Genomic DNA, 144,179 nt, shown 5'->3' with positions numbered 1-144,179 from the left:
GCTTAAAATCTAATTGATCTGATATAAGGATTGCTGCTCCTGCTTTCTTCTGATGTCCATTAGCATGGTAAATTCTTTTCCACCCCCTCACTTTAAATCTGGAGGTGTCTTCGGGCTTAAAATGTGTTTCTTGGAGGCAACATATAGATGGGTTTTGTTTTTGTATCCATTCTGATACCCTGTGTCTTTTGACAGGGGCATTTAGCCCATTAACATTCAGGGTAACTATTGAGAGATATGAATTTAGTGCCATTGTATTGCCTGTAAGGTGACTGTTACTGTATATGGTCTCTGTTCCTTTCTGATCTACCACTTGTAGGCTCTCTCTTTGCTTAGAGGACCCCTTTCAAGATTTCCTGTAGAGCTGGTTTGGTATTTGCAAATTCTTTCTATACTCAGAAAACTATAAAGTACTCATGAAAGAAATTGAGGAAGACACAAAGAAATGGAAAAATGTTCCATGCTCCTGGATTGGAAGAATAAATATTGTGAAAATGTCTATGCTACCTAAAGCAATCTACACATTTAATGCAATTCCTATCAAAGTACCATCCATCTTTTTCAAAGAAATGGAACAAATAATTCTAAAATTTATATGGAACCAGAAAAGACCTCGAATAGCCAAAGGGATATTGAAAAAGAAAGCCAACGTTGGTGGCATCACAATTCCGGACTTCAAGCTCTATTACAAAGCTGTCATCATCAAGACAGCTTGGTACTGGCACAAAAACAGACACATAGATCAATGGAACAGAATAGAGAGCCCAGAAATAGACCCTCAAATCTATGGTCAACTAATCTTCGACAAAGCAGTAAAGAATGTCCAATGGAAAAAAGACAGCCTTTTCAATAAATGGTGCTGGGAAAATTGGACAGCCACATGCAGAAAAATGAAATTGGACCATTTCCTTACACCACACACAAAAATAGACTCAAAATGGATGAAGGACCTCAATGTACGAAAGGAATCCATCAAAATCCTTGAGGAGAACACGGGCAGCAACCTCTTCGACCTCTGCCGCAGCAACATCTTCCTAGGAACAACGCAAAAGGCAAGGGAAGCAAGGGAAAAAATGAACTACTGGGATTTCATCAAGATCAAAAGCTTTTGCACAGCAAAGGAAACAGTTAACAAAATCAAAAGACAACTGACAGAATGGGAGAAGATATTTGCAAACGACATATCAGATAAAGGACTAGTGTCCAGAATCTATAAAGAACTTAGCAAACTCAACACCCAAAGAACAAATAATCCAATCAAGAAATGGGCAGAAGACATGAACAGACATTTCTGCAAAGAAGACATCCAGATGGCGAACAGACACATGAAAAAGTGCTCCATATCACTCGGCATCAGGGAAATACAAATCAAAACCACGATGAGATATCACCTCACACCAGTCAGAATGGCTAAAATCAACAAGTCAGGAAATGACAGATGCTGGCGAGGATGCGGAGAAAGGGGAACCCTCCTACACTGTTGGTGGGAATGCAAGCTGGTGCAGCCACTCTGGAAAACAGCATGGAGGTTCCTCAAAATGTTGAAAATAGAACTGCCCTGTGACCCAGCAATTGCACTATTGGGTATTTACCCTAAAGATACAAATGTAGTGGGGCGCCTGGGTGGCTCAGTGGGTTAAGCCGCTGCCTTCAGCTCAGGTCATGATCTCAGGGTCCTGGGATCGAGTCCCACATCGGGCTCTCTGCTCAGCAGGGGGCCTGCTTCCCTTCCTCTCTCTGTGATCTCTTCCCTTCCTCTCCTACTGTGATCTCTCTCTGTCAAATAAATAAATAAAATCTTTAAAAAAAAAAAAAAAAAAAAAGATACAAATGTAGTGATCCAAAGGGACACATGCACCCGAATGTTTATAGCAGCAATGTCCACAATAGCCAAACTATGGAAAGAACCTAGATGTCCATCAACAGATGAATGGATCAAGAAGATGTGGTATATATACACAATGGAATACTATGCAGCCATCAAAAGAAATGAAATCTTGCCATTTGCAACAACATGGATGGAACTAGAGCGTATCATGCTTAGCGAAATAAGTCAAGCAGAGAAAGACAACTATCATATGATCTCCCTGATATGAGGAAGTGGTGATGCAACATGGAGGCTTAAGTGGGTAGAAGAAGAATAAATGAAACAAGATGGGATTGGGAGGGAGACAAACCATAAGTGACTCTTAATCTCACAAAACAAACTGAGGGTTGCCGGGGGGAGGGGGTTTGGGAGAAGGGGGTGGGATTATGGACATTGGGGAGGGTATGTGATTTGGTGAGTGCTGTGAAGTGTGTAAACCTGGTGATTCACAGACCTGTACCCCTGGGGATAAAAATATATGTTTATAAAAAATAAAAAATTAAAAAAAATTAACAATGCAAGAAACAACAAATGTTGGAAAAGTTGTGGAGAAAGGGGAACCCTCTTACACTGTTGATGGGAATGTAAGTTGGTGTGGCCACTTTGGAAAACAGTGTGGAGTTTTCTCAAAAAGTTAAAAATAGAGCTTCCCTATGACCCTGCAATTACATTACTGGGCATTTACCCCAAAGATACAGATGTAGTGAAAAGAAGGGCCATATGCACCCCAATGTTCATAGCAGCAATGTCCAGGATAGTCAAAATGGGGAAGGAGCCAAAATGCCCTTCAACAGACAAATGGATAAAGAAGATGTGGTCCATATATACAATGGACATAGTACGCAGTCATCAGAAAGGATGCAACTTTTGCATCAACATGGATGGGACTGGAGGAGATTATGCTAAGTGAAATAAGTCAAGAAGATAAAGCCAATTATCATATGGTTTCACTTATATGTGGAACATAAGGAATAGCATCGACATTAGGAGAAGGAAAAAATGAAGGGAGAGAAATCGAAGTGGGAGATGAACCATGAAAAACTATGGACTCTGGGAAACAAACTGAGGGTTTTAGAAGGGAGGGGAGTGGAGAATGGGTGAACTGGTGATGGATTGCATGGAGCACTGGGTGTTACACACAAACAATGACTCATGGAATATTACATCAAAAACTAGTGATGTGGGAAAAAAAAAAAACAAACACTAGTGATGTGGGCATCTGGGTGGCTCAGAGGGTTAAGCCTCTGCCTTCGACTCAGATCATGATCTCCGGGTCCTGGGATTGAGTCCCACATCGGCTCTCTGCTTGTCAGGGGGCCTGCTTCCTCCTCACTCTCTCTGTCTGCCTCTCTGCCTGCTTGTGATCTCTGTCAAATAAATAAATAAAATCTTAAAAAAATATATATAAACTTCTTAAAATTAAATAAAATAAAATTTAAAATTTAGTTCCTTGGACTCACTAGTTCATTTCACTGCTCAACAGCCACTACAAATTTGTTCAGCACAGACACAGACCATCTCCAGCATGACATAAAGTTTGACTGGATAGCAGTGGTATGGAACACTAGAAAGAGTGAGGTCATGAGGTTCAAGCTGCATGCTGAAGATGGTAGAGTCTGGATTTCTGATAATGTCGTTAGACCTCCACAACCATGCTGGACTTTCTACCTCTATACATTTGTACTTCTGTCTCATTAAGTTGCCATTCTTTTTCTGCCACGTGTAGTGAAAACTATACCTTAAAAGATTAAATAATAAATGAGAATAATACAAAATTCTATATGCAGAGAAGCTTGCAACATTCTCCTAACTTTTAATCTTTAATCTAAACTTTTCCTTATTTTATGTTTAATACTTTTTTTAATTCTCAGACAGAATCAACAGTTGAGAACTAACTACATGTCTTCATTGCTAAGTGGTATAATTAGACTGTTACACTTCTGTGAATTGAGAAGTTGTTTTTAATGTTTCACAATATTCTCTGGCTCTTAAACAATGGGAGAAAATGCTTTCCTTTGATTCCTATGTTTTTCCAGTGAGACCAGAACAAAGCAAGTAATTAGCTCTCAATAGACCCACCAAGTCTCAACCCTCAGTAGGTGAGGTAATCCCTGAGAATTTTGACTATTCTGTTAGTGTGGCTGTTATCTGCTCTTGCAGTATCCAATGACTCAATTGATTGATGATGTTCTTTTCCAAGCTCTCAGCAAAGAACACAGACTAAGTGGCTCTCATCACAGCCCACATGACTAAGTGGCTCCCATCACAGCCCACAGGCTAATGTCCCAGTCTTCCACAATACAAGCAAGGCATTGAGAGATAGAGAGGGGAACTCCACCGAGCTTGGTTCTGGACCACATGCTTTAAAATATGTACTAACAAAGTATAAGCACATTTGGCATAAAAGACAATGTAGAGCCTATGTCATAATCTTTTTTTAATTGAAATACAGTTGACATACAATACAGTCAGCATCTATTTATAAACATTTATTTATTAATAAACATTTATTAAGTGCCTACAGCATGCCAGGAACTGTGCTAGGCCCTCAAAGGCAACTACGAGACAGAGAATGTTGAGCCCAAAGCAGCCTCAAAACAAAAGAATTAAACTGTCTTTAAATGCTTGAAAAGTTTTTGGTATGGAATCAGGGCCTATTCTCAGTAGCTCAAAAGAACTAAAAGAAGACATATGTGTGGACAGACATGTAGTCATTTTGTAAAATAAAATCAATACCAGCAGCAATAATAATGAGATGGTGACTAATATTTATTGAGCCTATAGTAAACCTCTACCCTGTTATTTTCTAAAAGCTTTACATATATCATTGTGTTTAATGTTCAGAATCATCTTGGGGATACATGCTATTATTAATCTTATTTTAATTGTACAAAACAATGTTCAGAGAAGTGAAGTAGCTTGGATCTTGGATTGTGGCTATAGGCAATTGGAACATCCTACTAAATTTCAGAGCCTGAGCTCTTAAAATTTTAACAGGAAGAGATGTGCTCTTCACCATGAAAGGATTCAGAGTGAATCAATAAGAAATAATAAAGAGAGGACAATGCACAGGCATAAAGGGTTAATTCAACAAGCACTTATTTTTTTTCAGCAAGCACTTATGGAGCACCAATTACATACATATTTAGATCCACAGAGGGGACAGTGAATAGTCTTGCCCTTGAAAAAAAACACATGTAAAATAACTATAATCAAAGTGATAAGGCAATGATAAAGGGTTACAAATATAATCATGGACAGGAGACACAAATTCAACACAAGGAGGAAGGAAGTCAGAGACGGCCTCATAAGGGAGATGACTTTAACCGTCTTAAAGGATGTATAGGATTTTGCCGTATGGAAAGAGGCGGTCAAGTTATTCTGGGCAGTATTTCCTCAGGGTTTAATGATGATGTCATCCCTGGCCACCTATATGTTCAGTCAGCTCTTATGGAGCAAGAGACAAGTCCCTATGGCCTATAACACTACCTGTGATGCTCCATCCCTCTACAAGGAAGCTTGTATTCTTTCACCTGATCCTCAAGGAGAGGGGAAAGGATGGAGTGCAAATACAACTTCAGTCCTTGTCATTCCAAAGCCAAAGAGGCAAATTTCATTATATTTTCTAAATTGTCCACAGTGATATGTGTCAGTTGGGTGAAGCAGAATTTCAGAGAGGTGGAAGGATATATGAGGTCACCAAGATGAGGATGGGGCAATTAAACCACTGTTGGCCAATACAATAACCCCCTCCACAAAGGTGTCAGTGCAGGCAAGCTTGAATAATGGCTGAAGATCACAGAAATAATGGTCAGTCACACTGGGATCACAATAACAGAGGCACAGACTGTCAGAATGAGAACTTCACCGAGAAACACCAATAAGCATGAAAAGAAGTGGGCATGTCATTTAGAATAAAGGACAGAAGTCTGGAGTAGAAACATGCATGGACAGTATTTTCCTCCCCTTCATTCTTCAAGTTAAGCCTAATAAGAATTTTCTACATTCTGTGTTTATTTATATTTGGATAAGTCTAAAAGTAATCTTTCCATTAAAACATTGACTTGATCTTTCCCCACTGACAGCTAGAACCTATGCCATTTCAATTTTTTTTTTTAAGTTTTGGATGCTGGACATTGTGAAAGGGCTTGTGAAGATTGTAGAACTATCTTTTGTAAGACATGTCACAAGAACTGAAATTGCCCCCGAGATTATTTCGATACTTGTAATCAGATGGTCTATTTTAAAAGATGCCAAGAACCAATCAGAAGAACAGAAAAATTCTTGGATACGATTTTCGAAGATACACTTCTTCATATTGGAAGATAAGATCACATTGGTACCCTCTTCAAATAGCCCACGATAATTCCTCTCTTTGATTTTCCTTCTTAATGCAACATAGGTCATTATTAGGAGGTTGAAAAAGGAAGGGAGAAGAGAGGGAGAGAGGGGAAAAGGAGGGAGGGAGAAAGGAGGGAGAGAAGGTGAAAGTGTATAATAGAAGTACATTAACCTGTCAAAATATTCTCCTTTCCATTTGCATTTAATTTGAGTCTCAGTACTACCCAACCCTATGACATGGTTGGATATCATGGAGCCAATCTGATCTCTGTCCTGGAACATTATACCAGAATACCAGCCAAGTCTTTGGTTCTAGGAATAATCACAGAAGCAGCAATATTAAGTCCTTACATTTGTTTTCTGAATGTCTCACTGAAATCGAAATCTATTTCAAGAACAGAGAATAATCAGATACATGTTTTTCTTTATCACTTTCCCATTTTTACTCCATCCCTGAGTTCTTTTTGCCCCACAACCTCCTCATGGCAATTTTCACCTCTGCATTTCTGAGCGTGTATATGATGGGGTTTAGCATGGGAGTGACAACTGTGTAGAACACGGCCACCAGTTTATCCTCAGTAAAGGTGGAGGAAGGTCGCATGTAGAGGAAGATAGCAGGTCCAAAGAACAAAAGGACCACTGTGATGTGAGAGGCACAGGTGGAGAGAGCTTTGCGCCTCCCCTCTGCAGAATGATTCCTCAGGTTGAACAGGATGACAATATAGGAGGACACCAAGATGAGGAAGGAGCACAGAGCAATTAAGCCACTGTTGGCCAACACAATAACCCCCTCCACAGAAGTGTCCGTACAAGCAAGTTTGAATAATGGCTGAAGATCACAGAAGTAGTGGTCAATCACATTGGGACCACAGAAGGGCAACTGGATGGTGATGATAATCTGTATAATGGAGTGAAAAAAGCCACCAAGCCAGGAGCCAGTCACCAGTACATGACACAGTGGACGGCTCATAATGTTCATATAATGAAGAGGCTTACAGATGGCCACATAGCGGTCATATGCCATCACCACAAGCAGAAAGATCTCAGTGACCCCAAAGAAGTGGAAGAAGAATATCTGAGCCACACAGCCCTTCAGGGAAATGGTCTTAATCTTGGAAAGTAAGTCTGTGATGAATTTAGGGACTACAGTGGAGGAGTAAGTGATCTCCACCAGGGACAGGTAGCTAAGGAAAAAGAACATGGGGGAATGCAGACTCTTACTGACATTGACTGTCAGGACAATAAGACCATTGCCCACCACTGTGGCTAGGTACACAAGAAGAAACACCACAAAACACACTCTCTGCACCTCTGGATCCTGGAAAAGGCCAGTGAAAATTAACTCAGTCACATTATTTGTACTGGACTCCATGTGGAGAAGATGAATCTCAGAGAAGAGTCCTGTGGCAAAACAAACATATCATAATACCAATCATGCATGCTTATTTAGTACTTGCTGTTAATAGAACCCTTTTGTACATAACATGGTACTGGTTTATTTTACTTACTTATTTGTTAACATAACCAATATTTATCCATTCAATACCCAATACCCCACTCAATACAAAACACTATGCAATCTATCTCACAAAAACTCCACGATCCCCAATTCATAAGTGAGAAAACCAAGGCTCAGAGAGGTTGTGAATTAGCAAAGCCTCCCAGTAAGAAGTGGACCCAGAACAAGAACCACATCATTTTATTCCAACTAGTATGTTATCTCAAGTATACCCACATTGGAAATAATAATCAACATTTTCAGCAATAATAGGTATCCCTATTACCAACAATTCTTATCATGCCTTAGCAAGAGAAATTCTCAAGTGAACTTCTTCTCCTGAATCCCTTTTTCCTCCATTTACTCCTCAGAAATGCCAATCTCATTAATAGTTCTCCCTCTCTAACGCGTGTCTTCAGTGGTTTCCTTACATGATATTATCAAAGTTTCTAAATTTTTCAGGCCCTATGGCTTTGCCCAACCCCACATCTTCATGAAATGTAACAAACATTTTGAGAAAATTGTGATGCCTGGGGCCAAAGTGGACATCTGGAAGCTGTTGAGAATATAGGTCAGTATCAAACAATAATTCACATATAATATATGGGGATTCACCTGTTCAGTTGCTTCTGTCTTCCGGTATTCTCATCTTTGTCAGCAGGAGGTGAGGATTTATTTCAAGCCAGTTCTTTGACCAAATGTTTTATTAAGCATCTACCATGTGCCCAGGCAATTCAGGACATATGAGGGAAGAAAGAAAAATGGCTCTCACCCTCAGGAAGCTTTTTGCTTCATGCAATTCAGTGGCACATTTATGAAATGAGGCAGAGGGAAACTCTTGAGATTTTCTCTGCTTTTGAAATTACTCTGAAGTTGTCAGTCATAATGTTGTATGCCTGAAACTAATGTAACATTTTGTGTCAGTTATAGTTCAGCTAAAAGAACAAGTACAATTACTTTGAAGTATTTCTTATTCCTCTTATTTTTCCTTCTTCCACTTGTGCTTCTAAACTGAAAAAGTTTAAGTACCTCCTCCATCACCAATTTCTCTCATAGTAAAAATTAGAAGATATACAAAAGGTGACAATATGCTGAGAGAATCATCAGCAAGTTACCTGGCTAGCACTGGAGGAAGAAATGGGGGCGTTGCATGGCATGAAAAAGGGTACCCAAGAAGAACAACTGAACAGGAGAAGGAAAGCAAGAGGAGGTCCCTTTACTGGTGTATAGGGGAAAAAATGAAAGCATCAGAAACCACCACAGAGGATGTAAAACAGTCTGGTGGTCTAAGGGAAACTAAAGTATGTGTCAACCTGATATTCACCATTGTCATTGTTATTGTCATCCCAACAGCCACAAAGGCAGACACTTGACATTTAGTTAGTATCTACTGTGTGCTGGACTGTGGTAAGCACTTTATCATTGTCCCCTCAGTTAATTCTTCCTGTACCACTTTGAGGTAGCTAATTGATAGGTGAGTAAACTCTGACTCAGAGAGGTTAAGTAACCTGTCCAAATACATTTGTGAGTGATTGAGCCAAGGCTGGAATGCAGGGCTTTCTAGAAAGGGAGGGAGAGCTACCACTCCTCAGCCAGAGAAGAAAGGGGTTAGCCACTCCAGCACCTTTGACAAATAACATCAAGACCTATCATTAATACAAAACTTGTCCAATTATGCCTTCCTTGTGAATAGCAGGAGCATTCCAGTGAACTCCAAGTTGCTGGGAACATTTCCATGCCACCACCTCTGGAACAAAAGAAACCAAGAAGCTGTGTGGGATACTGAGGAGAGTGTGAGACTGGAGATGCCCCTTCTTCCTATCCCCCCATGGCATGGATTTGACCAGGGGTTAGAGCTGCAGCTAATGGTGCTGAGTTGTGGACTCAGTATCCCCCAGCAGGGGGGGCCCTGACAGACTGCTCTTCTCAGCTGGGTCTTACAGCAGCACTCATTCTGCCTGGTCCTCAGGCTTGATTCTTTGGAGCTACCCTAACTCATCCTCTTCTGCATTTCCCACGTTTACAAATCCCCACACCTGTTGATTTCACTAGGTTTTTCCTCCACCTCATCCTGCAGCCTCCATCTTCCTGCAGGATATATGTTCATGTGAGGATTACCACAATTCCCCCATGCTCCAACTGTCTCCAGAAGTCCCAGGTCTTTAACCCCTCAATGTGTTCTGTACACTGAAAGTCAGAATTCTTCCTGAGTCTCTCTGCTCAGATCACTCAGAAACGACCAATGTCTCCCAGGTGCCTGGAAATCAGCCCTCAGTTCCTCCAAGCTCTAACATACTTTCTCGTGCTCCTTCAGACCAACTTTACTGACAACTCTTTCACCAAATATTTAAGGTTGTGAATAATGTAGATCATTTCTATTTCAGAAACAGACATTTTACTGCACAGGGTCAAAGCCACACGTGTTACAACTTTGCAGTTCAGTTCACTGTGAGCTGGGTGGCTAAATCACTATGTTCCATAGAAGATATTTGTTGTTCTTTGTTTTGTCCAGTGTTGCAAGGACACGAATTATCTAATTCTCATTAAAAGACCAAATCTCTTACACACTCGTGTATATATCATATCTGAGTTTGTATGTTGAGATTACCATTTGGATCACATGGTATATATTTTAAAATACAAACAAAAAACTCATTAGGGAAATGTAAGACAGTTGTATCAGATGAGTGCATGGGATCATTGTGAGACACACAGGTGATGAATTGCTGAAGGTCAGAGGTGACCCAACTTTGAGTGGAGGGAATAGTTCCAGGTTCATGGACCTCTAAAGGGCTGGAGAAAACAAAACAAGAACACCTGCTGAGCTGCTTTTCTCTCTCCTCAGGGACTGATCTACAATGGGGTCTATGGGAACAAGCACTGCATTGGCAGCCCATTCTTAGCTCTATCACCTACGTATCATATGCCCCTGTAAGATTCTTTTTTTTATTATTTTATTGGAATAGGGTAAAAATTCATATCTGGCATGGTTGTTGCAAGAAGTAGGCCTAAGATAAAATATATAAAACATTCAAGAGGGTTGGCTGGCAAATAGGAAGCGCTCAGTAAGTAGTAGCTATTATTAGTTCAGATTTCCTGGTACTTAGTTACATTTTTCTCTCCTTTCTCTTCCCCCCTTGTCCAAAAGAAAGACAATTAGTAATAAATTATCTCCTCTTCCCCTCAGCACTTCCCAAATAAAACCCTCATCCTAAAATCACAGATAACAAGGTAATCATCCATGGATTACATGTAAGCCTAGGTAGATAAATGATGTTCTAGATCCTAACTAGATAGAATTTTATCCTCTAAAATAAAGCCACAATGAGAGAAATATGACAAGGACAAAATAATAAGTGATAGAAAGCCTAAAAGACCTATTGCTATGAACTTAAAGTCACATCACAAGGGCCTCTTTCCCACAACTGATGCTAGACCCCAAGTGACACTTTATGGAATCCCAGAATGTGAATACCAAGGAAAATTGAGGGCACATTCTGCTCAGTCCCCTCTTTTTTACAGAGGCAGAAACTGAGGCTCATGGAGGAAAAGTGATTCACTCTAGATCATACAATGATTTGGAACCTTATATCCACATTCAATCAACCTAAGACATCCTTCTGGGTATGTCATTACCTACCTTGTTTGAGTAATGCTCAGATTTACAGCAAAGATTTTAACATAAAGATTCTTCTCCTTAGAATTAGGAACAATTTCTCCCTCTGTTGCATGAGCTCATCACTCACGGGAATGTCTGGGGCTGAAGAGACTGAAGGAGTGTGCCCTGGAACACAGGAGGCTCTACTGACAGCAAAACTCTTTCACCGGGCTTCTTCCTCCGCACAGAAGACCCCCAGTGGGCTAAGCTGCTTCATCTCAGCCAAGGCACCAGATGAAACAGAAGAAACTTTAGAGCTGAAAGGCAATTTTGAAGACTATTAATACAATCTTCTTAGTTTACAGATGAAGCAGCTAAGAGAGAGTTTAAGTGACTTCTGAGTCACACAGCTAGTTACTAGTCAAGTTGCCAATGCACTGTTTCCATAACACTGCGATTCCTTTCTAGTGATTTTGATTTTGTGATTGTTATTGCCAGTTAACAGTGCCAGTCTTGCTTCCATACAACAAAGTTCCATCTGTTCTATGATAATTTAGAAAATGAATAGCCTATAGGGATGCAGATAAATCACAAAGAGATGGATTCAGGAAATCATCCTCATGGCCAGTCTTTAGGTCATCTATTTAGAAACATAAAAATAGGTACAGACAGATAGCCAGTGAGTTTAAGGTCCTGTTTTTTGGTTTAGAAAACCCATTCATTCACTGGAAGACCAAGGATTGTTTTTCAATACTGAGATGCGTAAACTATTTAAAATAAATTGAGTCTCACAGAGTGATGAAGAGCCACATTCCCCATGGAATTTGTTGTCTCTAGTGTAAAACTCTACCAAAAAATTGTGAGTTAGGAAAAGGTTCAAGATGTTTTTCATTATTTCAGCTGGAGAACTTTAAGAAGTTACAAACACCTAATTATTATGCTCTGAGAGAGGAAAGCTAAAGACATGGCAAATATATTCATGGATACGAAAATAAGATGTTGCATTATGCCTCCATCAGAAAGGATGAATACCCAACTTTTGTAGCAACGTGGACAGGACTGGAAGAGATTATGCTGAGTGAAATAAGTCAAGCAGAGAGAGTCAATTATCATATGGTTTCACTTATTTGTGGAGCATAACAAATAGCATGGAGGACAAGGGGAGATGGAGAGGAGAAGGGAGTTGAGGAAAATTGGAAGGGGAGGTGAACCGTGAGAGACTATGGACTCTGAAAAACAATCTGAGGGCTTTGAAGGGGCAGGGTGTAGGAGGTTGGAGGAACCAGGTGGTGGGTATTGGAGAGGGCACGTATGGCATGGAGCACTGGGTGTGGTGCAAAAATAATGAATACTGTTACGCTGAAAAAATAAAAAAAAAAATTTTAAAAAGAAAGAAAAGAAATACAAAACCCAAAAACAAACAAAAAAAATTTTTAAATCATAAGGGAGTTAAGTGAGAGTTGATTAAACTCAGGTCAGGAAAAAATAAAATAAAAAGACAAAAAAATCATGTCAGAAATGAAAATTAAATTACCAAAAGGAGAAGAGTCTAATTAAAATATAATAAAGAGCATGAAAGTAAATCAGATAATCAAAGGAAATAAAATGACACTTTAAAGAAGTTAGGGGAACCTGGGTGGCCAGTCAGTTAAGCACCCAACTCTTGATCTTATCTCAGGTCATGATCTCAGGGTCATGAGATCAAGGCCCACATCAGGCTCCTTGCTCAACACAGAGTCTGCTTGAGATTCTCTCACTCCCTTCCCCGACCTCATTCTCTATAAATAAATAAATAAGTAAATTCTTTAAAAATAAAAAGTTAAGGGACACATGGGTAGCTCAGTGGGTTAAAGCCTCTGCTTTCGGCTCAGGTCATGGTCCCAGGGTCCTGGGATCGAGCCCCGCATTGGGCTCTCTGCTCAGCAGGGAGCCTGCTTCCCTTCCTCTCTCTGCCTGCTTCTCTGCCTACTTGTGATCTGTCAAATAAATAAATAAAATCTTTAAAAATAAATAAATAAATAAAAAGTTAAAAGGGCCATAGAAGAGGGGTGGAAATGGTAGTTAGAACAAGGAGGCTTAACACACATATAATTGATGTTCAAAAAAAAATCAAAACAATAAAATAGAACAAATATTTAGAACTACAATCCAACAAGTCAGGAAATGACAGATGCTGGCAAGGATGCGGAGAAAGGGGAACCCTCCTACACTGTTGGTGGGAATGCAAGCTGGTGCAGCCACTCTGGAAAACAGCATGGAGGTTCCTCAAAATGTTGAAAATAGAACTGCCCTATGACCCAGCAATTGCACTATTGGGTATTTACCCTAAAGATACAAACGTAGTGATCCAAAGGGGCACGTGCACCCGAATGTTTATAGCAGCAATGTCCACAATAGCCAAACTATGGAAAGAACCTAGATGTCCATCAACAGATGAATGGATCAAGAAGATGTGGTATATATACACAAAGGAATACTATGCAGCCACCAAAAGAAATGAAATCTTGCCATTTGCGACAACATGGATGGAACTAGAGAGTATCATGCTTAGTGAAATAAGTCAAGCAGAGAAAGACAACTATCATATGATCTCCCCGATATGAGGAAGTGGTGATGCAACATGGGGGCTTAAGTGGGTAGAAGAAGAATCAATGAAACAAGATGGGATTGGGAGGGAGACAAACCATAAGAGACTCTTAATCTCACAAAACAAACTGAGGGGTGCTGGGGGGAGGGGGGTTGGGAGAAGGGGGTGGGATTATGGACATTGGGGAGGGTATGTGCTTTGGTGAGTGCTGTGAAGTGTGTAAACCTGGTGATTCACAGACCTGTACCCCTGGGGATAAAAATATATGTTTATAAAAAATAAAAAATTTAAAAAAAAAGAACTACAATCCAAAAAATATTTTATAAATTTAAAAACACCTAAGGCTACACATTGAAAGGATCCACTGGGTACCAGGAGAAATTAACAGATCAATCAACCTAAGATGTATCCTAGTAATACTATTAGACATTAAGGATAAAGAAAGAAATCCTCAGGAACTCTAGGCAAAATTATGACATAACTTACAAAAACAAAAGACTTGTAGTGGCATTCAACTTCCCAAAAACAATACAAAGCAAGGCAACTGTGTAGCAGCATTTTCAAGAATATTAAGAAAGTAAAAGCCAGAATATTATACTTAGCCAAGCTGTCTTTCAATAAACAAAGTTTTGATCAGGTAATAACCCAAAAATACTGTACATAAGCATCCTTTCTGAAAAATCTACTATATAATGAGTTTCATTGGGAAAACTTCAATAAAAGGACAGTCAGTTCTATCAGGTCTTTCTTTTTCATGTTTTTCCAAGACTTTGTTGTTAGGTGCATATGCTATTAAGATTATTATGTCTTCTTGGTGAACTGATCCATCTATCATCTATGTAATATCCCTCTCTATCTCTTTGTCCTAAAGTCTGTTTTGTCTGATACCAATATATTTGCTCTAGCTTTTATTGATTAGTGCATTTATTTTGTATCTTTTTCCATAACTTTACTCCTAATATATGTATGTCTTCATATTTGAAAAAATGCCTTACAAGCAAGAAAAGTTTGGGTTTGGTATCTTATACAATTTAAATATTTTTAATAGGTGTTTAAGTTATTACATTGAGTGTACATATTGACTGGTTTAATTCAAACATCTATAATATAATATATATTATATGTTAAATGTTACTGTTTTCTGTAGGTTCCATTGTATTTTGTTATCTTATTCCTCATTCTCTGCCTAATTTTGAATTAGTGTATTTTTATGATTCCATTTTACCTTACTACATATTATTTGTTTCCTTTTAAAATATTTTAGTGGTTGCTAACATATATGTATGCATACACAATATTACAGAGACTATATTATATAACATATTGTGTCTTTCATTTATTACCATCTACCATTAAGTACTTTTATGCAACTTCATACAGTCTAAGAACCATATAGCACTACACTTCCAATTCCTGCTTCCCATTTCCTGTGACATTTTCATATAATTTACTTTTGCATATACTACAAACCTATAACACATTGCTCCTACTTTTGCCTTAAAAATCACTTAAGAGTGGGGCACTTCAGTGGCTCTGTGGGTTAAGTCTCTACCTTTGGCTCAGGTCATGATCTCAGAATCCTGGGATCAAGCCCCCGCATTGGGCTCTCTGCTCAGTAGGGAGCCTGCGTCCCCCTCTCTCTCTGCCTGCTTCTCTGCCTACTTGTGATCTCTCTGTCAAATAAATAAATAAAATCTTTTTTTTAAATCACTTAAGAGGGATGCCTGGGTGCCTCAGTTGGTTGAGCCGCTGCCTTCGGCTCAGGTCATGATTCCAGGGTCCTGGGATCTAGTCCCCACATCAGACTCCTTGCTTCACAGGGAACCTACTTCTCTCTCCGCCTCTGCCTTTTACTCTGCCTGCTTGTGCACATGCTCTCGCACTCTCTCTCTCTCTCTCTGATAAATAATAAAATCTTTAAAAAAATTATTTAAGAGCAACTAAAATAAAAAAATATAATCCTTTATATTTACCCTTTTTTAAAACCATTCTGAAGCTCTTTACTTATTCATATATATTCAACTTTCAATCAAATAACATATTATATTGAAAGATAGCAGGAGTAGAGGACCCTATTTCAACCAGTCCCCTGAATTGAGCTGGATATCTATCAGACAACTCTGAATACCCACAAAATCAGCCTGAGATGTAAGAAGGTATATCCATAACTCTACAAACAAAATATCTCCAGCAATTGGTTTCAAGACATGAGGCAGGGTGTGGGAGGCAGGTGCATAATTCTGGGGGCAGATTTTGGAAGATAAATATAAGGGGGAGGGAGCCTCCAGGATCCTGTACTGCCTGAGTTCAAAAGGCTCCCATACTGGACACTGGGCACAGACTCCCAGACTGCTAGCAGTGGGGATAAGACTTTAGGGTAATCCTCCAGACTGAAACCTGGAGTTGTGGGGGCACATGTTCAAACTGGGGGCAGCTGGCAATTTAGAAGCACAAAGGGCAGAGATGTGCCTGGGCTGGGAGTGCTGCTGTGGGATGCACAACCCAGGACACTGTGGGTTTTAGTAGCACAGACAAAAACAGAGTCAGTGTGGCCTGAAGGGTTCTCTGGAGAACAGACTGCAAACTTTCTGTTCTGAGACAGAAGTTTGGATATAGTCACTCCTGCTCTGACTCTTGAAAGAGATGTGTAAAGCTCCAAGGAAAGTCCCCAGAGAACAGCCCCCCCCACCCCCGCCAAACAGGGTTGCCTGAGTAACAACACCACAGACTCCTCTCCTAGAAGACAGTCTGTAAGAACAAGAGGCTGACAACCCTAAGATCCTTATAACAGGTGCATCTTACTTCAGTTGTCGTCAATAATCTGGACTCTGTACATTTCCTCAACCAACCCTCAACAGAATGACTAAGAGGAAGAACTCCCAACACAGGAAAAATTCAGAGACTATGACCTCTGCCACAGAACTAATGGATACGGATAAAAGCAAGATGTCAGAAATAGACTTCAGGGTAACAGTTATGCAGACAATACCTAAGATGGAGAAAACCATTAATGACAACAGGATCTCTAAGGGCAGAAATGAGAGCTGATCTGGCAGAACTTAAAAATTCTATCAATGAGATCCAATCCAATCTAGATAGTCTAATAGCTGGGTTAATGAGGCAGAAGAATGAATTAGTGATCTAGAAGACAAACATAGAAAAGAGGGAATAGGAAAAGGCCTGGAATAAACAGCTTAAAATCCATGAAAACAGAATCAGAGAAATAAATGATGTCATGAAATGTTCCAATGTCAGAATTATTGGGATCCTGCAGGGGAGGGGGGAGGACTAGAAGATACATTTAAGCAAATCATAGCTGAGAACTTCCCCTAATCTGGATATGAAATAAACATTCGTGTCCTAGAGGCAGAGAGGTCCCCTCCCAAGATCAAGGTGAACAGACTGACGCCCAAGCATATAATAGTTAAACTCACAAATCTTAAAACCAAGGAATCCTAAGAATTTTAAGAGCAAGTAGAGACTCCTTACATAAAGAGATAGAAACATCAGAATAACATCAGACCTGTCCACAAAGATCAGGCAAGCCAGAAAGGGCTGACAAGACATATTCAGGGTACTAAATGAGAAGAATATGTAGCCAAGAATACTTTTTCTGGCAAGGCTGTCATTTAGAATGGATGGAGAGATAAAGAGCTTCCAAGACCTTCAGAAATTGAAAGAATATGCGACCAGTTAGCTGTCCTGGCAAGAAATATTAAGGGGGGTTCTATAAAAGGAGAAAGACCCCAAGAGTGATATAAAACAGAAATTTACAGAGACAATCTATAGAAACAAGGACTTTGCAGGCAACATGATGACAATTAATCATATTTTTCAATAATCACTCTCAATGTGAATGGCCTAAATCCTCTCATAAAACAGGATGGGTTGCAGATTGGATAAAAAGACAGGACCCATTCATATGTTGTCTACAAGAGACTAATTTGGAAAGATACATCCAGACTGAAAGTGAAGGGGTGGAGAACCAGCTTTCATGCCAACAGACCTCAAAAGAATGCTGTCATAGCAATTCTTTATCAGACAAATTAGATTTTAAGCTAAAGACTATGGTTAGAGATACAGAAGGACACTGTATCATTCTTAGAGGGTCTATCCTACAAGACCTAACAATTGTAAATATCTATCCCCCCAACATGGCTGCTCCCATGTTGGGGGGATAGATAAATAGACATATAAATATGTCTTCTTATTTTTAACCAAAATAAGAAGACATATTTATAATAATATATAGATAGTAGGAGACCTGAACACGCCACTCTCAGCAGTAGACAGACCATCTAAGCAGAAAATCAACAAAGGAACAAGAGCTTTGAATGACACACTGAACCAGGTGGACTTCATAGATATATACAAAACATTCTACCCTAAAACAACAGAATGCTCTTTCTTCTCAAGCACACATGGAACTTTCTCCAGGATAGACAACATACTGAGTCACAAATCAGGTCTCAACTGATACCAGAAGACTGAGATTATTCCCTGCATTTTCTCTGCATATGTGGCCTGCATATTCTCAGGCCACAGTGCTTTGAAACTGGAACTCAATCACAAGAAAAAGTTTGGAGAGAAATTCAAACACTTGGAAGCTAAAGACCATCCTGCTCAAGAATGTTTGGGTCAAGCAAGAAATCAAAGAGGAGCTTAACTCATGGAAACCAATGAGAATGAAAACACATCAGTCCAATTCCTATGGGATATGGCAAAGGCAGTCCTAACAGGAAGTATATAGCCATCCAAACCTCACGCAAAAAAAAAAAAAAAAATCACAGAAAAACCCCAAAAGCATTAACTATCTTTACACTTTAAACAACTAGAGAATCAGCAACAAACCAGAAATAATGCAGTAGAACACATTAACAAAACTAGAAGCTGGTTCTTTGAAAGAATTAATAAGATCAATAAACTGCTATCCAGTCTTATCCAAAAGAAAACAGAAAGAACCCAAATTAAGAAAATTATGAATGAAAGGGAAGAGATCATGACTACCACTAAGGAAATAGAAACAATCATCAGAAATTATTAACAACAGATATATACCAATAAGTTAAGCAACCTGGAAGAAATGGATGTATTCCTGGAAACCTATAAACTACCAAGGCTGAAACAGGAAGAAATTGACAAACAGTCAAAGAAGAAATAATACCTACTCTCCTGAAGTTGTTTCAAAAAATAGAAGCAGAAGGAAAACTTCCAGACTCTTTTTATGAAGCCAGCATTACCTTGGTCCCTGAACCAGGCAAGGACCCCATCAAAAAGGAGAATTTCAGACCAATATCCCTGATGAATATAGATGCCAAAATTCTCAAAAAAGCTCCTAGCTAATGGGATCCAACAGTACATTAAAAGGATTATCCATCAGGACCAGGTGGGATTATCACTGTGATGCAAGGTAGTTCAACATTTGCAAAATCAATCAATGTGATAGAATACATAAAAAAAGAAGAGAAAAGAAACACATGGTGCTCTCAATTGATGCAGAAAAAGCATTTGACAAAATACAACATCCTTTCCTGATTAAAACACTTTGAGTATAGGAATAAAGGAAACATTCCTCAATTTCATAAAATCCATCTATGAAAAACCAACAATGAATATCATTCTCAATGATGAAAAGCTGAGAGCCTTTCCCTTAAGATCAGGAATACAACAAGGATGCCCACTCTTGCCACTATTGTTCAGCATAGTACTATAAGGCCTAGCAACAACAATAAGACAACCAAAAGAAATCAAAGATATTCGAAGATTTTAATTATTTATTTTTTTAAGATTTTATTTATTTATTTGACAGACAGAGATCACAAGCAGGCAGAGAGGCAGGCAGAGAGAGGAAGGAAAGCAGGCTCCTTGCTGAGCAAAAAGCCTGATGTGGGTCTCAATCCCAGGACCCCGGTATCATGACCTGAGCTGAAGCTGCTGGGTATCATGACCCACTGAGCCACCCAGGTGCCCCAAGATTTTATCTATTTTTTTAAAATTTTTTATTTATTTATTTGAGAGAGAGCAAGAGAGAGAGTGTGTGTGTGTGTGCATAAGTGGGGAAAGGGCAGAGGGAGAAGCAGGCTTCCCACTGAGCAGGGATCCCAATGCAGGGCTGGATCCCAGGACTCCAGGATCATGACTTGAGCACAAGACAGATGCTTAACCGACTGAGCCACCCAGTACCCCTATGCATTCACTATGTTAATTATCACACCAACTCAGTGAGCCAAGAACTATTTATCCCTATTTTACAGATTAAGACAATGATTAAATAGCTAAACTAATTGGTTAAAGGCACACAGCCAGCACTGGTGTGCCTAGGGATTGACAATTCAGCTCTATCTGATTTGGTGATTTTAACCAGTATTCTACACTAGACAATAGGTAGTCTGAAGCCAGACCATCTAGAGAGATTCATAAACCAGTAAATCTCATTTCCTTTCTCCTTCTCTCTCTCTCCTTCCTACAAAATTTATTGAGTACCTAACATATGGGCCTGGCACTGGGTCAAGTCTTGAGGAATGGTCTCTGTATTTAAGGGACACAATCTATTGGGGAGACACACACACATTCTAAAAGAAAGGGATTTTAAATAGTATGATAAAAACAAACAGAGGACATCTACAGGGGTCAGGAAATCCCTCTACTGCAGACTTTTAGAAAGCCACCTCTCTTCATCAAGATCAAAAGCTCTGCACAGCAAAGGAAACAGTACACAAAACAAAGAGGCAACCCATGGAATGGGAAAAGATATTTGCAAATGACAGTACACACAAAATGTTGATATCCAGGATCTATAAAGAACTCATCAAACTCAATACACACAAAACAGACAATCATATCAAAAAATGGGCAGAAGGTATGAAGACATACAAATGGCTATCAGACACATGAAAAAATGTTCATCATCACTAGCCCTCAGGGAGATTCAAATTAAAACCACATTGAGATATCACCTTACACCAGTTAGAATGGCCCAAATTAGCAAGACAGGAAACAACATGTGTTGGAGAGGATGTGGAGAAAGGGGAACCCGTTTACACTGTGGTGGGAATGCAAGTTGGTGCAGCCACTTTGGAGAGCAGTGTAGAGATTCCCCAAGAAATTAAAAATAGAGCTTCTCTAAGACCCTGCAATTGCACTCCTGGGTATTTTCCCCAAAGATACAGATGTAGTGAAAAGAAAAGCCATCTGTACCCCAAGGTTTATAGGAGCAATGGCCATGGTCGCCAAACTGTGGAAAGAACCAAGATGCCCTTCAACAGATGAATGGTTAAGGAAGATGTGGTCCATATACACTATGGAGTATTCTGCCTCCATCAGAAAGGATGAATAACCAACTTTTGTATCAACATGGACAGGACTGGAAGAAATTATGCCAAGTGAAATAAGTCAAGCAGAGAGAGTCAATGATCATATCGTTTCCCTTATTTGTGGAGCATAAAAAATAGCAGGGGGACAAGGGGAGATGGAGAGGAGAAGGGAGTTGAGGAAAATGGGAAGGGGAGGTGAACCATGAGAGACTATGGACTCTGGAAAACAATCTGAGGGTTTTGAAGGGGTGGGGGGTGGGAGGTTGGGGAACCAGGTGGTGGGTACTAAAGAGGGCACGGATTGGATGGAGCACTGGGTGTGGTGCAAAAACAATAAATAATGTTATTCTGAAAAGAAATTTTAAAAATAGAAAAAGAAAAAGAAAAATTAAATTGAAAAAAAAGCCACCTCAAGTACAGATCCTTTACCTCTTTGGTTAGGTTTATTCCCAGGTATCTTATGGTTCTTGGTGCTATACTAAATGGAATCAATTCTCTAATTTCCCTGTCTGTATTTTCATTGTTTGTGTATAAGAAAGCCACTGATTTCTGTACATTGACTTTGTATCCTGCCACGTTGCTGAATTGCTGTATGAGTTAGTAGTTTGGGGGTGAAGTCTTTTGGGTTTTCCATATAAAGAATCATGTCATCTGCAAAGAGAGAGAGTTTGACTTCTTCATTAACAATTTGGATACCTTTTATTTCTCTTTGTTGTCTGACTGCTGTTGCTAGGTCTTCTAATACTATGTTGAACAAGAGTGGTGAAAGTGGGCACCCTTGTTATGTTCCTGATCTCAACGAAAAGACTGCAAGCTTTTTCCCACTGATGATGATATTGGCTGTGGGTCTTTCATAGATAGATTTGGTGAAGTTCAGGAATGTTCCCTCTATCCCTGTACTTTGAAGCGTTTTAATCAGGAAAAGGGTTGCCGGGGGGAGGGGGTTTGGGAGAAGGGGGTGGGATTATGGACATTGGGGAGGGTATGTGATTTGGTGAGTGCTGTGAAGTGTGTAAACCTGGTGATTCACAGACCTGTACCCCTGGGGATAAAAATATATGTTTATAAAAAATAAAAAATTTTAAAAAAAAATAAAATAAAATAAAAAAGAAAAAAAAATAAAAAAGAAAAAAAAAATCAGGAACGGATGCTGGATTTTGTCAAATGCTTTTTCTGCATCAATTGAGAGGACCATGTGGTCTTCTCTCTTCTCTTATTAATTTGTTCTATCACATTGATTGATTTGCGAATGTTGAACCATCCTTGTAGCCCAGGAATGAATCCCACCTGGTCATGGTGGATAATCTTTTTAATGTGCTGTTGGATCCTGTTTGCTAGGATCTTGTGGAGAATCTTAGCATCCGTATTCATCAGTGATATTGGTCTGAAATTCTCCTTTTTGGTAGGGTCTTTGCCTGGTTTGGAGATCAGGGTAATGCTGGCTTCATAGAAAGAGTCAGGAAGTTTTCCTTCTGCTTCAATTTTTTGAAACAGCTTCAGGAGAATAGGTGTTACTTCTTCTTTGAAAGTTTGGTAGAATTCCCCAGGGAATCCATCAGGTCCTGGGCTCTTGTTTTTTGGGAGGTTTTTGATCACCACTTCAATCTCGTTACTAGATATTGGTCTGTTCAGGTTGTCAATTTCTTTCCGGTTCAATTTTGGGAGTTTATAGATTTCCAGGAATGCATCCATTTCATCTAGGTTGCTTAGCTTATTGGCATATAACTATTGATAATAACTTCTGATGATTGTTTCTACTTCTTTGGTGTTCGTTGTGATCTCTCCCTTTTCATTCATAATTTTATGTATTTGAGCTTTCTCTCTTTTCTTTTGGATTAGTGTGGCCAATGGTTTATTGATCTTATTGATTCTTTCAAAAAACCAGCTTCTCCTTTCATTGATACGTTCTACTGTATCTCTGGTTTCTACCTCATCCATCTCAGCTCTAATCTTGATTATTTCTCTTCTTATGTGTGGAGTTGGTTTGATTTGTTGTTGATTCTCCAGTTCTTTAAGGTGTAGAGACAGCTGCTGTGTTCTGGATTTTTCAATTTTTTTTTATTTCCATTTTCTTTTTTTTTTTTTAATTTTCAGCATAACAGTATTCATTATTTTTGCACCACACCCAGTGCTCCATGCAATCCATGCCCTCTATAATACCCACCACCTGGAACCCCAACCTCCCACCCCCCGCCCCTTCAAAACCCTCAGATTGTTTTTCAGAGTCCATAGTCTCTCATGGTTCACCTCCCCTTCCAATTTACCCCAACCCCCTTCTCCTCCCTATCTCCCCATGTCCTCCATGCTATTTGTTATGCTCCACAAATAAGTGAAACCATATGATAATTGACTCTCTCTGCCTGACTTGTTTCACTCAGCATAATCTCTTCCAGTCCTGTCCATGTTGCTACAAAAGTTGGGTATTCATTCTTTATGATGGAGGCATAATACTCCATAGTGTATATGGACCACATCTTCCTTATCCATTCGTACGTTGAAGGGCATCTTGGTTCTTCCACAGTTTGGTGACCATGGTCATTGCTGCTGTGAACATCGGGGTACAGATGGCCCTTCTTTTCACTACATCTGTATCTTTGGGGTAAATACCCAGGAGTGCAATGGCAGGGTCATAGGGATGTTCTATTTTTAATTTCTTGAGGAATCTCCACACTGTTCTCCAAAGTGGCTGCACCAACTTGCATTCCCACCAACAGTGTAAGAAGGTTTCCCTTTCTCCACATCCTCTCCAACACATGTTGTTTCCTGTCTTGTTAATTTTGGCCATTCTAACTGGTGTAAGGTGATATCTCAATGTGGTTTTAATTTGAATCTCCCTGAGGGCTAGTGATGATGAACATTTTTTCATGTGTCTGATAGCCATTTATATGTCTTTATTGGAGAAGTGTATCTTCATATCTTCTGCCCATTTTTTGATATGATTGTCTGTTTTATGTGTGTTGAGTTTGAGGAGTTCATTATAGATCCTGGATATCAACCTTTTGTCTGTACTGTCATTTGCAAATATCTTATCCCATTCCGTGGGTTGCCTCTTTGTTTTCTTGACTGTTTCCTTGGTTGTGCAGAAGCTTTTGATTTTGATGAAGACCCAAAAGTTCATCTTTGCTTTTGTTTCCTTTGCCTTTGGAGACATATCTTGAAAGAAGTTGCTGTGGCTGATATCGAAGAGATTACTGCCTATGTTCTCCTCTAGGATTCTGATGGATTCCTGTCACTCATTGAAGTCTTTTATCCATTTTTAGTTTATCTTTGTGTATGGTGTAACAACAACAAAGGGAAATAAAAGATATCCAAACTGGTAATGAAGAAGTCAAACTCTCTCTCTTTGCAGATGACATGATTCTTTATATAGAAAACCCAAAAGACTTCACCCCCAAACTACTAAAACTCAGACAGCAATTCAGCAATGTGGCAGGATACAAAGTCAATGTACAGAAATCAGTAGCTTTCTTATACACTAATAATAAAAATACAGAAAGGGAAATTAGAGAATTGATTCCTATAGCACCAAGAACCATAAGATACCTGGGAATAAACCTAACCAAAGAGGTAAAGGATCTGTACTCGAGGAACTACAGAACACTCATGAAAGAAATTGAAGAAGACACAAAAAGATGGAAGACCATTAGATGCTCTTGGATCGGAAGAATAAACATTGTTAAATTGTCTATACTGCCCAGAGTAATCTATACTTTTAATGCTATTCCGGTCAAAATTCCACCGGTATTCTTCAAAGAGCTGGAGCAAATAATCCTAAAATTTGTATGGAATCAGAAGAGACCCCGAATCGCTAAGGAAATGTTGAAAAACAAAAACAAAACTGGCAGCATCACGTTACCTGATTTCAATATTTACTACAAAGCTGTGATCACCAAGACAGCATGGTACTGGCATAAAAACAGACACATAGACCAGTGAAACAGAGTAGAGAGCCCAGATATGGAACTCAACTCTATGGTCAAATAGTCTTCGACAAAACAGATAAAATAAACAGTGGAAAAAAGACAGTCTCTTCAATAAATGGTGCTGGGAAAACTGGACAGCTATATGTAGAAGAATATAACTCGACCATTCTCTTACACCATACACAAAGATAAACTCAAAATGGATAAAAGACCTCAAAGTGTGACAGGAATCCATCAGAATCCTAAAGGAGAACATAGGCAGTAATCTCTTCAATATCAGCCACAGCAAAGGAAACAAAAGCAAAGATGAACTTTTGGGTCTTCATCAAAATCAAAAGCTTCTGGGGTGCCTGGGTGGCTCAGTGGGTTAAGCCACTGCCTTCGGCTCAGGTCATGATCTCAGGGTCCTGGGATCAAGTCCCACATCGGGCTCTCTGCTCAGCGGGGAGCCTGTTTCCCTCTCTCTCTCTCTCTGCCTGCCTCTCGGTCTACTGTGATCTCTCTCTGTCAAATAAATAAATAAAATCTTTAAAAAAAAAATCAAAAGCTTCTGCACAGCCAAGGAAACAGTCAAGAAAACAAAGAGTCAACCCATGGAATGGGAGAAGATATTTGCAAATGACAGTATAGACAAAAGGTTGATATCCAGGATCTATAATGAACTCCTCAAACTCAACACACACAAAACAATCATATCAAAAAATGGGCAGAAGATATGGACAGACACTTCTCCAATAAAGACATATAAATGGCTATCAGACACATGAAAAAATGTTCATCATCACTAGCCCTCAGGGGGATTCAAATTAAAACTACATTGAGATATCACCTTACACCAGTTAGAATGGCCAAAATTAACAAGACAGGAAACAACATGTGTTGGAGAGGATGTGGAGAAAAGGGAACCCTCTTACACTGTTGGTGGGAATGCAAGTTGGTGCAGCCACTTTGGAGAACAGTGTGGAGATTCCTCAAGAAATTAAAAATAGAACATCCCTATGACCCTGCCATTGCACTCCTGGGTATTTACCCCAAAGATACAGATGTAGTGAAAAGAAGGGCCATCTGTACCCCAATGTTTATAGTAGCAATGGCCACGGTCACCAAACTGTGGAAAGAACCAAGATGCCCTTCAACGTACGAATGGATAAGGAAGATGTGGTCCATATACACTATGGAGTATTATACCTCCATCAGAAAGAACGAATACCCAACTTTTGTAGCAACATGGACAGGACTGGAAGAGATTGTGCTGAGTGAAATAAGTCAAGCAGAGAGAGTCAATTATCATATGGTTTCACTTATTTGTGGAGCATAACAAAATGCATGGAGGACATGGGGAGTTAAAGAGGAGAAGGCAGTTGGGGTAAATTGGAAGGGAAGGTGAACCATGAGAGACTATGGACTCTGAAAAACAATCTGTGGGGTTTGAAGTGGCAGTGGAGTGGGAGGTCAGGGTACCAGGTGGTTGGTATTATAGAGGGCACGGATTGCATGGAGCACTGGGTGTGGTGAAAAATAATGAATACTGTTATGCTGAAAATAAATTAATTAATTAAAAAAATCTTTTTAAAAAAAGCCACCTCTCTCAAGAAATGTCTGTGGATAAATTTTTTCAGTGAATCAGCATTTAGTCAAGGCACTGAAATTTAGCATTTGGTGATGCCTAAACTCTCATCATTAGATTTTTGCCTCTGTCCTCATTCTACCACAGATTGAAGGGTACTAATGTATTCTGGTTTGTGAAATAATCCATGTCTAGGCCCAGAACCACATGCCATGGTGACAGTAGAGGGAGGACAGTGAGACAAAGAATCCTACTGAGACCCAGACTCTAGAAGGAGAAATGACAGAGTTTTAATATGCTTTGTCACAGTCTGTTCCATTTTCTGAGATTGTTCCTATCCTGTAGCAGAAACTACTGTTTGGTGACAAGGCCAATGGGTCTTCCAAGAACACAGGACATCAGGACTCCACCTACTTATCAGAGTACTGGTATCTATCTTCGTGAATTAAGTTTTGTTTGAAGTTAATAAAGGAGCAATTCATATCCCAGAAACATTAAAATAATAAAGAAGATCCCAAAGCTATTATCGATATTTTTTAAATAAATGCCAATGGAAATTGTACATTTATGATATAAAGTAGCATTGCGTGCTGGGCCCATGATATAAAGTAGCATAGGCTAAGAAAATGTATCAAGGTTGAATCTGTGTTTCATCAATGACTAGTTACATGACCATAGATAAAGCTACTTTAACTTTCTGGGTTTTATTCCTTATGTGAAGAATGGGAATAATTCTACATACTCTATATAACTACAAGAAATAATATGATTAAGTACTTAGACTAGAGCCTAATCCCCAGTACAGCTCTGTGTGATAGAAACATTATACAAGCAGGAAAGGATGCTGTATTTTGTCAAATGCTTGTTCTGCATCTATTGAGAAGACCATGTGATTCTTGTGTGTTCCCTTATTTATGTGTTCTATCACATTGATTGATTTGCAAAGGTTGAACCACCCTTGCATCCCAGGGATAAATCCCACTTGGTCATGATGAAAGTCACACTGTCATTTTAAATGTTTTGGTAGCTACATAAAAGATCAAAACAAGTAGGTAGAATTGATTTTAATAAAATTTAATAATATATTATTTAACCCAATATGTCAATATGTCCAAATTTTATTATATCATAATATTTTACATTGCTTTAGGTTTTTTATTTCAATAAAATGAAATAATTTAAATAAAACCAAAACTTCAGTTTCTTAGTCCCTCTGTACGCAGTTCAAGTACACAGTAGCCACAGTGCACTACCCTAGCACATGGAGCAGACATTGTAAGCACCCACCTAAGCACTGTATGGAGAGACAGGAGCAAAACATGGTTCCTACAAACCAGGAATGGGTTAATATCAAGCAACTCCTGGTAATTTTGTTAGATGTGGTTGAGCCTTTCGTTCACATGAGAATATTTGGGATGGCCACCGCCGTCCTCGTTAGTATAATGGTGAGTATCCCCGCCTGTCACATGAGACTATTCCCCAGAAATACAGAAAATGAAGCATGTAGTGGTTAAAATGGCATGATGACTGGGAATGACACTAAAATACCCTGGCAAAAAGATGAAGAAGAGGGAGGGATGATGCAAATGTAGTACAATATAGATCATTTTTTAATCTGAGTGATCAATATATTAGAGTTTATACTACTGTTATCTCCATTGTGTATACATTTGAAAATTTTCACCATAAAATGTGTTAAGTACTGGTAACCTAGTTAGAAAATGAGAGGGCATAATTACTGGGTGCTTACTATATGTCGGGCTAGGTTTGGTATTTAAAATAACTCTCTTGAAGCAGTCAGTAGTGTTTCCATTTGAAGGATGAAGAAATTGAAGTTTAAATGAATTGTCAAACTTATGAGAGTAGTATTTGTATTCAGGCAATACAAAGATAAAGATACACATTGTCTCCCCTTCACACATCTTTTGGTTCAAAGGTATACAGGGATAATGAAACAAAGAAACTGCATTCAATGGCATCAGAATGAAATGATCATCCCAAAGTCCATGACATAGGCCAAAGCAAAGGAGACCCTGGTATGCATGTAGCAGTTATACCAAATGACCAAAGTAACTGGGTCTCTATCAATGTACGTAACTTGTCCCAGAACTCACAGTTGGTCATTGTTAAGATCTAAAAGATCTAAACCTACTTGAGAGTCAATTCATTTCCATATTTTATAACAACTAATGTCAACTAGGATCTGAAGCCTTAGCATCTTGAAGATGGTAGTCCCTTTTCCTGAAGACTCTATACATATTTCCCAACTTTTAGACATATAAGAAGGGACAAAGAGTGAAGTTCTGGGATAATCAAAAATATGACAAAGCCAGTCAGTCTATCAGGAATTTGGGAGCCCAAGGAGTCTCATAAAAAGGTAATTACATCCTGGGTTTGACTTAAAGTGCACATTTTAAGACTTATATATATATGATCACAAATGTGTATGTGTGTGTGCTTACTTTTGTAGATTCCATACACCAACTGGAAAATGGATGAAAAGCATCCTCAGATGAAGAGACTAGAGGTTGCCACTTGGAACCTTGATTTAACACAGAGATTTAATTTAAATTCTGGTGCAACAATAAATTCTGTCAGACAACTGACACTTAAGAAGAGAGCCAAGACTACAAGACTATCCCTAAATCTGTTCAAAGCCTGTCAGTTCTTTTTTTCCCCCCTTTCTTTCTCTCTGTCTTTCTGTCTCTCTGTATGTGTGTGTGTCTCTCTCTCTCTCTCTCTTCTCCCGCCAGCACCTCTATCCCTGGTAATTTTAAGAAACAGACCATTGGGGAAGTTGTGTGCTATGGTGAGCGTTGTGAATTGTGTAAGACTGATGAATCACAAACCTGTACCCCTGAAACAAATAATACATTATATGTTAATTTAAAAAAAAAAAGAGAGAGAGAGAGAGAGAGAGACTTTACCCAAACTAGTACCTTAAAGTGAGAAAGAAATTTTGAGAATAATTTTTTTTAAATAATAATGTTGTGATACTATGTGCCCAAATCTAATTATCCTTCTTGGGTTTTTTTTTTTCCCCCTATAGGTAAAGTCAAACTGTATTTCTCTCGTGAAATTCCCAGGTTCCATGGAAAATAATGTTACTGAATTTATCTTCATGGGTCTTTCCCAAAATGAGAAAGTATAACAACTATGCTTCTTTTTGTTATTATTCTTTTATATGATCCTCATGACTGGAAATTTTCTCATTATAATGACCACTCAAAGGAGTCCAACTCTCAACTCTCCAATGTACTTCTTCCTTAGCTTCCTATCCTTTGTGGACAAAGGCTATTCCTCTGTTACAGCCCCCAAGCTGATTGTTGATTCCCAAGCCAAAGTCAAGAGCATCTCTTTTGTCGGTTGTATGGTGCAGCTTTTTTTCTGCCGTGTCTTTGGCTGCACAGAGATCTTCATTATCACACTGATGGCCTATGACAGGTATGTGGCTATCTGTAAGCCTCTATGCTATATGACCATCATGGATCGAAAGGTCTGCTCCATACTGGTGGTAACCTGCTGGTTAGGAGGGCTTGTGCATTCCTTTATCCAGACCATCCTCACTGTACAATTGCCTTTCTGTGGCCCCAACCTGATTGACCACTATTTCTGTGATGTCCACCCTTTACTGAAGCTAGCTTGCACAGACACATATGTGGTAGGGCTCATTGTGATAGTCAACAGTGGCATGATGTCCCTGAGCTACTTTGTCATTCTTGTAGGCTCTTACATTGTCATCTTGCTTTCCTTTAAGACTCATTCATCAGACGGAGGCACAAGGCCCTGTCCACATGTGCTTCCCACATTATGGTGATCTTGTTTTTGACCCCTGCCTCTTCATCTACCTAAGGCCTTCCACCACTTTTACTGAGGACAAGATGGTGGCTGTGTTCTATACCATCATTACACCCATGTTAAACCCCCTGATCTACACCCTGAGAAACATGGAAATGAAAAATGCCATGAAGAGACTGTGGATGGAAAACTTGTTGGTTAGAAATAAGAGAGACTCTGGTATGAAACTCAATGGGATTGCTATAGCCTCAGTTGTACCAGTTTCCACATGAGTTGCTGGGAACAAGTCAACCATCATCCCTTAAACCTTATCCCATGAGAAACAATACAATATAGCATAGTTCTGCATTTGAAGTCTAAAGACCTAGCTTGAAGGGCCTATTCTACTAGTTACTAGTAGTCTGACGTTAGGCAAAGAGATATACTCATCACCCTGAGTGGATTAAATGTTTCTGCAGAGAACTCTGACACCTAAACACAGTCCATTACATAATGTATAGTAAGTACTGTTGCCTCTGAGTAATAACTCTAACTGATGTGGAATGTCAGGCATATGTATTCTAATAAGGTAATATAAATAAATAATATCAAAATATTGGAATGATATTAAAACATAAAGGAATGATACCAAAAACAAATGTTGACATTGATCTTGCTATCCTTTGGTCTGTTTTAAATCTTATTTTAAAATGCAGATAACTACATTTCCTACCACTTCCCAGGGTTATATAGAGAATTACATGAGGTGAAATTGAAAGTAAACACATTTTGTCAATGGTAAGGATCTCTGAAAGCCAACAAGGCTTGCATCCATGAGACCCCAAAATTATAGCAAAGAAACAGTTAATGGGCTCATGAGAACACATTGAGGCTATTTCCCCAAGCCTCAGCCAGAGGAAGCAGACAGAAATGTCTATCTCCAAGTCTTTCCTGAAAGAGGCTTATCTGTATACTTTAAAAGCTGATGCTTAAGCATCAGGCTTCTAATTTAGCACAGTAGGGCCTGACTGCAATCTTCCCCAGAAACCAAGAAGGTCACTGGACACCATCTCCACCTTCACCCACTGGCCCATTCCAAGTCATCAGTGTCTCCCTGGCAGGAGCTTATACACATATCTGGTACCCAGGTTTTTAGGCTGCTCCCCAGAATATGCCCCCTTCCACCACCTGACTCTGGTGGGCAGTGGAGCTTGAATTCACTGGTCCCATTGGACTACATCAAACAATGAAACTCTTCTTAACCAGCTAGCCCCAAGAAATGCCCACTTCCCAGCCTTTCCCTGAAAGAGGCTTATTTCCTTCCTCTAAAGTTGCTGCCTGAGGATATAGTTTTCAATCTGTTTCCTGGAGCTGATGAGATCTTCCCTTTTGGGACACTTATAAATCTTGGCACACACTCGTCTACTGAAGGCTACTAAACACAAAGAAAGCATCCTGCACACAGGTTTGCGAAACGACCAAAAGCACAGGCCAGACTGAATGATTAGGTTCATTCTCTACAAAACACCACTTCATCAAGACTAGGAGAGGTGGGGCGCCTGGGTGGCTCAGTGGGTTGAGCCTCTGCCTTCGGCTCAGGTCATAATCTCAGAGTTCTGGGATTGAGTCCCCTATCAGGCTCTCTGCTCAGCATGGAGCCTGCTTCCTCCTCTCTCTCTCTCTCTCTCTCTCTCTCTGTGCCTACTTGTGATCTCTCTCTGTCAAATAAATAAAATCTTTAAAAAAAAAAAAAAGACTAGGAGAGGTGACTACATCAAAAACTAACAATATACTACATGTGAGCTAATTGAACATAATAATATAAGTAAACATTTAAGTAAATAAATAAATAAATAATCTTTTAAAAAGTCTAGGAGAGGTGACGGTTTTATCTAATGCACAAAAACCAACAGAGAGTCAAGAAAAACAGAGAAATAGAGGAATGTGTTCCGATCAAAAAAGCAAGATAAAACTCCCGAAACTGGTCATAATGAATGGATTTAAGTGATTTATCTGATAAAGAATTCAGAATATAAAAAATAAATAAATAAATAAATAAATAAGTAAAAGAGTTTAGAATAATGTTCATAAATATGATCACCAAGGTTAGGAGAACAATGCATGAACAAAGTGATATTTTCAACAAAAATATAAGAAAGTACCAAAGAGAACTCACAGAGCTAAAGAATGCAGAAACTGAACTAAAAAATTCAATAGAGGTTAATACGAGACCACATCAAGTAAAACAAAGAATCAGTGAACTCAAAGATAGGGCAGTGGGATTCATTCAAACAGGAGTAAAAAGAAAAAAGAATAAAAAAGAGAGAATATAGCATAAGGGACTTACAGGATATCACTAAAGAGACCAATATTCTCATTACAGGGTTCCCAGAAGAAAAAGAGAGAAATAAAGAGACAGAGTGCTTATTCAAAGAAATAATGAAAACTTCCCTAACCTAAGGGAGGAAATAGACATCCAGACTGAGGAAATTCAGACAGTTCCAAATAAGATGACTCCAAAGAGACCCACACTGAGACACTTTATAATTAAGTTTTCATAAGTTAAAGAATCTTTAAAGCAGCAAGAAAAAAATACCATGTTGCATATTAAGGAACCCTCATTAGGTGATTAGCATATTTTTCACAGAAACTATGCAGTCCAGAAGGGAATGCATGATATATTCAAAGTGCTGAAAGGAAAAAAAAAAAAAAAATGCCGGGACGCCTGGGTGGCTCAGTTGGTTGAGCAGCTGCCTTCGGCTCAGGTCATGATCCCAGCATCCTGGGATCGAGTCCCACATCAGGCTCCTTGCTCGGCAGAGAGCCTGCTTCTCCCTCTGACTCTGCCTTCCACTTTGTCTGCCTGTGCTCACTCTTGCTCGCTCTCTCTCTCTGAGAAATAAATAAATAAAATCTTTAAAAAAAAACAAAAAGAAAAAGAAAAAAAATGCCAACCAATAATATTTGACTTGGCAGAGCTGTCTTTCAGAATTGAAGGAGAGAGAAAGAGTTTTTTGGACAAGCAAAAACTGAAGGAATCTTCACCACTAGACCAGCCTTACAAGAAATGTTAAAGGGAGGGACGCTTTGGGTGGCTCAGTTGGTTAAGCAGCTGCCTTTGGCTCAGGTCATGATCCCAGGGTCCTGAGATTGCGTCCCACTTCAGGCTCCTTGCTTGGCAGGGAGCCTGCTTCTCCCTCTGTCCCTGCCTGCCTCCCTGTCTGCCTGTGCTCACTCGCTCACTCTCTCTCCCTCTGTCTCTGACAAATAAATAAAATCTTTAAAAAAAAAAAAAAAGAAATGTTAAATGGAGCTCTTTAAGCTAAATTGAAAGAACACTAATTAATAACATGAAAGCATAGGAAGGTATAAATCTAACTGGCAAAGGTAAAATACAGTTAAATTCAGAATATTCCAGTGTTGTAACAGTGATAGGTAAATCTCTTATAACTCTAATATGAAGGTTAAAAGACAAAAGTACTAAAAATAACTATAACTACTAAAATTCATTAATGGATCCACAAGATAAAAAGACGTAAATTGTGACATCAAAAATATAAAATGGGTGGGGATTAAAAATGTAGAGCTTTAATATATATTTGTACTTAAGTTGGTATGAGCTTAAAATAGACTATTATTAATACAAGATGTTTTATGTAAACTTCATGATAACCACAAAACAAAAACTTGTAATGAATACACAAAAGATAAAGAGAAAGGAATCTAAGAACACCATTATAGAAAATCATCACAAAAAAGGAGCAACACAAGAAGAAAGGAAAAAAGAATTACAAAGAGCCAGGAAACAATGAACAAAATGGCAATAGTTAGTCCATACCTACCAATAACTACTCTAAACATAAATGGACTAAGTTATCCAATCAAAGGCATAGAGTGGCTGAATGTATTAAAAAATAAGACCCAACTTTATAAACTGTTTACAAAATTCTCCCTTCAGCTTTTAAAAAAAAAAATTTAGTGTGTTATGTTAGTCACTACACAGACCTAAAGGGAATGGATGGAAAAAATATTCCATGCAAACAGAAACCAAAAGAAAGCAGGGATAGCTATAGTTACATAAATAAAATAGACTTTAAAACAAAGACTATAATAAAAAACAAAGAAGGTCATTATACAATGATAAAGAAGATACATTTGTAAGTAGAAAGATCTAAATATATAAAGCAAATATTAAAAGACCTGAAGGGAGAAATAATAATAAAATAATACTAGGGGATTTAAATACCCCACTTTTATAAATGGAAGATCATCCAGACATAAAATCAATTAGAAAACACTGGAGTTAAACTACATGTTAGACCATCGTGACATAACACATTTGCAGAACATTCCACCCAACAGCAAAAGAATACACATTCTTCTCATGGAAACATGGAATATTCCCTAGGACAGATCATATGTGAGACCACGAAACAAGCCTTAATATATTTGAGAAGACTGAAATCATATCAAGCACCTCTCTTGACCACAATGGTATGAAACTAGAAATCAATTATGAGAACTGAAAAATTCACAAATATATGGAGATTAAACAATATGCTACTGAATAGCTAATGGCTCAAAGAAGAAATTAAAAGAGAAATTTTAAAAATATCTTTGAGACTACAAAACAGAAACAGAAACACAACATACCAAAATGTATATGATGTAGCAAAAGCACTTCTAAGAGAATTCATAGTGATAAATACCTACCTTAAGAAAACAGAATGATCTCAAATAAACAACCTAACTTTATACCTCAGAAAACTAGAAAAAGAACAAACAACATCCAAAATTAGTAGAAAGAAGGAAGTAATAAAGATCAGAGCAGAAACAAGCGAAATAGATGTTTTAAAAAATAATAGGAAAAGGGGAGTCAAGATGGCGGAGAAGTAGCAGGCTGAGACTACTTCAGCTAGCCGGAGATCAGCTAGATAGCTTATCTAAAGATTGCAAACACCTGAAAATCCATCGGCAGATCAAAGAGAAGAAGAACAGCAATTCTGGAAACAGAAAAACAACCACTTTCTGAAAGGTAGGACCGGCAGAGAAGTGAATCCAAAGCAACGGGAAGATAGACCCCGGGGGGAGGGGCCGGCTCCCGGCAAGCGGCGGAGCAACGGCGCACAAAATCAGGACTTTTAAAAGTCTGTTCCGCTGAGGGACATTGCTCCAGAGGCTAAACAGGGGCGAAGCCCACGCGGGGTCAGCATGGCCTCAGGTCCCGCACGGTCACAGAAGGATCGGGGGTGTCTGAGTGTCGCAGAGCTTGCGGGTATTGGAACGGGAAAGCCGGCTACAGAGACAGAGCCGACAGTAAGCTCACAGCTTGGGGTTACCTTGAACTGGTCGCAGGCTCGGTGAGCTCGGAGCGCGGCTGGAGGTCAGGCAGACGGGAGTAACTGGGCGCTGTTCTCTGAGGGCGCACTGAGGAGTGGGGCCCTGGGCTCTGGGCTCCTCCGGGCCGGAGACCAGGAGGCCGCCATTTGTATTCCCGTCCTCCGGAACTCTACGGAAAGCGCTCAGGGAACAAAAGCGTCTGAAAGCAAACCTGAGCGGATTACTCACCCCGGCCCATGGTAAGGGCGGTGCAATTCCGCCTGGAGCAAAGACACTTGAGAATCACTACAACAGGCCCCTCCCCCAGAAGATCAACAAGAAATCCAGCTGAGACCAAGTTCACCTACCAAGGAGTGCGGTTTCAATACCAAGGAGAGCAGCAGAATTCCAGAGGAGGAGAAAGCAAAGCACAGAACTCATGGCTTTTTCCCTGTGATTTTTTTTAGTCTTGCAGTTAATTTAATTTTTTTCTTTTTCATTTTTTGTTTTTTTTCTTGCCTTCTGGTAAATTTTTTTTTACATATCAGATAAAGGACTAGTGTCCAGAATCTATAAAGAACTTAGCAAACTCAACACCCAAAGAACAAATAATCCAATCAAGAAATGGGCAGAGGACATGAATAGACATTTCTGCAAAGAAGACATCCAGATGGCCAACAGACACATGAAAAAGTGCTCTATATCACTCGGCATCAGGGAAATACAAATCAAAACCACAATGAGATATCACCTCACACCAGTTAGAATGGCTAAAATAAACAAGTCAGGAAATGACAGATGCTGGCGAGGATGCGGAGAAAGGGGAACCCTCCTACACTGTTGGTGGGAATGCAAGCTGGTGCAGCCACTCTGGAAAACAGCATGGAGGTTCCTCAAAATGTTGAAAATAGAACTGCCCTATGACCCAGCAATTGCACTATTGGGTATTTACCCTAAAGATACAAACGTAGTGATCCAAAGGGGCACGTGCACCCGAATGTTTATAGCAGCAATGTCCACAATAGCCAAACTATGGAAAGAACCTAGATGTCCATCAACAGATGAATGGATCAAGAAGATGTGGTATATATACACAATGGGATACTATGCAGCCATCAAAAGAAATGAAATCTTGCCATTTGCAACAACATGGATGGAACTAGAGCGTATCATGCTTAGTGAAATAAATCAAGCAGAGAAAGACAACTATCATATGATCTCCCTGATATGAGGAAGTGGTGATGCAACATGGGGGCTTAAGTGGGTAGGAGAAGAATAAATGAAACAAGATGGAATTGGGAGGGAGACAAACCATAAGTGACTCTTAATCTCACAAAACGGGGACCCCACAAGTGGCATATCCAGGAAGACCCCCTCCTTCCTCCTCCAGGAGGAGTAGCACAGGAGTGTGCTGCAGGAATCTGCTGGGTTTAGAGACTCCAGATGAGGCTGTGCTCCAAAGATAGAAACACTGGGTCACAGGCGAGGTTAGCACAGAACACAACCAGAGACCAGGGTGACAGGAGTGATTGACCGCTTTTCTCTGAGGGTGCACTGAGGAGTTGGGCCCTGAGCTCTCAGCTCCTACAGAGCTGGATATTGGGAAGCCACCATTTTCATTCCCATCCTCCAAAGCTGTACAGAATGCATTCAGGGAACAAAAGCTTCTGAGAGCAAAACTGAGCAGATTATTTAGCCTGGCCCCTGGCAAGGACAGTATAATTCCACCTCGGGCAAAGACATTTGAGAATCACTGCAACAGGCCCCTCCCCCAGAAGATGAACAAGAAAATCCAGCCAAGACCAAGTTCACCAGTCAATGAGAACTGCAAAACTTCAGAGCTATGGGAATACAGCACAGAATTCATGGGTTTTTCCCATGATTCTTTAGTCTTTCAAAGTCAAATTTTTTAATTTTATTTTTTTCTTATTCTATTTTTTAAATTTTTCCTCTTTCCTATTTTAACTTTTTTAACCATTTTATCTTATCAATACTTTTTCAAAAATCTTTTTTTAATTTTCATTGTAATAGTCATATTCTATCCCTTCATTGTATTTAACCTTATTTTTGTATACATATAGGTTTTTCTTTCTTTAAAATTTTGGGATACAGTTTCTTCTAACAGATCAAAATATACCCTAAATCTAGCACATGGCTTTGTTCTAGTCTCCAGCCTGATTACATTGTTTCCTTTTTTTTCTTTTTTCAACCAACTTCTTATCAATTCCTTTTTTAGAATCTTTTTTAATTTTCATCTTTACATTCATATTCCATCCTTTCATCATGTTTACCCTTATTTTTGTATATATATGTTTTTCATTCTTTAAATTCCTGGGAGGCAGTTTTTTCTAACAGACCAAATACACCAAAATCAAGTGTGTGACCCTGATCGATTCACCAGTCTAATTAATATATATGTATATGTATATACTCTCAAACACACACAGAGAGATTTTTTTTTTCTCTCCTTTCTTCTCCCCCCAGTTTTGGGTCTCTTCCAATTTGGTTAGTGTATATTTTTGGGGGGTCTGCTACCTTTTTAGTATTTTATTCTCTCATTCATCTATTCTTATCTGGATAAAATGACAAGGCAGAAAAACCTCAAAAAAATAAGAGGAGGCAGTACTGACAGCTAGGGACTTAGTCAATATGGACATTAGTAAGATGTCAGAACTAGAGTTCAGAATGATGATTATCAAGGTGCTAGATGGGCTTGGAAAAAAGCATGGAAGATACTAGAGAATCCCTTTCTGGAGAAATAAAAGAACTAAAATCTAATCAAGTTGAAATTTTAAAAAAGCTATTAATGAGGTGCCATCAAAAATGAAGGCTCTTATTGCTAGGACAAAGGAGGAAGAAGAGAGAATTAGTGATATAGGAGATCAAATGATGGAGGATAAGAAGCTGAGAAAAAGAGATAAACAACTACCAGACCACGAAAGGAGAATTCAAGAGATAAGTGATACCATAAGATGAAACTATATTAGAATAATTTGGATCCCAGAAGAAAAAAGAAAGAGAGACAGGGGCAGAAGGCATGTTATAGCAAATTATAACAGAGAATTTCCCTAATTTGGCAAAGGGAACAAGCATCAAAATCCAGATCAAATCCAAAATCAAAATCAATAAAAATAGGTCAATACCCCATCATCTAATAGTTAAACTTATAAGTCTCAGTGACAAAGAGAAAATCCTGAAAACAGCTCGGGACAAGAGGTCTGTAAAATACAACAGGAGAAATATTAGATTGGCAGCAGACCTATCCACAGAGACCTGGCAGGCCAGAAAGGACTGACATGATATATTTAGAGCAATAAATGAGGAAAGTATGCAGCCAAGAATACTATACCCAGCTAGGCTGTCACTGAAAATAGAGAGGTAAAGAGCTTCCAAGACAAAAACTTAAAGAATTTGAATACACCAAACCAACCCTACAGGAAATATTGAAAGGGGTCCTCTAAGCAAAGAGGCAGCCTAAAAGTAACATAGACCAGAAGGAACAGAGACAATATACAGTAACAGTCACTTTACAGACAGTACAATGGCACTAAATTTATATTTTTCAATAGTTAACCTGAATGTAAATGGGATAAATGCCCCAATCAAAAGACACAGGGTACCAGAATGGATTTAAAAAAAAAAAAAAAAAAAACAAAAAAAAAACAAGACCCATCACCATGCTGTCTGCAAGAAACTCATTTCAGACCCAAAGACACCTCCAGATTTAAAGTAAGGGGTGAAAAAAATTATCATGTTAATGGACATCAAAAGAAAGCTGGGGTGGCAATCCTTACATCAGACAAATTAGATTTTAAGCCAAAGACGATAATAAGAGATGAGGAAGGACACTATATCATACTTAAAGGGTCTATCCAACAAGAAGATCTAAAAATTGTAAATATCTATGCCCCTAACATGGGAGCAGCCAATTATATAAACCAATTAATAACAAAATCAAAGAAACACATCAACAAAAATACACTAATAGTAGGGGACTTTAACATGCTCCTCACTGAAATGGACATATCATCTAAACAAAAGATCAACAAGGAAATAAAGGCTTTAAATGACACACTGGACCAGATGGACATTCCAGCTATATTCAGAATACTCCATCCCAAAGCAACAGAATACACATTCTTCTCGAGTACCCATGGAACATTCTCCAGAACAGATCACATCCTGAGCCACAAATCAGGTCTCAAATGGTACCAAAAGATTGGGATCATTCCCTAAATATTTTCAGGCCACAATTCTTTGAAACTAGAACTCAACTACAAGAGGAAAGTTGGAAAGAACTCAAATCTGTGGAGACCAAAGAGCATCCTACTAAAGAATGAATGGATCAACAAGGAAATTAAAGAAGGATTTTTAAAAACTCATGGAAACAGATGAAAATGAAAATGAAAACACAACTGTTCAAAATCTTTGGGACACAGCAAAGGCAATACTGGGAGGAAAGTATATAGAAATATAAGCCTTTCTCAAGTAATAAGACAAGTTTCAAGTATACAACCTAACCCTATACCTAAAGGAACTGGAGAAAGAACAGCAAATAAAACCTACACCTAGCAGGAGAAGAGAAATAATAAAGATCAGTGCATAAATCAATGAAATAGAAACCAAAAAAACCAATAGGACAAATCAATGAAACTAGGAGCTGGTTCTTTGAAAGAATTAATAAGATTGATAAACCTCTGGCCAGACTTATCAAAAAGAAAAGAGAAAGGACCAAATAAATAAAATGAATGAAAGAGGAGAGATCACAACCAACACCAATAAAATACAATTATAAGAACATATTATGAAAAACTATACACCTGCAAATTTAACAATCTGGAAGATATGGGTGCTTTCCTAGAGACATATAAACTACCAAACTGAGCCAGAAAGAAATAGAAAACCTGAACAGACCCATAACCAGTAAAGAGATTGAAGTAGTCATCAAAAATCCCCAAGAAACAAGAGCCCAGGGCCAGATGGATACCTAGGGGAATTCTACAAAACATTTAAAGAATTAATACATATTCTCCTGAAACTGTTCCAAAAAATAGAAATGGAAGGAAAACTTCCAAACTCATTTTATGAAGTCACCATTACCTTGATCTCAAAGCCAAAGACCCCATCAAAAAGGAGAATTACAGACAAATATCCTTGATGAACATGGATGCAAAAATTCTCACCAAAATGCTAGCCAATATGATCCAACAGTACATTAAAAGGATTATTCACCACAACCAAGTGGGATTTATTCCTGGGCTGCAAGGTTTGTTCAACATCTGCAAATCAATCAATGTGATACAATATATTAATAAAAGAAAGAACAAGAACCATATGATATTCTTAATAGGTGCTGAAAAATCACTTCACAAAGTACAGCAACCTTTCTTGACTAAAACTCTTCACAGTGTAGAAATACAAGATCAAATGATCAAAGCCATCTATGAAAAACCCACAGAGAATATCATTCTCAATGGGGGAGGGGGGCTGAGAGCTTTTCCCCTAAGGTTAGGAACAAGGCATAGATGTCCACTATCACCATAGTACTAGAAGTCCTAACCTCAGGAATCAGACAACTAAATGAAATTAAAGACATCCAAATCAGCAAAGAAGTCAAACTCTCACTCTTTGCAGATGATATGATACTTTATGTGGAAAACTCAAAAGACTCAACTCCAAAACTACTAGAACTCATACAGGAATTCAGCGTCAGCATAGAAAATCAATGCACAGAAATCAGTTGCGTTTCTATACACCAACAGCAAAACAGAAGAAAGATAAATTATGGAGTCAATCCCATTTACAATTGTACCCAAAACCATAAGATCCTTGAGAATAAACCTAGTCAAAGAGGCAAATAATCTGTACTCAGAAAACTATAAAGTACTTATGAAAGAAACTGAGGAAGACACAAAGAAATGAAAAAATGTTCATATTCATGGAGTGGAAGAACAAATATTGTGAAAATGTCCATGTTACCTAAAACAATGTACACATTTAATGCAATCCCTATCAAAATACCATCTACTTTTTTCAAAGAAATGGAACAAATACTCCTAAAATTTATATGGAACCAGAAAAGACCCCGAATAGCCAGAGGAATGTTGAAAAAGAAAGCCAAAGTTGGTGGCATCACAATTCCAGACTTCAAGCTCTATTACAATGCTGTAATCATCAAGACAGTACGGTACTGCCACAAAAACAGACACAAAGATCAATGGAACAGAATAGAGATCCCAGAAATGGACCTTCAACTGTTGAAGGTTAACTGTGGTTAACTAATCTATGACAAAGCAGGAAAGGCTCTCCAATGGAAAAAAGATAGTCTCTTCAACAAATGGTATTGGGAAAACTGGACAGCCAGATGCAGAAGAATGAATCTGGACCATTTCCTTACACCACACATAAAGGGATGAAAAACCGCAGTGTTAAAAAAGAATCCATCAAAATCCTTGAGAAAAACACAGGCAGAAACCTCTTTGACCTCAGTCACAGCAACTTCTTCCTAGATATGTTGCCAAAAGCAAGGAAAGCAAGGGCAAAAATGAACTCTTGGGACTTCATCAAGATCAAAAGCTTTTGCACAGCAAAGGAAACAGTAAACAAAACCAAAAGACAACCAAAAGAATGGGAGAAGATATTTGCAAATGACATATCAGTTAAAGGGCTAGTATCCAAAATCTATAAAGACCTTATCAAACTCACCACCTAAAGAACAAATAATCCAATCAAGAAATGAGCAGAAGATATGAACAGACATTTCTGCAAAGAAGACATCCAAATGGTCAACAGACACGTGAAAAAGTTCTCAACATCACTTGGCATCAGGGAAATACAAATCAAAACCACAGGAAGGTATCATCTCACAACAATCAAAATGGCTAAAATTAACAAGTCAGGAAATGACAGATGTTGGAAAGAATGTGGAGAAAGTGGAGCCCTCCTTCACTGTTGGTGGGAATGCAAGCTGGTGCAGTCACTCTGGAAAACAGCATGGAAGTTCCTCAAAAAGTTGAAAACAGAGCTATCCTGTGACCCAGCAATCACACTACTGTGTATTTACCCTAAAGATACAAACATAGTGATCCAAAGGAATATGTACACCAGTATGTTTATAGCAGCAATATCCACAATAGCCAAATTATGGAAAGAGCCTAGATGTCCATCAACATATGAATGGATAAATTAGATGCAGTACACACACACACACACACACACACACACACACACACACACACACACATTGGAATACTATGCAGCCATAAAAAATGAAATCTTCCCATTTGCAATGATGTGGATGGAACTAGAGTGTATTATGTGGTTTTTTAAAAAGATTTTATTTATTTATTTGACAGAGATCACAAATAGGCAGAGAGGCAGGCAGAGAGAGAGAGGAAGGGAAGCAGGCTCCCCACTGAGCAGAGAGCCCGATGTGGGGCTTGATCCCAGGACCCCAGGATCATGACCTGAGCCAAAGGCAGAGGCTTTAACCCACTGAGCCACCCAGGCGCCCCAAGAGGATATTATGTTAAGCAAAATAAGTCAATCAGAGAAAGACAATTATCATATGATCTCTCTGATATGAGGAATTTGAAAGGCAGGGTGGGAGGTCATGGTGGGTAAGGAGGAAAAAAAAAAAATGAAACAAGATGGGACCAGGGAGGGAGACACATAAGAGACTCTTAATCTCAGGAAACAAACTGAAGGTTGCTGGGGGGTGGGGAGGGGAGGGATAGGGTTGCTGGATGATGGACATTGGGGAGGGTATGTGTTATGGTGAGTGCTGTGAATTGCAGAAGACTGATGATTCACAGACCTGTACCCCTAAAGCAAGTAATATATTATGTTAATTTTTAAAAAATAGGAAAAATCAATGAAACTAAGATGTAGTTTTCTGAAATAAGTAATAGACAAACCTTTAGCAAGACTTATGAAGAAAAAAAAGACAGGACTCAAAAAATTAGAAATAACAAATGATACCACAAAAATACAAAGGGTTTTCAGAGACTACTATGAACAATTATATGCCAACAAATTGGACACTCTAAAAGTAATGGATCAATTCCTAGAAATAAACAACCTTCTAAGACTGAATCATGATGAAAGAGAAAATCTGAACAAACTAATGACTAGTAAGGAGATTGAATCAGTAATCAAAAGCCTCCCAACAAAGAAATAACCTAAGTATCCATCAATAATTGAATGGATAAGGAAGATAATCATCAATTGATTGATGATTGATAATCATCAATAATTGAATTTGGTATATAAATACACAATGAAATATTACTCAGTCATAAGAAGGAAAGGAATCCTGCTATTTGCAATAACATGTGTAGACCTTGAGGCATTATGCGAAATAAAGTCAAATAAATACTGCAAGGTATAACTTATATGTGGAATCTAAAAGAAAAAAAGTTAAGTCAAACTCATGGAAACAGAGTAGAAAAGTAGTTGCCAAGAGCTGGCATTGGGGACTTAGGGACAGGCTGAGAAAAAGGAACAAAGGTTCAGCCACAAGATGAATAAGGTCAGAGAATCTGATGGAAAACATGGTGACTATAGTTGATAACACTGTATTGTTATCAATACAGGTCCTCTTGATGGGGTTAGCAGGTTTCTAAGAAGAGGAGGAGAGAGAGAACACTGTGTGACCATCAGGTCCTCTTGATGAGGTTAGCAGGTTTCTAAGAAGAGGAGGAGAGAGAGAACACTGTGTCCCCCTCACATACCCTTGGCACCATGTGAGGACACAGCAGAAGGCAGCTCTGCAAGGCAGAGAGCCCTCACCAGGGAACCAGACCCACCAGCACCTTGATTTTGTACTTCTGGCCTCGCCTCTGGAACTATGAAAACTAAACTCATGTTGTTTAAGCCACTGAGGATGGTATTTGTTACAGCAGCCTGTGTATGATATTGAAAAAATATATGAACTAAAAAAAAGGCAGGTCAAACAAGAGTGTGCAAACATGATAGTATACATGTATAAATGATAACGACTTGTTTGAATCCATGTATTCTCAGCTGTTTCCATTGATTCTCTACAACACAGATATCAGCCTCTCTGCATTTGGCAGAAAACGTTCGCTGCTGCTACAATCATCATCAAGGGAAGAAAAAGAGCCAATTAGTTCTCCACTCTGTGCAGTCGATGATCAGTCCCTGCTTTCTGTGGCCCATGCCCAGCTTTATGACATGATGCCTTTGGCAAATAATTATACTCTAAGGAGCTGAGGCAAAGAGCGAGGAAAAGTTTGCAAAGAAGAAAATTAATGTCATCCCTCAGGGGGTTTTTCAGAGCTGAGTGTTTTTTTACCTCTTTGAGATCCCCAGGAGCTGTAGGTAAGTAATTAAAGGCATGACTGGAGGCTGTGAGAACGCTGATGAGCCAGAGCCTGCGGTTCCAGGCTCGTCCCGTAACCACAGTGTGCACCCGTGGACTCAACACCTCCCAACACCTCTGTTAGATCCACAAAACAAGACATTGAGAAGTTGCTGGGTTGCCATGCCAGTGCAGAAGCACAGAGGTCATTTCTTTCCCATCTCCCCCTTCCCCAGACATGTGTCTCTGGAAGGGTGGACAATACCACCCTTTGTGGAATCCCTGCTAGGTACCAGGCACGGTGCTGTGCACTTTATCCACTGAATTGACCAATATGGCACAGAACGTCAGTGCTCACTGATACCTGCAGTTTTCTGCTTCCTTGGTAAACAGCTAAATGCTATTTCCCTGTCAGTGGAATGCAGGTGAAAGTGATACATGTCATTTCCACACTTGGCCATAGAAACCCCCCCACACACACAGTGTCTTCCACTTTCTCTTCCTCATCTTCCAGCTAGAAGGTGACACTCTGAATGACCTTAAGAGGTTTGGGTTAAAGGGGATGGAACCTGTACCAGCCTGGGTCCTTAAATGGTGCCAACCACATTAAACTGTGGCATGACTATTAAGCCACTGAGAGCTGGGCCTTGTTTGTTATAACGGCAGTTAGTTTACCCAAAACATCTATTTCACCATCTCAAAAACACAAATTAAATCACATCTTTTATTTACCCAACTAATGGTTCAAGGCACACCTGCCTTATTAACAGAAGTCCACTATCTCCCACATAATGCTGAACCTCATCTCCATCTCAGATTGTCCAAGAACTTCTGAGGAATCCTAGCCCAAAGGACTCCTGCTGCCAAAGACCACGGAGGAAGAGAGGAATTAAACATCTGACTAGGCACCCTCTTTGGTCATTGCCATGTAATTGGACCAGTGTAATCTGATTGATATGGGTCTGCTGCCCAGATCTAGACCACTGTCACGCCATGGTTAGAGTCCACATGTGAGCCCCAAGGTCATAGTTCTCTTTGTCCACTCTCACACGCTCAGCTATTGTTCCCCAAAACACAACAGTCCAGTATGGTTGGACCCACAGGGGTTTCCAGGCACATGCTGCACCAAATCAAGCTTCCCACATAAACCCTGGTGCTGAACCTATAATCACCAACACTGGTCCCTCTTTCCTTCATGGAGGGCTCCCTCTTGAGGCTTTTAATATTCATTTATGCTGATGGATCATAGTCAACGTTACCATGAACCACCTAAATAGGTTTCCTTAATTGTAAATCTTACAGACCAAAAGTTGGGGGTTTGGGCTCTTTCTTCCCAGAAAGCCCCTTGCTCTGTATGAAAATTGTTCATACCAAGGGGAAGCACTTTTTACTCCACCTCTTGAAAAACATCATAATAATAAGTCCCCACACTTACTACATCTCCATTACTAAGCAGTGTACTCAATTAACTTCTCAGAACAAAGACATCTACTCTAGGGAAACTTCCTGCCTCTGTCTATACAGAGAAGAAGCTAGCAGTTAATCTTGAGTTTTGCACATAGTATCTCATTTAAAGCTATGAGTAAATGCTATCATATCACACAGCATTATGAGTCAATGCTGTTATTCTTTTTTTTTTTTTAAAGATTTTATTTATTTATCTGACAGACAGAGATCTGTAGGCAGAGAGGCAGGCAGAGAGAGAGGAAAGGAAGCAGGCTCCCTGCTGGGCAGAGAGCCTGATCTGGGGCTTGATCTCAGGACCCTGGGATCATGACCTGAGCCGAAGTTAGAGGCTTTAACCCACTGAGCCACCCAGGCGCCCCAATGCTGTTATTCTTACAAAGAACTAGATGCTCAAAGAAGGGAAGTGGCTTGTCTGCAGGATCACAGCTAGTAGGTGGTCAGCGAGGCCACAAATCTTGTTCATTGGATTCCAAAGCTTAAAGCAGTTTCTGAGGATCAGGAACCCAGGAGGGGTTTAGCTGGACAGTCTGGTTCAAAGTCTCCCCGGAGGCCACAGTCAAGCTGTGTGCCTCTGGGCTGTGTGGCTGTGTGGCTGTGTGGCACTCTGGGTGCCAGAGAGCAAACATCATTGGGGGTTGTCTTGGTTGGAGACCACACAGGACTTCTTTTCCCCTCTTTTTTTTTTTTTACCTGAATTTCCTAAATTTTTTTTAAAATAAAGATCTTATTTCTTTATCTGTCAGGGAGAGAGAGCATAAGCATGGGAAGCAGCAGGCAGAGGGAGGTGCAGGCCCCTCGCTGAGTCAGGAGCCCAATGTGGGACTTGACTCCAGAACCCTGGGATCATTACCTGAGCTGAAGACAGATGCTTAACCAACTAAGCCACCCGGGCATCCCTAAATTTCCTAAATTTTTTACCAAGAACATACTGTATACCAGATTATAAAGAAAAAAGCTATCGAGTGCTGGCAAGGGCATTTCCTCAACCCTGTTGATTTTTAGGCATCCTATCTCTGCCTTCTAGTTCCTTTTCCAATCCTATTTTCCTCCGTAGCCTTCCCAACAGTTTAAACAAGTGTCTCTTCCTCGGCCAATCCTCTGGCTCCATCTAGTGGCCACTTTCGAACTTGCTCCCCTGACAAAGTTTCTCAACTTTTGGATCCAAGGATTTACCTTGCCTTCAGGAAAGTGACTTGGATAGGATAGGATGTAACTCATAAGCCTAGAGTCTCGTGTTTTTCCTCAGAAGCCCCAGAGATCTTCAAGTCCAGTCCCAAAGGAATATGTCCCCCAGAAGGGACGGATGGGCTGTGAGAACTTTTTAAAACAGGGACTAAACCTGCCTCCTCCTTCTAGATGACAACCAGCCCTCCCCGCTCGGGGACCAACATTCAGCCAGGAGCCCGAAGGTCCCTATTTTCCTACAGCTTTACAGCTCAGAACCTAACTTCCAAAAACTTAACATTCTTTTTTAACAAACTGCTAGCAGCTGGAATGCTCAAAAAACAGTCTTGGGCTCACACTCATTTTAGAGAACTTTGTAAAACTTAACAAGTATACTTTAAAATATGTTATAGCTAATTTTTTTCATCAAGGAGAAAACAATATTAGGTTTGAATGAGTTGAGTAGTCACTGGAATAAAATAGAAAATTTAGGCAAGTAAAAATTAAAATAAAGCCACTTAATAATAATAATAATAAATCCCACCATTACATATTCTGGGGTTGTCTTTCTTCTATGCATTTATCTGCTTTTTAAATGGGATTATTCTTTACTTCAGTTCTACAAACTGCTTTTCTCAAAATTTACATGTCAGAAGAGCACAGGTGATTGTCTGATGTTTATTTCCAGTGATACCTCGGTTTCTTGGCTATACCTGAGTAATCTTTATGGAACTAAGTGTTAGAAGCAGAAAACACTTATATGTGAGACCATTTTTGCCTTTTAGACTGGTTTCTTAAAAAGTCAGAAACAGAGTATGAAGGTTTCTTGCATCCTCCTCCTGCCTCACCCAAACCAAGAGGGTACGCAGAAATATTTTGGGACAGCTTTGGCCTGAACCAAGGCATGAAGACTATGTATGCGTTCCCCCACCCAGTGTTATCTCTAAGCAGAAAGTCTGGGAGGGCTAACTGTATCATAATCTTTAGTGAAGGCTTCTATGATACAGCTATAGGCAAATTCTGTTTTCTCTGGTGTGATAGATCCGAATTCCATTTATCATTGCCTGGTTAAGAAATGGACTGTTTTAAGGTGACGGGTGTTAAGGAGTGCTCTGGTTGTGATGAGCCCAGGATGATGCAGGGGGTCACTATATTGTACACCTGAAACTAACATAACACTGTATGTTAACTAACTGGAATTAAAATGAAAACTTTAAAAAATTGACTATTTTAAATGAAATCATCTATTCTTGAAAGAGACGACTAAGAACCAAGCCTTAAAGTTGACTCAAATCCCAGCTTCACCCATTACTAGCTGTTTTGTTATTGCCACAAAAATGCTATATAATAGGGGCACCTGGGTGACTCAGTTGGTTAAGCGTCTGACTCTTGATTTCAGCTCAGGTTGTGATCTCAGGGTCCTGGGATCGAGCCCCCCGTGGGACTCCAAGCTCAGCATGGAGTCTGCTTGTCCTTCTTCCTCTGCTCCTCCCCGTACTCTCTCTTGCCCTCTCTCTCAAATAAATAAATAAAATCTCTTTTTAAATGCCACATAATAAATGATCCCAAAGTCATAGAGAATGCAGTAAATCATTCTCATGGATGTGTAGGTCAACTAGGGAGCAGTGAACAGAGGCAGGGTTGGACCAGGTGTCTCTGCTCCCAGATGGAGCCCAGCTGGGCTTGGCTGGGGCAGCTCTGTCTGCTCCACACATATTCATTCCGGGGCTCAGGTTTACAGGGCAGCAGCTGTCCAGGGGAGGTTCTTTTCATAGCAATGGTTGAAGTACAAGAGAGTGAACAAAACCGAATGAAGTGTCTTATGATCTAGGCTTGGCACTAATACTGTCACTTGTGCCCTATCCACAAATCATCTGGCCTCATCCTGAGTCAAAGACAGGGGAGGGGAGTGTATTGGCCCACCACTGTCCTGTACACAATCGCCCACCTACTCCTCTGGCTTCTTACTGTGCTCTTACCTCACCTGTTAGTTATACTCTGAAGACCAGTCTCCAGTGACCCCTTTTCAAAGCACCGAATGCACTCCTGCCTCAGGGCCTTGGCACACCCTGCCACTCCCTCTGATCCTTTCTCATTCAAGCTACAATGTATCAGCAGGTAGGTTTAATTCCTTTTAATTCCCTTTTAAATTTCCTGTTTCTCCAGTAGGCCCTAAAATTCCACAAGGGCAATGACCATGTCTGTCTTGTTCACAAATGTCTATACCCAGGGCCACTGCCAGCCCACAGTAGATGACCAATACAAATTTAGATTGATAAATGAATCGCTACCACGTATTGGATAGTTCATATATCCCAGGTGCTGTGCCGAGTGTCACAGCAGCAAAATTACAACCACACTCATATAGGTAAAAAGTTGAAATGTCACCTCTTTTCTTACAGAACTTGTCTTAAAGCCCCCTCTTTGCTGAGTGGCCAAGTCTGAAACATAGGGTAGGCCCAGAAACTCCCCAGTCTGACTGGTGATGGCCAAGACACCCTTGGGAAGATGCTCTCCTAGGGGCCTGAGTCTTTAAACTTCCTCAGGTTTGACAAGACATCAACCCACACCCGCCTCTCTCAGGCACCAGGGCTGTGTTTTCAGCAAACCCCAGACAGTCCAGTCCTGACACTCCAGTTCTAACAGTCCTGACAGTCCAGTCCTGACAGTCCAGTCCTGACACTCCAGTTCTGACAGTCCTGACAGTCCAGTCCTGATAGTCCAGCCCTGACACTCCAGTCCTGACACTCCAGGCAAATAGCTTTCTGCCACCTGATGCACATCAAAAGCAGAAGGTCTGTGATTTCCAGTCTGTTTGGGGAGGGGAAGACCTAAAGCTCAGGCTTCCAAACTGGTACCTGCACGATTCTTTAGCTCCACGTACATCCACCCAGAAGCATCTTTTCTTAAGGCAAAATGCTTTCTAGCCTCAACCAGTAATAATTAAATTATAATACACTCCAGATCTGTGTTCTTTGCCTAATGAGAAAAGTAATTACAGCCACGGCCTCGGGCAGACCTGGACACACCAGGGGTACCATGCCTGGAAAACTGACCCACGTTCACATAGTGTTCGTCAATAAACAGCTCAGGAACGTGCTGGAACTGTCCATGGTTTTGTTGCACTTGACAAGCGGGCCAGTGTGTAGCAGTAAGTCCCCCGATAGCTGGGAGAGGTGAGGAGCATGGGGAGTGAGGGACAGACAGAGAGCACACATCATGGGCAAGGCAAGGTGCTGGGAGAATCCCCCTCAGTACCAACTAGGGCTGAGAACTAGGCTGTGGACCCCGTGTGGGGGAAGGGGGGTCGGATGGGGGAACTCTGTCTCCCACTGCAAGGACTGCGTGTGCCCCTTTCCGTGCGGTAAATTCTACCTCTGACTCGCATTTGCAGGACTTCAGTCCCATTAATCTGCCAGGTATCTGATGGGGCCCTTCCCTCTAGCCCATGTGACGCGGTGTGACCACCACGCCGTTTCCATCCAGAGAAGATAGTGGAGGTAAGTTACGGGCCTGTGTGCGAATGAGGTTACTTTTTTTTTTTAAAGATTTTACTTTTTTATTTGTCAGAGAGGGAGAGAGCGTGCACAAGCAGGGGGAGGGGCAGACAGAGGCTCTGCAGAGCAGGGAGCCGGATGTGGGACTCTATCCCAGGACCCCAGGATCATGACCCGAGCAGAAGGCAGACACTTAACAGACTGAGCCGGTCACGCGTCCCATGCATGTGGTTACTTACGTATAATGTCTACGTCTGCGCACACACGCACACACACACGCACACACGCCTGGAGCAGTGTCTTGGCAGTGAGACAGCCTCAGGCAACCAGAGTCCCGGAGCTCTTGCCCTCCAGGCTGCCTCAGCTCCGCCAGGTGCGCTCACCCTCCCGCGTTCACCCGATCTCCCGGCCTCCCGGACACACGGACACACGGACACACCTTCCCCAAGTAACGCCAGTGCTTTCACGCCCCAACGACCCCCACCTCCTCCTGCCAAAATTCCACTGGAGACTCGGTTCAGAAACCTCCAGCCTACCTTCTCCTGGAACCCCTCTTACCGATGCCTGTCAACCTCCTGGGCATCTCCTGGGTTCCTTCTGTGTTTGCGCCACCAGGGCGCCGCCCCCTGCTCACCAACCACCTCTGCTGCCTTCGTTCCTGCTTCTCCCGTGGCCGGCCTGCCCAGTGAGCACCGAGGTGTTCTGAGCGGGCTCTAGCCTCCTCCCCACAAGCTCCAGCGCATGGTGAGCCTGTGGCCAGCGCGTGGCCAGAGCATGGGCAGCGTGCCTGCAGCAGGTGACCAATGCGTGGCCACCGCACAAGCTTTCTCCTTGGCACAGGTGTGTACCTGCTTATGATCGTGTGAAAGCCACGACTTGGTGCATCAGAGCATGAAATGCTGTTTTCTTTCTAACGATTTTATTTACTTACCTTATTGGTTCTGTTTCCCCTCTCAGAATGTAAGCTTCATGAGGGCAAAGGTTTTTGCCCCTTTTGTTCATAGTGGAACCCTCGGCCGCTGAGGTGTAGTGGTTGGTGCGTAGCAGACCCGGGAAATAAAAACTGTCCACATTGCTACAATATCCCAGCAATTCTGGGACTCTCCAGATCATCACCGAAACATTCTCAGAAACTCCTGGGCACTTGCCTATGGCATGCGTGCTACCACTGAGTGGCAGAAGTAGGGTGTCCGACCCTCTGAGCACACATTCAGCCACATCTTAGAGGCACACTCACTTCTTCCAAGTCTCCTCTTCACGTAGTCTCCCTAGATGTGTGTTTTGGGCTGAGTTATGTCTCCCCAGAGTTCATATGTTAAACTTCTAAGCCCAGTACTTCAGAATGTATTTGGAGATATGGTCTTCAATGAAGGGGGGAAATCGGAGAGGAAGACAAACCATGAGAGACAATGGACTCCAAGAAACAAACTAGGGTTTCAGAGGGGAGAGGGGTGGGAAAATAAGTCAGCCCGGTGATGGGTACTAAGGAGGGCACGGACTGCAGGGAGCCCTGGATGTACTAAGTAAACAATGAATCATGGAACACTACATCAAAAACTAATGATGGGGCGCCTGGGTGGCTCAGTGGGTTAAGCCGCTGCCTTCGGCTCAGGTCATGATCTCAGGGTCCTGGGATCGAGTCCCGCATCGGGCTCTCTGCTCAGCAGGGAGCCTGCTTCCTTCTCTCTCTCTCTGCCTGCCTCTCAGTGTACTTGTAATTTCTCTCTGTCAAATAAATAAATAAAATCTTTAAAAAAAAAAAAAACTAATGATGTACTGTAAAATAAAATTTAATAAAAAATTTTTAAATAATGAGATTTTTTATTTAAAAAATAAAAGGAGAGGTGAGTATAGTAAATATTAAGTCATTGGGGGGCCTTAACTCTTTATGGCTGGTGTCCTGATAGAAAGAGGTGAGGACACAGACCCACACAGAGGGAAGATCGTGTGAGGACAAAGGGAGATGGTAGCCACCTGCAAGCCAAGGAGAGAGGCCTCAAAAGAAACCAGCTGGCAGCACTTTGGACTTCAGGCCCCCCGACTAGTGTGACAGTGAGTCTCTGCTGTTTCAGACCCCTGGTCTGCGGCACTTTGTTGTGGCAGTCCGGAAACAAACACTAGGTAGAAAATCCAAAAGGACCCCATGTTGTGGTTAAGGATGCCTCAAGTTGCAGGCTGGCTAGGACACTGCTTCGTAAATGAACTGGTGTGCACACAAAGTAAAAAAGTGGGGGTAGGGGGAAGAAACAAAGGCACAGCGTGTTGACATTTTTTATATTTGGTATTTGTCAGTCTTTTTAAAAAAAATTTTCAGGCCATTTTTTTCCTTTAAAAAAAAAAAGCAACCAACAGCAATACTCTGTACAAGTATAACAAACATTAGAAATATGCATCATTCCAAAATAGTTACAAGAAAATTACAGTTTTAGAGTCCATATCAACACATCCTGTTCATATGTGCCCCCAAGAGAGAAAAGCTACAGTATGTCGAACACTTGACGGCTACACAGTCTGAAAACTCAGAACTTGGACTTTTGAGGCAAATCAACATCAGTCACCAAGACTCATTTAGCTCAATAAGCACACCCCAGCGCTGCAAAAGAAAACCAGGCTTTTACATCCTCTCGGGTGAAAAGCAAACACGGATCGGCTGCATAATTGGCCCCCATCCCCCAGGAGCCTCTGACTCCGTGAAGCCCAAATCCAGTGCAGTTAAATGTGCCGAAGTCCAGCCAGAGGTCGCCACGTGCCCACGGGGAACAGACCCCCAAATGTCATTTTCCACTGGTCCCTGTGTCACTAGGTTTACCTTTGGGGGCAAATGTCCTTGCTCTTGGGAGAAGGTACCAATGACCCAAATGCCCCCAACCAACTGACCACCAATCTTTCACTGATAACTAACCCCATCCTGGCTGTTTTTCTGTGTGCAACTGGCAAATACTGAAGCAGGGATGATCACACCCTCTCCGCGATTCCACTAGATTCCTCAGATTTTAGTTCGCTATTCCTGGGAGGCTTTGGCACAGGAGCTCAAAAGCACCTTCTGTTTCCTATGGCCAACCTCCAGCCCATGTGTTCTTTATATTTACATAATTTTCTTCCCTTTTCAAACACTGTGCTATAAATACCCTCACGACCCCACCAGCCCCAAACCCCGTCCTCTTTAGGATGCAAAGAAGCATCGTGACCTTCATGTGACCTGCCACGTGGAATCCAGACCTCTAGACCACAAGCCTTCTTCCCAGGATTTGAGAGTGGCTTGCTGGGGCAGCTGCCTGTTTCCCAAACCCGTATCGGGCAGAAGGGAGGAGGATTTCTGGGTGTTTTGTGTGTTTTTTATACAATAGGTTTACAGTTACTGTTGCTTTAACCTTTTAAAGGGATTTTTAGACTTTTAAAGGGACTTGACACCTAAACACCCATCCCAGTGGCTTCCTGACAACTGAAGTGGAGAGGGGTGTAGCCAACAGAATTTCTGCCCAGGCAAGAGCCTCTCGATGGGGTCAAGGAACTCTCCAAGATCTGGGTGCATCGAGGGGCAGACCAGTGTGAAGGTTTGGAAGCCATCTGCCCAAACCCGACATCACTCAGCAGCCTGGGACGGCATGGCTTCCCTGATGCAGACCTCAAGAGCTGAAGGCCCCCTTGAAACAGAGTCCAGAGGGCCCATCCAGGCCCGTACCACCCATTCCTTTAAGGGCCTGATGCTAAATGAACTGCTTGCCATGAAAGAAAGCAAAGGATTTGGCAAAAAGTGCAATTTCTCTGTGGGAAGGAAGTTCTCCCCAAACACGACACCTTCTCCACCTCTCCTTTTAATCCTTTCAGTACCTCAAAGGGAAAAGGGGGACAAAAGACATACAAGCGCTAAACCTCGGAACTGAGCCAAGGGCGTTCAGTTGTGGTTCACCCTTCATGACCCACTAACATGTCCAGTCAGCTCTCAAAGCGCCAGCAGAGTGAGGAACACAGCAGGGGCAGGAGACGGGGGCTCCCCCAGGTCAACGGTGACCAGGGCACTCAGAGAAGCCCCCGCCCCTGTTTTCACTCGGACACAATTGTCCTAAGTTTACAGCAGGATTTATTATTGTGGAAAACAGCCACAGGATTCCAGGAACCTGGCAATTCCTTCATAAGACCTTATATACTTCATTGCCTATAGGAGGAGAAACCCAAAACTTCTTCCAAATATAACCTGAGCCACAATATAAAATAAAAAGAAACAAATCCTTTCATGTTAATGCCTTGAGAAGTTTACAGATTATGTACCAATAAAATAAATCCACATAAATTCTGAAATTCTTGGTGGATACAACACCTGAAGCCAAAAAAAAAAAAATTAATCTACATTTTTAAAAAATCAAAGTAATTACAGCAGCAGTATAGTGAAAAGAGGTTTTAAAAATAATTACATCTTTGATACAAATTCAAACTTTGTACACCTCAATTCAAAGGAATGACTGTTTTAAGAGTTTAGTATATATATATACAGTAGATATGGATGTGTGTCACTGCAGATAGACTAAAGCCAGTGGACTTTGAGGGAGGAGGGATTAGTCAGACACTGTTTTCACACTGAAGTGTTCACAGATTGCCACGCTTTTAAACACACACACACACACATATACACAGACACACAGACACACATAAAATGCCAACCTGAGTAAAACATTACTAAAAACCTAGAGCATCATGAATCACTAAATCACATATTGCACCTTTAAATAATCCTTCTTACCAAATACAGAAACAAGAAAAAGGATAAAAGAGGGACAAGAAAAGGAGACCATGTCACTGTAGGGTTCCTTTGCTTCCCTCCCCTAACCCCACCCCACAAATTCTCAAGGTGATACCTGGTTTCCCCTCTCACTCAACCAACCAATGGGCTGAAAATGTGGCCAACAGAAGTGTCTTTGGGGAAAAGTGGGAGGGAAAAGGGAAGAAAGAATAGAGCACAAAACAGGGGGGAGGTGAAGGGGAGGGGAGGCCTCCTCTAGTCAAATGAGAACAGGAATGTTACTGAGAAGGCTGAACCTCGGATACTAAACTACTGTTTAAATATTCCGTATATTCCAATTAGGAGATTCAATACAAAAATAGAGATATCTACTGAGTTTTGCCTGTGGAAGCATAATTCAGAAAAGGCACATGTTCAAATAGAAAACCCAGGCAGGAGAGGCACCACGTACCCCTCCCTACATGATAATCATCCACAATTATGTATTTTCCATCAGCTAGATTCCAAGATACAGTAGGTAAAAATAGACCTCTGATACTTAAAATATATTCAACCCAACACAATCCTGGCTTTAGCATGTGAATCATATAAAATAGTCTTTTTTAAAAAGAATCTGTTTTGAAAAAGAAAAAAAAAGTCATAGCTCACTTTTCCTGGTGTTCCATAATTCTTAAGAAAAATTTAAAAAAAAAAAAACAAAAAGTGAACTCATCCCATTGGTGATCAGGAATGTAGTAGATTAGCTCACCACCCATCCACAGCCCCTGTCAGCCCCAACTTCTCATCTGTCCTGTGCAGTCTCACACCCTCAAATTAGTTCTAACGAAACAGAACAAAGAATTAAGATATTAGACATATAAAAACATGTCCACATCGGGGCATTTTCCTTTGCTGTGGGTGTGACGGTCCAGGTAACTCCAGAAAGGTCTGACTTTGGGATTAGGCAATATAACCATTTGTCTTTCCAAACGCAGTCACGGGAGCAAGGTTTTCATAGATTGTCATTGCGGTTGTGTTCTGGTAGATGAGATCTACTTTTGAGTCCTTCTGGGATCTGATAATATCCAGAACACACTGGTTGAGGAAAACATACTGGTCCTGTAGAAGAGTAAAAAGAGAAAGCCAATGAGCAGAGAGGTCCCAGAGAGTATTAGCAACTAAGGCTATTTTCAGATTACCCCACTCCCCCAAACCCACCAACCACCCCGCCACACACCCAGTGAACACTTCAAGTTCACGTTTATCAAGAAGCTGCCACATTCTGGTAAAATCTGAAACCACAGATAGCAAGATTCTCATCATCAATCATTCTTAACCAGAGGGACACACTCCCCATACCTCCCCTCCCTAAGGAGGAGTCCCAGAATCTTGGAGAAGAGCAAAAAAGGAATGTGGAAGAAATAAGGCACATATACATTCAAACAAGAAAAAGTCCAGCAAGAATTACTTGGTTAGCGAGCATGTACTGTGTAAGAAGTAAATTGTGATTCTCAACAGAGGGGATGTGTTAAAGGGGGATAAGCAGGGTAGAGTTCAGTGGGGACAACCTCAGGCAAGCTTGTCAGAATCTGTAGCCATTAAAAAGAAAGAGGAAGAAGGGGTATATGCTGACAGAAAGATCCATGATGCTATAAGAGAAAAAAATTACAGTGTAGTATTATATATAAAATAGGATTCAATTTTTTAAAAATACTCTGTGTGTTAATGTCTAAAATATGTAAAGAACCTATACAATTCAACATCAAAAAAAAAAAATCTGATTAGAAATTGGGCAGAGGACCTGAATAGACATTTTTCCAAAGAAGATATACAGATGGCCAACAGACACATGAAAAGATGCTCAATATCACTCAACATCAGGGAAATGCAAATCCAAACCACAATAAGGTATCACCTCTCACCTGTCAAAATGGCAGGAAAAAAGGACAGAAAACAAAAAGGATGCCAAGAAAAGGGAACACTCTTGCACTATTGGTGGGAATGTAAATTGGCACAGTCTCTGTGAAAAAACAGTATGGAGTTTCCTCAAAAAAATTAAAAAGAGATATACCATTACAACCCAATAATTCCATGTAACCCCATGTTTATTATAATATTATTCACAGTAGCCTAGATATGGAAGCAACCTAAGCATCCACTGATAGATGAATGGATAAAGAAGATGCGGTATAGATCGACAATGAAATATTACTCAGCCATAAAAAAGAGTGAAATCTTGCCATTTGTGACAACATGGACAGATCTACAGAGTATTATGTTAAGTGAAATAAGATGGACAGAGAAAGACAAATATCATTAGATTTCACTTAAACATAGAATCTAAAAATCAAAACAAACAAATGAAAAACAGAAACCAACCCACAAATACAGAGAACTGCTGATTGCCAGAAGGGAGGGAGACAGGGGATGGGCAACATGGGGGAAGGGCAGTGGGAGGTACAGGCTTCCAGTTACGGGATGAATAAGCCAAGAGGGTAAAAGGTATAGCATAGAGAATCAAATCAGTGATATTGTAATAACGTTGTATGGTAACAGATGGTAGCTACACTTGTGGTGGGAATAACATTACATACGCGGTGGGAATAACATTACATATAGACTCGTTGAATTGCTATGTTGTACCCCTAATGTACTAAATGTACTAAATAACATTGCATGTCAACTGTACTCAGTTTATAAAAAGCAATAGCCAGAAGAAAAAAAAAGATACTGTGTATGTGTGTGTGTACATGTTTTTCTACAGATGTACATAAAGAAACCTGTAATGATATATACAAACCGTAAGCATTGGCTATCTCTAGGGAGGGGGATTGGGGAAGAAAAAGTAATAGAGAAACATAATCCTGTTCTGTCAGATGTTTTAAGATAACAAGTTTACAGGGTGCCTGGGGGCCTCAGTCTGTCAAGCATCTGACTCTTGATTTCGGCTCAGGTCATGATCTCAGCCCCATATGGGGCTCCACACTGGGGGTACAGAGCCTGGTTAAGATTCTCTACCAATGCAGAAAAAGGGGAACCCTCCTACACTGTTGGTGAGAATGCAAGCTGGTGCAGTCACTCTGGAAAACAGCATGGAGGTTCCTCAAAAAGTTGAAAATAGAGCTACCCTGTGACCCAGCAATGCACTACTGGGTATTTACCCTAAAGATACAAATGTAGTGATCTGAAGGGGCACGTGCACCCAAATGTTTATAGCAGCAATGTCTACAATAGCCAAACTATGGAAAGAACCTAGATATCCATCAACAGATGAATGGATAAAGAAGATGTGATACACACACACACACACACACACACACACACTGGAATATTATGCAGCCATCAAAAGAAATGAAGTCTTGCCATTTGCAACAACTAGGATGGAACTAGATGGTATTATGCTGAGCGAAATAAGCCAATCAGAGAAAGACAATTATCATATGATCTCCCTGATATGAGAAATTTGAGAAGCAGGGTGGGGGATTTGGGTGGTAGGGAAGGAAAAACTGAAACAAGATGAGATCGAGAAGGAAACAAACCATAAGAGACTCTTAATCTCACAAAACAAACTGAGGGTTGCCGAGGGGTAGGGGGGTGTGGAGAGGGTGGCTGGGTTACGGACATTGGGGAGGGTATGTTCTATGGTGAGTGCTATGAAGTGTGTAAGCCTGATGATTCACAAACTTGTACCCCTGGGGCAACTAATACATTATATGTTAACAAAAATAATTTTTAAAAAAAAGTAAAAAACAAAACAAATAAACATTCCTCACACTGCAAAAAAAAAAAAAAAAAAAAAACCTCTCCCTACCCCTTCCCCCCACTCCCACCACACCTGCTCATGCAAGTGTGCTCTCTCTCAAAATTTTTTAAAAATAAAATAAAAATTTTTTTAAAATAAACACATTTACATTACTTTCAAACTATAAAAGAAAACAAGAAAAGACTTTGTAGGCAGGTGTAAGATTTCTGGGTTTCTCAAAAGGGGATAAAAGACTGAGTCCTACTCTACATAAGTATAGCAGAAAAAAGAAAATCTCTCTTCTGCACAGCACAGAGGTGAATTCCACTCTTTGGACCACAACCATGCCGCTCACCCCAAAGCATACAATGTACCCAGGCCTCCAGAATATTCCCTGCTAGAATCAAAAACACAGCACATATTCATGGAGTTCTAAATTGGTACGGGGTGACAGCCTGATCCAAAATTAATGTTCTGCTCTTATCCCAGTCAAGACGTGTTCCACCCCTAGAGCATCAAGGAAGGTGATTTCCCATTATGGTTGTTGAGAATGTGACTCGAAAACAATGTTTAGCAGGAACATCTCAGGGAAAGCCAAATCCAACGGTCTTACCCAACTGACATTGTAGATATTAAGCATTCATCTTCTCAACTGGCCAGCCACCCCCCTGTAGCTATGATAATTGCCGTTGTATAATATTTCCTTGGCTGGGTGAGGATACACAGTGGTATGAATGCAGCAACATCCATTTCATTCACATCGTTAACATCTGATGAGTCCATTCAGGAGCTCATTTTAAGGATGGTCAGACCTTCTTAGGAACAAAGTGTGATAATACCAGTTTTATGAGTTTACAACCCAGAAGCCAAAGTTCAGATTATGTGATGAGTCAGTAGCTGCAAGGTAGGGAATCCTGACGTTATCTTGGTTTGTACAGTTCCATTGCTGATATCAGTTACCACTATCTCACTATATCAAATCATTCAATCACACATCAGTTAAGGATCTTAAAGAATGCCTCACAGCCCAGAGCCAGAAAGATGAAGAAGGTGAAATGTCTTAACTCAAGAATGTGATATGATGCAACCTTCTAAAAACAGATTGAAAAGGCAACCTGACAAACACAGAGCTTGGCCTCACCTCTGTTTGCACCATTAAGGGCCTGTGCATTCGAAGGTCATACACAATCCCATATACATCCACCATGTTCTCATTCTCTATCTGGTAGATAAGACGATCGATGGCAATGAACGTGCCTGTCCTTCCAACGCCAGCACTGAAGAGAAAAAGAAATGAGCACATCACCATGGGTTACTTGAACATAAAACTCTCAAGTGTCCCCCTTTATACATATATCTTGCTCTCCCCCACTATCAACACCAAGGATGGTTAAACATCTGCTCTACTGAAATCCTGGCAAGTGGGACTGCGTTAGCTTGGGACTGGGACCCCAGCCGTAACGTTCAATTGGAGGCAAATGACACAAATAAAACATCTGGCTAGACCTTCTTAAATCTTAGTGTCGTTCAAGTCACCACCATAACCTAGGATGGCAAGTTTCATCAACTTATTCCCTGTAAGGCCACAAAGCCCCTCTTTTCTTCTGTTCTAAATTAATTTCTTTAGCTTAAAAGCTAGAGTCCTATTGTTCTAAAGAAGGAAGGGGGTGGGGGGTAAACTTTTTCTGTAATGGACCAGATAATAAATATCCTTGGCTTTGCAGGCAAAATGGCCTCTTTCTGCCATTTTAGCATGAAAGTAATTACAGATAATACATAAATGAGCATGGTTCTGTTCCAATAAAACTTTATTTACAAAACTAAACTACGCAGCCAAAGACATTGTGGTAATGGACCCATATACATTAATTTACACACAGATTTTGTATGCCCAAAAGAATTCATTAATAAATCAATAAAATGAACTAGAACTATGTGCTCCAACTTTGTTAAGTAATAAACCAAAATGCTAAAAGAATAAAGGAGGTTGCAGAGTGATGCCTGTATCATAAAATCTGGTAAAAGTAAAAAGCTATATAAAACCCACAGGAACATATCAAATAAAATACAAAAGCATGCAAAGGAATGATTCGGATCCATGTTAGGACCATGTTTAACTGTGTAGGAAGGAGACGGATAAGTAGAGACTTCATGACGTAAGATCTTACTAATTAAAAAAAAAAAATGACCTCATTTTATACTTTATTAGACTGCTGGTTGAACTATTTTATAAAATTGAACTATTTTATAAGAAAATGTTATAAATAAGAAATAAGAGTATACTGTAGTTTAAAAAGAAAAAAATAGAGGCAATATACCAGATCTGGTCCACAGGTTATATAGTTTGCCAACCCCCATTCCAGTTCCTGGTCCTTTATACAAACCGTTCTTGAATTTGCAAACGCCTACTGCGTTCCCTCTTGGGCCTTGCTTTTCTAAAGTCTGATATGGAACTTGAAATCTGTCACACACGGAGCACGTCTGCATACCTGCAGTGGACCAGAATGGGTGACTCAGGAGGACTCTGCTTCATGTAGTCACGAACAAGGTACCGAAAGTTAATGAGCAGGTCTGTGGTGTCGGGAACACCGTGGTCTGGCCAGGAGGTGAAATGAAACTGTCGCAGAGGGTGACTCTCACTTGTCTGGATCTAAAAGCCAAGAAAGAGATAAGCATCCGAGAAGACCTAGTGAAACGGAGCCATCTGGGGATGCGCACGGGATGGTTGATTAGCAGCTAGATAGGAGTGGTTACAAGTAAAAGTTGCAATTTTACATTGCTACAACAATGGATAAAGTGCTTGCCCACACTCTGATGTGCTCACCAAAGCCCACAATATGCTCCAGAAGGAGGGGTTCTCACCCTTCCTTTAAGATTCCAAAAAGTGAAGTGACTCCCCCACACTCAGCTCAGAGGCAGCCTCTTCCTAGGACCCTGAGTTCAGACCTTCCTTTCCCACAGCAGGTGCCTGCCTGTAATGCTCTCACAGTCTTAGACCTACAGCTCCTTGGAGCCTCCAGAAGCCCATCCCTGAACCCACCTGGGAATGTCATCAACCAAAACACCAAAAATGAATTATACTGATATGGCTCTGATACTTGGAACCTTTGGGGCACGTCTGCCTCACAATCTGCACGCCTTCCAGAGAGTCTCATAGCAGGTAGCTAGTGAGCACTAAGTAAATATTTAGAATTGCAGGAGTTTGAGAAAAGGAACTCCCCGCCCCCAACACACCAAAAAACACATCTATTTCAACATCAGACAGACAATAGAAAGTGGATCTTGTTGTAACAGAGTGAGTGATGACACGGCCTGGTTTCCTACCACGGACAAAGGCAGGCACCTGTTATTATCAGAATTCCACCCAGGCTGGACCACTCCTGTCCCTATTCAACTGCGCTCATTATGCCCAGCACTGGGCACTGAGCTCAGCCTCATACCTACATCTGGACTCTAGGCATTTCCATCTCCTTTATGAGAGCTACCTTTGGAAGCTTCTTTTTTTTTTTTTTTTAATGTATATACATTACAAAAGCAGTGCATTCACATTGTTCAAAATATGGGAAAAGAGTAGAGAAAAAAAGGCAGAGTGGAGGAGAGGGTACTGTGAAGTCTTATACACACAAAGGGGACAGTCACAAACTGAATCACAAGTATTCATCCAAAGAAGGAAAGCAGCTGTGACAGACAAGTGGACAGGGAGGTGTAGGGGGAGGTCAGACTTTTCAGCATTTTCTCTACAGAGGGTGGCCAGGTGCTCAGCTTAGGGGTGGCAGTCCAAAGAAACTTTTAGTTCTATCTGCTGTGTTCCCACTTTTAAGAAGGAAAATATATTCATGCACTTTGTGTAATTAAAAAGGAGTGTTAGGGGGTAAAGTGGTATTTTACTAAATGCTATGTGGTCTCCTGGAATCATTCGATCCTGGAACAGGAAAGGGCTTTAGGGGAAAAATGTGAAATCCAAATGAAGTCTGGAGTTTAGTTAAAAGATGATAACATCATGGTAATTTTGTTTAAATGATGTGAACAAAGCCACCCATGATTCCCCTCAGTCCCCTCCCCAAGCACAAAAGGAACCGAGGATAACCTGGTCTGGTTAAAATGGGCAAAATCTATAGAATAAGTGCATTATGAGGGTTTCTCAACCACTATGTGCTCCATCAACGTGTGAGAACAGCTTTGACAGCACCTCCAGGGGAGGAATTGAAATATTAATTGAAGCCAACTCCTTTGAGACACAGCATTCAGTGAAGAATTAATACTTAATATACTACCTTGTCTCCATGACTTTTGGAATCTTCAAGAATAATTCTTGTCAAGATGGGATTGGGAGGGAGACAAACCATAAGTGACTCTTAATCTCACAAAACAAACTGAGGGTTGCTGGGGGGAGGGGGGTTGGGAGAAGGGGGTGGAGTTATGGACATTGGGGAGGGTATGTGCTTTGGTGAGTGCTGTTTTGAAGTGTGTAAACCTGGCGATTCACAGACCTGTACCCCTGGGGATAAAAATATATGTTTATAAAAAATAAAAAATTTTAAAAGAAAAAGAATAATTCTTGTCAAACAGAACCTAACCCACCAACCTCCCATAAAAGTTAACTCCACTGATTCTACTCCCAGGCTTTTCTTTGGTGCAATATTCACAATATGCATAGACGTTTGTCCCCCGGTGTGTTTCACTTAATTGCAATCTCGCATCTCTCCATGGTAATTACACAGTCTACGTAGCCATCATTTCTAATAGCTAAATAATGATACACTGACTAGATAACCTATAGTTTAGTTATCTATTCTCTGAAAGCTAGATATTTGAACAGGCTCCAAATCTTCCCTCCATTATAAATAATGCCGAGATTCCTCTTTGTGAATAATAAGCCTTGTCCTCTATTTCAGATTATTACTTTAAGACAGACTCTCAAACATTAAACCACCAGATCAAAGGAGAATGGTTATTTTGATGCTTTTGATATAAACCACAAAGGGCTATACCAATTTACACACTCACCAAAAGATATCAATGTGGCTTCATTGCCTCTATTTCTAGACACCCTATTAAAAAAAGGACACAGGGCGCCTGGGTGGCTCAGTCATTTAAGCGGCTGCCTTCAGCTCAGGTCATGATCCCAGGGTCCTGGGATCGAGTCCTGCATCGGGCTCCCTGCTCAGTGGAGAGCCTGCTTCTCCCTCTCCCTCTGCCTGCCAATCTGCCTATTTGTGCTCTATCTCTTGGTCAAATACATAAATAAAATCTTTTTAAGAAAAGAAAAAAGGACACATAATCTGACTTCCTGCAGTGTCTTCACCATGTAATTGGGTTTTTTTCCCTAACTTTTGGCGGGAGCTGGGTGGTAAGGACATGTCTATATGCCCAGAAATCTTATTAATGTAACCGCTCTCATAAACTACTCCCAACTGCAAAGTGCCACTCCTGAGGTCATATTTGCAACCAAATAATCCAAAAGGGCCTCAGTCTGTAACAAAAACTCTATAAACAAGTGACCTGAAAGCGGAAGGAACAGTGGCTGCTGCTGACCCTTGTTCTCAAGATTCATCTCGTTCCAGAATAACATACAGTAGCAAAAACAAACACAAAACAAAACAAAACACCAGACTGAGAAAAAAACAGAACAAGCTGGTGGCTGCCAGAGGGGAAGTGGGTCGGGGGGGGAGCGAAAGGGGTAAAGGGTACTAAGACCCACAAACTCCCACTTACAAAATGCGTAAGTCACAGGGACAAAGAGGACAGCACAGGGACTAGAATCAATAATGTCGGAATAAAGTTGTGTGGTGACAGATGGGGACTACACTTGCCCCAGTGGGCACCACGTAAAGTATGTAATTACTGGGTCACTAGGCCGTACACCTGAAACTAATGTAATATTCTACATCAACTACACTTCAAAAGGGAAAAATAAAAAATAACATGAACTTTCTCTTAAGAAAGTTAAAGCTAAGGGTTGCTTTAGAGTGTATGCAGATCATTTTCATTCTGTGAAAAGAGAGCAAAAGTATTTTTCTGATGCATAACAAAAAGTATATATATTGGTTAATATGAACCTAAAACTATCACCCCAAACTACTATAGGGTCTTCTTTTCTGAGGCCTATCCATCTTGGCCTCTTACTTACGTTTTTCACCGTGAAGTCTCTGATGGTCCATTCTGGAAGAACGACTTCTGATGTCATTGCCACCGTTATGTCCCCATAATCCTGAGCCTGCTTGGAGGGCCAGTACTCCTCACATTTGGTCTAGAGTAAAATTGCATTTTTATTCAAAAAAGTCAGGTCGCACCGTCCGCCATCACTACAGCTTCATAAGGAAGACTGGCTCTTGGAAACTTGTATCAGAGACTGCGTCGGCCCTTTAGCTGGGTTCTGTCACACTCCCAAAATTGTTTTTTTAATTTACAATTATGGCCAACTCTTTTACAATTGGGACGTTTCTCATAAAATTCCAGATTCCCGGCTTCTCCTGAGAACTCAGAAGATCTGGCCCACCCTGAGCCCCCATTTCTGCATGAAAATGGATTTAGAGCAGAACAGTCATTGTCCCTTCTCGGAGGACACAGTCCCAGCCGGCTTCCTTCGGCTCCGACGGCCACCAGCCCACGACTGTCCTCCGAACTAAACTCAGACTGACCCATAACCCCGTGCAGCTAAAAGAAATGAGAACCTTCCCCAATACTTCCAGACCCACACTAATTAGAATAAAAATACAGACACGAATAAAAAGAATCAAATTAAATCACTCCGGGTCTTCGATTTAAATAAATCGGTGGGCAGATGTAAATAGAATAAAAATCAGGAAACATCTGCTCTGCAAGAATATCTAAATCTCTAATTTGACAAATGACTTAATACACCCACACGAACACACACTCTTTCTCCCTCCTCCCTTCCCGCCTTTCCGAGGTGTGTTCTACTGCAGGTGCTGTCCAAACCGATTATCTGACTCTTATCTGACTCCCCCCAGGGAGGTCAATTTTGCTCTAAAAAAACAGATGCCCGGACTCCACCTCCAGGCTTCTGACTCTGGCTGCGGACCTGTATTTTTTAAAAAGATCCCAGTTTCCAGACCACTGCTCCCACAAAGAACACAGGACTCAGACACACAATGAGATGGAGCGGATGCTCTCAGCTCAGCCTCTTCCCAGCTGGGTGTCGGCTGCTACCGTGTGGGCAATTCTTAAGATCTCTGAGCCTCAGTTTCCCCATCTACACAATAATTATAAAGGAGCGCTGTTAGAAGAAAAAAATAACATACATGGAGTAGACTGACTGGCTCCCTTTCTTTTTCACCCAGAGCCAGTAAATCCACTTCTCCCCTGACTTGAGATAAACAACAAATGTGTTCTCCATTCATTCAACTACATCATTTTCATTTGCCTAACACTGATTTATGAAACTGTTCCACAGGGCAGGCCTTGAGCTCCACCACACCATAAAGTTTATTTGCATTCATAAGCAAAGTTCTTTTGTTTGCGTGAAAGTCTGTTCTCTGGATGCAAGGAAGTGAGGCAGAACACGGGCTTCTATACCCAGAGCCGTGTGAAATGGGAACCACCTCTTAGGGCTCACTGTTATCTCTCCCTCCCCCATCCCCAGCCCGTAGCACAGCACCCTACACATATTTGGGGCAGGGTAAACATCTGCTAAATTAAAGTGAAATGAAGAATATTAAAGGGGGAGAGGGGAGAGCTGAGATTTATCTGGGGAGGAGTCTGAGATCTGGGGTAGAGGAGGGGTTCCAGTGTTAAAAGCTATGTTTGATCACCAAGTTGGTCAAATCCCTCATCTCACAGATGAGATGCTGGCTGCTTAGAGACACAAAGGGCTGGCGCCCACTCCCAACAGGGAGATGACCCTGTGCTCCAGTCCCACGAGCTCTGTGTGGAGCTGACTGCACCCCCACTACTTATAACTCCAGCAGCGACCTTGTGAATAGAGAATATTGCTATTCATCCACAAAAGAAGGTAACAATAAAATGCTTTTTTTAAAAAAAAAAAAAAAGATATTTTTAAACTTTTCTCTTAGAGGAGAAAAAGGCAGAAAATAAGTTTCTAAGAAGAGAGGTGCTGATGGTTGGGGGAGTGTTTTCTTTAGAAAGACAAATGCTTCTTAAGATATGCCTTCACCGCAGTCAAAATGAATGCATTAATTTAATTCAATAATTTAAATTAAAATAATTAAACAAAATAAATTTTAAAATAACTTAAGTAAAAAATAAAACACTTACCCTTCCCTGTTCGACACATTTGGTCAACATAACAATGGCATATACATTTTTCTCCCAAACCATACGCCAGAAATCTTTCAAAGTGTTGGGCAAAGGCCCTTGTGTGGCAATGAAATCTTTCTTGGAATGGTAGCCCTAGAAAATGGGAAGCAACCCAAATTCAGTGTCAAAGACACAAGGAGGAGCCCTGAAGATTTCCCCCGAACAAGCCATGCTCTGGGCTCGTCTCTCCACTTACGGGCATGTAGTTGGCATTGATGTAGTCATCAGCTGAGTGTGTCTGGATAGAAAGCTTGACACGGGAAATATCATCTGTGGCATTGAGAGAAAAAAGGTGCTCATTAGAAATATTTGAGGAGAGTTACACACAAGAGAGAAAAGTACAAAATGGCAACACAGGGGCTCCTCTCACATCCTGAAGGTGTGACACATGGCATTTTATGGAGGTGACCTACTGGATCCTTACAGTCAGCCCAAGTGACTGGCACAGAGGAATCAGGCAATTGCCTGCAGAAGCCCAGCAGAGCTACGCACTGGCAGAGCCAGGATTCGACCCCCAGGCAGCCTGCAGCGAGGGTCCGAGCTCTTCATTGCGCCAGACCTCCTTCTCAGACAACACCAACCTACTGCTATTAGCATCCTTGGTGTGCGTGCCACAAGCCAAGAGATTCACTGAGCAATTGTATTTATTCCTCAAAACTGCCCTTCTGGCTTTTGTGCCCATTTTACAAATGAGGAAACTGAGGGTCTATGAGATTAAGTACTAATGTCTGGTCAAAGACACTCAGAATTCAAATCTAGTGCTCCTCCCACGAAGGAAAGGTCTCCATACTTTCTCTATTCTCCTAAAAATGTCATTACAAAAAGTACCAAACTCAGGCATACGCTGAATGTGGAAGACTACTATGGGTGGGAAGATCTAAAACACAAAATCCTTGTGTTTTCATCTTAAAAATACACACACCATTTATCAGTTGCGTCTAAACACTACAAAAATAAATGCACACACAAGCTTGCCCAACTCAAGAAATGAAGTAATGTTAGAATTTCAAATGTAATCAGTAGCATCACCTGTGTGTCCCTGCATCTGACCACATATTATCTCACCCTCCCCTGGACAAAATAACACAACAATTCCAAATTCAGTGACCTACACGAGTTTCAGCCCAAAACTCTCCCAAACTCTGGGTCTGAAAATCCCTGCAACATTCACAGGAACAGGCCAACGATCCTGAGTTAACCGTGCATGGGCTGTTCTGAGGCACATCCCACCAGCCTGATTTTGAAAGCATTTTTCTTGGCACAAGGGCCAGTACCTGCTGTCAATACAAGGACAGACGGCAGGAGGCACAAAGAGAAAGAATGCAGAAGCTAAAAAATCCTGAATCTAAGCAGAAGTTAATGTTTTAGACCGGAAAAGAAAAACACGGCTTCGAAGAAAAGAGACAATGTCTCTAAATGTCCTTGTGGAAAAATCATCTGCAGAGTCTATAAATGACAGCGAAATCAGAACACAGCTGCAATCTATTGATAAGTTCTTCGTGCCCTAATTCCCACCCGAGAGAGAGACCACAAAGAACTTTCCGTGGAGGAGGGCTTACAGTTCATCTCCACGGATGATGTGATAAATCACTCTCATTTTAAACCCCATTTGGTTTGTTGGATGTTATCCCCATCCATTAGGCAGACATTGTTACTTTTCCAATATGTGAATTCGGGCCGCCGTGTCCATGGAGAGAGGGTGAAGTGGCCGAGCTTCGGCCCGAGGCACCGGGGCTCCTGGACGGCGAGGATGTCCAATATGTGAATTCAAATACAAGTCATATTTAGCTGTGGCATGCTCTCATCAGCCCACCAGAGATGTATCTGGATAAGCAGAAAGCATTCCTCCCGTCCTCCTCCTGCTCCCTTCCTTTCCAGAGCAACAGTGGCTGAAATGAAGGGCTTTAAGAGAGAGGGGATAAGAGCAGGGACTCTGGCCCTTTTCCGGAAAGAAACGATAGCCCTGGCCCGCCAAGACCCTCTGTGCGACTCTGGGCAAACCCCCTAGCTATGCTGTGCCTCAATTTTCTCATCTACAAACCAAATATTCTACTACCTCCTTCATAAGGTTCCCCTGAGGGCTGGATTCAGTGGAATATGCATCCCACAGGGGACTCATGAATGAACGTGGGCGTGGCGAGCCAGCACCCTGATCCCATTCCCCTCCACCGTTAGAGGCCTGACAGCCAGAGACCAAGAACAGGGAAGAGCCTATGGGGGGACAAAACAACAACAACAACTTACAGGGCAGAACGTTATTATAGCGATTTTTTCCTCTATTCTCAGCCAGCTCCGCCGCATATTTAGGTAGACTGATTCCAACAAGCTTCAGATCCTGAAAACAAATGAGTTGTCTGTTGGTTTAGTGCCCAGATGTTAGTTACAACGAGCACAGAGCACGACAGAACAAGGTGGAAGTGCAGAGGTGTTTGGGATTAAACTGTGTCCACCAAAAAGACAGGCTGAAGTTCTGATCCCTGGGACCTGGGAATGATGCAGCCTTATTTGGAACTTCGGTCTTTGCCACGGTCATCAAAAGAAGATGAGGTCATGGGGGCGCCTGGGTGGCTCAGTGGGTTAAGCTTCTGCCTTTGGCTCAGGTCACGATCTCAGGGTCCTGCGATCAAGCCCTGCATCGGGCTCTCTGCTCCGCAGGGAGCCTGCTTCCCCCTCTCTCTCTGCCTATTTGTGATCTCTGTCTGTCAAATAAATAAATAAAATCTTTAAAAAAAAAAAAAAAAAGAAGAAGAAGAAGAAGAAGACGAGGTCATACTGGAGTAGGGTGGGCCCTTCATCCAACAGGACTGATGTCCTTCTAAGAGAAGAGACACCAAGATACAGACATATGAGGGGAGCCAGGTGTGCTGAGATGAAGGCAGGCAGAGGAGTTAGACTCCCACACACCAAGAATGCCTGGGGCTTCCAGAAGGTGACTGAAGCTTCTGGCAGGAGCCTTCCCTAGAGGCTTCCGATGAAGCAAGGCATTGCCAACACTTTGATTTTGGACCCCTGATTTCCAGAACCATGAGAGAATAATTGTTGTCAGAAGCCATCCAGTCTGTGGTGTTTTGTTACGGCAGCCCGTGGAAACTAATGCAGAGGTCCCACTCAAAGAAAAAGCATAATCCTTGCCTTCAAGGAGCTTACAACCTGGGAGCGGGGTGTAGGCAGAAATCACTAACTTTACAACGAGGCAGAATTAGATAAAGGCTGGACGTCGCTGACAGGCAACACCCCACAGGAGAAAGGGACCCAAAGACAGAATTTACGTCCTGAGCTGTGCTTTGAGTCGTGCAGTCGGTTGAACAGCAGCGCCCAAAAAAAAGGCAGGCCCACATCCTAATTCCCGCAACCTGTGGATGTGAGCTGCTTTTGGTAAAGAGTCTTGCAGAATGGATTTAAGTTGAGAATCTTGAGGTGAGATCATCCCGGAATCTGCAGGGGGGCCCCAAATCTAGTAAGAGGTGTGTTCACCCAAGACACCCCGAGGGGAGCCACAGGGACGGGGGAGGGGGGGGAGCCACAGAGCAGAGACACAGCCCCAAGCCACAGAACACCTGGAGCCACTCACTTGGGAAGAAGCAAGGAAGGGGATCCCCGCCCAGAGAGATGGAGGGAGGACCGGTCTGCTGACACCTGACTCTGGACTTAGTAGAGCCTCCAGAACCACAAGAGAATATAAATTTGATGTTTTAAGCCACGAGTTTGTGGTGATTTGTTATGGTAGCCACAGGAAGCCGATGCAAATGGGCAGGCAGAGACAGCAGCAGGGCGCAGGCCAGCACAGGGCAGGGTGGGGAGGGTGGCAGGGAAGGGCAGGGAGAGAGGGAGTGTGTGAGTGTGTGACCATTCTGAGGGAGTGGCTCTGGGCTGGTGGGGCTGGTCAGAGCACGCTGGACAGGACGGAACAGGATGGAAGCACGGGAACTCTTTACGCAGCTCTTCATGATGCTCAGGAATCAAACCTGGGCCGCACGGTGCCCCACGCCAGCCCCCACAGCTTCCCAACTACTCCAGTGAACAGCCCCCGGACAGAAATGCCCAGTTTCTCTCCCTCTCTCTGCATACTCTTCATTTCTCAACAAAGTTAAACACAAAAATCACTAGCAGTGAGGGTACATCTAAGGGCTCGCAGCCCACGCAGCCACAGTGGGACCCCCGAGGGGGACATGGAAGAGCTCCTCCCCCCTCCAAGAGGGCCGCCTCTCACCCAGCGCTTCTCCTTGCAACAAAAATGGGCGGGTTCCCAACTTTTGGAAGAAACATAAAGCAGTTAAAAAACACATTATTTACAACCACGTACTTCATATTCTTCTGCAAACCCACAGTTGGAGTCCGCTTGTTGTTTCTTAAAGTAGGCCTCGAAATTCTCCACTTTGATTAACTTGGATCTAAGAAAATAGAACAACTCCTTAGGACTCTTGTACATGCAATAAAGTTCATGCTCAAAACAGAAAAATACAAGTTATTAGAAAAAATTAAAGCAGCTACTCACTTTTTAGGTCTTCATCATAGAAAGGGAAAGAAAAAAATAATCCATTAGAAACACCGACTCAGTCATGACTCGAGAGATAATAGTAAACATCTTCCCAAAAGAACAAAAACCATAGTAATAAATGGGGGAGGGAGGGCTCACTATAATGTTATTTACAAACCACTGAAATGTAAATCAGGAAATCTCACTTCTAGACCCTCTCATATAACTGATTGGCTTTGTGACTTCCAACAAGGTCCTCTCCTAGATATTGATAACCCATTTATTTTTCCTTAACAATCACAAAATACAAATTTATTGGTAGAATATGGAAGTGAGGTTTTACTCGCCTTAGGAGAACATGGCAAGGAAGCTACTAGCTTCCGGAGACAAATAAACACGTTCCTTGCAGAAAAACAAAGCTAGCAAGAACTTCAGGATGATCATGGCCAAATGTGTTAGAAAAAAGGACAGCAAGTTCCACCAAAAATTCTCTGGATAGTTACTGAACAGATTGGGGGATCAAATGTCTTCAAATAAAGCTCATAACTCCAGAGACTTACTTAATTTGAGAAAAGGATACCTCATTATTCTTCGCATCTTTCCTGTTTTAAAAGAAACAAAGACCCATTAAGACCAACAAAAGGGTAATTCTGGGCTTTTCCACTTTCATGTATCTACAAAATGCCTTTTATATATATATGACACTAAATCTTGTTTCCTAACACTAAGCTTAGAGGTCTAGGCAGCAAACCCTGGTTACAAATCTGCAAAGTAACTCTCTTTCATACCATCCAAAAGTATGGAAGAACCTTGCCCAGGCCACCGTTAGATATACCTCTGGGTAAACGTGAATCCGCAGCATGACTCCTTTTTAAAGCCAGAGTCATTTCTTCATACTCTTCGAGAAGGGCTTCCCGATAAGTTAATGGAATAAACCAGAAAATATCTCCACTATAGGTATGTGGTGGGATCCTGGCAATCTCCTGCATTGTTGGCTAAACCCCATATTGGTGTTTAAAACATACACACACACATACAAACACACACACATACACACACCAATTCTGGAAGGTGATTTGTCAGTATGTATCAAAATTGAGGGGCTCCAGAAATAGACCCTCAACTCTATGGTCAACTAATCTTCTACAAAGCAGGAAAGAATGTCCAATGGAAAAAAGACAGCCTCTTCAATAAATGGTGCTGGGAAAATTGGACAGCCACATGCAGAAAAATGAAATTGGACCATTTCCTTACACCACACACAAAAATAGACTCAAAATGGATGAAGGACCTCAATGTGAGAAAGGACTCCATCAAAATCCTTGAGGAGAACACAGGCAGCAACCTCTTCGACCTCAACCGCAGCAACATCTTCCTAGGAACAACGCCAAAGGCAAGGGAAGCAAGGGCAAAAATGAACTATTGGGATTTTATCAAGATAAAAAGCTTTTGCACAACAAAGGAAACAGTTAACAAAACCAAAAGACAACTGACAGAATGGGAGAAGATATTTGCAAAGGACATATCAGATAAAGGGCTATTGTCCAAAATCTATAAAGAACTTAGCAAACTCAACACCCAAAAAACAAATAATCCAATCAAGAAATGGGCAGAGGACATGAACAGACATTTCTGCAAAGAAGACATCCAGATGGCCAACAGACACATGAAAAAGTGCTCCATATCACTGGGCATCAGGGAAATACAAATCAAAACCACAATGAGATATCACCTCACACCAGTCAGAATGGCTAAAATTAACAAGTCAGGAAATGACAGATGCTGGCGAGGATGCGGAGAAAGGAGAACCCTCCTACACTGTTGGTGAGAATGCAAGCTGGTGCAACCTCTCTGGAAAACAACATGGAGGTTCCTCAAAATGTTGAAAATAAAACTACCCTATGACCCAGCAATAGCACTACTGGGTATTTACCCTAAAGATACAAACGTAGTGATCCGAAGGGGCACGTGCACCTGAATGTTTATAGCAGCAATGTCCACAATAGCCAAACTATGGAAAGAACCTAGATGTCCATCAACAGATGAATGGATAAAGAAGATGTGGTAGTCAAGATGGCGGAGAAGTAGCAAGCTGAGACTGCTTCAGCTAGCCGGAGATCAGCTAGATAGCTTATCTAAAGATTGCAAACACCTGAAAATCCATCGGCAGATCGAAGAGAAGAAGAACAGCAATTCTGGAAACAGAAAATCAGCCACTTTCTGAAAGGTAGGACCGGCGGAGAAGTGAATCCAAAGCGACGGGAAGATAGACCCCGGGGGGAGGGGCCGGCTCCCGGCAAGCGGCGGAGCAACCGCGCACAAAATCAGGACTTTTAAAAGTCTGTTCCGCTGAGGGACATCGCTCCAGAGGCTAAACCAGGGCGAAGCCCACGCGGGGTCAGCGTGGCCTCAGGTCCCGCAGGGTCACAGAAGGATCGGGGGTGTCTGAGTGTCGCAGAGCTTGCGGGTATTGGAACGGGAAAGCCGGCTACAGAGACAGAGCCGACAGTAATCTCGCAGCTCGGTGTTACCTTGAACCGGTCGCAGGCTCGGTGAGCTCGGAGCGCGGCCGGAGGACAGGCAGACGGGAGTAACTGGGCGCTGTTCTCTGAGGGCGCACTGAGGAGTGGGGCCCTGGGCTCTCGGCTCCTCCGGGCCGGAGACCAGGAGGCCGCCATTTGTATTCCCGTCCTCTGGAACTCTACGGAAAGCGCTCAGGGAACAAAAGCTCCTGAAAGCAAACCCGAGCGGATTACTCACCCCGGCCCCGGGTAAGGGCGGTTGTGTAATTCCGCCTGGGGCAAAGACACTTGAGAATCACTACAACAGGCCCCTCCCCCAGAAGATCAACAAGAAATCCAGCCGAGACCAAGTTCACCTACCAAGGAGTGCGGTTTCAATACCAAGGAGAGCAGCAGAATTCCAGAGGAGGAGAAAGCCAAGCACGGAACTCATGGCTTTTTTCCTGTGATTTTTTTTAGTCTTGCAGTTAATTTAATTTTTTCTTTTTCATTTTTTTTTTTCTCGCCTTCGGGTAAAATTTTTTTTTTTTTTAACTGTTACCTTTTTCTTTTTTAACGATTTTTTACTAGTTTATCTAATATATATATATATATTTTTTACATTTTTCTTAGGTGTTTTCTTTTTTAAAAATTCTTTTCTTTTCTTTTCTTTTTTTTTTTTTTTTTTTTTTTTTTTTTTTTCTCTCTTCCTTTTTGAACCTCTTTTTATCCCCTTTCTCCCCACTCACGATTTTGGATCTCTTCTAATTTGGTTAAAGCATATTTTCCTGGGGTTGTTGCCACCCTTTTAGTATTTTACTTGCCCCTTCATTTACTCTTATCTGGACAAAATGACAAGACGTAAAAATTCAACACAAAAAAAAGAACAAGAGGCAGTACCGAAGGCTAGGGACCCCTAATCAATACAGACATCGGTAATATGTCAGATCTAGAGTTCAGAATGACAATTCTCAAGGTTCTAGCCGGGCTCGAAAAAGGCATGGAAGATATTAGAGAAACCCTCTCGAGAGATATAAAAGCCCTCTCTGGAGAAATAAAAGAACTAAAATCTAACCAAGTTGAAATCAAAAAAGCTATTAATGAGGTGCAATCAAAAATGGAGGCTCTCGCTGCTAGGATAAATGAGGCAGAAGAAAGAATTAGTGATATAGAAGACCAAATGACAGAGAATAAAGAAGCTGATCAAAAGAGGGGACAAACAGCTACTGGACCACGAGGGGAGAATTCGAGAGATAAGTGACACCCATAAGACGAAAACAACATTAGAATAATTGGGATTCCAGAAGAAGAAGAAAGTGAGAGGGGAGCAGAAGGTATACTGGAGAGAATTATTGGGGAGAATTTCCCCAATATGGCAAAGGAACGAGCATCAAAATTCAGGAGGTTCAGAGAATGCCCCTCAAAATCAATAAGAATAGGCCCACACCCCCCGTCACCTAATAGTAAAATTTACAAGTCTCAATGACAAAGAGAAAATCCTGAAAGCAGCCCGGGAAAAGAAGTCTGTAACATACAATGGTAAAAATATTAGATTGGCAGCTGACTTATCCACAGAGACCTGGCAGGCCAGAAAGAGCTGGCATGATATTTTCAGAGCACTAAACGAGAAAAACATGCAGCCAAGAATACTATATCCAGCTAGGCTATCATTGAAAATAGAAGGAGAGATTAAAAGCTTCCAGGACAAACAACAACTGAAAGAATTTGCAAATACCAAACCAGCTCTACAGGAAATCTTGAAAGGGGTCCTCTAAGCAAAGAGAGAGCCTACAAGTGGTAGATCAGAAAGGAACAGAGACCATATACAGTAACAGTCACCTTACAGGCAATACAATGGCACTAAATTCATATCTCTCAATAGTTACCCTGAATGTGAATGGGCTAAATGCCCCTGTCAAAAGACACAGGGTATCAGAATGGATAAAAAAACAAAACCCATCTATATGTTGCCTCCAAGAAACACATTTTAAGCCCGAAGACACCTCCAGATTTAAAGTGAGGGGGTGGAAAAGAATTTACCATGCTAATGGACATCAGAAGAAAGCAGGAGTGGCAATCCTTATATCAGATCAATTAGATTTTAAGCCAAAGACTATAATAAGAGATGAGGAAGGACACTATATCATACTCAAAGGGTCTGTCCAACAAGAATATTTAACAATTTTAAATATCTATGCCCCCAATGTGGGAGCAGCCAACTATATAAACCAATTAATAACAAAATCAAAGAAACACATCAACAATAATACAATGATAGTAGGGGACTTTAACATTCCCCTCACTGAAATGGACAGGTCATCCAAGCAAAAGATCAGCAAGGATATAAAGGCCTTAAATGACACACTGGACCAGATGGACATCACAGATATATTCAGAATATTTCATCCCAAAGCAACAGAATACACATTCTTCTCTAGTGCACATGGAACATTCTCCAGAATAGATCACATCCTCGGTCCTAAATCAGGACTCAACCGGTATCAAAAGATTGGGATCATTCCCTGCATATTTTCAGACCACAATGCTCTAAAGCTAGAACTCAACCACAAAAGGAAGTTTGGAAAGAACCCAAATACATGGAGACTAAACAGTATCCTTCTAAAGAATGAATGGGTCAACCGGGAAATTAAAGAAGAATTGAAAAAAATCATGGAAACAAATGATAATGAAAATACAACGGTTCAAAATCTGTGGGACACAAACAAAGGCAGTCCTGAGAGGAAAATATATATAGCGGTACAAGCCTTTCTCAAGAAACAAGAAAGGTCTCAGGTACACAACCTAACCCTACACCTAAAGGAGCTGGAGAAAGAACAAGAAAGAAACCCTAAGCCCAGCAGGAGAAGAGAAATCATAAAGATCAGAGCAGAAATCAATGAAATAGAAACCAAAAAAAACAATAGAACAAATCAACGAAACTAGGAGCTGGTTCTTTGAAAGAATTAATAAAATTGATAAACCCCTGGCCCGACTTATCAAAAAGAAAAGAGAAAGGACCCAAAAAATAAAATCATGAATGAAAGAGGAGAGATCACAACTAACACCAAAGAAATACAAACTATTATAAGAACATACTATGAGCAACTCTACGGCAATAAATTTGACAATCTGGAAGAAATGGATGCATTCCTAGAAACAATATAAACTACCACAACAACTGAACCAGGAAGAAATAGAAAGCCTGAACAGACCCATAACCAGTAAGGAGATTGAAACAGTCATTAAAAATCTCCAAACAAACAAAAAAGCCCAGGGCCAGACGGCTTCCCGGGGGAATTCTACCAAACATTTAAAGAAGAACTAATTCCTATTCTCCTGAAAACTGTTCCAAAAATAGAAAATGGAAGGAAAACTTCCAAACTCATTTTATGAGGCCAGCATCACCTTGATCCCAAAACCAGACAAGGATCCCACCAAAAAAGAGAGCTATAGACCGATATCCTTGATGAACACAGATGCGAAAAATACTCAACAAAATACTAGCCAATAGGATTCAACAGTACATTAAAAAGATTATTCACCACGACCAAGTGGGGATTTATTCCAGGGCTGCAAGGTTGGTTCAACATCCGCAAATCAGTCAATGTGATACAACACATCAATAAAAGTAAGAACAAGAACCATATGATACTCTCAATAGATGCTGAAAAAGCATTTGACAAAGTACAACATCCCTTCCTGATCAAAACTCTTCAAAGTGTAGGGATAGAGGGCACATACCTCAATATCATCAAAGCCATCTATGAAAAACCCACCGCAAATATCATTCTCAATGGAGAAAAACTGAAAGCTTTTCCGCTAAGGTCAGGAACACGGCAGGGATGTCCATTATCACCACTGCTATTCAACATCGTACTAGAGGTCCTAGCCTCAGCAATCAGACAACAAAAGGAAATTAAAGGCATCCAAATCGGCAAAGAAGAAGTCAAATTATCACTCTTCGCAGATGATATGATACTATATGTGGAAAACCCAAAAGAATGCACTCCAAAACTGCTAGAACTTATACAGGAATTCAGTAAAGTGTCAGGATATAAAATCAATGCACAGAAATCAGTTGCATTTCTCTACACCAACAGCAAGACAGAAGAAAGAGATATTAAGGAGTCAATCCCATTTACAATTGCATCCAAAACCATAAGATACCTAGGAATAAACCTAACCAAAGAGACACAGAATCTATACTCAGAAAAAACTATAAAGTACTCATGAAAGAAATTGAGGAAGACACAAAGAAATGGAAAAAATGTTCCATGCTCCTGGATTGGAAGAATAAATATTGTGAAAATGTCTATGCTACCTAAAGCAATCTACACATTTAATGCAATTCCTATCAAAGTACCATCCATCTTTTCAAAGAAATGGAACAAATAATTCTAAAATTTATATGGAACCAGAAAAGACCTCGAATAGCCAAAGGGATATTGAAAAAGAAAGCCAACGTTGGTGGCATCACAATTCCGGACTTCAAGCTCTATTACAAAGCTGTCATCATCAAGACAGCATGGTACTGGCACAAAAACAGACACATAGATCAATGGAACAGAATAGAGAGCCCAGAAATAGACCCTCAAATCTATGGTCAAAACTAATCTTCGACAAAGCAGGAAAGAATGTCCAATGGAAAAAAGACAGCCTTTTCAATAAATGGTGCTGGGAAAATTGGACAGCCACATGCAGAAAAAAATGAAATTGGACCATTTCCTTACACCACACACAAAAATAGACTCAAAATGGATGAAGGACCTCAATGTACGAAAGGAATCCATCAAAATCCTTGAGGAGAACACGGGCAGCAACCTCTTCGACCTCTGCCGCAGCAACATCTTCCTAGGAACAACGCAAAAGGCAAGGGAAGCAAGGGAAAAAATGAACTACTGGGATTTCATCAAGATCAAAAAGCTTTTGCACAGCAAAGGAAAACAGTTAACAAAATCAAAAGACAACTGACAGAATGGGAGAAGATATTTGCAAACGACATATCAGATAAAGGACTAGTGTCCAGAATCTATAAAGAACTTAGCAAAACTCAACACCCAAAGAAACAAATAATCCAATCAAGAAATGGGCAGAAGACATGAACAGACATTTCTGCAAAGAAGACATCCAGATGGCCAACAGACACATGAAAAAGTGCTCCATATCACTCGGCATCAGGGAAAATACAAATCAAAACCAACAATGAGATATCACCTCACACCAGTCAGAATGGCTAAAATCAACAAGTCAGGAAATGACAGATGCTGGCGAGGATGCGGAGAAAGGGGGACCCTCCTACACTGTTGGTGGGAATGCAAGCTGGTGCAGCCACTCTGGAAAAACAGCATGGAGGTTCCTCAAAATGTTGAAAATAGAAACTGCCATGACCCAGCAATTGCACTACTGGGTATTTACCCTAAAGATACAAATGTAGTGATCCAAAGGGACACATGCACCCGAATGTTTATAGCAGCAATGTCCACAATAGCCAAACTATGGAAAGAACCTAGATGTCCATCAACAGATGAATGGATCAGAAGATGTGGTATATATACACAATGGAATACTATGCAGCCATCAAAAGAAATGAAATCTTGCCATTTGCAACAACATGGATGGAACTAGAGCGTATCATGCTTAGCGAAATAAGTCAAGCAGAGAAAAGACAACTATCATATGATCTCCCTGATATGAGGAAGTGGTGATGCAACATGGGGGCTTAAGTGGGTAGGAGAAGAATCAATGAAAACAAGATGGGATTGGGAGGGAGACAAACCATAAGTGACTCTTAATCTCACAAAACAAACTGAAGTTTGCTGGGGGGAAGGGGGTTGGGAGAAGGGGGGTGGGGTTATGGACATTGGGGAGGGTATGTGCTTTGGTGAGTGCTGTGAAGTGTGTAAACCTGGCAATTCACAGACCTGTACCCCTGGGGATAAAAATATATGTTTATAAAAAATAAAAAATTAAAAAAAAAAAAAGAAAAAAAAAAAAAAAAAAAAAAAAAAAAAAAAAAGAAGATGTGGTATATATACACAATGGAATACTATGCAGCCATCAAAAGAAATGAAATCTTGCCATTTGCGACAACATGGATGGAACTAGAGCGTATCATGCTTAGCGAAATAAGTCAAGCAGAGAAAGAAAACTATGATATGATCTCCCTGATATGAGGAAGTGGTGATGCAACATGTGGGCTTAAGGGGGTAGGAGAAGAATAAATGAAACAAGATGGGATTGGGAGGGAGACAAACCATAAGTGACTCTTAATCTCGCAAAACAAACTGAGAGTTGCTGGGGGGAGGGGGATTGGGAGAAGGGGGTGGGATTATGGACATTGGGGAGGGTATGTGCTTTGGTGAGTGCTGTGAAGTGTGTAAACCGGGCGATTCACAGACCTGTACCCCTGGGGATAAAAATATATTATATGTTTATAAAAAAATTAAAAATTTAAAAAAAAAATTGAGGGGCTCAGTGGGGTAAGCATCTGCCTTCAGCTCAGGCTGTCATTTCAGAGTCCTGGGATCACTGAGCTCCCTGCTCAGTGGGGAGCCTGCTTCTCCCTCTCCCTGTCCCCCTCCCGCCTGCTTATGCTCTCTCTTTCTCTCACTTACTCAAACAAATAAAATCTTTAAAAAAAAAAAATTGGAAACAGGAACCATACCCAAAGAGTCAGCAAACTGCCCACTTTGGGATTTAGCCTAAGGGAATAATCATGAATGTGCCCAAAGATTTAGAGACAAGTTAACTAACTGTACCAAAAAAAATAAAATATAATAAAATAAACTGAAGACATCAGGAAAATTGAATAATTTCCATACAGTTGAAACTCTGTATCTGCTTAAAATGAAGAAGACTTGAAGCTGTCCAGACTAGAAAATGATGCCCATAATATGATTCCATGTGTGTGTGTGTGTGCGCGCGCGCGCGTATCTGTGAGTTTCACAACCATATCAATGTGAAATGTAGTTTTGTGCAGAAGCTGTGATTATGAATTATCTAGTTCCTTTGCTCTTCTTTTTCATTTCTGCTTTGTTTTTTGATTTGCTACCACAAGCATGTATAACTCTTATTTCAACAAGAAACAATAAAGCTGTTTTGACCCCCTCCACACACACACACACACACACATTTAAAATCTGCCTGTCAACCCAACAGGGCAAGATGGTGGCAGAAGAACCTGGCATGGCTGCTTTCAGGGACTCTGAGCCAGAAGGAAACTCCCTGGCTGGCCGCACCTGAGGATGAATGAATGCCAGCAGATACACAGGCTTCACTTGCCCCACACATGGTCAGACAAGAGAGCTAGCAATAAAGTGCAAACACTGGGTTCAAGTTCGCTTCTACACTTCCTACACTCAGCTTGTGTGTCCTTGCAATGGGGCTTTCAAGACCCGCCTCCTAGAGCCCCATGAATATGAGAATTGATGGAAAACACAAATCCAGTCACACAGGAAGCACTCAAAACAGAGATGCTATTTTTACTCCTCACACGCTGTATCTATTTAACACTCAGTGTCACATCACAGAGTCTCCTAGACATCCCGGCAAAGCTCCCTACTGCTAGTCAGACCACACATGTGTTCATACTTAGCTAACTCGAGAGTGAAATCTCTTAACACCACACCACTGATTCCGGAACCAGAAGGCACAGTTCTGAGGAAGCACCTTACACGGCAGTGTTCACCAGGACCTGATGCCGGGGCGGCTAAGGGGAAGCAGGACTGGCCAGCAGTGGACAGTGTGAATCACGGGGATTGGGGGGGGGAGGGGTTGCGGGCCATGACACTGGTCCTTCCAATCGTGTGACTCTCTGAAATTTTCCATAGTAAAAAGCTCCCTTAGGGCACCTGGGTGGCTCAGTCATTAAGCATCTGCCTTCAGCTCAGGTCATGATGCCAGGGTCCTGGGATCAAGCCCCATATCAGGCTCCCTGCTCAGCAGGGAGTCTGCTGCTCTGTCTCCCACTCCCTCTGCTTGTGCTCCCTCTCTTGCTGTGTCTCTATCAAAGAAATAAGTAAAATCTTAAAAAAAAAAAAAGTCAACATAAACAATCACCTTTTCTTTCTCCAGAAGATGAAGCCGCCCACAGCCACAATTACCAAGGCACCAAAGATGCACCCAAAAACTGCTCCACAGATGACACCTGGGAAAAGTCCAAACAGGAGGCACTTCAGAAGATGCTCACGAGTTGATAATATACTATATGTTAATTGAATTTAAATAAAATTTTTTATATTTTTAATTTTATTTTATTTTTTCAGTGTTCCAAGATTCATTGTTTATGCACCACACCCAGTGCTCCATGAAATACGTGCCCCCCCTTAGAGACAAACCATAAGAGACTCTTAATCTCACAAAACAAACTGAGGGTTGCCGGGGTTATGGACATTGAGAGGGTCTGTGCTATGGTGAGTGTGTGAAATGTGTAAGCCTGATGCTTCACAGACCTCTACCCCTGGGGCTAATAATACATCATATGTTAACAAAAATTTAAAAAATAAAATAAAATACTTGCCCTCCTTAATACCCACCACCAGGCTCACCCAACCCCCCACTTCCTCCCCTCCAGAACCCTCAGTTTGTTTCTCAGAGTCCACAGTCTCTCATGCTTCGTCTCCCCTTCCAATGTCCCCCAATTCACTTTTCCTTTCCTTCTCCTAATGTCCTCCATATCGCTCCTTATGTTCCACAAGTGAGTGAAACCGTATGATAATTGACTCTCTCTGCTTGACTTATTTCACTCAGCATAATCTCCTCCAGTCCCGTCCATATTGATACAAAAGTTGGGTATTCATCCTTTCTGATGGAGGCCTAATACTCCATTGTATATATGGACCACATCTTTTTTATCCATTCGTCCGTTGAAGGGCATCTTGACTCTTTCCACAGTTTGGCGACTGTGGCCATTGCTGCTATGAACACTGGGGTGCAGATGGCCCTTCTTTTCAGAACATCTGTATGTTTGGGGTAAATACCCAGTAGTGCAATTGCAGGGTCAGAGGGAAGCTCTATTTTTAATTTCTTGTGGCATCTCCACAGTGTTCTCCAAGGTGGCTGCACCAGCTTGCATTCCCACCAACAGTGTAGGAGAGTTCCCCTTTCTCCACATCCTCTCCAACACCTGTTGTTTCCCCTTCTGTTGATTTTGGCCATTCTAACTGGTGTAAGGTGGTATCTCAATGTGGTTTGGGGGAAGAAGACATATAAATGGCTAACAGACACATGAAAAAATTGTTCAGCAAAATTAAGCTTTAAAAAAAAAAAAAGATGTTCACAATCGGCCCAGAGTCTTCAAACCAGAGAGTGTGTGTGTGTGTGCGTGCGCGCGCACGTTAAATATCTTTGGACATAAAATTAGTCCAGGCATTTGGCATCCAGGTTCCTCCGCCCCAGCATACCACCAATGGGCTGGTCTTGAGAAAGTCACGGCTCCCCTCCCCGGGGTTCCTCCACTGCAAACATAGGGAACTGGGCTGTCTATGATTTTCAAGTTGTTCTTACTGCTGATGTCTTTCTTCAGATGAAATTGCATGCAGCAGCCCAATATATAAAGTAGAAAACCAGGCAGAAATGCTCTTTTGGAGGCAGGGTGGGGGCAGGGAGGGTCTCAGATCTGGGTCCTATTTGGTAGAATGACCGCTGTTTAAAAACCACTAGGAAAAATGTTCCCTGTGGTTCCTCCACCCCTAACTCTGTGAGACTAATACCCACCAACGAGCGGAAGTACCAACAGCACTGTGCTTAAGTGACAGAAAACCCATCTGATTACTGGGGGAGAGGGTGGGGGCTCCCTGAACTTGGCTCCTGGGGCTTCTTTCCTGAAGCCAACAACTATCAAGTGTAAAAACCGGACACACTAACAAACAGCGGATCACTTTGCTGCTGGCCTGAAGGTAAGGTATATATTCCCTTGGGTCCCTGAAGCTCCAGAATCACTTTGTTCTGTGTGACAAAGGAGTTTGAGGAGAGAGTGTCAGGCCTGCCTCTACGCAAGTCACTGCCCCTCTCTGGGCCTTCACAGCCTCGTGCCTCAAAGAGGAGCTGGACAAGACAATTTATGCGGCTCGTTTGGCCCTAACATTTGAAGGTGCCATGCACTAAAGTCAAATGGAGCCTGGCACGTGGGCACACGAACGACCACTCTGAAAAAAAGGACTAAATGTGTTTGCAGAGTGGAAGGGCAATGGGCCGAGGAGAGAGAGAGTGGGGGCGGGCAGGGCGGGGGGTCTCCTTCCAGGAAGCAGATATGGCCCTTGGTGGCCACGAGACCTCTCAGCTTCTGAGAGGAGAGACCAGCCCTCCCAGGGATGGAGGGAGGCGTGCAAACTCGCGGCCTTCTGTCCACACCAGAAGCAAAACCCCACTGAGATGTTAAGAGCACTGTTGTTCTTGTCTACCTGGATCCTGGGGCAAGAACACTGCATCTGAATAAGGACTGAAGGACACGTAGCTCTCGGGCCCATCTATGAGTCCATTATTGCGAGGGTTAAAGGTGATGTTGGTGAAGCCGGCCACACAAGCCCTATGGGATGACAAGAAGGAAAGAGAGAGCTGAGACGGGGCCACCTCCATGGTGTGCAAACTTCGCACTCACGAGGATGGGCCCCAGAGGGCAAGAACCACTAGGGCATTACCGATAGGAGCCCAGGGGTTCCAGCTTCCCGTTGTAATAACCGTGTGTGGTTGACTCGTTCCCAACATCGACTTCGTATTTCAAGACCTCAGCCAAGCCCTGAGAACGTCTCTTCTCTTCTGTGGTGATGAGGTACGTCACGTAAGTGTCTGAGGCCCCGTTTTTGAAATCCTCATACGTGTATCTCAAAACATCGGCAGATGGCTGAACAGCTAAGAAAGGCACACAGAAAGAAAGTCATAAGATAAGTGACTGCAGAGAGAGATTTCCATTCCCCACGTATCTAAATAGTGACATTGATGCTGGGCGGTAATGGCGATAGCTCCCATCTCTCACGTGTTCTCCGTCAGGCTTCACTTAAACTAAGTTGTACCTGCTTTACTTAATCTCTGTGCACTAAACGACAGACACTGGCAACAGTCTCATCACACTAGTTTACTGTACCCATCTTACAGGTGGGAAAATGAAGGCATGGAAAGCTAAAAGAACCTGGGCCCAAGACCACACTGCATTTACAATGGGGTTGATTTTCAAGCCAGACCATCGACTTAGTGCCTGTGGTCTCCTTACCACAGGGTGACGTTGGTCACTGTGGTCACTATGAAATATTTCCTCCTTCATTCAGCAACGTCTAAGTTTGGATTTTGCTGGAAACCTTCACCACAAAATGACTTGAAACAGACCCAAAACAAAAAGACAGAGAGACTGAGAGATCTCAGCATCAGCTGTGGAAACCCAGCCATGGGTTTATGACACCAGCAAAGTCCTTGTCTTCCAGGATTTCACACGCCTCACAAGGGGCTCCACCTCTGGGTCCTCGAGGAGGTGAGGACAGTACCCTGGGCAGGGCTGAGAGAATGGGCAGAGGCAGTACTGCATTGTTCCCATTTAAAGAATCAACAACAGAACGTGGCCTTGAAAATGCAGCCTTGTCCATTGCACAAGGACAGCTAACACTAACAAGAACAACCCCAAATCACACCCTTCTTCCCACCAAAGAATGTAATGGAGCCCCACTGGGGAAAAGGAGCATGTGAGCCCCCTCCTCTCTCAGCTGTGAGGATGCTTTCTGCAAGTGTTTAACCACAAATGCAGAAGTCACTTTCTGTTTTCCTTCAAGAGAAAGTCACCCTCTAGTATGACATGTGTGTGTGTGTGTGCGCACATATGCACGCACGTGTGTGTGTGAGTGAGAGAGAGAGAAAGAGAGAGAGAGAAAAAGAGAGTTGGTTAACAGACTAACATTCTGTCACCTGAAAGATCCTGTGTTGTAAAAGAGAACAAAAACCTAGGTCAGAGGTCAGAGCCAAGTACAACCCACAGGCCAGATCCAGCCGGCCACCCATTCTGACAAATAATATTTTAATGGAACAGCCACACTCATTCTTCACGCTCCTTCTGCGGCCGCTCTCACCCCACAGTGCCAGAGTCGGGCAGCTGTGAGAGGGACTGCACGGCCTGCAAAGCTGAAACTATTTGCCATCCAGCCCTTCACAGAAAGTCTGTCAACCCTAACCTAGATCATTGGACCAAGAGCTCACCCACCGCCTTCTGAGAGCCAAAGCATGGGTGACAGTGTAAAAACAGACATGTGCTTGTATCTCCAGAGTGCCTCAGTGGGCACAGGAATGGGCCCCTGTCACGGCATGGCTCCTGGGCTACTGGAGCCATAACCGACCCCTCCTTACCATTCCCAGTGGTGAGAATCAGCGCATAGGCTTTGATGGGTCCGTGGCTGGCTTCAAAGCCACTGAACTCAACCTTTACGGAATTGTGACTGATGGACGTAATATTCGGGGATGCATCTGGAGAAGGGGGGTCTGAAACAGAACAAAACAAAACATGATCACCCACCATTTAAAACCAAAGAGGGAACAAAATTATTTAGGAGAAGTTTGCTGTAGTGCCTTCAAGCTCTGCCCTTGCTCTGGGAGCGGGGAGGGGGCTTCGGGGAAAGCACATCCAGAGCCAGGGACAGGAAAGGGAAGTAGGGGGCAGAGATGGCAGATCCCCAGCTCCCAACGGCACCCTCAGCATACCCAGCCACACGCCTGGGCAGGCTCCCAGCAGCCTTGTTTGTTGAAAACAACCTGCCTTTGTTATCGTCTTATCATCCTGACCCAGAGAGCCAGGGGGGATGGAGAGCGAGAGAGAGCCTGCGTGGCTGGGACTCTGAGGTGGGAGCTGTCCGCAGTCACCTGCCCACCGCGTGGCCACGGCACCGGACAGTTTGCTTGGCTGAGGACCATGATGGAACAGAGAGACCTGGATGAAAGCAAAGCTGAGGGATGCCTCTGGGTGGCTCAGTCGGTTAAGCCGCTGCCTTCGGCTCGGGTCATGATTCCAGGGTCCTGGGATCGAGTCCCACATCCGTCTCCTTGCTTGGCAGGGAGCCTACTTCTCTCTCCACCTCTACCTGCTTGTGCGCGCACGCTCTCTCTCTCTCTCTGATAAATAAATAAAATCTTTTAAAAAAGAAAAGAAAGAAAGCAAAGCTGACATGGAGAGGATGCGCTTTCTCCTGAGACCTGGCTGTGTTCCTGGTCCATATTCTTCAAACTAAAGTCGTCATTTTTTTTGCTGGAGTTGGTTTAAAATGCCACCTATAGAAACCCGACTGATCCCCCTCCCAGAAAAGCCCATGCAGGAACATTCCATGCACAACCTTCACGAGGATGTGCCTCCCCTTTTCTGAACTGAGCTTCTGAAGTCAGCCTCCGAGCTAACGCAAGAGGAAGAAAACGCTGAATTAAAGATGATCCTTCTACACACACACACACACACACACACACACACGTACTCTCTCTTTACCTAAATCTGTCTCCCACGTACAGTTCGAATGTTTTCATCATTATAGTCAAGATTCAGGGAGACTGAGAAAACTGAACAAAAACACCGCAGCGGGGCTCCCACACTTGGTGCTGCCCAGGGCGGCAACACCAGCCATGCAGAGCTGCTCAGCTGCTAAAACATGACCAGACCCAGTTCGGGCGTGCTAGGTGTGTAATCACAGACTGGATGCTGAAGACTGAGCATGAGAAAAGAATGTAAAATAATTCATCAATAATTGACTTTGTGTAGATTATGTGTTGGAATGATGTTTTTAATATATAATATATAATGATGTTTTTTTTTTTAAGATTTTGTTTATTTGACACAGAGAAAGAGAAATCACAAGTAGGCAGAGAGGCAGGCAGAGAGAGAGGGGGAAGCAGGCTCCCCGCTGAGCAGAGAGCCCGATGCAGGGCTCGATCCCAGGACCCTGAGATCATGACTTGGGCTGAAGGCAGAGGCTTAACCCACTGAGCCACCCAGGTGCCCCTATAATGATGTTTTTAATATTAAATGTGATTTAAATCAATGTCAGCTCTTCCTTTTTACTTTATTTTTTCAATTTTCATATAAATATTTTATTTATTTATTTGAGAAAGAGAGAGAGAGTGAGCAAGCACGAGTGGGTGGGGGAGAGGCGGAGGGAGAGAGAGAAGCAGACTCCTAGCTGAGCAGGGGAGCTGGACGCCAGGCTCCATCCCAGGACCCTGGGATCATGACCTGAGCCGAAGGCAGACGCTTAACCCAGTGAGCCACCCAGTGCCCCTTTTTACTTTTTTTTTTTTTTTTTTAAATGCAGCCCCTCGGAAATGTTAAATGCTGCAAGAGACTCCTATTATTTTCTATAGGATAGCACAGCTTTGAACCAGGCTTCCGCAACTTCACAAGTAACTGAGAGCAGTGACCACTTGGGGGCGCTATCCGCATGTCTAATTCTCAACCACCTAGCCAGGCTTCCCAACACAGACTCCGAGGATTCCCCTCAGCTCTTTGCCTGTAAGCTGCCCAGAGGGGACTAGATCGTCAGCGGCATGCTAGCTCATCTACCTGCAGGGCTGGAAATCCTTTCCCTCTCTGCCCTTATCTGAATCCTATGCTCCAGGGACCCCGTTGGCCTTACTCACCAGTGTCCCTCACCCCAGGCATAGAGTCAGCAACTAACCAATGACTAGAAGACCATCACTCCAGTTCTCCCAGATTACCCATCCCATACCTCTCAGAGAAAATGTAGCTCCACCTTTATGATAAATAAAGGATATGTTAATTTTGTCTATAAAAGTTCATCTGCGGGAGGGGGGCACCTGCATCGCTCAGATGGTTGAAAGATCAGCTCTTGGTTTCGGTTCAGGTCATGATCTCATGGGTCATGAGCTCGAGCCCTGCATCAGGCTCCATGCTCAGCCTGGAGTCTGCTTGAAGATTCTCTCCCTCTGGCCCTCTTCCTCACCCCCCACCCCACTCTCTCTCTCAAACAAATAAATAAATCTTAAAGAAAAATTCATCTGAGGAAAGAGAGAGGTACAGATTGAAAAGTAAGAGAATTACTGGACTAAAGAACTGGCTATTATCCAAACCTACCATACTGTTCAGCTTCAGAAACAACTATTTCTGACAAGTTCCTTCTCTTCCCTAGGCACTGCATATAGCCCTAAAGATATGGAGTCAGATATGGCTTATGTTTCTCAGCAGCTGTAGAGACGACACTAAAAAACAGAAACTACAGAGAAGGTTCATTATTTCTGTTGTGTTCTAGACTGCTGCCGAAACCTGAAGGAGTGTGACCCAGGGCATCTGATACAGTTGTGTACTACACAACTTCAAGGAGCCCCATGCACACTGTAGTCCATATGAATGGTGTCCCCTGGAACTGTGTGGTGCACTACCTGAGCAGCCATACATGGCCACCCTCAAGCAGTCTTGCAAACACATGACCTCATCTAATTTGTATAACAATCCTGAAAGCTAGTATTATGTCCGCTTTTTATAACCAAGAAAAACAAGGCTCATAGAGGTTAGGTAGCTCTTCTGAGATCCCATAGCTGGCAAAAGGCAGAACTCAGAATCAAACCCAGGTCTCCCTGTCCAAATCCAAGGCTCTGTGCACAGAACCACTCAAACACTTTCAAGTCAGAGTTCCTGTAGTAAGAGGCCTTTTTTTCTTATTATTACACTCATGGATTCTTTGGAAAATTTCCAGAAACATTCTAATACCCCAAAGGAAACATATACAGGAGTCAAAAGCACAAAACAAGACCAACCCACCAGGCTTATCTAAGACATAATATTGGCAAAGACACTGCAAGGAAAAGACAGGTAAAAACAAAACAAAGACGTAAGAAGGAACTTTTATTCCAAGTATAAAAAATAAGAACAATGAGCATGAAAAGTTTGACTAGTGGGATCCCCTCGACAGGAAGTGATCCCTGTGCCTCAAAATAGGTGGGGAGCTTATCCATATGGATTCTAGGGAAATGGGAATCTTGACTGGATATGTAATCATAGGGAATAAAAGCACTTCTCACTTTTTAAGTGTGATGGTAAGCAGTGTGGTTCTGTCAGAAAGGGGAAAGGAGCTTCTATCTTGGAGGAATGCTTCCTGATATATTTATAAATAAAGGTATAGAATGACCAGGACTAATCTCAAAGTAATCCAGTCAGGGAAGAGAGGATCTAAATGAAAGAAGATTGGTCAAACTCTGACAAACGTTCAACTGGGTGGTGATGGATATGTGGGTTTCTTTATGCCTCCTTCTACTTTTGTGTATATATGAATATTTCTATGTGTATATATGAATTATTCTATAAAACAAAGGAAGCTTTTGAAATACAAAAAAAAAAAGAGTCCCTCTTACTCTGCTTTTTAAGACTAGATTTCTATAGAAGCTTCTATAGAAGCTTCCAACTCTAGATTTTGGCTCACATAGAATTAACAGTCTATGCCAACAAAAACAAGTATTTTAGTAGAAATTGAAAAAGAAATACAGGTTTTTAGGCCACACTTGCAGACCCACTGGGACGGCATTCTCCAGGAGTGACCACAATGCCACCTGCCCTCCCTCCACCGGCACCACCACAAAGCCCACCTGTGATGCCAGTGAGGCAGGTGTTTTGGGCGGGAAACGCCGTCTTGTTGCAGGAAGAGGCAGCGACGCTGATGTTGTAGGAGGTATAAAAATTCAAACATGTGATTTCTGTCCTGTACTCAGTGCTGTTCTCTGAGGAGCAGTTCTCCAGGTCTGTCACATTTTCCCAAGCTCCTCTGCTGATCTCCAGCCGGAAGCCCGTGTTGGCGCCAGGAGGACAGGGCCACTTGAGAATCAAGGTTGGCTCTTTGGGGACCACTTCGCAGTGGAAGAAGGCTACTGGTGCGGGATCTGCCAAGCAAGGACAGCACATCGTGAGAGTCTGGGACTTGTGCCTTGCCAGACACTGGCCCTCAGAGAGCAGCAGAATCCCAGCTCATCTGTAATGCGGAGAGAGCCACGCGGTCCAGTAGAAGAGGCAGAGGCTGACATTGAATCAGGCATCACTGAACTGTGTGACCTTGGCTCAGTCACCCAACTAAGCCTCAACTGCAGGACTGTATGCGGAACTACATGAACTAGTGGCCTCTAGTCACCACGCCGGAAGATGACAGGGCTCCGTGAGAACGAGCTGTGGCACAAAGGCATGGGAACAGCAAACTCCTTCACCCGCGTCATCTCATCTTGGGGCCCTCCTGACAATCCTTCTGGAAGAGGTAGGGTTAACACCTATTAACTCTGCCGATGTGTCAGCTGAGGCTTCAAGAGGTTACGTTAAGTTGCTAAAGATGATGTGACTGGTAAGCAACAAAGCCAGAACTGGATCCCAGGACTTCCAAACCCAAGGCCAGGGTATTTTGTAGACACACAGCATGCTGAATAATCAATGGTAAATGGGATCAGTTTCTTCATCTTTAAAATGGGGTGTCAGGGGTGCCTAGCTGGTTAGTCAGTTAAGCTTCCAACTCTAGATTTTGGCTCAGGTCATGATCTTGGGGTTGGGTACCAACGTACTAAGGGAGAGTATTATCACTACTTCAAATGCTGCAGTATTTTGCAGGAGGAAAAGCACTAACAAATCACTAGGAGCAGCTCCCACATGCTTCACCGGAGGCCTGAAAAAGTCACCTGCCCAGTGCACACCTACCGCCACAGCTCCTCTTCCAGCCCCTCCAGTCATAAAGGCTCATGTACGTTTTTCTCTTGCTATCGGTGGCAATTCTTATAGCTAAGATAAATGTCAGCATGGAAGCAACCCAAAACGCAAAGGTCAGTGTCTAGACCAGGCAGATGGAGCCCAAGTCAGCAGAAGTGACTCAGAGTTGCCAGGATTTCTTAGCGGCTCCCCATGAGAGGTCAGAGGTCATCAAGGTCCCAGCTCCCACACCACCAGGGAGGCTGATCCAATGGGAACCCTCTACTTCCAGATCAGCCTGAACACACTTGCACAGCTTGGTCTAAGGAAGAGAAGATTTAGGTACAAAGGGGGGGAGAATAAGGGGGTACACAGGTGCCAAGGTGACAAAGGGTCAAGCAGATCTGTGAGCCGAAATACTCAGAACCACCTGTAAAACACTCCCTGGGTCCCTCTCTGAAGCTCCTTCAGTTAAACATAAGCTACCCTTCTCTTTGTAGCACTATTTACATTGAGAGATAAGGATCAAGACAGGTGAAAAGGCTGAGCATCCATTTTAACAATATTCTTTCGATCTTCTTCAATGGGGAAACCAAACTATGAACTACAAGCCTGGATGGTATCCATTTCCTGGCCCATTGCCTCTCAGGCCTCACCATCTGCCCATCCATCGCCCCCTTGCTCCCATTGGTCCACTCCCACCATTCTGGCCTCCTGATCTTCCTTCAACCCAGTGGGCATACTCCAGCCCCAGGGCCTTTGCACTGGCTGTTTCTCTGCCTCATGCTCTATGTCCTGACAGTCATATGGCTGGCTCCTTCACTTCCTTCAGGACTTTGCTGAACAGTAGTTACCTTTTCACTGGGGCACCCTAGATAAACATCTCATCTCCCCCTTCCTTCTACTTTCCCTCTGCCCAGCAGTAACTGTCATCTAATAACTTACTTATTTATCTTGTTTATTATCTGTCTTCCCCACCAAAATAAAAATTCCAGGAAGGCAGGGACTTGGGTGTCATTTAACAGCACTTGGCATATAGTAACTGTTCAATAAATCCCTGAGGGAACAAACAATAAGAATAACTAGACAGCACTAATAAGCTCATAGGATATCTCAAAGAGATCAGTGTATTCCGTACAACGTGAAACTTACTAAAGTCTGTAGAGGACCTACCTGCAAGGTCAGCACCACCCAGGAAAGTGTCCAAGTGCCACCTGAGGCTACTCACCTGTACAGAATGACTGCCGGCTTGGTGACAGGGACCAGGTTGCATTCCCAACTTGGGTGAAGATGTCCACCATGTATACCGACCCAGGTATTAACTCAGTGATGGTGGCATCGGTAACACCCATGTCCGTGATGAGTTTTCTTGCATGGGTGGAACTTCCATCCTTCTTAATAAAAAGGTGGTAGGTGTACATATCGGAATCTCTATCAAAGTTCTGCCAAATTAAGGTTGCTGCTGTGGTGTTGGTACTTATTTCAATGTTGGATACAATGCTGGGCCCTTCATTTCAACAACAACAACAACAAAAAAAAGGCATGGATTAGCCCTGAATTCCAAGACTATTTTATTTACTTCCTCTAAAAAACAGGCTGACCCCTTTGGGACTGAATAAATAAAGCTAACATTTGCTGACTCAAACAACAGAAGTCTTCTTCCCAAAAAGACCTTCAGAAAATAATCATACAGATTAAATCTCAGGAAAAAAATCCTTTTTTACTGCTTTTAATTATCTGAAATATATTTTCCAAATATAATTTCCTATCTGTTTTGGAAGTCTGATTAAGGAAAGAGAAAAATATACTAAAAAGATAACACAGACTACCATGTCTACCATATAAGTTAGATCAAACATGAGCAAGACACCTGAAGTACCTGGGTGGCTCAGTGGGTTAAGCCTCTGCCTTTGGTTCAGGTTATGATCTCAGGGTCCTGGGATCAAGGCCCGCATTGGGCTCTCTGCTCAGCAGGGAGCCTGCTTCCTCACCCCCGCCCCTCTCTGCCTGCCTCTCTGCCTACTTGTGATCTCCCTCTCTGTGTCAAATAATAAATAAAATCCTTTAAAAAAATAAATAAATTTTTAAAAAGACACCTCCCTTACTGCTCCTCATGTGAGCAGTATCTTCTAATGGAAGCATGACAAGGTGACCCTCCTCTAGCCTGTACTCCCAAGGAATTAATGAAACACTTATGTCATCCATGCTTATCAGATCACTTTCTGCTTCTAAAAACAATCCCAGGTTCACATGGCTCAGTAGCAACACTGAGAACAGCAGAATCTCTGCTGTTTTCTGATGTTTTCCACTTAAGCAGCTTCCTACTCTAGCGGGAACCCGGAAACACAGTGGTCCCTTCCCCACTGTTTAGCCAACGCTTCCGACCCACCCTCCAGGAGAGAGTCGGGGAGAATAGTCCTTGACCAGGCATCCTAAGAGACTTACTTGTGTACTGTGCAGTGAAGTCAGAATTCCCCACGATGTGGTCCACTTCTGGAAAGATCGTGATGTTATATAAGGTGCCTGGAACCAAGTCCTTGAGAGTGATCGCTTTGTGAGAGCTGTATGTCCTGTTAGAGCCGTACTTGGACTGTATGTCCAGGTAGTAGGTATAGTCAGAAACATTATCTGTATTCTGCCACTCCAACTCCATTTTGGTTGTGGTGACATTGAGCACACGGATGTCAAAGACCACACTGGGGTCTGGTTGGAAGAAAGGAAGAGAAGAAGAAGTCTGTCAAGGACTATTATAATGCCCACCTTGATTTCAAAATGTCAAGAGAACTGTTCTTTTGCCATCAAAGCCTCAAATGAGTTCACAAAAGATAAATTCCAAAACAAGGCGGAAACACACACACTCATTTCTTTCAGGAATTTTGGCTCTTCCATAGCACAGATGAATGTGCCAATTCATCTGCCAATTCTCTGGTCTTCTGCTTTTGCCCTAAAAATGCTCCCCCCTTCAGGGGTCTTCTGGAGTGGAAATCAAGTTCGGTTTCCTGATCTGAGTGCTGATCACCAGATGGGTTCAGTGTGTGAAAATTCATCAAACCACGCACTTAGGCTGTGTGTGTTTTTCAGGATGTATCCTGTATCTTGATAAATAGGCTTTTGTTTTTTAATCATTTCCTCAAAAGAAAACATCTTCCTGTAAGAGAACAGCTGAAATGCAGAGTTGCCATTCGCTAGATTGGGGGGAATTTGAGGACGGGGTGAAGGGAAAACACATACACACAGTCCAGCCTCGGAGCTGGGCTCAGAAGAGAAGTGTCCCTGGGGACCCCGCTCTGCCCACCTCGCCTCCACACACCAAACCAGATATAATATGAATGCACAGATCAAGGCCCAGAAATAAGGACATAAGAAGAGCGTCTCTTTTGCCCTTGCTTTCAGCACACTTCTCTCTTCACCTGGGAACCGAGGTCACCTCTAATGAGAGGAACTGAGTGGCAGAAGGGACAGAAGAGAGAAAGAAATATTTTCACTGTAAAACATTTTGTGGGGGGGTTATCATTATTTTGTATCACCTGCATGCACTCCCTTCCAAAAAAAATTTTTTTTTAGATTTTATTTATTTATTTGAGAGAGAGTAAGAGCAAGAGCACAAGCAGGAGGAGCAGCAGAGGGAGAGGGAGAAGCAGGCCTGACGAGTGAGCAGAGAGCCTGCCGTGGGGCTTGATCCCAGGATCCCGGGACCATGACCTGAGCTGAAGGCAGGCACTTAACTGACGGAGCCATCCAGGCACCCCCCCAAAATTTATTTTTATGAGTGTGTTCTCCTTAAAGGGAGGTAGCTTTGAGAGGCTTCTTTCCCTACCACCAAATCCCCGATGTCAAAGGGATGACACGGAGACCATAAAAGAAAACCATTATCTATAAAGATAGAAGAATCTATAAATAATCTAAATATCCCATAAAAAGAGAAGGGCTTTATAAACTGTGGCCTGGCTACCAAATGAAACATTCTACAGCCACTAAAAACATGAAGACCATTAAAAAAAAAAAAAAGTTCACCTACAAAATACAATGATTTATATAATAATCACATGTAAACAAAACATGTGACCGTGGACACAGATGTGAAAACAACGCAGCTGCGTTAGAAGAGTGGAGTTATTCTTTTTTTTTTTTTTAAAGATTTTATTTATTTGGGGCGCCTGGGTGGCTCAGTGGGTTAAGCCGCTGCCTTCGGCTCAGGTCACGATCTCAGGGTCCTGGGATCGAGCCCCGCGTCGGGCTCTCTGCTCAGCAGGGAGCCTGCTTCCTCCTCTCTGTTTCTGCCTGCCTCTCTGTCTACTTGTGATCTCTCTCTGTCAAATAAATAAATAAAATCCTTAATAAAATCTTTATTTGACAGAGAGAGATCACAAGTAGATAGAGAGGCAGGCAGAAACAGAGAAGGAAGCAGGCTCCCTGCTGAGCAGAGAGCCCGACGCGGGGCTCGATCCCAGGACCCTGAGATCGTGACCTGAGCCGAAGGCAGCGGCTTAACCCACTGAGCCACCCAGGCACCCCGAGTGGAGTTATTCTTAATTCCTTTCCTTTTGATGGTGGTAAAATACACATGATATTTATTATTTTAACCATTTGTAAATATACAACTCAGTGGCATTAAACACACTCACAGTGTTGTGTCACCAGCATCACCACTATACCCAGAACATTCCATCACCACCAGCACACACGCTGTTCCCATTAAACAGCAACTCTTCTCTCCTGGTAACTTCTAATCTAGTTTCCTCTCTATGAACTTGCCTATTCCAAGAACCTCTTGGAAATGGAAACATATAATATTTGTCCTTCTGTGTCTGGCTTCTTTCATGTAGCATAATGTTCCAGAGGTTTTTCTACATTGTAGCAGGTACCAGGATTTCATCCTTTTTATGGATGCATAATATTCTATTGTGTGGATATACCATATTTTGTCTATCCACTGCTCTGCTGATGGATACGTGGTTGCTTCTGCCTCTTAGCTATTGTGAATCATGCTACTACAAACCCCGGTGTCCAGGTAACTCAGTCCCATATAGTCATATATGATTGGAATTGCTAGATCATATGGTATTTGTTTCCCTTCTCCAAATTGCCTATAATGCCATTATACTGATTTTAATAATAAGTTGTTCAATAATAGAATGGCAATCCCCTAAGAGACTAACGCCTTGTTAGAACTCTTCTTGATTTCCATTCATGAGACTCAATGACAGGCTACAGTACAGGACATGCCTTCTCCTCAACCAGCAGTCCTAAATGGCTTTGCAGCTGCACCGTATCAAAGTGTTAGTCCACACTCTTCACTAAAACCTCACTCTTCAAAGCCAGACAGAGGCGAGCACCCTACCTTGTCGCTCTGGGCCAGTTATCAAGCTCACAGAACTCCCATTCCCTACATTGGAAAATAGGTTAACAGTACCTACTTCATGAAGTTGTGATAAAAAATTTTAAATAAAGGATGAGAGCCCAGCACTCTGCAGACCCCCAATATGTTTAACTATTGTTCCATTAAGTTCTGGTTCTTGGCAAGTCAAGCAATATCCAGGGTCCCCCACCATAGTGATCCTCATCACTAGCAACATCCTCAAAAGAAGAAAAGAAATATATGTAGACATTAAGACCCCATATCAACAGTTTAATCTAAAATTCAGAGTTGAAAAGGAATTACTACCTTTCATCTGAGGAATGTACGGTAGCAGTTCCTTATTTTGGAAACAGATCTTCCAAGTAATTAGCAATGTCTTAACCCAACCAACAGAGTTGAAGAAACCCACACAAGGAAAGTCTCAAAAGCCCAACTGATTTCATGCGTAGCTAAGGGAATTAGTCTCATTTCTTTATTCTTCCCCTCTCCATAAAAGTTTTCAATTCTCCTACAATCAAAGATCAAAGAGTAGTGTGTTTTTCAAACTTCCCAAAAAAAAAAATTTCAAATTTTAAAAACAACAGAAATGAGCATTAAGTTGTTTTCATGAGATACTTCCATCGATATAATTTAGCCTTAAAGAACAATGTTGTTCATGAAAGACTGTAAATAATCTGCTTGTCCAACAAAAGAGGAATACTTAAGTAATTTACAATATATCCAGATCAGTGGTTCTCAGACTTTTCAATCTCAGGACCCTTTACCTTCTTAAGAGAATTTTTTAAAAGAGAATTTTTATTTATATAGGCTATATTTATATTTACAGTATTAGAAATTTTTTAAATGAGGGAATTTTTAAAACATAATACACAAGTCTAAATTCCATTAGCCACCAGAGTGATGATGTCATCCCTTGTCATATAGCATCTGGAAAACTCCAATGTACACTCATTATGAGAGAATAAAAGTAAAAGAGCCAAATATCACCTTAGCAGCATTATGATAATAACAATATCTTGTCAACCTCTTGAAAAAACCTAGGGAACTCTCAGGGATCCCTGGATCACACTTTGAATACCAATGATCTATCCCAGGGATCAACCAAGCTTTTCTTTAAGGGCCAGAGAACAAATATTTTAAGCTTTATGGGTCAGATATTTTCTGATGCAACTACTCGTTTCTAGCACAAAAGAAGTCATAGACAATATGTAAATATATAAGCATGGTTGTGTTCCAATAAAACTTTATTTATAAAAACAGGCAGTGGGCCAGATTTGGCCCATAGGCCATTATTATCTGTTGACCTTTTATTTAGACAATGGAATGCCAGGCAGGTATTAAAACTATCCTGTAGAAATATTTATATTGAAAGGAAAAAATATCCATAATAAGCTGATAAGTGGAAAAAGGCAGATTATAAAACCATGTAAATAGGATGACTTCAATATTTGTAAAAGAAAAAATATGCTATACACAAACACACACCTGTATATATCTTAAAATTGTAAAATCGTAAAAGTTATCAGTAATTATTTCATACACCAAAAAACACACCAAAAATTACCAGTGATTATTTCTGGTTGATAGTTTACTATGTGATTTTCTTCTTTTTGCTTGTGTATTTTATACAATGAATATGCATTACTATCATTATACATTTTTTAAAGATTCTTCTTAGATGAAAAGAAAAGCAATATTTGGAAAACTTGGATGTTACAAATTACACTGATTTCCTTTAAGGAACTGTTCTACAGAAAACATAGTCTATTTGCTTACCAGTGCTACTGCAGACTCTCTGGGGATCCCCTTCAGTCTCATTTGGTCCTATCGGAAATATGTCAAAAACATACATAGTTCCAGGGGATAAGCCACCAATGACAATACTTTGGTGAGTGGTGGTGTTCTCCTGAGATTCTCCAGTTCCATTCTTTGTGGTAATTATCTTAAAGAAATCCGAGTCATTGCTGCTCCAAGCTAAGCCAATTGCCGTCGTGCTAACACTTGTCACACGAAAGTCAGAAACCGGACCAGGGGCTGAGGGAAGAAAGTAAACAACTAGATTAAGAACCTATTTCTCCAGAAGACAAGAGTGACTGAACGTCACAAAAATATTTCTACTGAGATTAAATTGCACACTTGGGACACCTGACCTGTCTTTTTCTCTTCTTTGTATTACCATCTACAACACAAGCCCCTCAGAAACTGGTATTTCTGGCCACTGAGAAAACACTTGATTATAAGAACACAGAAACTGCTTTTGGGTTGTACGAAGTCATTCACCGGAAATAAATGAACCTCTGCTTAGGGACATGCAGCAGATGCTGCTGTTGACTGCTAAAACCAATTCCCTACCCTGCTTTCTCCCTTAGTCATACAGCCCTAGATTTTTAGCCCTGTACATCGCCATCAGAAATAAAGACTACATTTCCCAGCCTCCCTTGCTGTTAGATGAGCCATGTGGCTAAGTTTTTGCCAATGGGATGTGAGTGGAAATACTGTCTGACTTCTAGGACGGTATCATGAAAGCCTGGAGCGGTATCTTCTGCTCCTCCCCCTCCTTATAGCTGGAATGTAGATGCAATGGCTAGAGCTCAAGCTGCTTAGCTCTAGAACCAACACTGGCTGCTGATCCCAGACTACAGCTCAGAACATACATTCCTGGAGCTGCTGTGACAAAGCGGACCCTTAGGGTGGGAATCATTCGTGGGTCCCAGCCTAAAGCCAGCTCCCCAGCTGTTATGACTTGAATTGTGTGTCTCCCTCAAAATTCCTGTGTTGAAGTCCCAACCCTCTGTACCTCAGAATGTGAGGTACATTTGGAGAAAGGGTCTTGAACAAGGTAATTAAAGTAAAATGAGGTCATCAGCTGGAGTCCTTATAAGAAGAGGAGATTAGGACACAGATATGCATGGACCAAAAGACAACCATGTGAAGACACAAGGAGAAGCAGCCATCTACAAGCCAAGGAGAGTGGCCTCAGAGAAAATCACCCACGCATCACCTTGTTCTCAGTCTTCTTACCTCCAGAACTGTGAAAAATAAATTTCTCTTGTTGAAGCTCCCCTGTCTTTGGTATTTGGTCATGGCAGCCCTAGAAAAATAATATACCAACCCTCCCAATAATTCTATTAGCCCTCATTTCCCAGGATTAAATTCCTTTTGGCTTAAAAAAGGCTCATAGCTTGTGTTTCCTGCAGTGGGGCCCTGGCTAGCACTCCACCATCCCCTCCTGCTGGGCACTGGGCTTCTTTTATGATGACCAAGAAATAGACTTTTATTTTGTTTAAGCCATGCAAACTCGGGGAGTTTTTTATTACTCACAGTTAAACATAATCCTAACTAATAAAGGGATTAAACAGTAAAAAATGTAAAAGATGGAGAAGTGAAAGCAAATTCCCATTTACCCCAAAAAGCCAGTCTAGAAGACACTTGCAAAAATGCCTAAGGTGTGGGGGTGCCTGTACGGTTCAGCCAGTTAAGAGTCGATAAATCCGACTCTTGATTTTTGGCTCGGGTCTTGATCTCAGGGCTGTGGGTTTGAACCCCACCTTGGACTCCACACTGGGCATAGAGCCTACTTAAGATCCTTTCTCTCCTTCTCCCTCTGCTCCTCCCTTCCGCTCTCCCCTAACCTCACCCCCTCTCTAAAAAAGAACCAAAAAAAAAAAAACCTCCTAAGATATGCTTCCTAGGAAACAACAGACACCCAAGTGAAACACTCTGTGAAACAAGCCCTGGATCCAGAGCCAGGCACGTGTTTTTGCTCTGCACTTGCTACCTAACTGTGTGGCCTTGGGCAAATCATTCAGCTGTGCTAGGCTGCAGCTTTCTCATCTCTAACACTGGGATCCTAAAGCCCTGGACATGGTACAATACTGATACTATTGTACTATATACTGCTGGTACACCATTATTGTTTTCTTTTAAATACTGGACCTCCTTCAGAACAGAAAACTTTTTATTTGCTCTTTATCATCTTATCTTTAAGGCAGAGTTAAGTAAAAAAGGATGAGCTATATCTGTACCCTGCTTCACAATAATGTCAGTACCCGGAAGACAAAGGGACGTGAGTATGCAGGTTCTTTTTGTCTCCGTGCATCCATGTGACTCCACCGCTCTAGAATAGTCATGACAAGCCCAGCTGGAGTCTAATCCCACCTCTGCCACTTACCAGGTGTGATACCTGCCTACAGCATCTCTCTCAGCCGTGGCTTCCTTGTCCGTAAAATAAGGCTAATGCCAACCATGTCAAAGATTTGTGAACGTCCCCTGAGAGCTCAAGGAATGCTCAGCACATGGGAAGGGTCCGTCAACAGTCGCCAGTACTACAGTGCACATCCTGAAGGAGGTAAGAGTCCCCGTGGACTCCCACACTGAGCCCTGCTCTCCTTGAGGGCAGGAAAGCAGATAGCAGGCAGGCAAGAAAGTTTAGCAAAGCAATGAGTGAACTCACGGGTGTACACTTGGAGGAAACCCGACACGCCTTCAGAACCGTTTTGAAGGAAAGGGCGCACGGTGATGTTGTACAAGGTACTTGACTTGAGTGAAGGGATGTTGACCCAAGTCTCACTGGTGTTGAGGTTAAAGGAATCCATCGCCCCAGCAACCTGGATCACATAGGTATAGACAGAGGACGCCTCATCATCGTTGATTTTCCAGGTCAGGGTCATGTTGGTCGCACTGATGTTCACAACTTCAATGTCAAAAACTTGACTGGCCTCTGTGAAGACACAAGAGAAGTTAACAGTAACCAGAATGGCCAAGCCAGAGAGAGAAACCCCCATCGGGGCATGCCAGCTAATGTAAGAAGGGCTCGCAGCGACTGTGCCTTCCTCTCCCTCACCAGGTACCCACAGCCACAACACAACGTCTGCAGGGGCGCCAGCAAATGTCAGGCGTCATCATCATCATCAATGAAAAACAACATGGCCAACTGCAACAGCACAGTCCGTCTTCATTTCTTCTTGGGAGTTTACTCTTAGAGCTAAGACAGCCCCTCAAACAAGAACACGGACTCTACTCAGGCCTGTGCCCGTGCCGGGCTGACCCAGAAACCCCCTCAAGCAACTATCCCTCCAGATGAACTCTACAGGATCAGTTAAAGATCACACGCTTCAGCAGGAGGCGGGCCCAGGTTCCAAGGTTAGTTCTGCATTAACAGCCGGATAGATCTTGGGAAAATTACTTGAGCTCAGTTTCCTCATCTGTCAAAGTGGGATAACACTCCTAACCTCAAGAAGAGATAACACAGAGCTCACCCCACACTCGCAATCCATCCTCCATCCTTCTACGGCCTGCTCTGTGTCCCGGGAGGCTGCCTCCTACACCCTGCATCCCTGGGATTGGGGGGGCGGGGAGGCCCTGCCTGTCAGCCTGGGATCGGGTTCCACCTGCCAACCTGGTAAGAGATGACTTCCTACCATGACTAGTCTCAGGGGTCTTGGCAATGCTCTGATGATTTCCTGAACTCCATCCCACCTAACTAGTCACTTGAAAAATGCCTGGTATGATACATGTATATATGTGCGTACTTATACGTACGTATGTATGTGTCTACATATATACATACACACACATATACCACATAGAGAGGGTGAAGGTTACTATAATTCTTATTTATCAAGTGCTAGTACAGTTTGACACAAACCATGTGTGTATTCATATGACCGAGAGCCTAAAGCACAATCACTATCACTTTAATTCTGCTCAAACTACTTTAAAAGCAGGGAACCCAAGACCCACACTAATCCACAAAACTCCTTTCAGCAAATCAGGCGAAAGGTCATTGGGTGGATCCAGCTCTGGGGTACAGTGCTTGGCAAGGGGCCCATTCACCCTCTTGCACAAGCATCTTGCGTGTCGGACAGCTCCACCACTGTCAAAGGCACCCCCAGAGGGTCCATTCCTCCCCCTCCTCCGACCTGACCCCCACTCCAGACACCAAGCCCTGCCACCTGCCGACCTGCTGGGTCCCTGAGGGTCCCTGGAAGCCAAGCCGTCTTTCCTACAGGTATATCCTCCTCTCTCCACCCACACAGTAGCATCCCCACTAGAAGAAAGGAAGGCACGAGTGGACCCTCCTTCAAGGCAGATGCCAGGAAAAGCAAGAATTCTTTACAGACACCACCCGTCATAGGCATCCTGCCAGGAACAAGGCCTGTGCAAGGAACATGGCCAGGCCAGCCACTGCCCCTGAGTACTCTGCAAGCATGTCTCGGAAAGACACACCCAACTCTTAAGCTCCTGATCACATCTCCCTAGGAAGGAAATCAACCCCTGCGGAATTACCGGGGCCTCGAACCGTCACCGGCTCCCTGTGCCTCTCTCTACCTCCATACCTCCGTATCAGCGACCTGCACCTTCACACACGATGTTGCCTCAACGGACATGACTTCCTCCCTCTCTCTGTTTATCCAAATGCTATTCTCTCTTCAAAGCAAGTTCAGATCCTGCCTGCGGCAGAGGCCTTCCCTTGGGATTTGATGTGAGAATCGTGCTCCACCTTCCGATGTCCAGAGCCCTCAGTGGGCAGCTGCCGTGGGCAGCGGCCACGTGTTGCCTCTGCAGCACCCAGTGCCCTCTTCCCAACAGCACCCCACCCCTCTTGATGGGAGGAAGTGCCTGTTGGCCATGTAAAAGCTGGGGGACAGCGCTCCCTTCCCCAACACAGCCACCCAGAAAGCAGGAATGGGATACCCTCTCCATCGTGGGACTTTGCTCCTGGTACAGTGTGATCCAGCGTTCCCGAGTTTCCTGGATCCTAGTCTTATCTTTTGCCCTGTGTCCCCCAGCCCCCACCCCATCCCTCCATCCTATGGGTCTCTGGCAGCCTTTGAGAACAGGTATATTTTTGGATCAGGTAACCAGAGTTAGTTCACGTCGCCTCGGCCTGGTCCCCAAGGGTGACGCTTCTTGCAGCATTTATTCCCGGGCCCACATGCCTCTCGGTGCACGTGCATCTCCCTCAACTCCCCGTCTATACCCAAATGCCGTCAGGGAGGAACCGCGCGTTTCTTTGCTCCCCCATCAGCACCAAACCAAAACACCCCCAAACACTGGTGAGTGTGCAGAGCAGAAGCACCACTGAACTCTAGGTAGGACGTCACGACGTGAATGTCAACGAGCTTCAGCAGGGAGGTCAGTATGCATTCCAAGGCTGGGCCAGAAAAATAAAAAACTTGTTTTCTCATCCGATGGAGAAAATCTTTAGCCAACAATGACAACACGAACACCTATTAATAAGAGAAAACTAGGACATGACTTTGTCCCCCAGGTTCGTGTGCAAAGGCACAAAAGAAAGACACGAGGTGGCACCTGGCGTCTGCACATAGTAGCAGCTCCCGACACGCTTTCCTGAGCTGGAAGAAGGAGGCGTCTTGGCTGCAGAGGGAAGAGGAAACTCACTGAAACTGCTCTGTCCAAAACCTCTTCCAGAAAACGCCCTCTGACAACCAAACTGCTGGTGAGGCAAGAGAGAACTGCAAACCAGAATCCCAGAGGACAAAACTTGGGGCCAGAACACTCTGGCTGAAGACATTCCACAACATTCAACGTACCCGTCCTGAAAGTTACGTTTTGGGGTTGCCCTTCTTCACCCCCGGCTGCTTGAGGATACACGGTGGCCTTGTACTGCGTGTTGGGCTTCAGCCCGAAGAGCCACACTTCCGTGTTTCTGGTCAGAGGATGGTGAGAAGACGGGTCTGTGGAACTGAGGGTGTACCCATACACCAGGGCAGTGGGCGTCCTGGGCGGCGGGAGGGCGCCCTCTGTGTTGCTGGCATCTGTTTCAAACACAAAAGTCAAATACACTCACTGCCACAGAAGCCCAGCCCTGTCCCCCTGCAGCACCCCCCCCCCACCAGAGGACACCTCAAACTCTGCCCTTCCTTCCCTTGAGAGAGAGACATCCTCCTACAAAGGCCCCAATCTCAGGCAGGCATTTTATTTTCTACTTTTATCCCAGGGACCACCAGACAACTGTGCTTCTCCTTCCAACTTGACTGTTTGCCCCTTTTCTCAGGAAATCGTCTTCAAGGCCTTGCTGCCCACCGTGGGAAAACAGACACAAGCCAGTAAGTTGCTCTTCCAGCTCAAGCTACTTGAAGTCTGGCTCCTGTCACTTGCAGTCAAGAATCCTAACACCCACTGTGCAGTCCTGTTTCCTTAAGTGTAAAACGGGGATTAAGTATGTGTTCTCAATCCACAGGGTCACTTCTGAAAACGCTTAAAATCTGCAAATGGCTACACCACTGGCAATGCAGACGATGTCTGCTAGACTTGCCTGCTAAGCATCCCTGTCCTCAATGGGCATGGCAAGTTCCTCTGATGGCCCTGCTCACGTAAACACATCTGTTGTTCATTCGTTGGAAAGCTGAAAGAGCTCGTGGAGCCGGCTCCTTTCCGGGATGCCAGACTCAAAAACTTTCAACCCCCATTACCATTCCGAGCCCCAGCAATCTGACCTATAAAATAAGAACATCTCTCTACCTTCTTCATATAAATGAAGGGTCAAACTAAAATGTGGAGGAAAGCCCTCAATAAATTCTAAAACTCTATAGAAATGTAAGAACGACACTTCTTAGCAGTCATGGAAAATCAAATCCAGAAAGGCAGATGGGAAGCACACACTTTGGTAACTCACCTAAGCCACTGCCTGTGACCGAGGGCTTTCTCTGTTCATTTGGTTCTGCAAGTGTCAGGGTGACATTGTGTGGAATCCCTGGTTTCAGGCCCGAGATATTGGCCACTAAGTCTTGAGTCATCTCCTTAGGACTTCCAACATCTTCAAGGAGCAGCCGGTAGGTGGAAGTACCATTGCCAGTCTCCCAGGTAAGAGCAGCCTTTGTCACCCCCACGATGGAATCTCGAAGACCAGAGACTGGACTGGGCTCTATTTGAAAAACACACAGTGGACATTGATGGAACAATGGGCAGTCACCTTTCATTAGGAATGACTGGGGCCACTGAGGTTCTCACTAACAATACTTTCTTGATATCAGGGTCCAGGGCAAATCCGTCATTTCACAGCAGGAAAAAGTAGATATAGCATGACGGGGAATGAAGGATACACCCACAGCCCAGGATTTTTAGGATCTGTAGTATTCCCCTCCACAGTTCACTTCAACAGTGGTGTGACACTCTGAAATTGTCCTCAAAATTGACAAACAGCAGCATTTAATCATATTTGTTTAGGGCATGGGGACAAGGCAGGAAACAAAGTGATTGTTTACTATTTCTAAAGGTCCCAATTCAAGATAACAACAAAAATAATGCCATTTCAGAGCACCTAGACGTTTCAACTAAGGAGCTCATTCCTGTGTTCCAACCCAAAGGTGCTTTGGAAGATTTCCGATCCATCGCCCCACCGTTCTGTCCGTCACCTGATTTGGCTTGCTGTAACATAAACCAGCCATTTCGGTCAACGTGACATCCACTCCCTTCATTCTGGAGATGGCAAGGTAGACACACTGAGAGGAGGACTGACTCAGGGGCACACATCACGGGTGGAATCGGGGAAATCAGAACCCAAGGCTCCGGCGCTGAGCCCATGAGGTCCGCGGAGTGCTGCGGGTACAGCAAACCCTGCCTGAGGTCTGCCGGGGCGGCACCGGAGGCCATGGTGGGCTCTGAAGTGAGCTAATCCACTGTGATTCTACCCTTCACGCCAAACATTTTGAGCTCAAAGATTCCTAAATGGGGTCACTCCTGTGTCCTTTTTCTTTTGAAAAGAAATGGAACAGCCATCAAGTAGCCAGAGGAAGGACTCTGGGTAAGGGGTCCCAGCTTTTGCGCACTATTGTGCTCTGGGCCCGGGCTCCCTCCGTGCCCGCCACTTCCTGCTCAATAACCAAGCCCTCAGATGATACCTCGGTATTACAACGCCTCGGCATTACAGTTTGTCACTGTGACCCTCAGGGTTACTACGAGGACAGGATACTGTATTAAGAACAACTAAGCACATAGTACATGCTCAGCAAATAGTAGCTGATGAACGAAGCCTTGTCCCTGGGACTTTCAGACAGAGTGAGGACACTCAGCTCCTGGGCTGGCTCTTTCTTGCCACCTCTCGACCTCCTCTTTCCTAGGGACACTGGTGCTGTGTTCCCTTGTCCCCATCTTCCTCCTCCTCCTCCATGCTCTTCCTCTTCTGCCTGCCCTCTCCTCCTGCTCTTCTCTCTTTCATAATATAGCAAATCTCTATTATACAGTTTTTTGCCTCTAAAACTCTGCTCTGAGGAGCTCCGAGAGTTTTTCTGAAGGCATCTGTGATACCCCAACCCTGTAGCTCCCCCTCATCCCAGTTCTTTTTATTTATTGGGCTTCTGGGCAAGATTTCATTATTTAAAGAAATTGTTTCCTGACCTTAAAAAAAAAACCCTGCTGAAAACCACTGGTTTTGTTCGCCTGTTCCATTTGAAGGAGACACTGTGCTAAGCAGGTGGTCTCTTCAAGCCGTGGGCTCCACGAGGTCAAGCTTCCATGGCCCTCACCAGCCAAAGAGATCACATCCCCAGGTCAGAAAACCAACAGAGGATCTCATTTTTAAGTTTTTGGTTCTTCTCAGCTTTAAAAGAGCTTCTCATCTCTTTTTTATAGTTTTGGTTCTTTTCAGCTTAAAAAGAGAGAGAGAGCTAAATTTGCAGCTATAACACATGGCTCAGGATACTGACATCTAAGCTAAATAAAACTCTAAACCTTCCCAAGTGTCACGGGGCCATTATTTCATCTGAAACACACACTCCTCTATAAAGTATACCCAATTTTCAGGCCCAGCAAAAACTCCTGAGAACACAAACACAGCATCAACTCTCCTGCAGAGGTTTAAGCTTCTTTTGAAGAAGCCTACTAATTACTGGAGCCATTACAACACATGGCTAATGAGGTCTCTGCCCCCAAGCCTTAGCAGAAAATATTGCCAATAACAGCAAAGGATTTTTAAAACGGAACAGCTGGAATTAATTAAAACTTCCCAAAACACCGAGGACCCTAATACCAAATAAGCCAGCCACCTGAACTCCTGGGCTTAAAACAATAGAGAATCTTTTTTCTCTTCCACCGTTAGCAAAAACCAATCTCTCCCCAACAGGCAAACTGAATGGACATGGCTCAAGGACACAGGATGAAAAGGAACGGTTCGCCATCATTCCTGGAGGCTCATCTTACCTGGTGTGTCATTTATGGCCACGGAATCTCTTGACGTCCCGGCGACTGTTTCTGAAGTGATAAAGGACGTGTTCGAAGTTGTTGGATTAAAGCCTGCAGTGCCATTCCGTATTGGATCTTCAGCCCGGGTGTTCCACTCACTCTCTACCTTGCTCTTTTCTACATGCGTGTACCCAGAATCAGTGCCACTCACGTTTGCCCATGCTGTGGTCATACTGGTTGTATTGATGGAAAAAGCTTCAATGTCAAACACAAACATGGGTTCTACTTAAATAACATTTCCCAAAGGACAGAAAAAATTATATTTAAATAAGAAATGTAAGCCTGGCTGGCTCAACCTGCCTTTGGCTCAGGCCATGATCTTAGTTAGGGTCCTGGGATTGAGCCCCACATCGGGCTCCCCATTCAGTGGGGAGTCTGCTTTTCCCTCTCCCTTTGCTCTTCCCTGTCCCACTCATGCTTGCCCTCTCTCTCTCTCTCAAATAAATAAAATCTTTAAAAATAAAAAAGAAACGTAAGAATCAGGACTGCTCTGTATGTCTATTTTTCAGAAGTGAATTGTACAATGACAGAAGTTTATTTCCCTTTCTTTGCCTCCTGGACTTTCCTCCAGCAAACTAATTTTAGATACATATACATATATGCATGCTTGTATGTTAGTAAGGCAGAAGGCTTTAAAACAAAGACCAAAATGACAGAAATCAGCAATGTTGGCTGTGACTTGAGTATGGATTAAATCTATCTAGAGGCTGATATAAAGAAAGACCTAAGAGGCAAAAGGAGTCTCTCTTGTCATTCTTAGAAAATACTGCCTGTGGAGAGGTCTTACAAGATGCAGAAGCTAACTCTTTGGCCAAACCCTGATATTAGGAGGAAGTTCCGCCATTTTGGGGCACTAAGATGGCATGAGACAGAATGGCATGAAGGGAAAGGAGCTGGTCTTTGAATTCACCCCTGGATGTGAGGACCTCCTCTGCCCCTTAGCCATGTGACCAGGAATGAGTCCCTAAGAACTCCTCATCCTCGGGTTCCTCTGCTGTCAGCTCTAACACACTATTTTAAACATGGACTATTTTTAAGGCACGTGATATGGTAACCAAGGTCGCTGGATTTGGACATTTATAAAATGGGAGTGCAGAGTTCCACCCTGCTGGTCGTCAGCATGTGATTTTACTCAAAGTCCTGGGAGAACATTCTCATTATTTCATCACTGTGGTTCACAGACTTTTTAGCTTGTGTTTCCTTTTTCTTTCCTGTGTCCAAGGCTTTAGCTATGATCTGGTAACAGTTACATCTACAGCCACTGAAATGCATGTTACTTAATAAGGCACCAGGAAACTTTTCAGTGATAAATGTGACTGATTTGAGTAGCCAGAAACAGTGGTCATGCAAGCTAACAAAACATTATCTCCCACTATATACTAGCGCTAGAACAGGATTTTATTATGATATTTAAAAGGAATCATAAGTCCCTCATCTCCCCTTCTTCTGTTTTAAAATGCTACCTCTATGCACAGAAGTTCTCTTCTTTGGCACCAAAGATTCAAGCCTCTACAACGTACCTACCAGCCTATCTACCAAACTGATTAACAAGCAAGAAAAAGCAACTGCAGAGCTCTTCCCATTGTTTGTACAAACTTTGCATAATCACTATTATTAACTGAGATTGGCTTTATTAAAAGGTTTCAGCAAGATCTGCCCCCTTTGTGTGGCACTGGAAGAACACTCTAATTATTTTATCTCCATGGTTCACAGACTTTGGGATTTTACCAGTGGGGGTGTGGAGGGGAAGTTCCCAAATTTTGAGGACAGATAAAAGCTACCAATTTTTATTTATTCTAAAAGATACATTTAAAAAAACTACCAAATACTATTATTTTTATAGAAACAAATTATGACCTAAAAAATTAGTAAGGACATAATCCCAGAATAAATGTTGCTATCAATTAAATATACTTAGCTTCACTTAAAACTTCCTATCATAGCCTTATTTTACTCATTTTACTCTAGACCAGGGAGCACTTCAATGGACCAGCACTGTTAGCAGCTGGGACTCAGTCCTCCACATAGAAGCAAAATATACAGGAGTCTACTTCTGATTTTCCAAAGCTTACACAAACTCTGTACATCAGTTTAAAAATAATGGAGCAGGGGTGCCTGGGTGGCTCAGTGGGTTAAAGCCCCGTATTGGGATTGAGCCCCTTATTGGGGCTCTCTGCTCAGCGGGGAGCCTGCTTCCCCCTCTCTCTCTCTGCCTACTTGTGATTTCTGCCTAATAAATAAATAAATAAAAACTTTAAAAAAAGAATAATGGAGCAGCGTAGCAAAAAAAAAATACTTATGGGATAGCAGCACACAAAGTAAATATAAATCATACTGCGTTATGAAAAGTAAGTGTTTTTTAAAATCACCCACGGATGTGGGCTTGCAGAAAAGAAAAATCACAGAAAATATAAAATTTTTTGTCAGAGTTGCTCAACTGATTGAATTCTTTCTTTCACTTGCTGTTGCCACACTCACCCCAATTCTAAAGAAAAACTGGAAACTAAGACTGAACAAATAGGCATTTTCTGTGATTTTCGCATTGCTGTAAATGCTGCTGTGTCCATCAGGGGGCGGTAGCGAACAATACAAGAGAAGAGAGGGAAGTGGTACTTACAGTCACCTGCGCACACCATCTGTAACAGAAAAGAAAACGGAAGTCAGTGCATTCATTCAGCCACGGAAAATGCAAATCAGGAATAAAGCAGTTGAGAATTTAATAATGGAGCTGGGGTGTTAACGAGTACATTAAAAAAAAAAAAAAAAAAAAAGGCCCCCTGGCAGAGATTAGGGTGCCAGGACACTGGATAAGGGACTTGGTGAAACCAGAGGTCGCTTACAAACAATGGATTAGCTCGGCTGTGTGGAGGCTGAGCCAACCAGTGTTCTTCCCCACAGATACATCCAACACTGGAGCAGCTCCCCAGGGCAGCACTCCCTCCTGCCACCGCATCATAAATTGAGGCAGAAGGACACAGAAGCAAGGTCAAGATTCTCTAGGGCGTGGGGGAGGGGTGGGGGAAGCAGGACCATGGCACCCTTTCCCCCAGCCATGTTCAGGTTGCAAGTACAGAATGTAAAGCCAGGTGCGCACACGACGGTAATCAACGGAGTTCGGGATTTTTGTTGTGCAACAATCCAGCTTCTTCCTTCTACCAGTAGGTGGCAGTAATCTTTTTCTCTCCCTGCCACCACCCCCCCCCCCCCCAATTATATGGCATGCAACTTTGGGAAGCGTGAATTTCCAAAACAGAGCAACCTTAAAGATTATTTATTTAGTTAAGTGTCTCAATCTGCCATCTTTAGATCCCTGGAGGTCCTCAAAGATATTCATTGTGAGCCATAAATTATTCCCCCATACTTTAAAAACCTAAAATAATTTGAGGTTGTACATTTTACTGTCTAGAATACACATTTTTGGGTAACGGGATTTTTCAAAGTATGGCCCTCATGAAGAGGAAAATAATCAAGAGGGATTCTAGTGCGGAAAAAATGTCCTCCAGCTTCCCATCACACTTAGAATATAATCATGATCTCATCATGCCCTTTGAAATGTTCCTGAAGCTGGTTCTCTCTTACAGCCTTTACATATTGATTCCTTTCTCCAAAAACACTCTGCCCCAGACCATCCAATGTCATGGCCTAAAAGGCCACCTCTTCGGGGAGTCCTTCTCCAATCAACCAGTGAAACCTAACACCTCTGGCTCTTTTCTCCTCTGCATTCACCTCAATAGTCATCAGCCTCCTTCAACTACAACGCATGAACAGAAACCTCATCTGCAGCCATCCCTAGAACGGTGCATACAGTAGGCACTCTAAAAATGACACTGAAGAAAGGAATGACCCTCTTGTTTTATAAAGGAAGTAATTCCTAAGGCGCAGAGGAGGAAGATTTGCCCACGGTCCTATACAGCAAGGCCAAGGCCAAGGCTGGTCAGGTCCAGAAACCTGAGTACCCCCCACTCAATCCAAAGGAAACATCCTCTGTGCTTACCAAATGGAGACACTGAAGACAACATTCATTCTCATCTCGGGGGTTAGACCAACGGACAGAAAGGTCTACTCACCAGCCTGTCTCCCAAGGGCCCAGGCACCAGTTCCCAAAGGAATCTGAGGGTTCCTCCTCATTCTTCACTCCCCACAAGTCTCAGGGCCCATGTCCTGTTGATTCTCCTTTCCTACCTGTTGATTCTTCCTTTCCTACCTGTTGATTCCTCCTTTCTTACACACACACATTTTCCATTCCCACCCCCTCAACTCTACCCTCAAGCCTGCACACCTTCAGCCCGTCTTCCTGCTTCCAGCCCCTGCCACCCGCCTATGCCAGGCTTCTCTCCTGTGTCTGATGGACCACAGGGAGAGAGAAAAACGAAGACCAGATTGCCAAGCAAGTTAGCATGTGGCAGAAAACCGCCCCCCCTTTTTCTCCCCAGCAGTCGAATAACATAAACTACCCAACCTCCTTACTCTACACTGGCCCGTCCTAGCCCCTTGCGATGTTATCATCTCTTCATACACAGCTCTGCGTTGCATCCTACGCTGGAATCCATTCAGTCAACCATGTACCCAAATACTGCCCACAAACATGGATGCGCTGGACCTGCTCTCAGACCATTTTTAGGAAAGTAAGGGAAATAAGGCGTAACTGAAGGCAGAATAGAAAGCACTGACAACTCAGTGAACCAGCAAGTCCCGAGCGCCTGCACAGTAGAAACCTGTTGATCAACCAGATAGTGGGACTAACTAAACACCCTATACACTATAGAACCTTCTCCCTCCTCTTTTCTGAGGAGCAGACCTTGGCTATTGAGCCTTCCAGCCTTATTCACGGCTCCCCTCCTGCAGAGATGTGTTCCTGTTTCACTTTGCTTACGCCAGTGAGCCAAAACTCTTTCTCCTTCTCTTCTTCGAGAACTACCACTAGTCTTGAAACTGTGGCTCTGGGCACAAGCATCTTCCTCCAGGCCCCCAAGAAAACCAAACTATGAAGACTACCCTCAATGCCACCCCAACTCAGCCAAAGCTGCAGCCATCCCATCAGTGGTCCACTCTGAACACTGGATTCTTCCTACTCAACACCTTCGTCACAGGAGGTCCCTAACTGCATTTACCTGAAACTTCTAAATTCTCCCCAGCTCCTCTACACGTAAATATCACTCCCACATTCATACCAAAACATACTCATAAATATTCTCTTCCCCTCTCTCCAAGACCCTCTGTAACTGCCCCATTGAACTTGTCTCCCACTCTACCAACTTCAGAAGAACCCAACTCTTCCCTGCCTTCACCCTCCATGGCTACACTCAAGGGTTATGTCCTAAAGACGCTTCTTTGTCCAAATCACCTTGACTTCCCCACTTCCATACTGAGGCCATCATAAACCAAAGCCTCCTAAACCCCAAGCCCTAAATCACAGAGAAAGCCTCCTCCTAGGGCTGAGCAAAACCCAGGCCACATTTCTTTTTTGAAGTGCTTAGGATACACTCACCACAAGAAAGAAAGAAAGAAAGAGAGAGAGAGAGAGAGAGAGAGAAAGAAAGAAATTAATTAAAAGCACCAGGACAGGGTAAGATCTGTTACAGTGTACCAGTGTACTTGTGTTTTAATCTTGTCAGAGTATCACTGTGACTCCATCCATAATCCTTCATTTGGAATATTAAAGGCCAAAACCTAAAGGGAGGCCCTTTGTGACGAACACCAAAGGTGAGAGCCAGGCCCTAGTCCTTCATCCACGCACCTGGTTGCCCCTCCTTTTACCTCTCCCTTCAATGAACAGTGAAAAATAAATAGAACTGCTAGATTCCTCTTTCTAAAACATGCTAATATTCACTGGGACCCTGGCAGGGACAGATGGCACACTCAACCAGGGGAACTGAGGATGGTTGGGGGGGGTGGACTTAGGGGGGGAGGGCCAGTAGGAAGGCAAGAATCCTGGGGCAGTACCAGTTGGACAGGTAAGGAAATGGACTAAGGGGCTGCCTCTCCCTCATCTCCATCTGGGGCTTCCTAGAGGTCAAGGGCCTCCACTGGTATAGACCTGGAGGTGAGCCTCCTCCTATCGGCAGGGCAGGGTGGAGATGAGTGGGCAGGGGTCTGCAGGGGTACACAGAGAGCTCATGTCCCATCACCGCTGAGAGCCTGTGAATTGGTAGGCAAGGCCTAGCAGGGTGACCAAGAGGTTTAGGTTCAACTGCCCCCGACGTCGGGAGCTCTGGGGCTTGAGGGTCTCTCCAAGCCACCTGTTTCATCAGTTTTAAACAGTGGAAGGATATATGCAACACTGATGCCCCGTTTGAGATCTCCCTGAGGCTCAAACAAAATAAGGTTTTCATATTCCCAGTCTAACAGCCGTCTTCCTGCCTCACTGAACCTCTGAAGCTGCCACCTTCAGCAGCCTTGATGACCTTCGGCGATGGCTCCAACCCCCAGGAGCGTCCAGGCTCTGAGCCCCTTCCAGTCCCTGCCACTCAGCCCTTTCCCTACACCCTGCACTGTGCCCCACTCTGGCCCAGTTGCCGAAGATACCCAGGGCACTTCACGTGGTTCCAAGTCTCCAGGTACTCAGAGGCACGAGAAGCAGGAAAGAACAGGACAGTGCAATGTGGAGAGACAGCCAGGAATGACCCCGACCACCCTGCTACATGGGCAGGGGGTGCCCGATGACATGGTGAATGTGGGGGACAGGGAGCAAGGGGCTCAAGGGGTTCGAGGGTGATGTGTAAGGGAAGAGTGGTGGAATCACCACCCAAAGAGGGACCCCATGCAGGGACCTAATGCTGACTGACTCTACTTATTATAATACTGATTGAGTGCTTAGCTATTGGCCAGTTACGGTGCAATCAGGGTTCCCTTCAACATCTCAGTCAAGCCTTACAGCAACCCCAGGAGGCAGGAACTGTGTTTAACCCCACTGTCCAGATGAAGAAGCTAAGCCTTGGAAAAGTGAGGCTCCTGACCCAGCATCTCACAGCTAGGAAGCTGAATATTCCAGCACTGGTCTCCCAGGTTCTGAAGGTCTACACCTTCACCCCTCCCAAGAGCACTCAGCTGGCTTGTCCCTGAGCAAGTCTCAGGCTGGCTTCCAAGCCTGCCGGCCATGAACCTCTGCCTTCCACACGGGCCTCAGGGACAGGTCTGTTGACCCATTTAACTGGGCTCAATTAAGAAGGCTTCTGTGTGTTCTCAGAAAGAGCAGAGTTTGAGGGTAAACTCACACAGCTGCCTGGATTTTAGCAAGTGACAAATCTTCGGGTTTTCCATCATCCATGTTTGGCTTTTAGGGATGGATAATAAGTGACTGAGGAACACAATGGGTAACAATAGGCTCTTTATCCTTCTAAAGCCAAGCCCACACACCATATGACAATAGTTATTTTTACCCACTGACGTAATTAACCAAAATGTGAACTGCTTCAAGCAATTTTTTAAATCAAATAGCATTTTATGGGATTTGGTACATTCTTCCGAATGCTCATTTATCTCCCATGTGAAAAGCACCCAACAGCTTCTGTAAAACCAGTCCCTGAAAGGTAAATCATTGATCATGAAAATGGTAGCCGGAGTGGGCTGTCCCTCTGAACCCAGAAGTCAGGCAATAAACATCACTCCCCAGAAGATAAGTATGTTGTTATGAGGTGATCTGAATACCTAGCATCCTTTTCTACCCTAGAGTCTGAAAGGCCAGGGACAGGCAGGTCAACAGGTGGCATGACAAAGTGTTACCACACCACAAGACAACAGACCAAGCCAGGCTCACCCTGCCTATGTGGGACTCTCGAAACTTGATGCTGTCATCAAAAGGGATTGTGGAGGGATGCCTGGGTGGCTCAGTTGGTGAAGTGTCTGCCTTCAGCTCAGGTCATGATCTCAGGGTCCTGGGATCTAACACCGCATGGGCTCCTTGTTCAGCAGGAGGCCTGCTTCTCCCTCTGCCCCTCCCCCGGCCCATGCTATCTCTCTCTGTGTCTCTGTCTCTCTCTCTCTCTGACAAATAAATAAAATTTTTTTAAAAGAGGGGGTTTTGTGGAAAAGGATCAGCATCAGCCAGAATTCTGTGACGCAAAACAGCCAGGTGAGGTTTTGTCAGAAAGGATGAGCGCCAACCAGCCTACAAAAACCAGAGGCTCACCTCTTCCCTCTTGGGATGGTTGGAGGCATGACAAACTCCTCCAAATGCACGGAGAAAAAAGTAACCAGAGGGGCTATTTTGGTGAGGCTATGTGAACTTTGAGATGCAGAGCTGAGGAAATCCCAGGCCAGAAGTTTCCATGGGTATTTTTAGCAGCAGGATTATTTTTTCAAGAAAGAATCTTCTGGAGAACTACATGTACAGAGCTCCACATTCATACATATCTATATCTATACATATATATATATATATATATATATACATGTACATGTGTGTACAAGTCTGCTTAGATATATATTTTTGTTGTTACATATTTTTTTAAAGTTCAAGTTGCCTCATTCTTATTTTTTTTCCACTTTATTTTATTTTACTTCTTTTCAGTGTTCCAGCATTCATTGTTTATGCACCACACCCAGGGCTCCATGCAATATGTGCCCTCCATAATACTACCTCATATTTATTTTGATGCATAACCACATTAGGACATTGAATTCGTGTTCTCCAATGTATTAAAATATGGTATAACACATATCTGGGCAAGTGTGTTCATTACAATTTGACTATAATTTCAAGCACAGCCAAATTGGAAACCAGGTAGGGTTTTTTTAATGAAACACTTATGGAACCCCCAACACACCTCAAGGAGCACAGTTTGAAAACTAGTGATCTGGAGCACCTGGGTGGCTCAGTCTGTTAAGTGTCTGCCTTCAGCTTGGGTCATGATCCCAGGGTCCTGGGACTGAGCCCCACATAGAGCTCTTTGCTCAGTGGGGAGCCTGTTTCTTCCTCTCCCTCTGCCTGCCATTCCCCCTACTTGTGTGCTCTCTCTCTCAAATAAATTAAGTATTTAAAAAGAGAGAGAGAGAAGGAGTGTGAGAGTTGGCAAGCTCTAGACCCCTGTCTAAACCATTTTTCCACACTATGTGATAAATCTGAAGGTCCTAAATTGGAGTTCCATTGTCTAAATCTAGCCCACTGACATGTTTTACTCAATTCACAATGTTTTTTTTCTAATTCGCCTTCACTAGAACACTTCCTATTTTTCCCCATTGTGTTTTCCAACTTCAGCGATATTTTAGGAGTCTTAGCTTAGATTTTTTTTAAATCTTAAGTTTTAGCTCCAAAAAAAAAAAAAGAAGAAGAAAAGAAAGAAAGATCAAGAGGCAGTGTGATTTTTCATTATTTGGCCTATTCCATTTACTTACATTCCTAACTATCCCAAAAACTTTCTATCGATCAAAGTGCATCTTGCAAAATTCATGGGTTGCAATTATCAAAGAACTGTTTACTTTGTAAGTTTCTCTCTTAGGGCCAGATCTCTGGCCAATCCCAGATGTGAATTATGTGCACGATGTGAAGATGAAATGCACCAGTATGCCTGCTCTAAATTCTCTGCTCACCCCTGTTCAACCTACCCCCCAATGACACCACCATCCACCAAAAGAAGAAAAAAACAGGGTGATCCTTCAGTTGAAGAATTTAATTTCCTACTTCTAAATCTGAATAATAAAACCACTCCAAAAGTCCTACCATCCACCTTCGAGTATGGACAACAATACCTAATAGCTACCACTTACCAAATGCTTGCTATGTCCAGGCCAGTTCTTCATGGAATCCTCCCCTCCCACACCCTACCCTGCTGGGTGTATCTGTAATCTATGCCTTCTTGACTCCCCAGTCTCCCATATCCCTCCTGCTTCCTCCTAGAAGAGGACCAAAGATCACAAACTCTGCCTTCAGCTGACCGCAGAAAGCTAAGGGGCCTCTCACTATCTATTCACTTTGACAAGAAACCCAAGGGTGGATCCTATCCCAGAGGCCAAAGGGCCAGTGGTGATTTCCACAAACCCAGATGCCTTTCACACCCTCTTAGAACCATCCTGAAGTAACCCCGTATTCTTCCGAGGCTTTGCAAACAGAGGTTCCCACAACCCAAATCACCACCCCTCTGATGACCACTGCATTGTGGCATTGAGGACAGAGAATAGGGTGGGGTCAAAAATCAGCAGGACTTGGGGTCAGGTTTGGATGTGAATCCTGGCATCACCACGTCTTAGCAAGGAGTCTGAAGGCCACCCTCCTTGAGTTCTTTTCACCCGTAAGTTACCATCTCCCCCGTAGGCTTGATGTGGGGGTTAAAGGGCACACACTAGGTCCTCTATACACAGCAGCAAACATCAGTCCTTCAGAGGTGGGACAGCACAGGAATGAAGAGAACATGGTCTGGAGTCCAGCCCTTCCAACGACGTGAACCTGAGTGAGTTACTCATCCCCTTCCAGCAACAATGACGACCACACCCACCTGAAGCAAGGGTGGGTACAATACTGACAAGCACTGAACTCAAGGGCTGGGTATATTGGAGTTTATTTGTGTACGTTTGATCATTTCATAAATAAAAAAGTAAATGCTAGAAACAGTATTTGCTGTTTACAGCACTGCCCTGACAAGTCTGAAGTGACGTGATCACCCACAGTGAGTGCGCGGTCAGTGTAACTGACCGGTACAGTGATTATCATTCCCAGAAACTGGGACCAGAGGATCTGAGAGGTGAGGCACAGGAAGGGGCATGCTGTCTTGCAGAGAAAAAGCAGAACCAGCACATATTTCTGCCAACACAGAAGCAAGAACAGAAGGGAAGGGCAAGCCGGCATCTTGGGTTTTGGTGTGTGATGAGAGGAACTTGAGCAAAAGTTCTGAGACAAGCTGCTTCCCTGGCTCCTCCCGCCCACCCCAGACTGAGCTGTACAGAGGCCATGGAGAGTCACTCTGCAAACCCATGGTCGAGCCCTCTGCCCATATAATGGATGGAGTCTACCCAGTTTAGCGGAGAGCCCAGGACTCAGGCCCACTCCTCCCCATGCACCAGCACCATCTCAGGATGGCCTCAAAATTCACAGATGATCGTAACAGATCAGTCCTCATAAAAGATCTTTGGGCCTACAGTATGCCCTTCTAATTAAAAAGTACATCGCTAACCCATCCAGACAACACAGGAAATTTCAACTGTTTTGTTCTCCCATCAGCTAAATAGACTCACCATCACCCCTCCCCCCAAAAAAGTTGCAAGGCAAAGCCATACCATCATCCTCCGTGAGAAACTAATCTTTGATAAAACGGCACTTTGGCAACCCACCGGGGCAGCTACTATCAGGCCAGCGATGCCACAAAGCAGACACTTTAATCTGACATCCAAGCAATGAAAAGAGAACTCTGAGCCCTAAAATCCTGGATTATGGGAGAGCTGGCCCAACGGAGCCCCATCCATGAATTATGAAGACAGAGATGGGGAATGACAGGTAATTTTCAACATCTCATAAAGCCTAATGAATGCCCTAAATCAGAGGTCAGCAAAATATGTCTGTAAAAGGCCAGACAATATATATTTTAGGCTACAACTGTTGTAACCATCAGCCACAGGCAATATGTTACCTAATGACCATGGCTGTGTTCCAATAAAACTTTATTTATCGACATTAAATTTGCACTTCATATAATTTTTCACCTGTCATAAAATATTATTTTTGCCTTGAATTTTCTTTCAACCATTTAAAAATGTAAAAAGCACTCTTAGCTCACAGGCCACCCAGAAATTAAGTCGTAGCTGGGTTTGGCCCACAGGACCGTAGTTTGCCGACCACTGGCCCTAAATGACATATTTACCCTTGACAGAGCCACAGGCACCAGCTAACAGCAGGTCAGAACATGTACCTGTGGTCTGGGTCTGGTTCTGTGTCCTGGGTTCCAAAAATTACTACCTTGAGCACTAAATTGAAGTTTAATCTTCTCATCTGGAAATAAGGATTACAACAGTCCCCTCCTCAAATGCTTAAGAGAATTCACTGGAATGATGCCTGGCACAAGGCACATGCTCAAGAGAGGATAACTCTATGCCAATGCCATTGTTTCCTTGCTCTTGGTAGACTTCAATCAGCTCAGTGTTAAGAACACAGGATCTCCTGACACTAGTGTGAATTTCCAATTGGGAGTCTTTGGCTGATACAACATGGGAAGGAATAAAATTTCTCCGAATGAATACAGGGTATTCAAAAGAGAATATAACTTGCAATATGGGCCCCCTGGTGGCAGAGAATGGTGCCTGAAGGTCAAAACACATTGGCCACCGGGGTGCCTGGCTGCCTCAGTCAGGGGAACATGTGACTCTTGATCTCAGGGTTGTGGGTTCAAGCCCCAGGTTGGGTGTAGAGATTACATAAAAATAAAAAGATCTTAAATATTTAAAAAAAAAAAAACACACATTGGCCCCAGACTGCTTCTCAGAATAGCTCCTCTTGTACCCTATAAGTTTGCATTCACTCTCTCAGCGTCAGGCAATTTATTTACCGTACGTTTACCTTATTGCTCTAGCTAGATGATAAACTCTCTCCTCAGGTCAGGGAAGTCCCACACCTCACACCCATCCGTGCCTAGCACAATGCCGTCCCTGATACAGGCTCGTTCAGCACTGGCTGACTGGTGGGTTGTAACTGGCCCTCTGGGGCCTGACACAGAGCTGGCCTGGCCGTGAGTGGCTAAGGCCGAGCAGACATGGGTGAACTTCATGGCCTTGGGAGCCAGCAATTGAAATATAGGTGGCCCGTCATACGGTAAGATAAAATCTTAGAGATTATCTGTACCAATCTGCCTCTGTTTCAAGTTGAGGAAACAGAGGCCGGGTGAGGTAAAGTGATTTGTCAAAGCAGCTGGGCTGAAGCTCATCCATTCACCCCATGTTGGCTGGCTTGGATTCTCTATGCCAGGCTCCACGATCTTTCTAGAGCACAGAGATAGAAGTTCCCTAGTCTTACGGTGCTTGAAGACGAGCAAGGAAGATGAAGCAATAAACAACAAGGGTTTTTTTTTTTGTTGCTCCTTTAGGTGGAAGCACTTAATTTAGTGAGGATATTGAGTTCTTACATTCTACCTCTCTCTGTCTTTTCCTGAGCTCTTCAACACACACACCTTTTTTTTTTTTTTTCAAACAACAGATGTAATCAATGCCTCCAGTAAAGGAAAGTGTGAGTCATAAAGGCAGAACTCACGTTTCATGTACATTTTTCCACATACTGACATACCTCCCATTCTCTGAATAGTCTGGGCTGCCATCCCCTACTTTGACTCATGCGTCTCTACTACCTTCTTAGAAAGCGAGAGCTGCCTCGCTCCCTCCCTTTCCCAGTTGGTTGCTGCTCATTGGACCAGGACAGCTTTGCCTAACTCCACCTCCCAGTGCGGCAGGAGCCTTCCTCTGTCGGTGTGCTCTGTCCCCAGCTTGGTCTCCTGCACCTCATGACTGTATGTGTGTCCTGGACTGGCTGGGAGTTCCTTGGGGGTAGGGGACTCTAACTCATGCCCAGCACAGTGCCTGAGCTGGCTGGGCACTAGACAGCTGGGCGGTAAGCAGCATGATATGCAGAAAGGATAAGAGAGGAGACAAGGTCTAGGCATGAGAACTGGACTTCCTATGGATAGCAGGAAAGAGTGGAAGAGAACAGGCAAGCCAAGAAACAAATAAAATGGCAAGCGAGCTCACAGAAGTGGTTCTCATACTTTGGTAGGTCTCAGAACCATCTGGGAACTTGGTAAAAATACAAAAGCCCAGCTTTGTTCTACTTCAGCCAGTTCTCTAAGTGACTCAAGTCCCCTCCAAAGTGTTGAGAACCAGTGGATGAAGGTATTTTAAAGGGACAGTAAGAAAAGATGAGAGTCCCCTCTGGTCTGAGTAGCCACAACCTATAAGCTCCCAGGAGGTCACTCAACAACTCCAGGGGAATGAGTTGGGAGTTGATTTGGTTTGAGGAAAACTCAACCCAGAATAAACTGAAGACAATCTCTGTTGGTCTTTAAATGAGGGAGGGGCCTGGTCTTCTAGAATCCAGGTGGAATTTTCCCAGTGGGTTCTAGCTGATCTAAAACCAGACTAGACTTGGAAAAGATGGGCCAAAGGGAGAGGGTTTCCCTCAGAAGTATTGCAAATTTCTGGCAGCTTCTTCCAGTTCTCCCTTCAACAAATCCAGCAATCCAACAAATCCTAGAAAGTAATCCCATAGCTACGTGGGAATTCCCACTAAGAGTGATCTTCCTCACTCACCAACAACTTGAAATGTTTTCACACCAGGGTCAGGAAGACTAACACTGTCACTCAGCATGTAGCAACTCCTTTTCCTGCCCGTTGACTGGCACCATCTGTTCACACAACACATTATTTGCCACATCCATGGATCCCTGGCTTTTACTTATGTGCTTTCAGGAAACAAAATTCAATACTTAGAAGACATGATGGATGTCAACATCTTCTGTACACTGCAGTGACCTGGGCTGGATTCCAGCGAGACCTACAGTGAATGAATCAGCACTCTGCAGAAGAGGCAGAATGAACATGGAAGCCAGACAGGGGTTCGAATCTCCACCCCACCACCTAGTAGGTGTCTGATACCAGGTGAGTCACCAGTTCACATTTTCTTTGGTAAAACAATGCTGCCTGACCTCCCAAGTGTTTTCCTCAGGTCTTATACAAAGTGGTTGCTTAATGAATGTTAACATCCTATATCCCAAAGGTACACTCATCTTCAGAAGTAGCAATATCTGGCTTCGCACAAAAGACACACAACACACACACATACCGGTATTTTACCCAGTTGAAGATTATTATTAACTATTAATGATAATTACCACATTGTACGAATAAATTGCATTATATAAAGAGTGACTCTCTTCCTAAGTTTGCATTAACAAAGAAAAAAGCTAAAATTCTCAAAGTCTCATAAGTCCAGTCCATCTTTCTTTGCCATCTAATAAAACACTTTTTATTTCCTTTCATGGGCTTAAACTTCACTAAAAGGCAAATTGTCTGAGGGCCTGCCTCTGAGACAACAGGACTCTGTGTGTGCTCAAATAATCCCCTGTTCCAGTTGACTGTTTTCTATTTTTCTGAATAGACACTGTACAGAATCAGGAATCAGAAACGGTCCTGTGATCTCCCTAATTGCTTCCACAGACAAGTCCAAAATGGGTAAATTTTTTCAAAGACACAACTGATTCAAACCCCAAATGTTCCTCAAGGAGCTCCCAGGCTTCTCTTCCACAATGGTGTGGACCCCCCTCAGCCAGCCCTCACCCCAGGGCTGGGCAAGAACCCAAATGGCAGAAAGGACTCCCCCTCCAGACAAGACCCATCTCCACCCAATAAAGGCCGGCACTCAAAAGAGGAAGGCCAGGAAGTCGAAGACAACATGTTCTCAGGCATCTGTCCTCTTGTTACCCTGAAGTTGACCCCAAGTCTGATCCATATTCTAGCATTTGGGGAGCCACTGTGCCACCAAGAACTTCTACATCCCCAAAACATCCTTAACAGCCATGTATGGACTTCAAATCCATACATCCATCACTATAGATGCCACCAATCGGACCATTCAATCTCAGATTTAACAGCTCTCAAGAGAGATCAGGGTCTCAGTCTTCCCAGCATTTTACTGGGATCCTCCAAATTCCTTTTATCAGCTCGGCAAAGAAATAGGCAGGTCCTGTTAATCAAAAGGTAGAACAAACAAGCCCAAGTAGAGGCTGAAGTCATATCAATAAACAGCGAATGGTCCAAATTCCCAACAGGTTTGACGTCTGATAGACATCACTTGATTTCAGCCAACAACCTCTGTCAAAGTTACTTCACCATTCAGTAAACTTAAAATGGCAGGAATGTCTTATTAGGGTACTCGGTAAGCTTGACAAAATGACTTTATTGCCATTTTTTTAAAAAACCAAGATAATGAGAAGCTCCAGGAAGGTCCTTTTGGCCAGATCTTTTGGTGGCACTCTATTTGGTCTCTCGGAGGGAATAGTCCACTCTTAAATGTTTTAATAAATTAAATCCCAGGAAAACAATTTTACTCCTTCCTCACGGTTCAAAGAAAAATTTCCCTGCTTGTACTGTAGCTTCTGACATCCTGCCAAGTTTCAGACACTGAAATATGAATGGGATTAAGAAGGATTAAGACAGAGTAAATGCTATTAACAGTACCTCTATCGCATGCATCCATCTTACTCAGGAACCAATGACCCACCAGGGAAAAAGGAGGACTAAGGGGGACTCGGCTCATTCAACACCTGCTCACTTGGGATGGCAAGGTCAGCCGTGAATGCTGGGCTCTCTCCAGCCACAGTTGTGTGTCTGTCAAAGGTCTGCACCATTCATCTTGACACATAATCAAAGAACACTTCATCAAGGATCGTGAGAGCTGCGGGAGCCATTAGAATTGGGCAGCTTCCCTTTGTATTATTTTAGAAGAGCAAAATCCTCTTGCTTACGTGAATCCCAAATAAAGCCTGATACAATGGATAATAAATTATTAGTAAGCCATCATTTTAAAAGTTCAAATTTATAATATTTACTTATTATGGAGCATCCATTTTCTTTTTTAAACAGTGACTTGGGCAAATGAAAATCTGAAATCACGTGTTACATCCCATCCATTTCTGTGTTTCATTCGGTTGCACAAAATCAATAAAACTCTGAATCACAAAGATGTGCAGCTATAAATGGTCGAAGTTTAACAATTCATCACAATTAAACAGAAAGCTGAGGTTTTATTCCTCAGGGCATCATTTTTTAAAAAAGTTAAGCTGGCAGTACACAGGAACAAAGGGATAGCTTCCAGTGTTAAAGGTGTTTCTTTTTTATTTTTTCCCAGCTTTATGGAAATATAATTGAGGGTTTAAGGTGTATGCATGGTGATTTGATACACGTATGAATTACGTACAAGATGGTCACCACCCATGATTTCACACAGTTACTTTTGTCGGGGAGGAGAACATTTGAGATCTACTCTCTTAGCAATATGAAACAATCGCTTTACAGAACTCATGAAATATTTCACATAATATTTCCTTGGGAGACTTTTAAACTACTCGTCTATATACTAATTTTATACAAATTCTACTAAAGGATTAAAACAAGGAGAGGAGAGACATTCTCTTATTCTCTCTTTTTTTTTTTAAGATTTTATTTATTTGGGAGAGAGAGAGAGCGCACGCGCACATGAGGAGAGGAACAGAGTTAAAGGAAGAAGCAGACTCCCCACTGAGTGAGGAGTCCAATGTGGGGCTCAATTCCAGGATTTTGAGATCATGACCTGAGCCAAAGGCAGACACTTAATGGACTGAGCCACCCAAGTGCCCCTGGGCATTCCTTTATTCTATGAAGCCAATATAATCTTGGTCCTAAGAGAAGGACAAATAAGCAAAAAAAGTTATAGGCCAACACTCTACATGACCAAAGATGCAAAAATCCCAAATAAAATATTAGTGAAGATGAAGTCAAGGTAAAAACAGTATCACGACCAAGTTGATTTGCCCAGGGAATGCAAGAATGGCTTCGAGTTGGAAAATGTATGTCATTTATTACAGTATCAGATTAAAGGAGAAAAAACAGGGTCGTCTCAATGCAGAAAAAGGATGTGGTAATATTCAACATCATACATGAAAAATTCAGTCTAGAAAGGAACTTCCTTAACCCAATAATGGCAATCTATCAAACAGAACAGGCAGTTTTCTGAGCCCGGGTGACACTGGCAAGGATTCCCTTTAAAATCAAAACCAAGGGGTGCCTGGGTGGCTTAGTTGTTAAGCATCTGCCTTCAGCTCAGGTCATGATCCTGGGATAAAATCCAGGCTCCCTGCTCAGCAGAAAGCCTGCTCTTCCCTCTCCCACTCCCCCTGCTTGTGTTCTCTCTCTTGCTGTGTCTCTCTCTATAAAATAAATAAATTCTTTTTTTAATAAATAAATAAATACATAAAATCAAAACCAAGACATTATTTATCAACTAAACCTTAATAAAACTGAGCGGGGGCGGGGGGTACTGAGACCAAGAGAAGGATGCTCAGTCACCACTTCTTTTTATAGCAGACAAGAAAAGGAAATAAATAGATAGGAATTAAAAAGAAGGAAATAAAACTCTATCTACTTACAGAAAATGAGATAATAAAATTGGCTGTATAGAAAAAATTTTCAGTGCACAGACACCTTATTAGAAATAATCAGAGAATTTCATTTGGCACACTTATTAAATCAAATGCATTTCTGCATACCAGCTATTAACAGAAGAGGGTTTTTTTTTAAGTTATCATTTATGATAACAACAAAAACCTAAGGAACCTAGGAATGCATCTATTAAGCTCTGTATGGAGATAATTATCAGACTTTATTTAAAAGACTTAGAAGAAATAGACCATGTCCCTAGACTAGAAGACTCAATATTGAAAGATGTCTGTTTGAGATGCCCAGGTGGCTCAGTCAGAGAAGTGTCTGCCTTCAGCTCAGGTCATGATCCCAGGGTCCTGGGATCAAGTCCTGCATCAGGCTCCCTGCTCAGCAAGAAGCCTGCTTCTTCCTCTCTGCTTGGGCTCTTTCTCTTTCTCTCTCTGACAAATAAAATTGAAAAGAAGGAAGGAAGGAAAGAAGGAAGAAAAGAGGGAGGGAAAAAAGTTGTCGATTCAACGCAATCCTAACCAAAATCCAAATGAGATGAGTTTTCTTCAAAAAGTTGATCCTAAAATTTAAATGGCAAAAAGCAAGGAAGTGCCAGGACCTCCTCCTGAAGAATTAGGTAGATTCATTTCCTCTACCACCAATTAAGACTTATTATAATGCTAATTGTAATTAACACAGTGTGGTGCTGGTGCAGGGACAGACAAAGGGGTCCAAGGAAACAGAATCAAGAACCCAGAGAGATGTCACTCTGAGCTCATGTGGACCTGACAACCATCGGCAGAAGAAGGAAGAATTCATCAAATGGTGTCGGAAAATGTGGTATCCACAGGGAAACTGTGAAACTAGATCTCTACCATCAAACCATAAACCAAAATAAATCCTAAACAAGTAAAAGCCCTAAATATGAAAGGCAGTATCCTGGAACTTTAAAAGCAGAATAGCAGGGAGCATCTTTATAACTTCAGGGTAAGAAAATAGTTTGAACACTAAAGCATAATCATTTAAAAAAAAAAAGACTGATGTATTTGGCCCCCTTCAAAACTAAAAACCCCAGTTCCTCAGAAGAAATCTTAAAAGAAAGAGAAGTCAAACCACACACTGTGAGGAGATCCAATGCATACACCCAACAGAGAATTAACTTCGGAATAGAAAGAGCCTGAATAAATCATTAAGAAAAAGCAAATAATCCAACAGAAAAACACGACAGAAGGACCCAAACAATATTTCAGCAAAGAAATACAAGGGACCATGGAAGATTAAAGTAACTGCTCAGATGAAAGCCTTAAGATCTCTGACAGTATCCAGTGATGGAGAATCCACAGATGGACAGGAAGTCTTACACGTAGTGACGGGACAGGAAATCGGGCACAATCACTCTGGAAAACGGTTTGACAATCTTGTGAAGTTGAACTTCATCACGCAATCCCACTCTTGGGAATGAGCCAGAGAGAAACTGTCCCCGGGTGTGAACCAGGAGACACGAGCAGGAATGTTCACGGCACCATATGCAATGACCAAAACAGAGTGGGACACGCCAAATGTCAATCATCCAGAAGAATGGATCGCTACGCTGCAGGAATGACACACCAATTAATCGCTCACACCTGTACAACTGAATTCACTGCAGCAACACACACAACCGAGGAGTATTAGGAAACAAGATGGAGAAAGCAAGTCCTAGAAAACCCAGAGAGACATTCTCGTCAGAGTGTCTCTGTTAGAAGCAAAATTCAACAACAGGCTCTCTAGGTATAGATGCACAGAGAAGTTATGATTTTGTTAATGCTGATAAAGGATAAATATAATTCAAGAGAGTGGTGATCTGGCTGGGGGTTAGGCAAGTGATGGGCTCAAAAAGAACACAAGTGAGGGAGGAAATGACTGGTGGCAGCTTCACAGGTGTACATTTTCCTCTTGCAAATGTAGTTCGATTATATTCTTTTGATTATCAAATACATGATCAACATGTTTAAGCCACGGACACAATTCACTATCACCATCGTCAATGACCATGACAACGCCTAACACTTATCAGTAAGGTGATCACGAGATGCCAGGCACTGCTTCTGTTATGGAAAAAACTCAGGAAGCCCAAGCTGGCACCCCCAAGAGGGGGGACAGAGCCAGAAGACAAACCCAGACCTCCTGTACCTCCATGGACACTTCATTTAAAAAAAAAAAAAAAAAACTAAATTTTAAAAGATTTATTTATTTATTTAAGAGAGAGAGGGAGCAGGGGGAAAGGCAGAAGCAGACTCCCCACTGAGCAGGGAGCCCAACATGGGGTTCCATCTCTGGGCCCTGAGATCATGACCTGAGCAGAATCAACAGTTGGATGCTTAACCGACTGAGCCACATGGGAGCCCCTTCACAGACACATTAGGACCACATGCTTTATTCAATTCGCAGCTAATCATTAGCTTCTAGAAAAATAGTTCTCAGTTGACAAGACGGCAACAGAAAGGTAGGTTACCGCCACCTGTTGTGAGAAACAGTGCCCTTAATTTGGAACTAATAAGCCTGTGGCTAGTTGACTTCTTCTCTAAGTGGAGCAATTTCAAAGTTCTCACCGAGGAGTCATTCCTTGCACAAGTCAACAGGTCTTCTTCACAAGGGGAAGCGGGGGACAGATCCACAGCCAGGCAAGGGCCATGGGTCTAAGTGCAGGGTAGAGGCAGGGAGGTACTGAGAATCATAATTCTAGAAAGAGAGAGAGGAAGGGAGAGGAGCGGTAGAGAGGAAAGTGGGGAGAGAGAACAAGAGAGGAAGGGAGCGGATTAGGAAATCAGGAGCTGGCTTCATCCGCTGGTTGGTTAGATGAGGAGGTTGCTTGATGTGCAGGGGGCTGTTGGTCTCAGATCCCGGCGGTGGCCACGCCTGCCTCCAGAACTGTGAGACTCTTTTCCATGGGTCTGCGTCCCCATCCTGGATCCAAGTACCTATTCTATCCCTGGGCTCACCTCACTTTGTTTGGGCCTCTAGGCTTCTGTCCATGATAGGAGATTTGTCACTCCTGCCTTCTACCTTCACAGACTTGTCCAAAGATCCACCAAGATGGCACATGCCAGCTCTTTGCCACTCTTCAAATACTATGCTAACAACATTTTCCCGTCTGCAAAAACACGCACTGAAGCAGCTTTTCGGAAGTAAGTGGCCACCCTTCCTCAGTCTGGCAGCTACCTCTCTATCCCACCGCAGCGGCCTGAAGCACCTGCCTTTCTGAACAGCACCCAGAGGAGTCCAGAAATAACAATGTATACCGCCAAAGCCTACAACCTAAAAGCTGCACAGGGGAGACTCAATGCTACCCCATGAAGCAGAAAGGCTCCAGGCCCCACTGGGATCCTCAGCAGGCTCTGCCCACCCGGAGCCCCAGAAAACAAGCTCCGATCCTTGTTGCAGTACGGGGAGGGCACACCATCCTCTGATCGACATAACCTCCTGCCCCAAGCAAAGAGCAGGAGCTCTTGGAGCCAGCTTCCTTAGATTTGGCCATGTCTCTTGGGCTTGCCTTGAGAGCAATCCTAAGAAAGCAGGTATCTTTGAGAAATTTTTCCAATCACCTAAGGAACAAAAGGTCAAATCTGAAGCAGAAAGGGAAAAGGGAGTCACAGAAACACCTACGTGTTTTCCACTTAGGGGAGACCAGTGAAGACCTGCCTTTAAGAAGACAGAAGTGGCGAGAATGCCTGGTCTGTAAAGTACTGCTCAGTCACCACACGCCAATAGATAAGAGCCATCCTGCCATAAAGACTGTACACAGTTCTATTCTGGAAACTTCTAAACTCATATACACTTATCTCCTTAAGAGGAAGCAATAAAAAGTGCAAATTTATAATAACAAGAATGATATGGTAACAGCAGCCCTTTTACTGAGCTCGTAATAAACCAGGAAACATTTCCATCACACAAGTCATCCTAATAATTCTCCAGGGAGATAAGAGACACTCTTACCTCCACTCTACAATGGGGAAGTGGATGTCCAAACATAGGAAGCGAATTGCCCAGGACCAGACAGCTAGTCTGGGCACCCAGCTACTTCTCTCCAGTCCCACCTGTCTGGTCTACCCAAAGCCTGTACCTTCTCTTCTTTTACCAGAGAGGACATTGCTTCATTGCAGACTGAAGAAACCCTCCCAGGCCACAGGTAAATACCCCCTGTGGACACACAGGGCCGGCCTTTGGACCGTGGTCTGATGAGCAGCCTTTGGGGTCCGAACACTTCACCACCACCTGCGACACTCATCCTCCAGAGTGGGGTGGGCTGGGCATGTTTCCGATAAGGCTGGAAGTCCTGAGGAGAACACACCAGCAGGATGAAGACCTGGCCCGAGCAATTCAGAAGTACAAAGCACTGGCCACGTGCCCACAAGGAGGCACAGCCAAGGCAGGCAGGGGTGCAGCCCCTGGGGGGGGGGGGGCAATGGAGGAAACCAGATGGAAAGTCTGGGTGTGGGTCTGGGTGTCAGGGTACACCCACGCCATGGTCTGTGAGGACCACGCTGGCCCACGAGGCCGCCCTGGGGCATGGACCTGTCTCTAAGGAAGGCGGCTGTGCTTGGCTCTGGTCAGGGACAGGATACCAAAGCCTCTTCCTTATGAGTGACTTGAGAGGACAAGGCAGAAATGAAAGCCAGGCCACCAGTATCTGATCAGGCGCTAGGAGATTCAAGAAAGGAAGCTAGCGTTGGCCTAGTGGCCAGGAAGGAAGACCACCTTCCTTTCCCCATGAAGCTTGAGTACCAAGTGGAGGTAGGAGAGAAAAACGTGTGTGAGGAGGAAGGGGAAGATCCAAGTAGTCTGGGCATGTGTTCATGAGCTGAAGACAAACCAGGCGGCAAGTGCACACACACACCCCCACTGCCACAAAGACAGTGTCTGCTGGGGCAGCCCTCGAGAGCAGCTCCCACCTGACATGGGGCCATTCAAGAGGCTGTAAATTAACTGGGCCACTCAACAAGCCACAAAATAACAAGAGTTTCCTTGACCCGCTAAGACTGGGGGCAGGGGGGTGGGGGAAGAGAGATTGAACACCTGCTTTAAGGGTATGTTTTCCTTTGTTTCTCTGGAATAATGACAGCCAATATTTATCATGAGCCCGCTATAAAGCATATGACTCCAAAGATCCCATAAATATAGATGAGATAGAGACGGAGATACAGATACAGAGATACATAGACAGATAGAGAGACACAGATACAGATATATCTGGGGATATAACCGGCCCCATTTTACAGATGGGGAAACAAAGGCACTACACTTCAATGGCTAGTACAGTAGTACAGGGCCCTAGAGCTAGGCTGTGAGAGGGCCAGGCCTAGCGTTCCCTCTGCCCTATACCTTCCATAAGAATTCCTTTCATTCACTGACCATCCCCAGGTGCCAGCATGTGCGAAACAAAGCATTTCACATTCGTTTCCTCATTAAACCCCCACGACAGCCCTTTGAATTCAATGCATCATCTCCATTTAGAAAGTCACACACAGTATGACATCAACTAAATCTTCTTCATGCATTTAAAGCCATACTGATAAAACATTGAATTTTAACAATGGTCTCCTCGGGTACCACTATAAGCAAAAAAATAATAATAATAATTTTTTTTTAATATATTCCTGTACTTGCCATAATTTCCACGCAGCGCATGGCTTCCTTTTACAATTACAAAATGTCTCCTAGGACATTTGGGTATGAGTAGCAGCCACCGTTAAAATGTTCAAAGTGGGGCACCTGGGTGGCTCAGTGGGTTAAGCTGCTGCCTTCGGCTCAGGTCATGATCTCAGGGTCCTGGGATCGAGTCCCGCATCGGGCTCTCTGCTCAGCGGAGAGCCTGCTTCCTCCTCTCTCTCTCTCTGCCTGCCTCTCTGCCTACTTGTGATTTCTCTCTGTCAAATAAATAAAAAAAAAATCTTTTAAAAAAATTAAAATTAAAATTAAAAAAAAAAAAAATGTTCAAAGCGGTTCTCAAACACAGCAGAGCGTGGCTGCCCAACACGCTGACCAGGGCTGACAAACAGTCCATCTCTCACATGAAGAGATACAGTGTGTTACTTGAATAAATAATAAATAACAACCTTACACAGAGTTCCTAAAGCAAAGCATGTCAGCTGACTTGGCTGAAGTCAATACAACAGAAATTTTCTTAATACGACACGCCAGGGTGGGAACTGCCTTTGTGGAGATCGCCCCAAGCCACGCACAACCAGCATGAGTACAGAAGCCTCATGTGATTCCTGCCCTTGTGCACAGATGGGCCCATGGCGCGCTTCTAACCCATCCATTCCGCAGGACACAAGAGACTTCAGACGACACTCGGACAACATGCAGAGAGAGAAGACTTTGAGACTGGGAACATGAGGAATTCCAGAGGTGATGACCGCCACTTGCAGAGCACCTACTGGGGGCCAAGAACAAAGGTGGGCATTTTTCATAGATCACTCTGCCCAAGTCTCTAAGGATAAGCTGATGGCAGCCAGCCAGCGACATCTGGGGCCACTTGCCAAGTTGCCATGCTTCCTTCATCTGTGAACATATGGAGTCACTAAACTGTCACTAGGAGAGCATGGTACAGCTCGGCCCAGGTCAGGGCCATTCCATTCCCACAGAAAATTTATGTCCGTTATTACAAGGCTTGGAGAGGAAGTATGGGATGTTCTTCGGTCTTTAAATCTGACATATCATGAGAATTTCTGCATGCTTGCTACTCTGTCTGTTAAAGGGCTGCCCCTCCAAGCCCCTAGATGAGAAAGAAAATGCTTTTCAATCATCTTGGATTCCAAGAGGGAGGCAGGTTCTCCCCCGGCCCCGACCCCAAGAAAGGGACGTGCCCAAACTCTGTGCATAGCATTGGACCCTGGCAAACCCTTTCCATCGCATCCTCCTAGGACCAGTGCCTGGGACTAGAAGCAAAGAAGCTCAAAACGGATCTATGAAATCATTCAACAGTTGAAGAGAAAGATCACCAAGAAAGGACTGAGAAGTCAAGGGACAGCTGGTGTCACTTAGAATCACAAGTAGGAAATGCAGGGACCTTGCTAAAAATACAACCCTTCTGACTGATGTCACTCACTGACCTATCATAAGGGGGGAGGCGAGGAGAAGAAAGTTTCCTTTACCCTGGAGCCAAAATCTCTCCCAAACCAAACCACCTCATTAAATCCTCCTGTCGACTCCTTGAGTGGGTACCCCAATTTCATAGCTAAGGGGTCAGCTCATAAGTGGCAGAGGCAGAATTGGAATACAGGCATGCTTGACTCAAAACTGGAACCCATCGCCATCCTCTGGGTTTTAGCCCTGCCTCGTCTCAGATTTGCTGTGTGACACCGGGCAAGTCACGTGCTTCCTCTGAGTCTCCGGTCCTCACCTGTAAAATGAGGGGAACATATCTTGACTGATTGCTCGGGTCCCTCTAGCTCTAACATTTTTATGGGTTTTTTTATTTTATTTTATTTATTTATTTATTTGACACACAGAGATCACAAGTAGGCAGAGACGCAGGCAGAGAGGGAGAGGAGGAAGCAGGCTCCCTGCCGAGCAGAGAGCCCAATGTGGGGCTCGATCCCAGGACCCTGGGATCATGACCCAAGCTGAAGACAGAGGCTTTAACCCACTGAGCCACCCAGGCGCCCCTATGGTTTTATCTACCAGGATTTTGGACTTCCCAGATCAATGCAGTTTTAAACTTTACACACACAAAACATTAAAGGGCGACCCAAGAGATGCAACTTTTTATTTTACCAGATAAAAGCTACTTACCACCTACTGTCATTCTTCACAAAAGGAAATACTTTCCCCATCAAAATATAGGAAGGACATATTCTAATGAAAGGATGATCTTTTGGACTGAGTTAACGTCATGAGAATCTCAGAGGGTCAGTCTTATTTTTCTTTTTTTAAGACGGATGACTAGAAACTTCCCAAGGTCTGCATCGGTCTGCAGAGCGTCGGGAAACTCGTGTCATAGGCATGTCTAACCACATTCATCATAGGACATAAAATCCATCACTTTGCCTGGCATGCTGGAAGAATGCAAGCCAATGTCGTTGCAGAATTAACCGGTACAATGTGATGAACAAATCAATTATCAAAATTGCTGAAGAGAAACAGCACTGATCACAATAATAACGTATCGCTTTAACTGTAGTCCTGTTGTTGCCATGGAGACGAGGTGCTCAGTGCTTCATGGGCACACTGGTTCATTTAATTGTCCATAGCCACCTTCTGCTCATTTTCTATCAAAATGCCCAGTTCTTCAGGGGCACAATGACATGGAAATGTTTTCAGATTGGAACAAAACAGATTTCGATGTGGTTCGTGGCTCAACGTGGGGACACACGGGCCTTTTTTTTTTTTTTTTTTTTTTTAAAGCCCTTTTGCACTGAGACGAGCAGCAGGAAGTGATACAGGAGCAATTAAAATAACACACACGCACTGTCTTCCTGCCGAGTCCCTGGCCGGTCAGGAAGGACAGGTGGCCCCAGGCCACTGACCTTAGTTGCTCAATAAGCCCCAGGCAAGGCACCAGGAGAAGTCAGTGCCGTCAGCACAGACGACTAAGTGAGGAGAAGCAGCTCCAGGCTGGAGGCTGGAGACAGCCTGGGACCCAGAATCACGGTCACAACCTCCAGCAAGGCGACACGCCTCAGGCCTCAGAGAGCCTCAAAATGCCACCTGTAGGATGCAGCTGTCCCCACCACCGCCTCACCCGCTGCCCTTGTCCCACTTCCAGCCTCGCCACGTCCCTGGAACCTGTCACTGTGTCACCTCTCACTTTCCACCCATCTCTTTCAGAGCGGGGCACAGAGCTAATACATGGAAGGTTTCAAGAATGAAACACAAGGGTGGGAAGAGACCCCACACACTCTCTTACCTCTTTAGCCCCGGTCCCCAGGCCCAATTTTTAAGAAATGAGAAGAGCAAGGCCCAGAAGAGACAGCAATGTGCCCAAAGTCATGCAGCTGGAAGGCAAACATGCCGTTCAGACAGGCACCTCCTGACTGAGGGGATGCTCCGCAAACACCAATCGCCTGCCTGGAAAGGAATCCTGGTGTGAGCTACGGGATCGGGGTCCACACAGTCCCTGCCACAGCCTGCGGGGCTCTGCCGACACCCCTGCCTCCTGAACCATTTGGTCTCAAGGCCCTTTATGGTCTTAAACATTACTGAGGACCCCAAAGAGCTTTTGTTCATAATGCATCCATCATTCGTTAACAAAAGGATGCTTCCCGGGAACTATCTGCCAATATGGAAAAGAATCAGTGAGAGGAGTGGCATTCATTTTAGATGTTTGCCGATCTCTTTAACGTCCGGCTGATTAGGAGCTCAATTCTCATAGGTACTTCTGCATTCGTTCTGCGGTAAGGGGGCTTGGGGAGCCTGAGGTATAGGAAGACATCTCGGCCACACACGAACATGTAGCTGGAGAAGGGAGTATTTTCATAGACTTCTCAGTAATTGTGTATTTTTTTTTATACTACACCAAAACTTGAAAAATGGTATGTCATTTTGTTATTGTTGTTTTTTAAGCGGGCCACATTGTAGAATCTCAAACTATGTCGGTTCTAAGCAATAGGGAACCCAGAGGTGAAGACTTTTTTTCCTGTCCTGTTACATGAAAATCCATGGGCCTCATCATCCATCGTACCTTGGATGGCTCTTTCTAGCCTGCATGGCTTTGTGCCATCGTGCGTTGCTTAGCTGGACAATACTGGTTCGCTGAGATTTGCACTCATGAGAAAATAAACACGAAAAGACAAAGAAAGTTCTCATATTGTTATGACAATAGTTTTGACCATGCAGACCCGTGGAAAGGGTCTCAGGAACCCCCCGAGGTCCTAGGAACACACTTTGAGAAACACTGGCTGAGACTCAAGTCAAAGTTCCCGTCACTCATTCCGCAAATACTGGGCACCCACTCCGTGCCAGCAGCCATCCCAGGGGCTGGGAATTCCGCAACGGACAAAACAAAGTCCTGCCCTCGTGCAGCTCCCGTTCTCCTGGGGCAGGCAGACTGCACAGGAATAAACGGTCCTTGTACATGATCATGTCAGGCCGGGCGAAACGCTGGATGAAGCCCTGTGCCCAACATTTGCACACGAGCCTGTGGTTTCCCCGGGAAGCCTAATTCAGCCAGCCTGAGATTCACTAATGTAAGGGTTGCACAATAAAATATGGAGTGTCTTTTTTTTTTTTTAATACCAAAATACTTGCGGACACAGGCGGGGGTGGGGGGTGCCCCGCCCCAGAAGAGTTGAGAACTCCCCACTGAGGCTAGATTCCTTTCTGATTGCTCCCCGAGAGGGTAAACCTCAGAAGTCACCTCACTCACATGCTCCCGCCCTCCCTGCTTGTTTGGCACGATCCCTTCGCCAACCTCTTCCATGTCCAGGACGTTCCAATACACTGTCCTGTGTGAGCCACCCATGAATCTCTGAGAGGGGGAAATTGAGCCCGGGAGCGGTTCATAAGCAACACGCCAAGGGACGACACCTCAGAACTCAAACCCCAGTGTCCTGACTCCTCAGCACCGTTCATTCCACGAAGATTTTTACCACGTCCTGCCACTCTGATATTCCTTCACGTAAGGAAGAGAGAATAGGCAAAACGTTGAAACCAAAAGTGTTAGTTTAGCTTCTTCCTTTAAAAATGTCCTGCTCAGGGCGCCTGGGTGGCTCAGTGGGTTAAGCCGCTGCCTTCTGCTCAGGTCATGATCTCAGGGTCCTGGGATCGAGTCCCGCATCGGGCTCTCTGCTCAACAGGGAGCCTGCTTCCCTTCCTCTCTCTCTGCCTGCCTCTCTGCCTACGTGTTATCTCTCTCTGTTAAATAAATAAAATCTTTAAAAAAAAAAAATGTCCTGCTCAGGGATGCCTGGGTGGTACAGTTGGTTAAGCCTCTGCCTTCAGCTCAGGTCATGATTTCAGGGTCCTGGGATCAAGTCCCGCATCGGGCTCCCTGCTCAGCGGGGAGCCTACTTCCCCCCCCTCCTCCCCACTTGAGCTCTCTCTTGCTATCTCTGTCTCTGTCTCTTTCTCTCAAATAAATAAAATCTTTAAAAAAAAAAATGTCCTGCTCATCATATCCCCCTCCTGAAACAGCCAATCTGTGAAGAACACAAAAGACAGATGGGAGCTGATGCTTAGTAAGCACCAAGTGTTTGCAGCTACAAGCTCTATAAATGGTGAAGGTTTACCGCTGTGCCAGGCCCAGTTCTCAGCAATGGGGACCCAGAGATGAAGAAAAATGACCCTGTCCCTGCCTCCTGGAGCTGATATTCTTAGAGGGCTGCCATCAGCACAAAACGGAGACACTTGGCAATAACTGCCTCATGGACCCTAAAAGAGTTAACACCAAAACCCAAGCTTCCTAAGCCTTCATCAATAGCATCAGACCAACAACAGAGCCCTGTGTTCAATCCTGGCCTCGGAACACCCTTTCAGGAAAAGAAATGAGCTTTATTACTCTGCCCCTTCACTCCCCACCCCCCACCTCATTCTACAGATGGAAAAGCCAGACCAAGGCTCCAAAGCCACTCCCTCTGAGTCTTACAATGAGTCAGAGGTGTGATGGGGGCAAAGCCAGCTCCCTTGTCTTCCTGAGAAGCCCTGGCCGGCCCAGTTCTCTCTTTTTAACATCCCAAGAGGCCTCCTTGAACAACAGCCATGCATTTGTGGTGGCCAAACAACACACATCCCAGCCGGGGAAACGACTATTTCAAGAGGAAAGGGGCATATATAGCAATGGCCCTCGGCGGCCACCCAAAGTACAACCAGCCCTTCGGTGTCAGCCAACCCCACCTCCCCTCAAGCTTCCTCCCCCCCCCCCCCCCGTTTGCCTTGCCAACACAGTTCCCACCAAGGTTTAAAAAAGAAGGAGAAGTTCCCTTCTGCTGGCTGGCCGGCACATTCCACTGACTCAGACCATTCTGGACACCACGGAGAAGACACTGTTCATTTTCCCTGGGCTGAGAACTGGCCCACATCCGGACCTGTCACCAGTAGGAGGGGGCACTTGGCTGTCCCAGCACAAGCAGATGAATGGAGGGCTATTTTTAATGTTTGGTTCCTGTCTTTATTCCAGAAAGCCTGGCACCTGTGCCAGAGTTGCTCCAAGTGTGGCCTGTAGACCACTGGCATCAGAAACACCCAGCTGCTGCAGGGAAATCCTGAGTCTAGGGCCCTATCACACACCTGGGAGCAATCACCAGGCATAGAACTAGGAGTGTGACTCTTCAACAAGTGCCTCAAGTGAGTCTTTTGCAAAATAAAGTTGGAGAACCATAGGCAATCCAGTATGCATTCATCCATTCACTCATTCCCTCAACATCTGCCCAGGGCCCAGCACTGCGCTCATGGAGTGAGTGGCATACAAAGATAAATTGCCTTCCTGAGAGTCCGAGGAAGACGCAATACACTGTGAATGCTGAAAGAGCATGGGACGCCATGGGAGCCCAAACCTGGGAGCATTTAACCTGCCTGGGGGGACCGGGGCAGCTTCACGGACAAGGGGATCCTGGACCTGAGACCAAAAGGCTGGAAGAATCATTCCCTGTCCCGGCTGGCTCTGACATTCCCTTTGGCTTGGCCAAAACCAAGATGGTGTCCCTTCTGTCCTCACCTCACCCGGTGTCCTCCTGACAGCTCGCAAGTACTCAGTACACATTCAGGGAATGAACAGAAACAGACAACGGACCGGACGCTGTGGGAACCGGAGCTAGGAAGGCACTCAGAATCACTATCTGTGCACCTACTGCTTAAGACCACAGGCCCTCGAGTGGGGCTGACGAGGGTCTGACTGCCATTTCCCATTTCTGGGTCACGGGCAGATCAGCCTTTCCAGGCTTCACCTTCCCCATCTATAAAGCAGGGACAACAGCTACTTTCCAAGGTTGTCAGGAAGGCTAAACCTGCCTAAAAAGCCTCTCGCACAGAGCCTACTACACGGCATGCATTTTAAAAAGCTAGGAATTGCTTAGCAATAATCCTAAAAGGCCTGAGATGAAATCCTAGTTCCACCACCAACCAGCTTTGGTAAATCTATCCATCTGGGGCCTCGGGGTTCTCTCGTGCAAAACAAGACGCTCAGACCAGACCCTCCCTGAAGTCTCCTCCGGCAACAAACGTTTTTCTGAGAGACTGTCCAGTCCCCAGGATCTGTCCTGAACAGGTGTGTTCTCTCTGGCTCACGGTGCTTGAGATCCCAGCTGGCATTTCTTTTTCTTTTTCTTTTTTGTTAAGAGTTTATTTATTTATTTGACACAGAGAGAGATCACAAGTAGGCAGAGAGGCAGGCAGAGAGAGAGATGGGGGGAAGCAGGCTCCTGCTGAGCAGAGAGCCCGATGTGGGGTCCGAACCCAGAACCCCGAGATCACGACCTGAGCCGAAGGCAGAGGCTTAACCCACTGAGCCACCCAGGCGCCCCCCAGCTGGCATTTCTATGGCTGGGTGAAAGTTGTGCCTTTTCCCCTGACTGGGGCCATGCCTCAAGCTATTTTGTTTTCCATTGAACCTCCCTTTCCAGCCCATTCTCCTTCTTTGTATGTGCTCCTATTCAAAGAGCTCTGTGAGTGACGCTTGCCCCCAAGCAGGCACAGGACAGCAGGGAAGTTGGGCTCCCAGCCTTCTCCTCACTGGGGCTAAAGGGAGTCATCAGCTTCCTCTCTCATCCCCAAAGGCAGGGAAAAGAAGGGTCAACACCAGCCACAAACAAAGAGCTGCAGCTGCCCAGGTCACACACAAACACATATGTGGGAAGCTGCAGAGGGTAGAGGGTAGCCTCCCAGACAGCCTCCCCAGTACTCCTGCCCTCTCTGCCCAACACAATTGCTCCCAAAAGCCCCCAGTCAGGCGGGGGCCTCTTGGCCTCACTCCCGTCATGTCCGGCCCCTCTGCAGACAGGAAGCTGGCCTTGGTCAGGCCACGAGGTGGACTCGGAGCCACCCAGCTGGTCCAGCTTTACCCTAAGACCAGACCAGGCTTGGGGGCGCCTGTGTGGCTTAGTCAGTTAAGCGCCCAACTCATGATTTTGGCTCAGGTCATGAGCTCATAGATCATGGGATCAAGCCTGGCATCGGGCTCCACACTGAACAGGAAGTCTCCTTGATATTCTCTCCCTCTCCCTCTGCCCTTACCCCCACGCTCTTGTGCTCTCCCTCCCTAAATAAATACTTAAGGGAGGGGGGGGGAGACTAGCCCAGGCACCTCCATCACGAAAGCAAAACCCTTTGCCCTTCCACGGTCCCCTGCCTAAGGATGGCCACATCCAGAGCGCCATGTTTAAGACACAGAGTTACAGGGAAGAGCAATGACTTGGGAAAACACGCCTGCATTGCCTCTTCCTCTAAACTGTCCCTTGACCCTGCCTGAACCTTCCTCCCCATTCACATTCTCTCATCCTGGCCAGTCCCCACTGGGGTCGGCAAATGTATTCTATAAAGGGCCAGGTAGTAAATTCTCTCACCTTGGCCCATCACCTGGTCCCCGCTGCAATCCCTCGCGGGGGACAGGACTGTGTGAGAACAGCCCAGACACGATGTAAATGAATAAGCATGGCTGTGTTCCAGCAAAACCTTATCCATGGACACTGACATTTGAAACTCCTATAAGTTCCGCCTGTCACAGCATAGTGTCTTGGCTCTCTGGCGGTACAGAAACAGGTGGCACAACATAGTTCAGTGACCCCAAATCTACACCCTGGTCACCTTGTTCCCACACCTGAGCCACGTTCTCCTCCCTGGCCTGCCTGGCCACTCCTATTCACCCTGAAATCCACCCCGTTCACAACAACCCTGGCAGATCTTCCTACAAATTCTATTTCAATCCTCTCTTTCCCCCTTATAAAAATGGCCAAACGTCTTAGCTGCCGTTCGAGGCCTTAGTTGGGCTACAAGGTATTTTTCCACACTTGTCTCCTCATAGCCTGAACTAAGCCCATCTTCTTCCGTTTTGCAAATACACTGGATCCACCTTTACAGATTTGAGTCAGATCTAACCTAACCTCCACCAAGTCTCAATTCCTACAGCACCTGTTTAAGCCATTCACAGAGCCCTCAGAGGGCTTGCAATTTGCAAGGAGAGACGTGTAAATAGATACTTACAGAAGAATAAAATAAATGTTCTAATTGATGTTCGTGAGGTCATACTGGAGAACAAAGCAACCAGCAGAGGGAAAATTGGGGGAAGGCTCTGTAAAGGATTAACCCCTAAGCCAGGAGAGTTAAGGATTCATCAAGGCGGAAAGACATAGGGTTTGGGAGCAGGCTGGAAAGATTTGCCCAAAGGCCATGGGCTGGAGCAGGGTGGGGTGTGACTGGACAGGTGGCAAAATTCAGATCATGAAGAGCTTGGCTCAGGAGCATGCTCAGTAAGGCTGTTGGCCTGGCTCCAGAGAGAGACCTGGCAAGGTGCTGAAACACACAGTAGGACCTTCAGTAAATATATCTGGGGACTACCATAGAAACTAAGGGTTCCACTTCTCATTCCTGAAAGAGACAGTCACTCCAAGCCTCAAAAAGTCAACAAACAAGAGCATCAAAGTATCCATGGTGGGACAACACTGGCTCCTTCCACCCACATGCACAGCTCAAAGGAGAGCTGAGTGTGAGGTCTCATGAGGCCCAACCCTGTTTTCTGCTGCATAACCTGCAACCCCACTAGCCATCTTGGAAAATGTTGCACAGAAGTTAAGACTATATTTCCGTCCTAGGCCCTTGTAACTAGGACAAAATAGAAAAGGCAGTTTAAGAAAAAAGACTTAACTCATTTCCACCAATTAAAAAATCACTTTCATTTTTTTAAGATATCTTAACTTTTTTTTGGAATCACACTGGCTTATGTTTGATTTTTTTTTCTTTTAAGAAGCAGATGTTTCTGGAACCCTCCCCCCTTTCCCCTTTAAAAGATTATAAAAATAGAAGTCCCGAAAAACTCTTAAATGCAACCGACACAAGGTCTTCCATTGACGCCAACTCCTATAGGCTTCAGTGGCGAGCAATTCTCGGCTAAGGGGGCTTTGAAGTCAGCTCTTTGAAGTGAGCTTGGTGCTTTCTTGGTATAAAGGAAGTAAAAATGGAAGCGAAAAGATGAAGAGAAGACAGAAATACAAGGATGAAAAGGGTAAGTAGGCCCTTTGAACACCAATACCATCCCCTAACCAGAATAACTCCAGACCAACTTGAATCTACGGAGATCAGCAAAACATCCACTTTTATAAATGCACTATGCTAGGCACTATTGCAGAAACAAAGACAAGACATGATCTTCTTCCGTAAGGCTATAATTTATTCAAGCAAGATATGACAAAAACAATACTCTAACACAAGAGTAAATGTAAAAACCATCACGGAAAGAAGAGGGTAAGGCTCCAAGGCCAGGCCCTAGGTGAAGTGCTCCAGCTATCCGTCTCATGAAAGTCAGGTGTTTTAAGGCCCTAAGGACATCAAATGCCCCACCTGAGATCATTCCTCAGGTAAACACATGGATGGGAATTTGAATCCAGGTCAAGCCACCAGGTTCTTCCCAAAGAATAGTCCCAAGAAGAAGAAAAACATACCTGTTTGAGATGGAGGAAAGACCATGAGAGGTTTCATGAGTAAACCAGAGGACCAGGGCTTTAGTAGACATCTCTGGGAAGAAAGAACATTCCATGCAGAAGGCCCCAACACCTGGCTCTCATAGAGGAAAGAGTAAGTAGAACTTGGCCTAGGTGTTAGGGAGCGTGGCTGGAAAAGGAGCCACGGTCCAGGGTTGGGATCCCAAGGTAAAATGTACAGAAAGGAGCAGCCCCCAAGGGCTTCAGAGCAGGTAAGGGACACCATCAAACATCAAAATAGTCAAGTATTCCAGAAAAGGTATAAATGGCTAAAACAGAATTGCCAGTTGTAAACAAAAACCAGAGAATCTTGGAGAGTCAAGAAGTCTCCAGGA

General features: G+C 43.2%; 2 protein-coding genes and 1 pseudogene across 3 annotated transcripts; 1 reads left to right on the top strand and 2 right to left on the bottom strand.

Moving 5' to 3' along the window:
- Positions 1–6,650: 6,650 nt before the first annotated feature.
- LOC101680910 (olfactory receptor 4B1) lies at positions 6,651–7,580 on the bottom strand. Its single transcript, XM_004763226.1, has one exon. It carries the CDS (start codon positions 7,578–7,580, stop codon positions 6,651–6,653), a length of 930 nt encoding a protein of 309 aa, XP_004763283.1.
- Positions 7,581–29,785: 22,205 nt separating this feature from the next.
- Positions 29,786–30,764, top strand: LOC101681195 (annotated as a pseudogene).
- A 22,736-nt stretch (positions 30,765–53,500) lies between these two features.
- Positions 53,501–111,811, bottom strand: PTPRJ (protein tyrosine phosphatase receptor type J). 2 transcript variants are annotated; one of them, XM_004763032.3, is made up of 23 exons: positions 111,765–111,811; positions 109,106–109,342; positions 106,584–106,832; positions 105,499–105,723; positions 102,396–102,662; positions 99,719–99,976; positions 95,029–95,286; positions 93,812–94,090; positions 91,509–91,799; positions 87,282–87,413; positions 85,595–85,805; positions 85,358–85,482; positions 83,016–83,103; positions 73,017–73,058; positions 72,475–72,483; positions 72,283–72,370; positions 70,224–70,314; positions 68,176–68,249; positions 67,938–68,072; positions 65,830–65,949; positions 62,189–62,349; positions 60,841–60,976; positions 53,501–57,076 (listed from the first exon to the last, which is right to left on the bottom strand). In XM_004763032.3, the coding sequence occupies exons 1-23, from the start codon at positions 111,781–111,783 to the stop codon at positions 56,918–56,920; spliced, it is 3,654 nt and encodes a 1,217-aa protein (XP_004763089.3). In that variant the 5' UTR covers positions 111,784–111,811; the 3' UTR covers positions 53,501–56,917. The 2 variants fall into 2 exon arrangements, with proteins under 2 accessions (XP_004763089.3, XP_044945689.1); XM_045089754.1 differs by lacking the exon at positions 67,938–68,072.
- Between the last annotated feature and the right edge of the window lie 32,368 nt (positions 111,812–144,179).

Source organism: Mustela putorius, unplaced genomic scaffold (assembly GCF_011764305.1).
Source record: "Mustela putorius furo isolate JIRA1106 unplaced genomic scaffold, ASM1176430v1.1 tig00000127_pilon_pilon_pilon, whole genome shotgun sequence".
Taxonomy (NCBI): Eukaryota; Metazoa; Chordata; class Mammalia; order Carnivora; family Mustelidae; genus Mustela; species Mustela putorius.
This window is presented reverse-complemented; position numbering and strand designations above follow the sequence as displayed.

Coding starts and splice junctions, on each gene's coding strand:
- PTPRJ (XM_004763032.3), bottom strand. Junction 99,977..102,395: donor TTTCCTCCAAGTGTACACCC/GTGAGTTCACTC, acceptor TTCTTCCCTCAG/CCCCTGGTCCGGTTTCTGAC. Junction 85,483..85,594: donor GAACCCCTGGGCTCCTATCG/GTAATGCCCTAG, acceptor GTCATCCCATAG/GGCTTGTGTGGCCGGCTTCA.
- LOC101680910 (XM_004763226.1), bottom strand. CDS start 7,580: ATGGAGTCCAGTACAAATAATGTGACTGAGTTAATTTTCACTGGCCTT.